Genomic DNA, 121,842 nt, shown 5'->3' on the forward strand with positions numbered 1-121,842 from the left:
CCTGTGGGAGAAGCGTGGTCCTGGTGGTCCTCTAAGGGAAGCGTGGTCCCTGGTGGTCCTCTGAGAGAAGGGTGGTCCCTGGTGGTCCTGTGAGAGAAGCGTGGTCCTGGTGGTCCTGTGGGAGAAGCGTGGTCCTGGTGGTCCTGTGGGAGAAGCGTGGTCCTCTGAGAGAAGGGTGGTCCCTGGTGGTCCTGTGGGAGAAGCGTGGTCCTGGTGGTCCTGTGGGAGAAGCGTGGTCCTGGTGGTCCTGTGGGAGAAGCGTGGTCCTGGTGGTCCTGTGGGAGAAGGGTGGTCCCTGGTGGTCCTGTGGGAGAAGGGTGGTCCCTGGTGGTCCTGTGGGAGAAGCGTGGTCCCTGGTGGTCCTGTGGGAGAAGCGTGGTCCTGGTGGTCCTCTAAGGGAAGGGTGGTCCTGGTGGTCCTCTAAGGGAAGGGTGGTCCTGGTGGTCCTGTGGGAGAAGCGTGGTCCTGGTGGTCCTGTGGGAGAAGCGTGGTCCTGGTGGTCCTCTGCGAGAAGCGTGGTCCACAGCGGAACCTCTGCTTCGATGGAGCCGCCCCTTGCAACCTCCAACAGGGCGGAGACATATTCTCTTCAACTCCATGTAACGGGTCCGCTGGGCAAAAGCCCACCAGGTGAATATTCACTGGCCCTCCCTCCAGACCAAGTCGGAAAGAAGCCCCCAACTATCAAATCTGCAAACCTATAAAATCATGAGAGGAATAGATCGGGTAGACGCACAGAGTCTCATGCCCAGAGTAGGGGAATCGAGGGCCAGAGGACATAGGTTCAAGGTGAAGGGGAAAAGATTTAATAGGAATCCGAGGGGTAACTTTTTCACACAAAGGGTGGTGGGTGTATGGAACAATCTGCCAGAGGAGGTAGTTGAGGCTGGGACTATCGCAACATTTAAGAAACAGTTAGACAGGTACATGGATAGGACAGGTTTGGAGGGCTATGGACCAAACGCAGGCAGGTGGGACTAGTGTAGATGGGACATGCTGGCCAGTGTGGGCAAGTTGGGCCGAAGGGCCTATTTCGACACTCCACACTCGATTCTGTCTACAATCCTTCAGTTTGATCTCATTTTCCTCATGGGCTCCAACCATCTTGCAACAAAGAAAAACACTGGAGATGCAGCAAGCAATTAACAAGTATCACACCGATTTCCTAATTACTTGTCCCGGCCCCCTGACATCAGTCTGAAGAAGGGTCTCAACCCGAAACGTCACCCATTCCTCCCCGGAAATTGGAGGAACAGCACCTCATATTTCGCCTGAGCAGCTTGCAGCCCAGTGGTATGAACATCGACTTCTCCAACTTTAGATAGTTCCTCTGTCCCTCTCTTCCCCTCCCCCTTCCCAGATCTCCCTCTATCTTCCTGTCTCCACCTATATCCTTCCTTTGTCCCGCCCCCCTGACATCAGTCTGAAGAAGGGTCTCGACCCGAAACGTCACCCATTCCTACTCCTGCACTCCTAATTACTTGCCACATCTACAAGAATATTTCAGTCTGAAGAAGGGTCCAACACAAAATGTCACCAATCCATATCCTCCAGAGATGTCGCCTGCCCATTGCCTGCTCAGCACTTTCCATGTAAGGTTGCAGCGCCTGCAGTTCCTTGTCATTGAGTCAGGGAGCATGGTATCAAGCCCATCCGACCAACTTGCCTGTGGAAACCATGAAGCCCCACCTACACTGTGTCGTCTCTCAGCGATGTCCAGGTGCCTTTGAAGATCAACATTTGCCAATCTCACCATTTGGACAAACTTAATATTTCTAATGAAATGCAAAGTGGAGAAGCTGACATTCGCCACAGAGTGTTCCATCTGCCCCATTGTTGACCCATCGTTCAGCTTGTACACATCTCCTTGAAGCCAAAGAAATACACAAAGAGCTGGAGTAGCTCGGCGGCTCAGGCAGCATCTCTGGAGAATGTGGATAGGTGACATTTCAAGTCAGGACTCTTCAGAGTGGTTGTAGGGGGGGTGGGGGTGGGGTGGGGGGACTGGAATCAAGAAAACTCCAGGACAAATCAGGGCCAACAACAGATGACCTCAGGCAGGGAGCTTTCCTGATCGGCAAATTGTTGGCTCAGGACGGTGAGATCCCAAGAGGGATACATCGTTGTGAACTGTGGACCTGGTTGATCACCACGCATGCTCCCACTTAGTGCCTTGCCATCAGCAAACTTGAGCCATGTTACATCGAATCCCCTCAGTGAAACCGTTGAGTTGGGTTGTGAATAGTTGGGGTCCAAGCACTGAACCCCACCAAAATGGGCCTCCCCTTCCCAACCATACTTTCGAGTTATGCAAGAATAGTGCAGCATTGTGATTATCATTATCATAATCATACTTTATTGGCCAAGTATGTTTTGCAACATATGAGGAATGTGTTTTGCCATACAGTCACACCAATAAAAAGCAACAAGACACATAAAATACATTTTAACATGAACATCCACCACAGTGACTCCTCCACATTCCTCACTGTGATGGAAGGCAAAAAAAAAGTTCAATCTCTGCCCTTCTTTGTTCTCCCGCGGTCGGGGTCCTCGAACCTTCCGTTGACGGGACGATCTTGACTCCCGTAACCGGCGTTCAAGCCCTCTGCATCGGGGCGATCAAGCTCCCACATCGGGGGGATCTCAGCTCCCCCGCACTGGGCGATCGAACCCCAGACCGGGGCCAGTCGAACCTCCTGCAACTTTGGAGCTTCCCGACATCGGTCTCTACCCGAGACCGCGAGCTCCTCGATGTTAAAGTCCACAGGCCACGGTTAGAGCGTCGATCCCAGGCAAGGGATCGCAGGCTCCGATGGTAAGTCCACGCCCCGCGGAGGGGCTCAAAGCCAGTCTCGAGCAAGGCCGCCAACTCCATGATGTTAGGCCGCAGAGTGACCGGAGATACGATCCGGAAAACAATCACATCTCCAGGAAGGTAACATATTGAAAAAAAGTTTCAATAGACAATAGTTGCAGAAGGAGGCCATTCGGCCCTTCGAGCCAGCACTGCCATTCAATGTGATCATGGCTGATCATTCTCAATCAGTACCCCGTTCCTGCCTTCTCCCCATACCCCCTGACTCCGCTATCCTTAAGAGCTCTATCTAGCTCTCTCTTGAATGCATTCAGAGAATTGGCCTCCACTGCCTTCTGAGGCAGAGAATTCCACAGATTCACAACTCTCTGAGTGAAAAAGTTTTTCCTCATCTCCGTTCTAAATGCCCTACCCCTTATTCTTAAACTGTGGCCCCTGGTTCTGGACTCCCCCAACATTGGCAACATGTTTCCTGCCTCTAACGTGTCCAATCCCTTAATAATCTTCTATGTTTCAATAAGATCCCCTCTCATCCTTCTAAATTCCAGCATATACAAGCAGGGCCGTTTTTACAGCATTATGGGCCCCCGGGCAAAGCAGTGTACTGGGGCCCTTACCGTTACTCTCCCCCACCCCCCTTTCCCTACCAGCCCTCCCCCTGTCGTGCCGGCGAAAAGCACTTACCGAAAAGCACTTAGCGATGGACTTAGGGTGCTACATTGTTGCGAAAAGCACTTACAGATCGCTGTGAGAAGCACTTAGGGATGGAAAAGCAAAGCACTTAGGGAGCTAATTGTTGCGAAACAGATCGCTGTGAGAAGCACTTAGGGACCGAAAATGTTGCGAAAAAAGCACTTATTGAACCTACATTTTTAAGTAGTATTTATTTATTGCAAGTCACTTAACATACACAGATCAGCATGGGGCTTCCTCTGTCTGACAGAAACCTGGCAACAACCTGGCAACAACCTCTGGATTACCTCCCACTCAACCTCACTACACCCAACGGATACTCCTACATCAATAAACCACGCTCGGAAAGCCGAGGTGGTGGGATTGCCGTAATTCACCGACAGGACTTCAAGATCAGCCTCATCTCCATCTCATCTGCTCCTTCATTTGAACACCTGGCTTTCAAACTCTCTGGCCACACACAATTAGTCATGGCAGTTGTCTATCGCCCTCCCAAACCACACCCATCATTCCTTTCTGACTTCTCTGACTTTCTGACCCAGCTCTGTTCTATCTCCCCCTCAATCCTCCTCCTCGGTGATTTCAACATCCATATGGACTCCACTGACTCCACAATAACCGCTGACTTCACTGAAATACTCAACTGTTTTAACCTCACTCAACACGTCAATTTTCCCACCCATAACCGTGGGCACATTCTGGACCTTGTCTGCTCCACTGGACTAAATCTACATCACCTCTCTGGCTCCGACCCCACCCTCTCTGATCACTTAGCCATCACCATGTCTGTCAACATTCCCACCCCAGCTCCAAGGCAAAAACGCAAAATCAACTTCCGTAAGCTAAACTCTGTTTCACCTACCTCGCTCTCATCCTCCCTATCCGAAATAATGTCCGCCTCTCCCTTCGTTGACCTCCACAGCCCCTCTGACCTCACTGACTACTACAACCACACTCTCTCCTCCTGCCTCGACCAGCTTACACCTACAAAAACCAAAACAGTTTCCTTCACCCACTCTGCTCCCTGATTTACCCCCGAACTCCGCATGATGAAAACTCATGCCCACCAACTTGAAAGACTCCGCAACAAAACAGGTCTCACAATTCACTCCCAAGCCCACAAAGACCACCTGCAGCACTACAAAGATGCCCTCTCCCGTGCCCACTCCACCTACTACTCTCAAATAATTCACTCTGGCTCCGGAAACCCAAACGCACTCTTCTCTACAATAAACAAACTCCTCAGCCCCCTGGACACCATCTCCCAATCATTCACAGTTGACAAATGCACCACTTTCCTTTCATTCTTCCAAAGCAAAATAGACAACATCTACAGCAGCTTAACCACCAACGCACCTGCTCCCCCTCAAACCACCTGCCCCCCTTATCCTGTCAACCCCTGCCTCAGTTCTCCCCAGTCTCCACCACCGACCTCTCTGACCTCTTCACAGGAATGAAAACTGCCACCTGCTCTCTAGACCCCATCCCCTCCAGCTTTGTCAAGGCCTGCCTTCCTGCTCTCTCTCCACTTATCACTGCAACAATAAACTCCTCCCTGTCCACTGGCATCGTCCCACCATCTCTCAAAATCGCTGCTGTCACCCCCATTCTGAAAAAACCTGGTCTCAACCCTGACACCCCAAACAACGTCAGACCAATCTCCAACCTACCATTTCTGTCCAAAGTTTTGGAACGTGCTGTAGCTTCCCAACTCAAATACCACCTCTCTACCAATAACCTGTATGAAACTTTCCAATCCGGATTCCGCTCCAACCACTGTACTGAAACTGCGCTCCTCAAAATCACAAACGACCTTTTCCTCTCCTCCGACGCTGGCAACCTCAACATCCTCATCCTACTTGACCTCAGCGCCGCCTTTGACACCATAAATCACTCCATTCTCCTCACCCGACTTGAAACCTCCTTTAACATCACCGGCACAGCCCTATCCTGGTTCAAATCTTACCTCTCTGACAGACACCAGTTCATCTCCATTAACAACTGTAAATCCCCCACCGCTCCCCTCCCCCAAAGTGTCCCCCAAGGCTCAGTCTTTGACCCCCTCCTCTTCATCCTCTACCTGTTCCCCCTTGGTCAATTAATCCGCCGTCATGGTCTCAACTTCCACTGCTTCGCCGATGATATCCAGCTCCTCATCTCCACCAAGTCAATCTCCACCACCACACACTCTACACTGACAAACTGCATCACTGAAATAAAATCTTGGCTTCAATCAAATTTCCTCAAACTCAACTGCAACAAATCTGAAATCATCATCATTGGTCCAAAAACGCTCACCAAATCCACCCAAAACTTCATCCTCAATATTGATGGTCTCCCAGTATCCACCTCCCCTCACATCCGGAATCTTGGAATCATCTTTGATCAAACCCTCTCCTTCGACAAACACATCAAACACATCACAAAGACAGCCTTCTTCCACCTCAAAAACATTGCCCGTCTCCGTCCATCCCTCTCCTCCACAGCTGCAGAAACCCTCATCCACGCCTTCATCACCTCCCGTCTGGACTACTGCAACAGCCTCCTCTATGGCGCACCCTCAAAAATCATCAGTAAACTTCAATACATTCAAAACTCCGCTGCCCGTCTACTCACCCACACCCCGATCCGTGACCATATCACCCCCGTCCTTTACAAACTCCACTGGCTCCCCATCCCCCAGAGAATCCAGTACAAAATCCTCCTCATGACCTACAAAGCCCTCCATAACCTGGCCCCATCCTACCTGACTGAACTCCTCCACAGGCACACTCCCACCTGCACCCTCCGCTCTGCTGCTGCCAATCTCCTATCAATATAACAATATATATATATATATATATATATATATATATAACAATATATAACAACTACAGCATGGAAACAGGCCTGTCCGGCCCTACCAGTCCACGCCGACCATTCTCCCTGACCTAGTCTCATCTACCTGCACTCAGACCATAACCCTCCAATCCCCTCCTATCCATATACCTATCCAATTTACTCTTAAATAATAAAATCGAGCCTGCCTCCACCACTTCCACCGGAAGCCCATTCCATACAGCCACAACCCTCTGAGTAAAGAAGTTCCCCCTCATGTTACCCCTAAACCTTTGTCCCTCAATTCTGAAGCTATGTCCCCGTGTTGGAATCTTCCCCACTCTCAAAGGGAAAAGCCTACCCACGTCAACTCTGTCCGTCCCTCTCAAAATTTTAAAAACCTCTATCAAGTCCCCCCTCAACCTTCTACACTCCAAAGAATAAAGACCCAACCTGTTCAACCTCTCTCTGTAGCCTAAGTGCTGAAACCCAGGCAACATTCTAGTAAATCTCCTCTGTACCCTCTCCATTTTGTCGACATCCTTCCTATAATTTGGCGACCAGAACTGCACACCATACTCCAGATTCGGCCTCATCAATGCCCTGTACAATTTCAACATTACATCCCAACTTCTATACTCAACTTCTATTCTCAACTTCTATCCCCCCCCATCCAGACCAAACTCAGCTCCTGGGGGGGACAGGGCTTTCTCCATCGCTGCTCCCACCCTATGGAACTCACTACCCCAAACCGTCAGAGACTCCTCCTCACTCACCACATTCAAAACATCACTGAAGTCTCACCTGTTCAGTACTGCCTTCAACCACTGAAGGTCACCTCACCTTCTGTCTCCTTTCTCTGTTCGTTTACTTATTTATCTATTTATTCACTTCCCTATGTTCTTTAAATCCCTGTAAAGCGTCTTTGAGTGTATGAAAAGCGCTATATAAATGTAATGCATTATTATTATTATTATTATAATCTAGTTGGAGTTCGTAGTGTTGGTAGCCTGATGGTAGTTGGAAGGAAGCTGTTTCTGAACTTGGACGTTACTAATTTCAGACTCCTGTACCTACTTCCCGATGTCAGGAGTGAAATCAGAGCATCGGTTTTGAGACAGTGCCTCTTCGATAGTGAGGAGGTCAGTACCCACCTGTGATGGACCGGACAGTGCTCACCACATTTTGTAATCTCCTTCGTTCATGGGCGTTTGAGTTGCTGAACCAGGCCGTGATGCAACCAGTCAACATGTTCTCTACCGCACCCCTGTCAAAGTTCAAGAGAGTATTCAGCAAAATACTGAAGCTCCTCAATCTTGTAAGGAAGCTGTGGCATTAATGGGCTTTCTTCACAATTGGGTCAGAATCCCCTTGTGTCTTCCCTGCTGTCCACAAAACGGGCAAACTGGTTACATGAAATCGTCATAGTCTCAACGTAAGGTATTGGCCATTTGAGTTAGCAACTGAGGAAACACAATCTGCCACAGGCAATGATGGTCCAATTCTATACTGCCATTGTAGAGTTCGTCCTCACCTTCTCCATCACGGTCTGGTTTGGCTCAGCCACCAAGCACGACATCCGGAGGCTGCAACGGACCGTTCGCACAGCTGAGAAGGTTGTTGGCTCCAACCTTCCCCCCATTGACGAACTGTACACTGCAAGGGCCAGGAAGCGAGCGGGCAAGATCATCTCTGACCCCTCTCACCCTGGCCACAAAATCTTTGAAGCACTTCCCTCTGGAAGACGACTCCGGACTGTCAATGCAGCCACAGCCAGACATAAAAACAGCTTTTTCTGTGAGTAGTAGCTCTACTCAATAACCAAACGTCTGTAGTCTCTTTTTTTTAAAATGTTTATTTTTTAATTTTTAGTTTAATTAATTACAGTGCATATAACAACAACAGTAAACCCCATCCCTCCCCTTCCCTACATAATCATGAAAACAAACAAACAAAAACTAACAAATAAATAAATAAAAATAAATTTAAAAACACATAACTACAATGTGACAAAAAAGACAAAAGCACAAAAACATGAGTCACGGTGATTTTCACAAGTCAAATATTTCAGTATTTTCACTGCTGGATTCAAAGAAGGTACATAGAAAATAGAGACATAGAAAATAGGTGCAGGAGTAGGCCATTCGGCCCTTCGAGCCTGCACAAAAGCGTGTGGCATTGAGGGGATAGTTTTACTTGTCCTTAATATGCTGCAGCACTGGGTTCCATATGTTGGAGAACTTCTGAGGGTTGCCAGACAATTCATATCTCAACCTCTCTACGTGTAAGATGCCCATTAATTCTCTTAACCAAGTCTCAAACTGAGGAGCAGAGTCTGATTTCCATAGTTTCAAAATACATCTGTTGGCAATGACCATACCATAAACCAAGATTGTGCGAGCATTATGGTCTAGCTTCTCAAGAGTTGTGGAATACCCGAATAGAGCAGTTTCAGGGTCCGGAGTTAAAGTGACGTTTAAAACAGTAGAGTACCACTGAAATAAAAGACACCACAGTTGTGAAGTTTTGGACAAGTCCAAAAGTGGTCTATTACACAAAGGTGAGAGATCAGGAAAGATTTTATGCAGCTTAACCTTAGAGTCGTGTAATCTGTTGGCTGCGCCTAACGGCTGCGGCTCTCTGGCAGTCTGTTGTCTTTTTTTTGTTTTTTTGTTTTTTTGTTTGTGTCGGTGTTGGGATGGTTTTTGTTTCTGTTTTTGGCTGTGTATGTGTGGTGGGGGTGTGTGGTGGGGGTGTGGGGTGGGGTGGGGGGGTGGGGCGAGGGGAAACCTTTATTTTATTAGGTCTCTTCCCCGGGGCGCGGCTCGGCTGCGGGCCTTAACATTGCCGGCGCAGCTCGGCTGCGGGACGTTTCAGTGCCCGGCGCGGCTCGGCTGCGGGCCTTAACATTGCCGGCGCAGCTCGGCTGCGGGACGTTTCAGTGCCCGGCGCGGCTCGGCTGCGGGCCTTAACATTGCCGGCGCAGCTCGGCTGCGGGACGTTTCAGTGCCCGGCGCGGCTCGGCTGCGGGCCTTAACATTGCCGGCGCAGCTCGGCTGCGGGGCGTTTCAGTGCCCGGTGCGGCTCGGCTGCGGGCCTTAACATTGCCGGCGCAGCTCGGCCGCGGGACGTTTCAGTGCCCGGTGCGGCTCGGCCGCTGGACTTAACATCGCCCGGTGCGGCCGCGGGACGTTTCAGTGCCCGGTGCGGCTCGGCCGCGGGACGTTTCAGTGCCCGGTGCGGCTTGGCCGCTGGACTTAACATCGCCCGGTGTGGCCGCGGGACGTTTCAGTGCCCGGTGCGGCTCGGCCGCGGGACGTTTCAATGCCCGGTGCGGCTTGGCCGCTGGACTTAACATCGTCAGCGCTGTTCGGCCGCGGGACGTTTCAGTGCCCGGTGCGGCTCGGCCGTTGGACTTAACATCGCCCGGTGTGGCCGCGGGACGTTTCGGTGCCCGGGGCGGCTCGGCCGGGGGGCCTTCCATCCCCTTGCGGGGGCTGTGCGTGTCGTTTGCCTCGGTAGGGGTCGAGCTGCCTGTCCGTGGGTGCGGGGGGAAGAGAGGGGAAGTTTTTGTTGCCTCCATCACAGTGAGGGGGTGTTTGGAGTCACTGTGATGGATGTTTGTGTTGGGGTCGGGTGTCCTGTGTTCTTTTCTTTTTTGCTGTATTTTGTGTGACTGCTGAAATTTCGCTCGGTGTTGTGCCGAGTGACAATAAAGTGTTGTTATGTTATGTTATGTTATGTTATGTTATGTTATCTGTGTATAACCTTCAATTGAATCAGTTGTAGCCTAGAATTAATAGAACAGGATTTTATACTTTTCAGTACTACCTTCCAGACATCGTCATCAATTTCAATGTTAAGGTCTTCTTCCCAGGTTTGTTTTATTTTTAAAGTAGATTTATCTAGTTTGTTTGAAAAGATACCTACAAAAGATGAGATTAGGTTCTTTGCTTCCGGAGGACCCAGCAAAAGTTTGGACAATGAGTCGTCTTCGGGCAGGGACTCAAAAAGCGAATTGTTTTGTCGAACATAATTTCTCAGCTGTAAGTACCTGAAGAATTGAGTTTTGGGCAATGAGAACTTGGATTGTAGCTGATCAAATGATGCAAAGTGTCTATTTATGTAAAGATCTGTTATTGTAACTATCCCTTTACAGCTCCACTCTCTGAACGCTGTGTCTGTAAATGATGGGGGGAGAGCGTGGTTATGCCAGATTGGGGCATGCGTTGACGTTGTTGGCTCCAACCTTCCCCCCATTGACGAACTGTACATTGCAAGGGCCAGGAAGCGAGCGGGCAAGATCATCTCTGACCCCTCTCACCCTGGCCACAAAATCTTTGATGCATTTCCCTCTGGAAGGCGACTCCGGACTGTCAAAGCTGCCACAGCCAGACATAAAAACATTTTCTGTGAGTAGTAGCTCTACTCAATAACCAAACATCTGTTGTCTCTTTTTGCTCTGGTTTATTTCACTCGCATGTTTAAACTGTAATGTTGTGTTCTTAATGTTTTCATGTTTTATGCTTTATTCTTAATTGTTTACTGTATGTTCGTGTTGTTGCTTGCGAGTGGAGCAGCAAGGCACTTTCCTTGTATGTGTACATACTTGGCCAATAAACCTATTCATTCATTCAGCACAGTGACATAATGTCAGAGTTGCTGCCTTACGGCGCCAGAGACCCGAGTTCGTTCCAGACTACGGGTGCTGTCTGTAGGGAGTTTGGTTGTTCTCCCTGTGACCGTGTGGGATTTCTCCGGGTGCTCCGGCTTCCTCCCACAGATGCTACCTGACCTATTGTGTGCTTCCGACATTCACTGTTTTTATTTTCTATCGGTTTTGTCAATTTCTAAATCATTCGTTCAATACATGGCCACCTGGTGCCAGAGTGCAATGGGCCAAGTTACCATAGTGCAATGGGCCAAGTTACCATAGTGCCATGGGCCAAGTTACCAGAGTGCCATGGGCCAAGTTACCAGAGTGACGGGCCAGATTACCAGAGTACAATAGGCCAAGTTACCATAGTGCCATGGGCCAAGTTACCATAGTGCCATGGGGCAGGTTACCATAGTGCCATGGGCCAAGTTACCATAGTGCCATGGGCCAAGTTACCATAGTGCCATGGGCCAAGTTACCATAGTGCCATGGGCCAAGTTACCATAGTGCCATGGGGCAAGTTACCATAGTGCCATGGGCCACGTTACCATAGTGCCATGGGGCAGGTTACCATAGTGCCATGGGCCAAGTTACCATAGTGCCATGGGCCAAGTTACCATAGTGCCATGGGCCAAGTTACCATAGTGCCATGGGCCAAGTTACCATAGTGCCATGGGGCAGGTTACCATAGTGCCATGGGCCAAGTTACCATAGTGCCATGGGCCAAGTTACCATAGTGCCATGGGCCAAGTTACCATAGTGCCATGGGCCAAGTTACCATAGTGCCATGGGGCAGGTTACCATAGTGCCATGGGCCAAGTTACCATAGTGCCATGGGGCAGGTTACCATAGTGCCATGGGCCAAGTTACCATAGTGCCATGGGCCAAGTTACCATAGTGCCATGGGCCAAGTTACCATAGTGCCATGGGCCAAGTTACCATAGTGCCATGGGGCAGGTTACCATAGTGCCATGGGCTAAGTTACCATAGTGCCATGGGCCAAGTTACCATAGTGCCATGGGGCAGGTTACCATAGTGCCATGGGCCAAGTTACCATAGTGCCATGGGGCAGGTTACCATAGTGCCATGGGCCAAGTTACCATAGTGCCATGGGGCAGGTTACCATAGTGCCATGGGGCAAGTTACCAGAGTGACGGGCCAGATTACCAGAGTACAATAGGCCAAGTTACCATAGTGCCATGGGGCAGGTTACCATAGTGCCATGGGCCAAGTTACCATAGTGCAATGGGCCAAGTTACCATAGTGCCATGGGGCAGGTTACCATAGTGCCATGGGCCAAGTTACCATAGTGCCATGGGCCAAGTTACCATAGTGCCATGGGGCAGGTTACCATAGTGCCATGGGCCAGGTTACCATAGTGCCATGGGCCAAGTTACCATAGTGCCATGGGGCAGGTTACCATAGTGCCATGGGCCAGGTTACCATAGTGCCATGGGCCAAGTTACCATAGTGCAATGGGCCAAGTTACCATAGTGCCATGGGGCAGGTTACCATAGTGCCATGGGCCAGGTTACCATAGTGCAATGGGCCAAGTTACCATAGTGCCATGGGGCTGGTTACCATAGTGCCATGGGCCAAGAGGCTCCTTACTTGTCTCATGCCTCTCATTCAGTAAATGCCATTCTTGCTTTGATAACAATATATTGTTGCACTATGTGAGGTTAAACGTGACCGTTTCTTCAGTCAGGTGGATCTCGAGCTTGGATATAACAGGGCATCACAGTGGCACAGCAGGTAGAGAGGGTGCAATCCTGACCTCGGGTGCTGTCTGTGTGGAGTTTGCACATTCTCCCTGTGACCGCCGGAGTTTCCTCCAGGTGATCGGGTTTCCTGCCACATCCCAAAGATGATTTGTAGGTTAACTGCCCTCTGTAAATTGCCCTTAGTGTATTGGGAGTGGACGCGAAATTGGGATAACATAGAATTGATCGATGGTCGGCATGGGCTCGGTGGGCTGAAGGTATAGGAAGGAACTGTAGATGCTGGTTTACATCGAAGATGGACACAAAATGCTGGAGTAACTCAGTGGGACAGACAGCATCTCAGGATAGAAGGAATGGGTGACGTTTCGGGTCGAGACCCTTCCAGCCTGAAGAAGGATCTCAACCCTAAACATCACCCATTCCTTCTCTCCAGAGATGCTGCCTGTCCCGCTGAGTGACTCCAGCATTTTGTCTCTATCGTCAGTGGACTAAAGTGTCCGGTTCCTTGCTGTAAATTAAACCAAGGGCAGGATGAAGTGTACAAATGTAAATGTAAGCCCATAAATCAGAATCGAGGTCACAAAAATAAAACAAAATCACAAAGCTAAAGGCTCTGACTGTGAATGTGTGTGGGATTCAAAACAAAACTAATGAACTGAGAGGGCAAATAGCAATAAGGAATATGCTGTGAGAGCCATTAGTGAGACCGGGTTGCAGTGTGACGTGGTGTGTAGTGCATTGACATTTAGCAAGTAGAGGAAAATGTGGAGGAGCAACTCTGGTAATTAATAGTCGTCTTCAAACAGTACATAGATCTGGAAGATCAGAAATAATAAAGGCAAGGTCTTGTGTGGGAGTGGGTGCAGAACCCCTGACATCTCTTCAGCATACAGCAGGACAGTGTATAAGACAAGAAGGCAGGCTTTACTAGTAAAAAGAAAACTGCTGGAGGGACTCAGCAGGTCAGGCAGCATCTGTGGATGCAAAGAGATGTTCAATGTTTCAGGTTAAGAGTCCATATCAGGGACTGGATGTCTACTAGACCTGGCTTTGTGCAATTAGATGGGATGATTGGCTTCAGATAATGGTGCCCTGAGGTAGCAACGATGAATGATCTGCATTCAGTTTAGTTTAGTTTAGTTTAGTTTAGTTTAGTTTAGTTTAGTTTAGTTTAGTTTAGTTTAGTTTAGTTTAGTTTAGTTTAGTTTAGAGATAGAGTTTATGAATATTGACCTCTCTAACTTCAAGTAACCCTTGAAGTTCCTAAGAAGGCACTGCAGATTCTGGTTTAAACTGAAGATAGATTAAGCAAGTACCCCTTGCTTTCCCTCTCCCTACATCCCTCCTCCTTCCTTGTTCTCCGACCAGTCTGACTGTCCCCCTGATTACATTTTATCTCTGTTTGCATTGTTTTCACCAAGCTAACAATGATCTATTCTACATTTTCCTTGAACTGCATCTCTTTACATGTCTCGTTTCCACACCTTCCTTATCGCTGTATCTCCCTCTCTCCTGATTTTCAGTCTGAAGAAGGGTCTCGACCTGAAACGCCCCCCTTTGCTTCTCTCCAGAGATGCCGTCTGTCCCGCTGAGTTCCTCCAGCATTTTGTGTCTATCTTGCACTAAATGTTATTCCCTTTATCAGGTATCTATCTCTACACAGCGGACGGCTCGATTGTAATCATGTATTGTCTTTCCGCTGGCTGGTTAGCACGCAACAAAAGCTTTTCATTGTTTCTCGGTACTTGTTACAATAATCTAAACTAAACTTTACACAGAGGGTGGTGGCTGCTCTGGAATGCACTGCCAAGGGTGATGGTGGAAGCAGATACGATAGTGGCTTTTAAGAGACTTTAAGGGACAGGCGCAGGGATATGCAGGGAATGGGGAGATATTGATCATGTGCAGGTAGATAAGTGACAGGCTTGGCATTATGTTCAGCACAAACATTGTGGCCTGAAGGGCCTGTTCTTGTGCCGTACTGTTCTATGGTCGATGCTCTATATAATAGAATAAATAAGGGAAAATGCTGGAAAAGTCCGGCAAATCAAGTGGAGAGAAGGGCAGAGTTAATGTTTCAGCTCTTTCCCCACAGATGCTGCCTGACCGCCTCACAGTTTCCACCATTTTCTAACTTTTATTTCAGACTTTTTAACCATATTCTTTTCTAAATGGTAACTCTGAGGTTCTGTGGCTCCTGTTGCTTTATTCATCCATGATTGTCTAAAGTCCAGCCAGACACAGGGTTTAACTGCTTGCAGAGGTCCACTGTGAATGGATATCTAGTCTATACCATGGAGTATTGAGGAGCATTGGGAGTGACGCGGGCTCCGTTAGGTCACCTCCAACGCGCGTGCTGGCACGGTGGCACAGCGGTAGAGTGGCTGCCTTACAGCGCCAGAGACCAGGGTTCGATCCCGACTACGGGTGCTGTCTGTACGGAGTTTGTGACCACGGATGTTTTTTCTGAGATCTTCAGGTTCCTCCCACACTCCAAAGACGTACATGTTTGTAGGTTAATTGGCTTGGTGAATGTGTAAATTGTCACTATTGTGCGTAGGATAGTGTTAGTGTGCGGGGATCGCTGGGCGGCGCTGGTGCTGGGTGCCTGGCAAGTGCTGGCAGGACTGGTGGTGTAAGCAGATAGGATAGGGGCATGAAATGGACAATGCAAAATGCAAAAAATGGACTGATATGGTTCATACGACATGTGTTGGCAGGAACAGCAGATGCTGGTTTAAACCGAACACAGACACGAAAAACTGGAGTAACTCAGCGGGTCAGACAGCATCTCAGGGAAAAAGGAATAGGTGACGTTTCTTGAAGGGTACCCTTAATGTACAGGCAGACGGGATGTCGTGTCCTAGCTGGTCCAGGTTCTATGTTCCAGCTCAAGGAGAAATATTTATTCAATCGACCTTTCACTTCAAGGAAGGAGAGGGAGGTGACCTGAAACGCCACCCATCCATGTTCTCCAGAAATGCTGCCTGATCCTTATCAGTGAGGATAGACACAAAATGCTGGAGTAACTCAGCGGGACAGACAGACAGCGTCTCTGGAGAGAAGGAATGGATGGTTTCAGGTCGAGACCCTTGTTCAGATGCTTCCAGTGAGCTTCACACACTCTTCACTTACACAAAGCAATGGCATGTCCATATGCATGTTAGAGATACGGTAAAGGATTCCTTTATCGTCATTACATTCTGGCATATCTTTCATTCATTTGTTCTTTCTCTCTATGTCGCCATCTATTTCTCGTTTCCCTATCCCCTGACTCTCAGTCTGAAGAAGGGGATCAACCAGAAACGTTGCCTATTCCTTCTCTCCAGAGATGCTGCCTGTCCCGCTGAGTTACTCCAGCTTTTTGTGTCCATCCTTCATAACATGCAGGTTCACTGTGTTTACGTGCATGCAAGCTATAATTATGATTTTTGGGGACACCACCAAATATAACGCTAAGTTACTCCAGCATTTTGTGTCTATCTTCAGTTTAAACCAACATCTGCAGTTGCTTCCTTCACAGGTAAAGGATTTTCACCCTCGCACCACTGTGGAGTCACCACCTCTTGACAAACCCCCGAAAACGTTGTGACCAGACAAATCTGAGATCTCTGGCTTGAATGAGACTCCAAATATCCGCCTCTTGCTGTTTTAAAGAATCCCTTTGTTTAGTTAAGCCTCTGGTTACCATGGAGTTATGCCAACAGGCCTATTATCTCCAATCAATATGTTCCTTGAGGGGGCCTTCTCTTATCTCTAATCTTGTGCTCCCTTACAAACTCTGACATACTTGGTGGTTAAAAAAAACACCACCTCTCTCACGCGATCCTTAATAACATGCAAGTTCACTGTGCTCGTGTGCATGCAGGCTGTAATTATGGTTTTAGGGGACACTATCAAATATAACGTTAACGATGTAAGTATAGCCACTGAGAATGCCGGAGGAACTTTGCACAGTTCTTGTTTGGCACATATTTTTTTAATCCTGAATAACATTTTTTTGATTTTTTTATAATCCACTTCAAAGGTACTTCTTGTGAAAGTAAAGTGAAGATCTTTTGAAACAAAGACATAAAGTGCTGGAGTAACTCAGTATCTCTGGAGGACAGAGATAGAGACCCTTCTTCAGACCTGAAACATTTCTTCTCCATGTTCTCCAGCATTTTTGCCTGGTTACTCCAGCACTTTGTGTCCTTTTAAAAAAATTAAACCAGCATCTGCAGTTCCTTGTGTCTCCAAAGTGAGGTCCTTTACCTCTTCCACTGGTGACCCAATACAAAAAACATTGTTTGGAACGAGCCATTAACCGAAATATTCATCTCATCGGCATTACTGAGTTAAGGTAACAGCTCACCACTGGTCAATGGGAACACAAGGAACTGCAGACACTGGAATCTTGGGCAAAGCACAAAGTGCTGGAGTAACTCAGCGGCCTGAGGACGAGGGTGAACCAGGGTAATGCCTCCAGCGCCTTCAAGGTCAGCTGCAGGGGGCGCCCCGGGATGCAAAGATGGCCGGGCCAGGAGAGGAGAGGAGAGGATGTTGGTTTGTGGGAATGGCTCCAGTACATTGAGCCCGTGGGCCGACCGGACTTTGGACTTTGAATAATGGCGCCAAAACACACCGGCGCCGGCCAGCATGTGTAATAAATGCAAAGAGAATTTCACTGTGTGGTCTCATGTGTGACGAATAAAGCACCATTGGCTACTGACCATCTGTGGAGGCAATGGACAAGGGATATCTCGGGAGAGGCCCTTCCCCAGACTCACTGCGGTGCTGGGTTGAAAGCTGTGGAATAGGCAGCGTCTGGTGAGTGATAGGTGGATACAGTTGAGGGGGGTTTTGATTGACAGATAGGCGGACCAAGGTTTGAAATGTGAGGAAGATAAAAGAGTGACAGAAGGGGACTAACGTGAGGCGAGGAGACAAATGGATGTCAGGTCTGAAGGAGGGCCTCAACCCGAAACGTCACCTATTACTTTTCTCCAGAGATGCTGTCTGACCTGCTGAGTTACTCCAGCTTTTTGTGTCTATCTTCGGTTTAAACCAGCATCTGCAGTTCCTTCATCCACACATCCTTCATTGTTAACCTGTGTTTACTTTCATGAATTCCCCAGGCATCCCTTTTAAAATGTTAATTATGAGACAAATGCCTGCCTCCTCAAAGTCACATCCTTATCAGCATGTTTACTCATCTATAATTAATAGGCCATCAAAACAAAGCCTGGGTTTCTGCTGATACTGACTGCCTTGCCAGGCACTATCATCTTTGGTCTTAAAATCATTCTCAAATGGCCTTGTCTCATTTATATTTTAGATGTTATTTGTGGGCATCTGTTCAACTTCCACTCCATGTCTAATTTGTTTGTATCCATCATCCAATTTGACCTTCATACTTTGTTCTTCAACATTTTTTGGTATCACAAATTAGATACAAGAACAAGTATAACATTCATATCCCATCTGTTAATGAACAGGTTACATGGAGATGAAGGAGATAAGGTCATGTCTTCTTGGTTTGCCAAAAAAGACACGAAGTGCTGGAGTAACTCAGTGGGCCAGGCAGCATCTGTGGAGAGCATGGATAGGTGACGTTTCACAGAGTGCTGGAGTTACTCAGTGGGTCAGGCAGCATCTCTGGAGAACATGAATAGGTGGCATTTTGCATCGGGACCCTTCTTCAAACTGCCGATGTTTTTGGTTGGGAACCTTCTTCAGACTGGGTTTAGATGAGAAGCACAGTGGTGCATCAGTAGAGTTGCTGCCTTACAGCGCCAGAGGTTGGTGAGGACTCGGTGGGCCGAAGGGCCTGTTTCCACACTGTATCTCTAAACTAAACTAAAAATAAATTGTTTATAATATTTTTTTTAATCAAGTTTTGTTATGGGAAAGTATTGTTACATTTGTGTAACATTTACTGGGAAAATGAACTGGGTTTGCAGATGGTTACAACTGATTCCTCGAAATCAAAACATAACGCTTCTCCATTGAATAGCAGAAAATCAGATCAAGGTCAGAAGAGTTCCTTCTAAAGGGTACAATAACGGAGAAACACTTTGAATTATGAAATGACACCGAGGTCCACCATTTGGCCCATCACACTGGTGCTGGCCCAGAGACTGTCTAGATTGGTCTTCATTGGCTCAAATAACGCCTTTGCCCCAGCCAACTATTCACTTTGAATGCCTATGGATCTGGAGAATTCCCTTTTGAGACCAGATTGTTCCCTTAACGATCATGAGGTCAATGGTTGAATGCTGTCTTTGTTGTCATGTGTACTCACATACAGTGACATGCTTGTTCTGCATGCTAGCCAGACAAATGGCACTGTACATGAGCACAATCTTGCAACTTCAAAGTCTGATCTCAGCCTAAGATCGGCACAGTGGCACAGCGGTACAGTTGCTGCCTGATAGCCTTACAGCGCCAGAGACCCAGGTTCGATTCTGACTGCAGGTGCTGTCTGTACGGAGTTTGTACATTCTCCCCGTGACCTGCGTGGGTTTTCTCCGCGTGCTCCAGTTTCCTCTCACACTCCAATGACGTACAGGTTTGTAGGTTAATTGGCTTCGGTTGTAAATTGTCTTGAGTATGTTTAGATTAGTGTATGGGGGTGATCGATAATCAGCACAGACTCATTGAGCTGAAGGGACTGTTTCCACGCTGTATCTCTAAAGTCTAAAGTCTCAAGCTGATTTTGCCAACTCCAGACGCTAGATACAGCATCTTTCAGTTCTGCTCATTTCCACGGTTGTATTATCGAGATGAGGGTTTATTAAACGGATGCATCAGGAGTCAACCTAGAGTCATGAGCGGCTAGCCACGGTTCATGAGCCGCTAGCCACGGTTCATGAGCTGCTAGCTACGGTTCATGAGCTGCTAGCCACGGTTCATGAGCTGCTAGCCACGGTTCATGAGCCGCTAGCCACGGTTCATCAGCCGCTAGCCACGGTTCACGTCAGCCTACAATGGAAGGGGAGGGTTATTCTCCCTGCCACTTCATCTGGTCAATGTCTCCCAGGATAAAGAAAAGGAGAGAACTCCTTGGTTTCTGAATCCTCCATTAATCACCTCAGTCGAAGAGTTGTAGTTATTCATTCATTGTGACCAAACATGTCGATGAGGGCAGAGCTGTAGATGTTGTGTACATGGATTTCAGTAAAGCATTCGACAAGGTTCCGCATGGTAGGCTGCTCGGGAAGGTTACATCGCACAGAATCCAAGGAGAGATAGATGAATGGATGGATAATTGGCTTCATGGAAGGAAGCAGAGGATGATGGTGGAAGGCTGTTTTTCGGACTGGAGGTCTATGTCTATGGAGGTGGTGTGCCTCAGGGTTCGGTGCTGGGCCCGTTGCTGTTTGTCATCTATATCAATGATTTGGATGAGAACGTACAAGGCATAGTTAGCAAGTTTGCAGATCACACAAAAGTGAGTGGGATTGCAGATAGTGAAAATGGTTTTCAAGAATTGCAGCAAGATCTTGATCGGTTAGCCAGTTGGGCTGAGGAATGGTTGATGGAATTTAGTACAGCGAAATGTGAGGTGTTGCATTTTGCAAAGTCTAACATGGGCAGGGCCTACACAGTGAATGGTGGGGCTCTGGGGAGTGTTGTGCATCAGAGGGATTGAGAGGTGCAAGTACATAGTTCCTTGCAGATGGCATCACATGTAGATGGACTGGTCAAAAAGGCTTTTGGCACATTGGCCTTCATCAGTCAGAGTAATTAGTATGGAAGTTAGGAGGTCATGTTGCAGTTATATAAGATGTTGTTGAGTGTTCATTTCTGGGCATTGTATTATAGGAAAGATGTTAAGTTGGAAAGGGTGCAGGGAAGATTTGCAAGGATGTTGTCAGGACTCGAGGATTTGAGCTAGAGAGAGTAAGCAGTCTGGGACTCTATTCCCTGGAGCACAGGAGGATGAGGGGTGATCTTATAGAGGTGGATAAAATAGATCAGGTGGATGCACAGTCTCTTGCCCAGAGTGGGGAAATCAAAAGCATAGGTTTAAGGTGAAGGTGAAAGATTTTATAGGAAACTGAGGGTAACTTTTTCACGCAGAGTGGTCGTTTTTTGGAACAAGCTGCCGGAGGAGGTAGTTGAGGCAGGGACTATCACAACACTACGAAACAATTAGACAGGTATGTGGATAGGACAAGTTGGAAGGATATGGGCCAAATGCAGGCAGGTGGGACTATTGTAGATGGGGCATGTTGGTGGGTGGGGGCATGTTGGGCTGAAGGGCCTGTTTCTATGCTGTATGACTCGATGATTCTATTACACTAAACAGCCTCTTTTGCCCACCATATCAACCAACCAAGAGTACCAATCTCACCCACCAGGCCTTAGCCCATGGCCTTCTATGCCTTAGATAGACACAAAAGGCTGGAGTAACTCAGCAGGTTAGGCAGCATATCTAGGGAAAAGGAATAGGTGATGTTTTGGGTCAAGACCCTTCTCCAGAAATCGCACAGCCTTCTATGCCCTGCCAGGTTAAGCTCACACTGCCATTGTGAGAGCACCAGGAAGAAGTCATCCTCTCTCTGCTGGGATCAGGAGCTTTCTGGACACATATTCTGGCCAAGTGTGATAGGAATCGATGTGAAAGGTGAGATGAGTAAGGAATTAAAAGTATTGTATATGAATGCGCGAAGTATAAGAAGTAAAGTAGATGAGCTTGAGGCTCAGTTAGAGGTTGGTAGATATGACATTGTGGGGATTACAGAGACGTGGCTGCAGGAGGATCGGGCCTGAGAACTTAACATTCAGGGTTATACATCCTATAGAAATGACAGGCAGGTGGGCAGGGGAGGTGGGGTAGTTCTGCTGGTGAGGGACGAAATTCAGTCCCTTGCGAGGGGTGACATAGAGACTGACGAGGTAGAGTCACTGTGGATTGAGTTGAGGAATGGTAAAGGTAAGAAGACACTAATTGGAGTTATCTACAGACCCCCAAATAGTAGCCCGGATGTAGGGTGTAAGATGCAGCAGGAGTTAAAACTGGCATGTAACAAAGGTAATGCCACTGTGGTGATGGGGGATTTCAATATGCAGGTAGACTGGGAAAATCAGGTTGGTTCTGCACCCCAAGAAAGAGAGTTTGTAGAGTGCCTCCAAGATGGATTCTTATAGCAGCTTGTAATGGAGCCTACCAGAGAAAAGGCAATTCTGGATTTAGTGTTGTCCAATGAACCAGATTTGATAAGAGAACTCGAGGTAAACGAACCGCTTGGAGGTAGTGACCATAATATGATTAGTTTTAATCTGCAATTTGAGAGGGAGAAGGTTAAATCGGAAGTGTCAGTGTTGCAGTTGAACAAAGGGGACTATGAAGGCATGAGAGAGGAGCTGGCCAAGGTCGACTGGAAAGGGATCCTAGCAGGAATGACGGTGGAACAGCAATGGCAGGAATTTCTGGACATAATCCGGAAGATGCAGAATAATTTAATTCCAAAGCGGAAGAAAGATTCTAAGGGGAGTAGGAGGCAACCGTGGCTGACAAGGGAAGTTAGGGATGGAATAAAACTAAAAGAAAAGATGTAGAACTCAGCAAAGAGTAGCCGGAAGCCAGAGGATTGGGAAACTTTCAAAGGACAACAGAAGGTAACAAAACGGGCAATACGGGCTGAAAAGATGAAGTACGAGGTGAAGCTGGCCAAAAATATAAAGAAGGACAGTAAAAGATTCTTTAGATATGTTAAGAGAAAAAGAGTAGCAAAGTCAAATGTGGGTCCCTTGTAGGAACCCACACTTGCGACACACTTGCACTATATCTGGCATGCTTATCTAAGATGTTTCTAAGTACTTGCGTATAGTCATATTGTACTGAACTGTATACAAAAAAATAATTTCACTGTACCTTGGAACATGTGGCAAATAATCTCTCATTGAGCCATTGAAGATTTGTAAATGGAGAAATACCTGTTTGACATGGTAGTGAGTGTTGTCAATGATTCACTGCCAATGGCCACACACCAGCTGGACTGAGGGAGTGGTGATAAGGATTATTCAGAAGTTATATAATTGAATGAATGATACGTTATTGTCGCATGTACCTATGGTACGTGGGTACAGGGAAATGCTTTGTTTAGCACACAACCTTGGCAACACACAAGTGTCGCCATGTGTTGGCACAGACAAAGTTACAAAAGCACAGAACAGAAAGATAGACACAAAAAGTTGGGGTAACTCAGCGGGTCGGACAGCATCTCTGGAGAAAAGGAATAGGTGGCATTTGGGTCAAGACCTGAAAAGTCACCTATTCCTTTTCTCCAGAGATGCTGTCTGTGCTGCTTAGGTTAAGCTCACCTACCTTAGAGGCTGTCGTGTGCTCTGTTTTACAGAGATGTATTTCACATACTGATCTTTCTGTCCTGGGCCTCCTCCACTGTCAGAGTGCGGCCCAACACAAATTGGAGGAACAGCACCTCATATTTTGCTTGGGCAGCTTGCAACCCAATTGTATGAATATTGATTTCTCTAACTTATATAACCCTTGCTTTCCCTCTCTCTCCACCCCTCCCCCACCCAAGAGAGTCATACAGTACGGAAACAGGCCCTTCGGCCCAACATTCCCATGCCAACCAAGATGCTCCATCCGCACTAGTCCCACCTGCCCGGGTTTGGCCCATATCCCTCTAAACCTATCCGATCCATGTACCTTTCTAAATGTCTTTTAAATGTTGTAACAGGACCTGCCTCAACTACCTCCTCTGGCAGCTCGTTCCATACACCCACCACACTCTGGGTGACAAAGTGCATTACCTCACACTTACTCCTTAAACTGCATTTGCCACCTTTCTGCCCTGCTAACCATATCATCAAAGTCTTCCTCAAGTGCAAGGCTCCCCTCCTCACTGTTGCCCACACAGGTATTTTTTGATAACTTGCAGAGTTCTTTATGCCCCTGTATTTCAGATTAATCATGAATAAGTATTGCATAAAGCATTGGAGCAACCGTGAGTGTTGAGGGATTCCATCGACAACAACCTTTCTGTCACAAAATCTCTCCTCAGCCATTGTTCTTTGCATCCTGCCAGGGAATGTTTCCCAGTGCAGTTCTGTGCTTTCCCTTTACCCAGGGTGGGATGTCAAAGATTAGAGGTCATACTGGAGCTTCAAGGCGAGAGGGGCAGAGTTTAAAGGAGATGCGTGGGGCAAGTATTTTACACAGAGGGTGGTGGGTGTGTGGGACAGGCTGCCAGGGGTGGTGGGGTGGTGGTGGAGGCAGGAGGTATTTAAGGTGCATTTAGCTACTCTGGGCACATGGGGGGAATGGAGGAATACGGATCATGTGCAGGTAGAAGAGATTAGTTTAACCTAGGGTTTCCAATTTCCTCACTCCCAAATACGGGGCAAGGTGACGTCACCGCTCCGCGCCCCACGTGACCTCACCCAGCGTGTGGCCACGTGCTCCCGCTCCACCAATGGCGGCCGCGGGAGCGCGGGGCAGTGCCGTCACCCTTTGTCCCTTATTTGGGAGTGAGCAAGTTGGCAACCCTACTAATACGGGACAAGGGCGGTCCCATACGGGACAAATCAATTTAGCCCAAAATAATACGGGATGTCCCGGCTAATACGGGACAGTTGGCAACCCTGGTTTAACCTACCATCTTGTTTGGCACGGGCATTGTGGGCCGAAGCACCTGTTTCTGTGTCATACTGTGTATCACACCGGCTTTCAGTGTTTTAATACGTTTACCATTGGACTATTGTTAAAGTCTGTATAGAATGCATTGAATGCACAGTTCTCGTTGATCCTTTTTGTTAAATTAAGTTAGTTAGTTCAATAAAAGTAATCAGAAACCACCCTCTCCACACATGTCTTTGTTGACAGTATCTGTTAGTCCCAGTCCACCCGGACCTACCTGATCTCCCACTTCCCATTCCCACACTGACCTTTCTGTTCGCGGCCTCCTCCATTGTCAGAGTGAGAGGAACAGCACCTCATATTTCACTTGAGCAGCTTACAACCCAGTGGCATGAACATTGATATCTATAGCTTCAAGTAACCCTTGCATCCCCTCTCTCTACATCCCTCCCCACCCAAGTCACACCAGCTTCAAAGTGGTCTTGTTGAGTCTCATCGTCAGTAACTCGTTTTCACCTAGCCCACAGTTAACAATGGCCTGTTTCCTTTATCATCATTACATTTTTGCATATCTTTCATTCTTTTGTTCTATATCTCACTTTCTCACCGTCTATATCTCTCATTTCCCTTTCCCCTGACTCTCAGTCTGAAGAAGGGTCTCAGCCCAAAACATCACCTATTCCTTTTCTCCAGTAAGTCTCCAGTTGTGACCAGAGTCTCTCATATCTGCTCTTTCAACAGCTTGAGAAGTATTCAATGCAAACTAATAATCTATCTCCTTGATAAAGCACTTTGGTCAACGTGGGTTGTTTTTAAATGTGCTATACAAATAAAATTGACTTGACTTGACTTGACTTAATCCTCTGTAATTATCATACTACTTTTTTTCTATCTGAAGACAACAGCAAAATATTCATTAAAAGTTCACCCATTTCCTCTTCCTCATCATACCTTATTTATTTATTTATTTAGACAATGGACAATAGACAATAGGTGCAGGAGGAGGCCATTCGGCCCTTCGAGCCAGCACCACCATTCAATGTGATCATGGCTGATCATTCCCAATCAGTACCCCGTTCCTGCCTTCTCCCCATACCCCCTGACTCCGCTATCCTTAAGAGCTCTATCTAGCTCTCTCTTGAATGCATTCAGAGAATTGGCCTCCACTGCCTTCTGAGAATTCCACAGATTCACAACTCTCTGACTGAAAAAGTTTTTCCTCATCTCCGTTCTAAATGGCCGACCCCTTATTCTTAAACTGTGTGTTAGTTCGGGGATTGGAAGCTGGACATTTCTGACAAGACCGACAATGATGTGTCATTGCTGAATGACCCTAGAACAGTGGTGTAGAGCTGTCCTGTGTTGCTGTCCTCACAGTGAGTGTGCCTTTGGAGAGGGAGTCCCTGTGTATAGGACTAGCAATACTTTTTTTTTGGAGGGATTTTTGTGTTAGACCACTATCAGCCACCGCGGTGCCAAAGAAAAGCAAGATGTCATGGCTCAACAACTACCGTCCAGTGGCCTTGACATCTGCTATCATGACGTGCTTTGCGAGGTCCGTTATGGAATGCATTAAAGCCAGTCTACCACACAACCTTGACACACTGCGGTTTGCCAACGGCCATGCAGATGTAAATTCCTCACTAGCATGGCAGAGTTTGGGGCGGCACGGTGGCACAACGGTAGAGTTGCTGCCTTACAGCGCCAGAGACCCAGGTTTGATCTTGACTACGGGTGCCGTATGTACGGAGTTTGTACGTTCTCCCTGTGACCACGTGCGTTTTCTCCGGGTGCTCTGGTTTTCTCCGACACTCCAAGGACGGACAGAATGTTTGGATAATTGGCTCCGGTAAAACCTGGATATTGTCCATTGTGTGTGTAGAATAGTGTTAGTGTGTAGTGTGTAGGATAGTGTTAGTGTGTAGTGTGTAGGAAAGTGTTAGTGTGTAGTGTGTAGGATAGTGTTAGTGTGTAGTGTGTAGGATAGTGTTAGTGTGTAGTGTGTAGGATAGTGTTAGTGTGTAGTGTGTAGGATAGTGTTAGTGTGTAGTGTGTAGGATAGTGATAGTGTGTAGTGTGTAGGATAGTGTTAGTGTGTAGTGTGTAGGATAGTGTTAGTGTGTAGTGTGTAGGATAGTGTTAGTGTGTAGTGTGTAGGATAGTGTTAGTGTGTAGTGTGTAGGATAGTGTTAGTGTGTAGTGTGTAGGATAGTGTTAATGTGTAGTGTGTAGGATAGTGTTAGTGTGTAGTGTGTAGGATAGTGTTAGTGTGTAGTGTGTAGGATAGTGTTAGTGTGTAGTGTGTAGGATAGTGTTAGTGTGTAGTGTGTAGGATAGTGTTAGTGTGTAGTGTGTAGGATAGTGTTAGTGTGTAGTGTGTAGGATAGTGTTAGTGTGTAGTGTGTAGGATAGTGTTAGTGTGCGGAGATCGCTGGTCGGCACGGACTTGGTGGGCGGCAAGGGTCTCTTTCCTTGCTGTATCTCTAAACTAAACTGAACAAAACTGCTGATGCCATGTCCCTGGCCCTACACTCATGCCTGGAACTCCTGGATAAGAGAGACACCAATGTCAGAAGAAGGGTCTCGACCCGAAACGTCACCCATTCCTTCCCTCCAGAGATGCTGCCTGTCCCGCTGAGTTACTCCAGCATTTTGTGTCTATCTTTGGTTTCCAGCATCTGCAGTTCCTTCCTACACACCTGTCAGACCACAGCTCTATATCAATACCATTATCCTGTAAAGAAGAAAGGGGATTTAAGGGTTAAGGTGTATGTGACCAAATGCTACATAAAGATGAACTGTCATTAAATTAGTTTGCAAACCTCTGACGCCTGCAAGTCTATCTCTGTGTAGATGCCGGCTTGAAATTACAAAAGGGGTGTTGTAAAACTACAAAGGACAGGAAATGGATACGAAGGAAGAGCACAGAGTAGTCAAGTCAAGTCAGTCAAGTTTATTTGTCACATATACATAAATGTGCAGTGAAATGAAAGATTACCCACAGTCCAACAACAAGAGCAATAAAAATAAGCAATAACACACACAATCAAACAAAAAGAAACATCCATCACAGTGAGTCTCCTCCAGTCCCCTCCTCACTGTGATGGAAAGGCAGAATGTCTTTTCTCTTCCCCTGCCGTCTCCTCCCACGGTCAGGCTGTTGAAGTTGCCACGTTCCAGGCTGCACCTGACGGTGAAAGGTCCGCAGCGGGCTGACCCAAGCCCCGCCATCCGGGGCGGGCGAAGACGCTGCCGTTTTCGCTGCACGTCGGGGTGGTCGGGGCGATCGGGGCTCCCGACATTGAAGCCCCCGCCGGGCAGAGACAATCCCGCGGCCTATTGCAGGCCGCGCCGGACGGTGAAAGGTCCGCGGCAGGCCGACCCAAGCCCCGTGATCCGGGGCGGGCGAAGACGCTGCCGCTGCCGGAGCTCCCGATGTCGGCCCCCACCCAGGGCAGGGGTTGCGAGCTTCCGACGTCCCCACGGCCGGAGCCTCCACAGGCGAGTCCCAGGTGGAGGCCGCCAGCTCCAGGTGCATGGCCGGTGGTAGGCCGCAGCGGGAACGGAGACACCACCCAGAAACAAAAGGTCGCGTCTCCGCTCGGAAGACACAGTTTTACATTTACAGTTCTCTCCCCCCACCCCCCCCCATAGTACACAACCCCCAAAACTACATTACATTTACACTACAATCAAGACAAAAACACAACATAAAAACACAAAGACAGACGGACTGCAGGTACACCACAGCTGCTAGGGCAGCACAGGCTCTTTAAGTCTTTAAGTCAATTTTATTGTCAATCCTCAGCCAGTTTACACAGACAGAATATCGAAATACCGTTTCCCACAATCCCGAGGAACAAAGTGCATAAAACTAAGTTAAAATTAAAAAGGCACAGCAAACAACAATCAACATAAAATATAAAATATAGTCACTTCAAATGCGTTAAAAAAATTTTTTTTTAAAGTGTCTGGTGCTGGATGTGCGTGTGTGTGGGGTGTTAAAGTCCAGGTCCAATAGGGGCAGGGGAGAGAGGAGGAAGGGAGGGGAGAGAGTTCAGCATCCTGACAGCCTGGTGGAAAAAACTGTTCTTTAGTCGGGTGGTGCTTGACCTCAGGCTGCGAAACCTTCTCCCTGAAGGCAGGAGGGTGAAGAGGCTGTTGGAGGGGTGGGAGGGGTCACCCACAATGCTCAATGCTTTGCGGGTGAGGCGGGTGGTGTAAAGGACCAGGAGTGTTGGGAGTGAGGCGCCAGTGATCCTCTCAGCAGTGTTCACTATGCGCTGCAGGGTCTTGCGGCTGGAGGCTGTGCAGCTTCCGAACCACACAGTGATGCAGCTGCTGAGGATGCTCTCGATGGCGCCTCGGTAAAAAGTGTACATGATGGGTGTGGGGGCTCCCGCTCTCTTCAGTTTGCGGAGGAAGTAGAGGCGCTGCTGGGCTTTCTTTGCGATGGACGTGATGTTGTTGCTCCAGGAGAGATCCTCGGTGATGTTCACCCCCAGGAATTTGGTGCTGCTCACCTGCTCCACAGCAGCACCATTGATGGTCAGTGGGTGGGGGTGTTGGGTGTGCGTTCTCCTGAAGTCGACAACAATCTCCTTTGTTTTCTCCACATTCAGGAAGAGATTGTTGTCTGTGCACCACGCGGCCAGCTGGTCCACCTCCTTCCTGTAGTGGGTCTCGTCGTTGTTGCTGATGAGACCCACCACTGTTGTGTCATCCGCAAACTTGACGAAGTGGTTGGAGCTGTAGGTGGGTGTGCAGTCGTGGGTCAGCAAGGTGAAGAGCAGGGGGCTTAGCACACATCCTTGTGGGGCACCCGTACTCAGCGTGATGGTGTCCGATGTGTTGCTGCCGACCCGTACGGACTGGGGTCTGGCAGTGAGGAAGTCCAGCAGCCAGTTGCAGAGAAGGGGGCTGAGGCCCAGATTTGTTAGTTTACAAACCAGCTGCTGGGGGATGATGGTGTTGAATGCTGAGCTAAAGTCTATGAACAGCATCCTAACATATGAGTTTTTAGTGTCCAAGTGGGTGAGGGCTGGGTGTAGAGCAGAGGAGATGGCATCCTCAGTGGACCGCTTAGCTCGATATGCAAACTGAAACGGGTCCAGGGAGGGGGGGAGGTTGGATCTGATCTGCTTCATGACCAGCCTCTCGAAGCACTTCATGATGGTTGAAGTCAGCGCTACAGGGCGGTAGTCGTTGAAGCAGGATGGAGAAGACTTCTTGGGCACAGGTATGATGGTGGTTTCTTTGAAGCACAAGGGAACAACAGCCTGGCTCAGGGAGATGTTGAAGATGTCTGTGAGGACATCTGTGAGCTCAGCTGCGCAGTCTTTTAGCACATGACCAGGAATGTTGTCAGGTCCAGAAGCTTTCCGGGTGTTAATCCTTAACAGTGTGCTCCTCACACTGCCTGGAGACAGACAAATAGCCTGGTCGTTGGGGGGGGGAGTTGTTTTCTGCGCAGGTGTGTTGCTCTGTGCTTCAAAGCGTGCGAAGAAGCCGTTGAGGTCGTTCAAGAGAGAGGTGTCACTGTCACAGGTCTGTGGTAAGGGTTTGTAGTCCGTGATAGTCCTAATACCCTTCCACAGGCTCCGTGTGTCTCTGCTGTCACTGAAGTGGGCTGTGATGCGCCGGGTGTAGTGTTGTTTGGCTTTCCTGATGCCACTGGAAAGGTTGGCCCTGGCTGCTCTGAGACCGGCTGGATTGCCCTCTCTGAAGGCAGCGTTGCGGACCCTCAGCAGCCCATGGACCTCCCCTGTCAGCCATGGCTTCTGGTTAGCCCAGATGGTGATGGCTCTGGTGTGGGTCACATCGTCAATGCATTTGGTGATGTAGCCTGTAACTGTCTCTGTGTATTCCTGAATGTTGGTTGTGTTGTTGTATGTTGCTGCCTGCTTGAACATGTCCCAGTCTGTAGTCTCAAAGCAGTTTTGGAGTGCAGCTGTGCTGTCCTCTGACCACACACGTACCTCTTTTGAAACCGGTTTGGTGTCTTTCACCCGGGGTCTGTATGCCGGTTTCAGCAGAACGGTGAGGTGATCAGAGAGGCCGATGTGGGGGAGGGGGGAAGCCTTGTATGCTCCTTTGATGGTCGTGTAGACAAGGTCCAAGGTGTTGTTTTCTCGTGTTGGGAAATCAACATGCTGGTATACTTTGGGCATGACAGTTTTTAGGTTAGCATGGTTGAAGTCCCCAGCTACGATGAGAAAGCCATCTGGGTGTGCTGTCTGCTGCTCAGAGATCGGTACAGTTCACAGAGTGCCTCCTCTCTGTCCTTGTTGTTGGAACTGGGAGGGATGTAAACAGCGACTAACAGGATAGCTGTTAGCTCCCTCGGGAGGTAGAAAGGTCGGCACTTCACAACCATAAACTCCGCCAGCGGTGAACAGTGTTTGTAGACCAACACAGCGTCCCGACACCAAGCATCACTGATGTAAACAATCACACCGCCGCCGCGAGTCTTCCCCCCGCTAACCGTAGCTCTGTCCGATCGTTAGCATGTTAGCCGGTCGAGCTGAACAGCGGAGTCCGGGATGTTGTCATTAAGCCATGTTTCCGTAAAAACGTAAACACAGCATTCCCTCACCTCACGCTGGGTCGACCGGAGAAGTCTTACAGTGTCCATTTTATTGTCCAGTGAGCGTACATTAGCCATTAGCATGCTGGGAATAGCCGGTCTGTGTGGGCTAGCCGCTAGCCTAGCCCGGATGCCTCCGCGCTTACCCCTCTTCTGCTTTCTCTCACACCGCCTGCGGCGTCTCCTTTCCAGCCGGGGGGCAGCACTCGAGGCCGAGGTCGAGGCCAGGCAGAGTATTCTGAGGCCGCTAAGTTCCTCTGCAAGCGTAGCGTCCAGTGTTGATGATGTTGTTTTCTTGTCCAGCAAGAACTCACGACTATACTGTCTCCTGCTGACTGTCCAAAGTTGTTGAAGTGACAAACATGACGAACTTGAAAAAACATTAAAAACACTCGAAAAATCGGGAGAGTGTGGGGCCGCTGCGTCTGCACGTGCTACCATGTCATATAATCACCATAAAGTTGAGCACCAGGAAGATGTGTTTATGTTAATAGACTGAATTAATGACCTCGGACAATGGCCAGTGATAGTGGGTGATGATTCATTGAACTACTATCCTCTTGCAAGACCGCCCGTGTGGGGTGTCTGGTTCTGTTATCACTTCTAAAAACCTATTGTATTTGGTGTATAAAAATGCTGCTGAAACACGCTGTGGGTGAGTGGGGTCCTGGAGTGACTGTGGTATGCAAGCTCTCCCACTCCCACTGGCGTGATAAAGACTCTAACGTTTGACCACTTTATGGCATTGCCTGTCTAGTAGAATCGAACTTTAACAATCCCACCCAAGCTCAACTCCAAACTCAAGGAACTTGGAGTCAGCATTCACCTCTGCAACTGGATCCTCGACTTCCTGACCAGTGAATCAGTGAGGATAGGGGACATCATCCTGTATAATAATGCTCAGCACAGTGCCGACCTACTGAGGATGGGTCCGTAACACCATGCAGACCCAGACACGCTGGTCACTATTGTCTGTTATTTGAAACAAAACCTATTGTGTGAGTTCACCCCACCACGAGTGTCAGTGTAGTCATTGTTAATCTGGTGGCATCCCTGACACCACATCTGTCTCTGCTTAACTCTGTGTTAGTTGTCACTATCTGTCTCACAGCTGGAGTCTGAGGAAGGGTCCTGATCCCAAACGTCACCTATCCTTGATCTCCAGCAATGCAGCTTGAGCCACTGAGTTACTCCAGCACTTTGTGTCTTTTTTTGTCTGACAGTTAGTGCTTGTCTTCCATTACCTAACAAGCCATATCCCCATTTGATCTGTAAGTAACCCCACCTGTCTTATGATACACATAAAATGCCAGAGTAACTCAGTGGGTCAGGCAGCATCTCTGGAGAAAAGGAATAGGTGATGTTTCTGGGCGCGACCCTTCTGCAGAGTGAGACAGAGGACAGGGAGTCTAGAGATATAGAAGGATAAGGTGTGAAAACGACAGATCAAAGCAGATGCTGATAAAGAAATGTAGAATGGTCCATTGTTAGGCATACAATCTAATATTTAATCAGGAGGATAGAACTGGTCAGAGAACTGGGATGGGGAGGGACAGAGAGAGAGGTTATTTGAAGTTAGAGAAGTCAATGTTCATACCAGGGTAAGCTGCCCAAGTGAAATATGAGGTGCTGTTCCTCCAATTTGCGCTGGGCCTCACTCTGACAATGGAGGAGGCCCAGGATAGAACGGTGAGTATGAGAATGGGAGGGAGAGTTAAAGCATTAAGCAAGCGGGAGATCACATGGGCCTATCTTATGATCTGTTGTCATGCACTCAGCCCAGTTTACACGCACCCTGTGTTTATCTTTGCTGCAGCTGGCTGTGATTGCAATCTAAACACTTCCTATTATATAATTACCTCCTCTCCTTACATGACCTTCAAGTCACATTCACTAGGTTAATCTAATTTCCCATCATCATTCTCCAGTCTGTTTGATCCTGGGCAAACTATTTTACAAACTTACAGTGGCTTAAAGCGCCAGAGACCCGGGTTCGATCCCGACTACAGGAGCTGTCTGTAAGGAGTTTATACAGTTCTCCCCGTGGCCACGTGGGTTTTCTCTGAGATCTACAGTTTCTTCCCACATTCCAAAGACGTACAGGGTTGTCGGTTAATTGGCTTGGTATAAATGTAAATTGTCCCTAGTGTGTGTAAGATAATGTTAATGTGCGGGGATCGCTGGTCGGTGCGGACTCGGTGGGCCGAAGGGCCTGTTTCCGCGCTGTCTATCTAAACTAAACTAAACTTACCCAATGTTCTTATAATTTCCAGAAATTCCCATCTAACCAGGGACTGTGGGCAACTTGGAGAGAAATCAGCACTGGGAGATGTTTGCATGTGCACTCTACCGCTACCTTCCTTGGTGGCAAAGACTGGATTTGGGAGGTGCTGTGAGAATCTATCTATCAGATGCTTTGGTACAACAGAAATTGAAGTTATCAATCATCTCTACATGCGTGCTGTCAATGTGTACCACCTCACTTCCTGAAGCCGATCACTATCTCCTCTGTCTTGCTGACATTGAAGAAGGGTTGTTGTCTTGGCACCAGGGCACTAGGTTCTCCATCTCTTTCCTGAACTCCAGTCTTGTCATTATTTGGCACGGATGTAGGGATGATTGATAGCTTCAATTTCTCCTGGACCAGTCACATCGAAGCAATGGCCAAGAAAGCACACCAATGTTTCTACTTCCCCAGAAGCCTTAGGAGGTTTGGTCAGGGCCGTCTTTACAGCATTATGGGCCCCCGGGCAAAGCAGTGTACTGGGGCCCCTACCGTTACTCTCCCCCACCCCCCTTTCCCTGTCGTGCCGGCGAAAAGCACTTACCGAAAAGCACTTAGCGATGGACTTAGGGTGCTACATTGTTGCGAAAAGCACTTGCAGATCGCTGTGAGAAGCACTTAGGGTCCGAAAATGTTGCGAAAAAAGCACTTATTGTACCTACATTTTTAAAGTAGTATTTATTTATTGCAAGTCACTTAACATACACAGATCAGCATGGGGCCCCTATGCTCGTGGGCCCCCGGGCAAGTGCCCATCAGGCCCATGCGTTAAGACGGCCCTGGGTTTGGTATGTCCCTAACCATCCTCAACCTCACCATGACCAGATGTGCCATACAAAGCACTTGATCAAGGTGCAACACAGCATGGTTTGGGAACAGCTCCATCCAAGACAGCAAGAAATTGCAAAGAATAGTGGATGCAGCCCAGACCACCACATGAACCAACCTGCCTTTCATTGAAAATAGACGCAAAGTGCTGGAGTAACTCAGCAGGACAGGCAGCATATCTGGAGAGAAGTAATGGGTGATGTTTCAGGTCGAGACCCCTCTTCAGAGTGAGCCTGGGCAGATGGAAACAAGAGATATGGAGGGGTATGGTGTGAAAACGACAGTTCAAAGCAGATAACGATCAAGGAAATGTAGAATGGTTCATTGTTGACAGAGGGGAAGGTGAGAAGGAGGCATGCAGACAGTAAAATTAATCAGGAGGACAGTGAAACTAGTCGGAGCACTAGGGTGGGGGAGGGACAAAGCGAGAAAGGGAAGGCAAGGGTTACTTGAAGTTAGAGAAATCAATGTTCATACCGCTGGGGTGTAAGCTGCCCAAGCGAAATATGAGGTGCTGTTCCTCCAATTTGTGTTGGGCCTCACCCTGACAATGGAGGAGGCCCAGGACAGAAAGGTCAGTGTGGGAATGGGAAGGGGAATTAAAGTATTTGGCAACCGGGAGATTAGGTGTGGGGGAAGGAACTGCAGATGCTGGTTTACACCGAAGAGAGACACAAAATAATGGAGCAACTCAGCGAGACAGGCAGCACCTCTGGATGGAAGGAATGGGTGATGTTTCAGGTCGAGTCCCTTCTTCAGACTGAGAGTCAGGGGAGAGGGAGACACCGAGATAAGGAAGTGTAAGGTGTAAAAACGAGACATCAGAGGAGATGGGGATCAAGCAACATGTAGAATAGATCATTGTTGGCTAGGAGAAGGTGACAACAAAGCAAACAGAGATAAAATTAAATCAGGGAGACAGTCAGACTGGTGGGAGAACTAGGAAGGGGGAGGGATGGAGAGGGAGGGAAAGCAAGGGTTACTTGAAATTAGAGAAGTCAATATTCATTGTGGGAATGGGAGGGGGAGTTAAAATATTTAGCAACCGGGATATTGCGTAGGCTTTGGCAGACTGAGTGCAGGTGTTCAGCTAAACAATCGCCCGGCCTGCACTTGGTCTCGTCAATATACAGGAGTCCACAGGGGTCCTTGGATGGAATCAAGGGAGGAGTTATAGGGAGAAGTGTTGCATCTCTTGCGGTTGCAGGGGAAGGTACCTGGGGAGGGTGTGGTTTAGGTGGGAAGTGATGAATTAACCAGGGAGTTGCAGTGGGAACGGTCTCCACGGAAAGCAGAACTGGGTGGAGACGGGGAGATGTTGCTAGTGGTGGGAATCTCATTGGAGGTGGTGAAAATGTCGGAGGATAATGTGCTGCATGCGACAACTGATGGAATGAAAGGTAAGGACTAGGGGGACTCTGTCCCTGTTGCGAATGGATGAGGGGAGGGAGCAAGAGTGGAGCTGCAGGGCACCCTGTGAGGGCATCGTCTATGATGGAAGAGGGACACCCCCGTTCCCTAAAGAATGAGGACATCTTGGATGTTCTACCATGGAACCTCATCTAGGGCTCAGATGTGGCGTCGACAAAGGAATTGGGAGTAGGGGATAGAGTCTTTGCAGGAGGCAGGATAAAAAGAAATGTAGTTGTAGGAGTCATTAGGTTTTCTAATAGATGGCAGTCTATAGTCTACTTCTGGTGATATCAAGAAATGGAAGGGAGATGTAGGAGAGGTTCCAACTGAATTTGAGTGCAGGATGGAAATTGGTGGTGAAGTTAATGAAATCCATGAGTTCTGTATGGGTGCAGGAGGCAGTCCCATGAGTTCTGTATGGGTGCAGGAGGCAGTCCCATGAGTTCTGTATGGGTGCAGGAGGCAGTCCCATGAGTTCTGTATGGGTGCAGGAGGCAGTCCCATGAGTTCTGTATGGGTGCAGGAGGCAGTCCCATGAGTTCTGTATGGGTGCAGGAGGCAGTCCCATGAGTTCTGTATGGGTGCAGGAGGCAGCCCCATGCAGCTGTCAATGTAGTGGAGATAGAGTTTGAAGATAGGGCCAGTGCACACCTGGAACAGAGATTAAACAATCTCGACCCGAAACTTCACCCATTCCTTCTCTCCACAGATGCTGCCTGAACAGCTGAATTACTCCAACGTTTTGTATCCATCTACCGTGTAAGCCAGCATCTGCAGTTCCTTTCTGCACATTTTGTCTCTTCCATTGACTCCATCTACACTTCAGGCTGCCTCGGCAAGACCACCAGCATAATCAAGAACCAGCCTCACCCCAATCACTCTGTCTTCTCCCCTCTCCCATCAGCCAAGAGATACAGAAGTATGAAAATGCACACCTCCAGATTCAGGGACAGTTTCTTCCCAGCTGTTATCAGGTAACTGAACCATCACCAACTGGAGATATGTCCTGATCTGGAGCTGCCACCCAGCTTTGTGTCCTCCGCAAACTTGGAGATGTTACATTTAATTCCCTCGTCTAAATCATTAATATATATTGTAAATAACTGGGGTCCCAGCACTGAGCCTTGCGGCACCCCACTGGTCACTGACTGCCATTCTGAAAAGGATCTGTTAATTCCTACTCTTTGCTTCCTGTCTGCCAACCAGTTCTCTATCCATGTCAATACCCTACCCCCAATACCATGTGCTCTAATTTTGCACACTAATCTCTTGTGTGGGACCTTGTTTTTTGAAAGTCCAGATACACCACATCCACTGGCTCCCCCTTATCCATTCTACTTATTGCACCCTCAAACAATTCCAGAAGATTAGTCAAGCATGATTTCCCCTTCATAAATCCATGCTGACTTTGACCGATTCTGTCACTGCTTTCCAAATGCGCTGCTATAACATATTTAACACTCAACTCAAGCATCCTCCCCACTACTGATGTAAGGCTACCTGGTCTATAATTCCCCATTTTCTCTCTCCCTCCTTTCTTAAAAAGTGGAGTTACATTGGCTACCCTCCAGTCCACAGGAACTGATCCTGAGTCAAGAGAACATTGGAAATGATCAACAATGCATCCACGATTGCTAGAGCCACCTCCTTGAGTACTCTGTGATGCAGACCATCAGGTCCTGGGGATTTATCTGCCTTCAGTACCAACAGTTTACCTAGCACTATTTCATGACTAATGTGGATTCCCTTCAGTTCCTCCCTCCCACTAGATACTCAGTCCCCTAGTATTTCTGGGAGATTGTTTTTGTTTTCCTTAGTGAAGACAGAACCAAAGTACTCGTTTAACTGGTCTGCCATTTGATTGTTTCCCATTCTACAAGGAAATGGCAGAACGGTTAAACGAGTACTTTCACTAAAGAAGACAGAAACAATCTCCCAGAAATACTAGGGGACCAAGGATCTAGTGGGAGGGAGGAACTGAAGGGAATCCACATTAGTCAGGAAATGGTGTTAGGTAAACTGTTGGGACTGAAGGAATGAGTGCGTTAGCAAATGATGAGCGTCTGACAGCGCTAGGCCTCTACTCGCTGGAGTTTAGAAGTTTGAGGAGGGAGCTCATTGGAACTTACAGAATAATGAATGGCATAGACAGAGTGGATGTGGAAAAGTAGTTTCCACTGGTGGGAGAGTCTAGGACCAGAAGTCATACCCTCAGAATTACAGGGTTCTCTTCCGAACGGAGACCTGACCTTTTTTCTGGGTGGTGTCTCCGTTCCCACTGCGGCCTACCATCGGCCAAACACCTGGAGCTGGCGGCCTCCAGCTGGGACCACCTGGGCTCTGGTTCGCAGAGCCCGCGGACCGGACTCACCACCTGCGGAGCTGGCTGCCTTCGGAGGCTGTGGTGGCGCCGCGGGTGCAGCTGCGACTCGTCTCCGGAGGCTACTTCGGCCGCGGGCCGCATGGACGTCGGGAGCTCGCAGGCCCTGCCCTGGGTGGGGGTCGACATCGGGAGCTCGTGCAGCAGCAGCGTCTTCGCCCGTCCCGAATCGCGGGGCTTGGGTCGGCCCGCCGCGAACCTTTCACCATCTGGCGTGGCCTGGAACCGGCCACGGGATTTTCTCTGCCCGGCGGGGGCTTCAACGTCGAGAGCCATGACCGCCCCGACGTGGCAACTTCAAAAGCCTGACCGCGGGAGAAGACGGCAGGGGAAGAGAAAAGACATTCTGGCCTTCCATCACAGTGAGGAGGGGACTGGAGGAGACTCACTGTGATGGATGTTTCTTTTTGTTTGGTGTTGGTTTATGATTGTGTGTGTTATTGATTATTTTTATTGGTCTTATTGTTCGACTGTGGGTAATTTTTCATTTCACTGCACATTTATGTGTATGTTATAAATAAATTGACCATTGACTAAATGTTCAAGAGCAAGTCTAACAATACAGGAGAGGTGCCGGAAGACTGGAGGTGGTAAATGTTGTGCCTATTTCAAGAAGGGCTGCAGGGAAAATGCTGGAAACTATCAGCCGATGAGCTGAACATCTGTGGTTGGAAAGTTACTAGAGAGTATTCTGAGAGATAGGATATGCAGGCATTTGGATGGGCAAGGGCTAATTAGGGACAGTCAGCATGGTTTTGTACGTGGGAGGTCGTGTGTCACAAATCTGATTTATTTTTTTGAAGACGGGACAAAAAATGTCGATGAGGGCAGAGCTGTAGATGTTGTGTACATGGACTTCAGTAAGGCGTTTGACAAGGCTGCTCTGGAAGGTTAGATCGCATGGGATCCAAGGAGAGATAGCTGAATGGATAGCAAATTGGCACCATGGAAGGAAGCAGAGGGTGATGGTGGAAGGTTGCTTCTCGGACTGGAGGCCTGTGACTAGTGGTGTGCCTCAGGATTCGGTGCTGGGCCTGTTACTGTTTGTCATCTACATCAATGATTTGGATGAGAACATACAGGGCAAGATTAGCAAGTTTGCTGATGATACAAAAGTGAGTAGTTTTGCAGATAGTGAAGATGGTTGTGAACGATTGCAGCAGGATCTGGATCGATTGGCCAGGTGGGCGGAGGAATGGTTGATGGAATTTAATACAGAGAAGTGTGAGGTGTTGCATTTTGGGACGTCGAACAAGGGCAGGACATACACAGTAAATGGTAGGCCTCTGGGTAATGTTGCAGAGTAGAGGGATCTAGGAGTACAGGTGCATAGTTCCTTGAAGGTCGAGTCGCAGGTAGATAAGGTGGTCAAAAAGGCTTTTGGCATTTTGGCCTTCATCAGTCAGAGTATTGAGTACAGAAGTTGGGAGGTCATGTTGCAGTTGTATAAGACGCAGGTGAGGCCGTATTTAGAATATTGTGTTCAGTTCTGGGCACCATGTTATAGGAAAGATATTGTCAAGCTTGAAAGGGTTCAGAAAAGGTTTACGAGGATGTTGCCAGGACTAGAGGGTGTGAGCTATAGGGAGAGGTTGAGTAGGCTGGGTCTCTATTCCTTGGAGCACAGGAGGATGATCTTATAGAGGTATACAATATCATGAGAGGAATAGATGTACAGAGTCTCTTGCCCAGAGTAGGGGAATTGAGGACCAGAGGACATAGGTTCAAGCTGAAGATGGAAAAGATTTAATAGGAATCCGAGGGGTAACGTTTTCACACAAAGGATGGTGGGTGTATGGAACAAGCACCCAGAGGAGGTAGTTGAGCCTGGGACTATCCCTTCATTTAAGAAACAGTTAGACAGGTACATGGATAGGACAGGTTTGGAGGGATATGGACCAAGCGTAGGCAAGTGGGACTAGTGTAGCTGGGACATTGTTGGCCGGTATGGGCGAGTTGGGCTGAAGGGCCTGTTTCCACACTAAGTCACTCTATGGCTCTATGTCAGTCGAGAAGCAAGAACTTACAAAAGTAATATAGGATCTGCATTTGAAGGCGCATTGCATCGTAAACAAAAGCAGATGAAAAGCGGTGGCACGGTGGCGCAGTGGTAGACTTACTGCAATCCAGGGGCAGAGACCCGGGTTCGATCCTGACAAAGGGGACTGCCGGAGTTTATACGTTCTCCAGGTGACCTGCGTGAGTTTTCTCCAAGATCTTCGGTTTCCACCCACACTCCAAAGACGTACAGGTTTCTAGGTTAATTGGCTTGGTATAATTGTTCACAAGTTATATGAGTAGAATTAGGCCATTCGGCCCATCGAATCCACTCCACCATTCAATCATAGCTGACCCCTGCCTCCTAATCCCATTCCCCTGCCTTCTCCCCATAACCCTTGACACCCGTTCTAATCAAGAATTTGTCTATCTCTGCCTTAAAAATATCTACTGACTTGGCCTTCACAGCCCTCTGTGGCAATGAGTTCCACAGATTCACCACCCTCTGACTAAAGAGGTTCCTCCTCAACTCCTTTCTAAAAGAGTGCCCCTTAATTCTGATCTATGACCTCTGGTCCTAGACTCTCCCACCAGTGGAAACATCCTTTCCACATCCACTCCAAGCCTTTCATTATTCTGTATGTTTCAATGAGGTCCCCACTCAACCTTCTAAACTCCAGCGAGTACAGGCCCAGTGCTGTCAAACGCTCATCATATGCTAACCCACTCATTCCTGGAAACATTCTTGTAAACCTCCTCTGGACCCACTCTACAGCCAGCACATCCTTTCTCAGATATGGGGCCCAAATGTGCTCACAGTGCTCCAAATGCAGCCTGACCAGCGCCTTATAGAGCCTCAGCATTACATCCCTGTTTTTGTATTCAAGTCCTCTTGATATAAATGCTAGCATTGAATTTGCCATCCTTACGACCTGTACTCCCAAGTCCTGTTGCACCTCCGATTTCTGGATTCCCTCCCCATTTAGAAAATAATTTACGCCTAGTGACAGTGACAGGACATGCGGTCAAAGTAAACATGGATTTATGAAATCATGCTTGACCAGGCAGTGACTAGTGGGGTGCCGCAAGGCTCGTTGCTGGGACCCCAGTTATTTACAATATATATTAACGATTTAGACGAAGGAATTAAATGTAACATCCTCAGGTTTGCGGATGACACAAAGCTGGGTGGCAGTGTGAGCTGCGAGGAGGATGCTATGAGGCTGCAGGGTGACTTGGATAGGTTGGGCGAGTGGGCAGATGCATGGCAGATGCAGTATAATGTGGATAAATGTGAGGCTATCCACTTTGGTGGCAAGAACAGGAAGGCAGATTATTATCTGAATGGTGTCAGATTAGGAAAAGGGGAGGTGCAACAAGACCTGGGTGTGCTTGTACATCAATCACTGAAAGTAAGCATGCAGGTACAGCAGGCAGTGAGGAAAGCTAATGGCATGTTGGCCTTCATTGCGAGAGGATTCGAGTTTAGGAGCAAGGAGGTCCTACTGCAGTTGTACAGGGCCCTGGTGAGACCGCACCTGGAGTATTGTGTGCTGTCTTGGTCTGCTAATATTGAGGAAGGACATTCTTGTTATTGAGGGAATGCAGCGTAGGTTCACCAGGTTAATTCCCGGGATGGCAGGACTGACATATGATGAAAGAATGGGTCGACTGGGCTTGTACTCACTGGAGTTTAGAAATATGAGAGGGGCTCTTATAGAAACATAAAATTCTTAAGGTATTGGACAGGTGAGATGCAGGGAAAATATTCCCTATGTTAGGGGAGTCTAGAACCAGGGGTCACAGTTTAAGAATAAGGGGTAGGCCATTTAAGACTGAGATGGGGAAAAACCTTTTCACCCTGAGAGTTGTGGATCTGTGGAATTCTCTGCCACAGAAGGCAGTGGAGGACAATTCACTGGACGTTTTCAATGGAGAGTTAGATTTACCTCTTAGGGCTAATGGAATCAAGGAATATGGGGAAAAAGCAGGAATGGGGTACTGATTTTGGATGATCAGCCATGATCATTTTGAATGGCTCGAATGGATGAATGGCCTATTCCTGCATCTATTTTCTATGTTTCTATGTTTATTCTTATTACCAAAGAGCAGAGTTGATGTGATCTGATGGCCATGACAGAGACGTTGGATGCAGTGATGCTGTTTTGGACTTAAATTAGAGGCGGCACAGTGGTGCAGCAGGCAGAGCTGCTGCCATACAGCACTGAAGACCCAGGTTCAATTCCTGTCTCTGTTGTTTGTACCTTCTTCCTGTGCTCTGAGTGCTCTGGTTTCCTCCCACATCCCTAAGACATGTGGGTTTGTGTATTAATTGGCCACTGTAGAATGCCCCGCCTGTGTAGGAAGGTGGGATAACAGAATGAGTTTGAACAAGAAGTTGGTGTGGCCTCAGTGGGCCAAAGAGCCTGTTTCCATACTGTACCTTTCAATCAATCAATCAAATATTGAAAGGTATACAACATTCAGAATGAACAAGAAGGTGAAGAAATGGCTCTAATTATTAGAAACCAGAATAAGAGATTTCGGCCATTTAGCCTTTAAACCTCAAGAGTCTGCAGTGTTTAATAGTCATCTGTTTCGAAAACAGTAGAATGATTTTTTTTAATGCAGCAGCATTACAGGTCTCTAAACACAGTACTCATAGATAACACAATAAATAAAAGAAAGTGTAATAAATTAAAAATAAAAATATTAGTGCAAAGCAAAATCCCAAAGTCCTTAGCACGACTAAAACTGTTTTGTAGTTCACAGTTTAGTTGTGATCCTGCTCTATCGTTCAATCGTTATGTATCTCATTTTTGCATTCCTGATGAATTTTGCTTCCAGAAAACCATCGAGCGCCTTCTTAAAAAACATGCAGTGACTTGACAGTACTATGTTGAGGAATTCCACAGGTTCAGCGCTCTCTGAGTGAAGACATTGCCGTCCTAAAAGTCTTACCCAGTATCCTGACACTGAAATACCTTCAGAGCGTTATAGAGTGATACAGTGTGGAAACAGGCCCTTTAGCCCAACTCGCCCACACCGGCCAACAATGTCCCAGCTACACTAGTCCCACTTGCCTGCGCTTGGTCCATATCCCTCCAAACCTGTCCTATCCATGTACCTGTCTAACTGTTTCTTAAATGAAGGGATAGTCCCAGGCTCAACTACCTCCTCTGGCAGCTTGTTCCATACACCCACCAACCTTTGTGTGAAAACGTTACCCCTCGGATTCCTATTAAATCTTTTCCATCTTCAGCTTGAACCTATGCCCTCTGGTCCTTAATTCCCCTACTCTGGGCAAGAGACACTGTACATCTATTCCTCTCATGATATTGTATACCTCTATAAGATCATCCTCCTGCGCTCCAAGGAATAGAGACCCAGCCTACTCAACCTCTCCTTATAGCTCACACCCTCTAGCCCTGGCAACATCCTCGTACATCTTTTCTGAACCCGTTCAAGCTTGACAATATCTTTCCTATAACACGGTGCCCAGAACTGAACACAATATTCTAAATGTGGTCTGACCAACTTCTTATACAACTGCAACATGACCTCCCAACTTTTGTACTCAAAACTCTGACTGATGAAGGCCAAAGTTCCGAAAGCCTTTTTGATCACCTTATCTCTACCTGCGACTCGACCTTCAAGGAACCATGCACCTGTACTCCTAGATCCCTCTGCTCTACAACACTATCCAGAGGCCTACCATTTATTGTGTAGGTCCTGCCCTTGTTCGATGTCCCAAAATGCAACACCTCACACTTCTCTGTATTAAATTCTATTAACAATTCCTCCGCCCACCTGGCCAACCGATCCAGATCCTGCTGCAATCGTTCACAACCATCTTCACTATCTGCAAAACCACTCACTTTTGTATCATTAGCAAACTTGCTAATCTTGCCCTGTATGTTCTCATCCAAATCATTGATGTAGATGACAAACAGCAACGGGCCCAGCACCGAACCCTGAGGCACACCACTAGTCACAGGCCTCCAGTCTAAGAAGCAACCTTCCCCCATCACCCTCTGCTTCCTTCCATGGAGCCAATTTGCTATCCATTCAGCTATCTCTCCTTGGATCCCATGCGATCTAACCTTCCAGAGCAGCCTACCATGCGGAACCTTGTCAAATGCCCTACAACATCTACAGCTCTGCCCTCATCAACCTTTTTATCTTGTTGGAGAACTTCTAGCCAGCAGAACACGGCGGCATGGGAGCTTACTGCCTTACAACGCCAAGCGACCCAGGTTCAATCCTGATTACGGGAGCTTGTACATTCTGTATTACGGAAGCTTGTCTGTGCGGAGTTTGCACATTCTCCCCGTGACCTGCGTGGGTTTTCTCCAATATCTTCAGTTTCCTCCCACATTCGAAAGGTTATAATGTAAATGTAAAATGTAAAATTGTCCCTAATGTCAATGTGCCAATGTGGCAATATCAGTGTCAATGTGCGAGGATCAATGTCGGGCCGAAGGGCCTGTTTTGTTCTGTATCTCTAAACTAAACTAACTCTTCTTGCATCCAGTTTTCCAAGTCCTGTGAGAAGTTTGTGCATTTCAGTTAGATTCCCTCTCATTCTGAACTGCATTGCATGTAAAACCTTGTCTACCTGCACTGTTATCGGGTGTCAGTCCGGCCTCTCCAGGAACTTGCTGAAGTTTTGTTGCGCTCTCTTCGTAACAAGTAAAATGTTTCATAAGCAAACCAAAATTGTACACAACTCTCCAGGTGCAACGTAGCCTCAGCAAAGCCTGCACAGTTGTATGAGGCATCCTGGATGCATTGAAGGCCAACATAGCATTTGTCAAGTCAAGTCAAATGTATTGCCACATATACGGTGAGGTGCAGGTACAATGAAGATCTTGTTTGCAGCAGCATAATAGACTCAGGCAACAGACATATAATTAAATTATATATAAATTACACATTCTACACGACGGAGAAATGAAAGACAGCAATAAATAAGACCTTGGTGCAAAGATATCCCCAATTTGCAAACACGTCTATGGCAGTGAGGAGGGTTGCCAACTTCCTCACTCACAAATACAGGACAAAGGGCGACGTCACCGCCCCGCGCCCCAAGTGACCTCACCCAGCCAGCGGCCAGGGCGGCCGCCATTGATGAAGCGGGAGCATGTGGCCACCAGATGGGTGAGGTCACGTGGGGCGCGGGGCGGTGACATCACCCTTTGGCCCTTATTTGGGAGTGAGGAAGTTGGCAACCCTACTAATACGGGAAAAGGGCGGTCCCGTTGGGACAAACTAATTTAGCCCAAAACACGGGATGTCCCGGCTAATACGGGGCAGTTGGGAACCCTAGCAGTGAGAGAGGTCCATGGCGATTCCAGTTCATGCCTCACCCAGGAAGGGGATCCAGACCCAGTAATCTGGAAGAGTCATACAGTAAACCCTCGATATAATGGTATCCGTTATTGCCGATTGCCCGCTACATCCGAGTGTAATGCATGGCGTCTCATGTGTCGCAATCCAACAGTGACCTTTAGGCTGAGCTAGAACTACACTGACAGGTGCCTTTTTTCAGTTGATTCATTACCTTACCTGCCCCAAAGCTATGAAGCTCCAAGGTGTCACTCAATACAGTCATGCAGGCGGTGGGGGGTAGTGTTGTGTAGGAAGGATCTGCAGATGCTGCTTTAAACTGAAGACAGACACAAAATGCTGGAGTAACTCAGCGGGTCAGACAGCATCTCTGGAGAGAAGGAATGGGTGACGAAGAAGGGTCTCGACCCGAAACGTCACCCATTCCTTTTCTCCAGAGATGCTGCCTGACTCCAGCATTTTGTGTCTGTCTCCGTGGGGATAGTGTTGGTAGGCAGGGCTGAGGAAGTGGCCAGGGAGGCAGTACAGGCCATGGGTGGCGTTGGCTGCCCAGCCTGGCAGTCAGGTTTGGTAGGTCAGTCACAATAACAAAATCCAATATAAAGAGCCCCATAAAAACATGTTTACTATTTATCCATGGGGAGATACAGTGTGGAAACAAGCCCTTTGGCCCATCGGGTCCGCGCCAATCAGCAATCCCCGCACACGAACGCTATCCTACACCCACTAGGGACATTTTTTACATTTACCAAGCCAATTAACCTACATACCTGTACGTCTTTGGAGTGTGGGAGGAAACCGAAGATCTCGGAGAAAACACACGCAGGTCACGGGGAGAACGTACAAACTCCGTACAGACAGCACCCGTAGTCAGGAGGGAACCCGGGTCTCCAGCGCTGCATTCGCTGTAAGGCAGCAACTCTACCGCTGCAGCACTGTGGCCGCCCAAATATGTAAAGAATATTGATGCAGCCCCATCCATCTGTCTCCAAGAAGTGTTTAGTTTAGATAATTTCTGAAGCTGCCCTCAGTATCTCAAGCCTCTGACTATAGTAGGAAGCACACTGAAGTGTTGATGTTTGGAAAATCACTTAACAGGAGGAATATCTTAAGTCAAATCAAGTCACAGCAGGTCTGGCAGCATCTACGAGAGAGGGAATGGGTGACGTTTCGGGTCGAGACCCTTCTTCAGGCTAATGTCTTTTTGGTGCGGTGGCAGCCCCAGGGAGGCGGTGGAGGTTGGTGGCGGCGGTTGTAGCCTCAGGTAGGCCTTGGAAGGCGGTGGCGGTGGCAGCCCCGGGGAGGCGGTGGAGGTCGGCGGTGGCAGCCCCGGGGAGGCGGTGGCGGTGGTAGCCCCGGGGAGGCGGTTGAGGTCGGCGGTGGCAGCCCCGGGGAGGCGGTGGAGGTCGGCGGTGGCAGCCCCGGGGAGGCGGTGGCGGTGGTAGCCCCGGGGAGGCGGTTGAGGTCGGCGGTGGCAGCCCCGGGGAGGCGGTGGAGGGCGGAGGCGGTGGTAGCCCCGGGGAGGCGGTGGCGGTCCCAGCCCCGGGGAGGCGGTGGAGGGTGGAGGCGGTGGTAGCCCCAGGGAGGCGGTGGTAGCCCCGGGGAGGCGGTGGAGGTCGGCGGTGGCGGTGGTAGTCCCGGGGAGGCGGTGGAAGGCGGTGGTAGCCCCGGGGAGGCGGTGGAGGTCGGCGGTGGCAGCCCCGGGGAGGCGGTGGAGGGCGGAGGCGGTGGTAGCCCCGGGGAGGCGGTGGTCGGCGGTGGTAGCCCCGGGGAGGCGGTGGAGGGCGGTGGCGGTGGAGGCGGTGGTAGCCCCGGGGAAGCGGTGGTGGCGGTGGTAGCCCCGGGGAGGCGGTTGGAGGGCGGCGGCGGTTGGTGGTGGTGGCGGCGGTGGTAGTGGAGGGCGGCGGTAGCTCCGGGGAGGGCGGCGGCAGTTGGTGGTGGCGGTGGTAGCCCCGAGGAGGCGGTGGTAGCCCCGGGGAGGCGGTGGAGGGCGGCGGCGGTTGGTGGTGGTGGCGGTGGTAGCTCCGGGGAGGCGGTGGAGGTGGAGGGCGGCGGTGGAGGCGGTGGTAACCCCGGAGAGGCGGTGGTAGCCCCGGGGAGGAGGTGGAGGACGGTGGTGACGGTGGTAGCCCCGTGGAGGGCGGCGGTGACGGTGGTAGCCCCGTGGAGGCGGTGGAGGGCGGCGGTGACGGTGGTAGCCCCGGGGAGGCGGTTGGAGGGCGGAGGCGGTTGGTGGTGGTGGCGGCGGTAGCTACGAGGAGGCGGTGGAGGTGGAGGGCGGTGGTGGCTGCGGTAGCCCTGGGGATGCGTTGGAGGTGGAGGGCGGTGGTGGCTGCGGTAGCCCTGGGGATGCGTTGGAGGTGGAGGGCGGTGGTGGCGGCGGTAGCCCCGGGAAGGCGGTGGAGGGCGGCGGTTGTAGCCAAATCAAGTCAAATTAAGCCAAACAAATTCAACACCAGTACAGTGAGGTAGAGCTAGAATGAAAATCTTGCCTACAGTAACATCACAGGCACATATAGTCCTAGAGTGATACAGTGGGCAAACAGGCCCTTTGGCCCAACTTACCCAAGCCGATCAACATGCCCCATCTATACTAGCCCCACCTGCCTGCGTTTGGCCCATATCCTTCTAAACCTATCCTATCCATGTATCCGGCCAAATGTTTTTTAAACATTGTGATAGTAACTGCCTCAACTATCTCCTCTGGCTGTTCCATATACCTACCACCATTTGTGTAAAAAGGTTGCCCTCAAGTTCCTCCCTCATTTTAAACCTACAACCCCCGGTTCTTGATTCTCCTACCCTGGGTAAAGAACTGTGCATTTATCCAATCTATTCCTCCTAGGATTAAAGATCTAGTCTGCTCAACCTATCCCAATAGCTCAGGGCCTCGAGTCCTGGCAACGTCCTTGTAAATCTTCTCTGCACCCTTTCCAGTTTAACTGAAAAGGAAAGATGTTAAAGAAGATACGATCACAGTAGAGAAGACCTTAGCTTGAGAAATCAAAGATTGTGGTTTCCACAGCCCTCTCTCGTACATCCTCCATCCCAGATATTAACATTCACCCCACCTCCCACAGACAGGACAGGGAAAGAGTGTTGCACAGCCTCATATTAGACATAAATGCTGTTCATTTGAACGTGTGTCCTCGCTGATGTAAACATCTGGTTTATCCACCAGCCTCCACATCCAGCACAGTATCTTTCATCATGTCTGACAGCTACAACATCATCCCACTGATGGCCACATCTGCCCCACTTACTCCTTTCTGCCTTTCACAGGGACCATTATGTCCGTGAGAGACATTTTAACTTCACTCATTGCCGATTTAAACAAATGGGATTAATCTGCGCCGGCATCCGCCCATCGAATTCAAACAAGACAAGCGGATGAATAAAAACTGACAGAGAACATCTAAGGGGATCGGCACCAGATGGCTGACCAGGATGCAGCATGTGGTTAGTTTAATGACCGTGACCTCACATATCGAAGTAGTATCCTCAAGTCCTGGGATTAGTTTTGTTTAGTTTAGTTTAGAGATATAGCGCGGAAACAGGCCCTTCAGCCCACCGGGTCCGCGCCGCCCAGCAATCCCCGCACATTAACACTATCCTACACGCACTAGGGACATTTTTACATTTACCCAGCCAATTAACCTACATACCTGTATGTCTTTGGAGTGTGGGAGGAAACCGAAGATCTCGAGAAAACCCACACAGGTCACGGGGAAAACGAACAAACTCCGTACAGACGGCACCCGTAGTCGGGATGGAACCGGGGTCTCCGGCGCTGCATTCGCTGTAAGGCGGCAACTCTACCGCTGCGCCACCGTGCCGCCCATTGTACAACAACATTTAAAAGACATTTGGACAAATATGAAAGGTTTAATGGGATATGGGCCAAACACAGGCAGGTGGAACTAGTGTAGATGGGGCATCTTGGTCACCACGCGCAAGCTGGGCTGAAGGGCCCATTTTCATGCTCAATATCCTATTATCCTAACCACACAATACATGGTCAAAGACTGATAGTGTGGAAACAGGCCCTTCGGCCCAATTTGCCCATACCGGCCAACATGGTCCAGCTACACTAGTCCCAGCGGCCCGCATTTGGTCCATATCCCTCCAAATTTGTCCTATCCATGTACCTGTCTGTTTCGTAAATGTTGGGATAGTCCCAGCCTCAACTACCTCTTCTGGCAGCTTGTTCCATACACCCACTACCCTTTGAGTACTCCTCAGATTCCTATGAAATCTTTTCCCCCTCACTTTCAACCTATATCCTCTGGTCCTCGATTCACCTGCGCTGGGCAAGAGACATAGGACCAGGTGGAGGTTACACATTTCAATGCGGCATAAAATCATATAAACAGTGGGAATATAGGAGCAGAGATCCAGGGACATCATAGAAAATAGGTGTAGGAGACCATTTGGCCCCTCGAGTCATTGTGAACATGGCTGATCATCCACAATCAGTAACCCGTGCCTGCCTTCTCCCCATATCCCTTAATTCCGCTAGCCCCTAGAGCTCTATCTAACTCTCTTTTAAATTCATCCAGTGAATTGGCCACTACCGCCTTCTGTGACAGAGAATTCCACAAATTCACAATTCTCTGGGGTAAAAAGTTTTTTCTCATCTCAGTTTTAAATGGCCTCCCCTTTATTCTTAGACTGTGGCCCCTGGTTCTAGACTCCCACAACAATGTGAACATTTTTCCTGCATCTAGCTTGTCCAGTCCTTTTATAATTTTATTTGTTTCTATAAGATCCCCTCACATCCTTCTAAATTCCAGTGAATACAAGCCCAGTCTATCCAATCTTTCCTCTTATGACAGTCTCGCCATCCCGGGGATTAATCGCGTAAACCTACGCTGCACTGGCTCAATAGCAAGGATGTCCTTCCTCAAATTAGGAGACCAAAACTGCACACAATACTCCAGGTGTGGTCTCACCAGGGCCCTATACAACTGCAGAAGGACCTCTTTACTCCTATACTCAAATCCTCTCGTTAAGAATTAGCTTTCTTCACTGCCTGCTGTACCTGCATGTTTACTTTCAGTGACTGGTGTACACCAAGCTCTCGTTGCACTTCCCTTTTTCCTAATCTGACACCAATGAGATAATAATCTGCCTCCTTGTTCTTGCCGCCAAAGTGGATAACCTCACATTTATCTACATTATACTGCATCTGCCATGCATCTGCCCACTCACTCAACCTGTCCAAGTCACCCTTCAACCTCCTACCATCCTCTTCACAGTTCATACTGCCACCCAGCTTTGTGTCATCTGCAAATTTGATAATGTTACATTTAATCCCATCATCTAAATCATTTAATATATATTGTAAATAGTTGCGGCCCCAGCACCGAGCCTTGCAGCACTCCACTCGCCACTGCCTGCCATTCTGACAGGGACCCATTTTTTTCCTACTCTTTGTTTCCTGTCTGCCAACCAATTCTCTATCCATGTCAATACCCTACCCCCAATACCATGTGCTCTAATTTTGCTCACCAATCTCCCGTGTGGGACCTTATCAAAGGCTTTCTGAAAGTCCATATACACTACATCCACTAGCTCTCCTTCATCCATTTTACTGTGCCAGTTGAGATGGCTTTGTGAAGATACAGGATGTCTTCTGGTCATCATAAGTGTGGGACAGACTTGACCAAGTACCCGTTGTTCTCCTGCCGGCCAGTTTTATGTGCAGCCCTTGCTTTATATTACATTAGTTGGTTTCTTCCTCAGCACCCTAGGTTTTGTGGACTGGCAAAAGATGCAGGAAGGAAAACACAGGCTCTCATTTCCACATGCCAGTTCAATGAAGCTAAACGATGCCAGTAAGTGCTTTGTGAGAGGGCACAATGAAGACCACAATATCCCTTTTGGCATTCTGACACCTAGTAATTAGGCCTACACATCAAAACGCTTGGCGGGTATAAGGGTCAGACCTTCCATGAAGAAAGTGGGGAGAAATACATAAACAGAGACATCACTGCAGTATTTATAGCAAAATTGTCAATGAACTTTTATTTTTTTTAAACAATCGATGGGTTTTGCTGCAACTAGCACAGTAAAACCTCCATTTTGAAAAATTACAGCTGAATTAAGAAAGTAGGAACAAACAAACAAACACATAGGCACAGAGCTGGGTGAATGAACATGAACTGATGAGACAGATGGTCCATTGAACAACATCACCCAGCTTGACCCCTTGCCTACTGAGAACAAAGTCTTCTAAATGTTGCTGCCTGCTCTGATCAGAATCTTGACGAGGCTTTGCGTTTGTTTGATAGTGACTGCATAACTCTGTCCACTCTCAGACATGACCCCTGCCACATTTTGCAGGAAAAACTAGGTTGTCGAGCAGACCAAGTCTAACTGTGTTGATGGGAGAAGATCGCCTTTTTGTCAAATGACATTTGGGGAATTTTACTATTTATTACATCCAATGTTTGGCAAATCACATTTGAAATCGCATAGCTTTAGCATTTATTCTGATCTACTAATCTACAGCAATACTTTGTCTATGTTCTGAGCAAATGCAGGTCGGGGGAAGATTTTGCGTGCTCAAATGTGATTTGTGTCCTTTATTTATAAAAATGTAAAACCTGAGTCAACACGCATGCACCAACTGATCACATCGGCTCAAAGCGTAAACTTCATGGATCAATTGCACCTGGAAAAAAAATCTCTGATCTATAATCTGCCTTCCTCCTTGAACTTCAGCAGCAGGGCATCATCAGCCTTCAGGGCAAAGGTCAGGGTATGTTTCTGGTAGTACTGCGGTTCAAACTGCAGGTTCTCTATCACACTGGAGAGTAGATGTGCACGTTCCACCATGGTGCCTGGAGCATCGTAGCCAACAGCAGTGAAATGAACATGCAGATGGTAGTAGGAGGGCTGATAATGGAGGTAAATCCTCAGCTTGCTCTTTGGAACATTATATCGCTTAAAGATAGCCATCTGTGGGGGAAATATAGACTTAGTTTAGTGTAGATACAGGGTGGGAACAGGCTGCTCAGCCCACCGAGTCCACGTCGACCATCGATCACCCCGAACACCAGTTCCATGTTCACTACTTTTGCATCCTACAGACTAGGGACAATTTATAGAGGCCAATTAACCTGCAAGCCTACACACCTCTGGAATGTGGGAGGAAACCAGAGCACCCGGAGAAAACCCACGTGGTCACAGTGAGAAGGTACAAACTCCACACAGCCAGCACTCACAGTCAGGATCGAACCCATGTCTCTGGAGTAGTGAGATAGCAGTTCTGCCGCTGCACCACTGTGCCTTATAGAATGGGAGCTACAAAATTGTTTTTGTTTCATGGACTTTATTCAGAGTAAAAAATACAAAACAAAAAACCATGCAAAACTCTTAATCCACTCTTGGTGTCTATATATTTAGTATTGCTAATGTTAAACCCAGTAGTGTTAGCACTGTCCCTGTAGGTTTGCTCCTGGGCTTGACCAAGATGGCCATTCACAGGTCCAGGCAGCAGGTAGTCGAGGGTTCTGCCCGAGTCTACTACCTGCCCCTCTTTCGGGCCCATATTTATGTCCTTGCAGAGGGAACACGTGGCACCCACAGGGACTTCGGCGGTCTTCCGTGAATGCTGGTCACCGCGGGGTCCCGAGTGAACGGACGGGAAGATAATGTTTCAACTTGATGGTTGATGTTTGCAAACTGCATGAATAGCAGTTTTGATTAATACAGCATTTCTAAACTGTGAATTTGTAATAAAAGGTCCTTGTTAAGGAAAAATAAGGAGTTGAGCACCTCACAGCGGCACGGTGGTGCAGCAGTAGAGTTGCTGCCTTACAGCGCTTGCAGCGCCAGAGACCCGGGTTCCATCCCAACATAACACCATGATAACCCTAACCTCACCCCAGCAAACCGATATCCTTTGTTGTAACTGTTCTTCACTCATCCTCTCTCATCTTCAAACTCACTTGCTCTCTTTTTCCTGATTTTGAATGTTCACATAACTGTTTCTCTTGCTATTAATGTTCTCTGATCTGCTGAGTTTTCCCAACACTTTCTGTTTCTATTTCAGATTTCCAGCATTTGTAATTTTGAATTGGGGCCATTCACCGGGACTTCACTTTCTTCCAACACGGCTACAATAACAGTGAACATCAAGGTTTGGTGCATGTGAGTACTGCAGTCGTCTCAGTAAACCCCAACTGTGGTATTACAAGGGCCACGGGTGAAGTTTGTTTACAGGCTTGGGCCACAGTGGGCATCAGTAAGGGCAGAACTTGGCTATTCTCCCAAGATTCAACGGCACTGAAGCCAAAGGAAAAAGCGTATAAATGTCAGGAACTGAGTTAGAAGGAAAACCGTGGGATTGATTCAGAGTTGCTTTAGCCAAAAGCCGGCCAGTATGCCAAGTGACTTTATGCACAGCAAATCTCAATGGTTTCATTCTCTCCACGGATGTCATGCAGCCAGCTGCGTGTGAAAGCAAGTTGGCTGATGCAGGCTCAAGGCAGCAGCTGCAATTACCACGTGACCAACATTTCTGAGCAAAGCGCACTGTAGCTTGAGAAAAGAGATTCATACCTGTCCCTCCTGCAGTATGGTCTGTAGCATCGGCAGGTGGTCTGCTGTCAGATCCCGCAGTGACTTCACCTCTCGGCGGTGGGTAATAGCAATCACATACAAGTCATCAACCTGCAGCAAGCAACAGATACAGACAACGTCCTTGTCACAACATGTACTGTGCTCTCGCATACAACCATTTCCTTTCAACTCATGTCTCAAGAACAAGTGGAAAGAATTCTTGATTCTCCTCTGACATGGAGCTCAAGGATATCTCCGCCCAACCACTTCCATCCCTTCTCCCCGTCTCATGGTCTCTCTTCCTCCAGCACTCAACCCATATCCCTTTGCTGTTCTCCCAAGTCTTTAGCTCATTTTATTCACGACTCTGCTTTCATCTGTTTCTGTTTCCAAATCCCTAGAAGGTGCTGCGACTAAATCTAAGCTCATCTCTGCCCTAACTCAATACCACAGCAGTCAAGTGAAACCAGGCACAGAGGCACTACTGCCTTCCAGCGCCAGAGACCCGGGTTCAATCCTGACTAAGGGTGCTGCCTGTAAGGAGTTTGCACGTTCTCCCTGTGACCATGTGGGTTTCCTCCAGGTGCTCGTTTTTCCCATACTCCAAATACGTGCTGGTTTGTAGGTCAATTCGCTTCTGTAAAATGTTCGTAGTATACAGATAGAACTAGTGAACTGGTGAGTGTTGGTCGGCATGGACTCGGTGGGCCGATGGGCCTGTTTCCATACTGTGTCGCTAAACTAAACTAAACTAACCCAAATTAAACTAGTGAAAGGCACAAATGATTATGGAGAATTTCTTTTTTCAATTTAGGCAGCTGATGGTATTATTGGGACGATCTGTAATGATGGCACAATAAATCAGAATTCAAAGGCTGGACAACGTGTTTCCAGATTAAATAAGGCTTAAACCAGGTGTGTGTTGGAATACTCTCCACTTGCCCGGATGAGAGCAGTTTTAATACTCGAAAGGCTCAACATCATACAGGACCGAGCAGCCCGCTTGCTAGGCATCCCCTTCACAACCATTCACTCACTCCTCTACTGACACTCAGTGGCAGCAAGCAGCACCATGTACGGGATGCATTGCAGCAACTCACAAACATTCCTACGACAATGCATTTCAAACCCACAAATTCTACCACATAGAACGACAGGGAAGCAATGATTAGGCTTCATCCTTTTATCCCCTATTCCCATAACCTTGTATTTGTACACCGTTAATGGAATTGTCCAGGTTAGTGGGGAAGACTATTGAGTGGATGATACAGTGGCATGAGGCATGATCTGGTGAGATTTTATGGGGACGTACTATGTGGGAGTCTGGGGGAGAGGTGATGTGGTGGGATATTGTGTAAATGAGGGATGATAGAGTGGGAGGACAGGCTGAGATACCCTATGGGCAACATGGATACTTGATTGTAATCATGTATAGTCTTTCCGCTGATTGGATTGCATGCAACAAAAAAGCTTTTCACTGTACCTCGGCACGCATGACAATAAATAAAACTAAAAAAAAACTAAAACTGCACCAACTGCAAGTTGCCCAAACCGCACGCCATCCAGACTTGGAAATATATCATCGTTCCTTCACCCTTTTTGGGTCAAAATCATGGAACTCTTCCCAACAGCACAGTGGGTAAACTCACAACTTCAGGCCAACACTGGTTGAAGGAGGCAACTCACCACCACCTTCACACGGGCAACTAAGGATGGGCAATTAAATACTGACTCGACCTGCAAACCCATTATCATCTTTGCATGGAACTCCACATCACGCCTCTCCCTCACATAGAAACCCCCTTCCTCAACATGGTATCCATGTTGCCCTCAGCCTGTCCTCCAACACATAGAATCCCACTCTATCATCCCTGATTTACACAATATCCCACCACATCACCTCTCCCCCAGATTACCACAGAATATTTACAATATACATTAATGACTTAGGTGAAGGGATTAAAAGTAACATGAGTAAATTTACAGATGACACAAAGCTGGGTGGCAGGGTGAACTGTGAGGAGGATGCTATGAGGATGCAGGGTGACTTGGACAGGTTGTGTGAGTGGGCAGATGCAGTTTAATGTGGATAAATGTGAGGTTATCCACTTTGGTGGCAAGAACAGGAAGGAAAATTATTATCTGAATGGTGTCAAGTTAGGAAAAGGGGAAGTACAACGAGATCTGGGTGTCCTAGTTCATCAGTCACTGAAAGTAAGCATGTAGGTACAGCAGGCAGTGAAGAAAGCTAATGGCGTGTTGGCCTTCATAACAAAAGGAGTTGAGTATCGGAGCAAAGAGGTCCTTCTGCAGGTGTACAGACCCCTAGTAAGACCATACCTGGAATATTGTGTGCAGTTTTGTTCTCCAAATTTGAGGAGGGACATTCTTGCTATTGAGGGAGTGCAGCATAGGTTCACGGGATTAATTCCCGGGATAGCGGGACAATCGTATGTTGAAAAACTGGAGCGACTGGGCCTGTATACACTGGAATTTAGGATTAGAGGGGATCTTATTGAAACATATAAGATTTTCAAGGGATTGGACATGCTAGAGGTAGGAAACATGTTCCCGATGTTGGGGAAGTCCAGAACCAGGGGCCACAGTTTAAGAATAAGGGGTAGGCCATTTCGAACGGAGATGAGGAAAAATGTTTTCACTCAGAGAGTTGTGAATCTGTGAAATTCTCTGGCTCAGGAGGCAGTGGAGGCTAATTCTCTGGATGCTTTCAAGAGAGAGTTAGATAGAGCTCTTAAAGATGGCGGAGTCAAGGGATATGGGGAAGAAGCAGAAATGGGATACTGATTGTGGATGATCAGCCATGATCTCAGTGAATGGCGGTGCTGGCTCGAAGGGCCAAATGGCCTACTCCTGCATCTATTGTCTATTGTCTATTATCTATTGTCTATAATACTTCCCCACAGTATCTCACCATATCATGCCTCATGCCACTGCATATCATCCACTCAATAGTCTTCCACTGTATCCCTCACTAACCTGCATAATTTCCCAGTGTATTGTGCTATATTCATCACCTCCCACTGCAACACCACTCCCCACCACTCAAATATCAGTTGAGGAGATGGGGTGGCAAGATGAAGATAACAGAATCAGAATTAGCACAGGATCTAGCCAGTGAGAATAATAGAGCAACCAACTATCCAATTCTGTAGTTCTCATAATGCAACATGCCATGGAATATTATTCTGAAATAAAAGGCAGTGAAACACTCAGCAAAAAGAACGTTGAGATAGTTTAAGCTTGTATTGTTTGGTGGGGTCCGGAATAACTAATTTTTTGTAATTTTAATGATATCTTTTAATGATTTCAATTTCTATAAACATTTTGAACATAAATTGAAAACATAAAGTCAAATACAACATGAGCTGCACAATTTTGTTTCTATCAGTCTAATTTTGTTTCTATCTCTTCTTTCCATTTTGGCAAGTGACCAGAATGCTTTTTAAGATGGCTGCCGAGGCCAATGTCAAACCTGCGGTTACTGCCACAGGTTGGACAGTGGGAGTGCAGGGACCATTTTGGAAGTGGTGACTTCTGTTTGTCATATTGAGCTTCCATGCGCTCTTGACAAATGGAGTTGAGATTTGCAAGTTCATAAGTCATTAGTCATTGGAGAATTAGGCCATCCGCCCATCAAGTCTACTCCACCATTCAATCATGGCTGATCTATCTTTCCCCCTCAACCCCATTCTTCGTCTTCTCCCCATAACTGTCGATGCCCTTTCTAATCAAGAACCTGTCAATCTCCACTTTTAAATATACCCAATGACAGCCTCCACTGCCTTCTATGGCAATTAATTCCACTGATTCACCACCCTTGGACTGAAATTTCTCCTTATCTCTTTTCTAAAGGAACATCCTTTTACTCTGAGGCTGTGTCCTCTGGTCCTATCCCACCAGTCGAAACTAGTTCTCAATTATAACTGAATGCTCCTTCTCACTTTGGGCAATCATGGCTTAGAGATTTCTCAGTCCAGAAGGATGTTTGTTTTTAAAAGAGGCTTCAGGAATCCTCAAACTGTCTCCTCTCTCCAACTGGTAATACCTTCCCTTGATACAACCTGGGGTCCAGTGTTTATTTCAGAATTTGGTGTTGGCTGTTGAAAGATGTAGTCTTCCTGCTGGCAATGACTGAGTGTAATTAAGGCCTGCGCTGGAGAAGTTGACTTGAGAGAGGATGCAGATATCAGTCTGCTCATCCTGCCTGAAAATTTGGTGGATTCAGTGTTGGCAGAACCTCTTCAGTATTTCGAAGTACCATTTGTTCATGACTCGAAACATATAGGAGGGCAGAGATTCCAGCTGCCTACTTAAACTTTCTCTTCTTGCTGGGTTTGGATCTTAATCGTCAATCTTCCCAGGAAGCCAAAGCTTGCACTGGTACACTGAAGGCAATGATGCTCTACTTTCAATGATCAATACCTGAGATATAGGAAATAGTCCACCCTCTCCAGTCTCTTCATAGATTGGGGGGGGGGGGGGGGGAGAGATTGGGGGGGAGAGAGAGTGGGGGGTAGAGAGAGTAGGGGGGGTAGAGAGAGTGGGGGGGGCAAGAGAGAGTGGGGGGGAAGAGAGTGGGTGGGGGAGAGAGTGGGTGGGGGAGAGAGTGGGTGGGGGAGAGAGTGGGGGGGAAGAGAGAGTGAGGGGGGGAGAGAGAGTGAGGGGGGAGAGAGAGTGAGGGGGAGGAGAGAGTGAGGGGGAGGAGAGAGTGAGGGGGGAGAGAGAGTGAGGGGGAGGAGAGAGTGAGGGGGGGAGAGAGAGCGAGGGGGGAGAGAGAGTGAGGGGGGGAAGAGAGTCGGGGTAGAGGGAGCAGCGGGTGAGAGCGGGAGCGCGAGGAGGGTGTCAGAGGGTCCGGTGAAGGAACGCCGCCACTTGCGGGAGCTGCTCCCTCCCTCCCTCTCTCTTTCCCCTCTCCCTCTCTCTCTTTCCCCTCTCCCTCTCTCCCTCTTTCCCCTCTCCCTCTCTCCCAGAGCCAGCGAGATCCGCACCGCTCCTCCACTCTCTTCCCCGGCCCCGTCTCCCTCTAACGCAGCAAAATAAGAACAAACACAAGTGTTGTAGTTGTTGTCAGAAGCCCCGCATCCCCGGGGTGCGCGGCGGCGGCGAGGAGGGAAGTTTCACTCGTTTTTGTTCTTATTTTGCTGCGCTAGAGGGAGACGGGGCCGAGGAAGAGAGTGGAGCAGCGGCGCAGATCTCGCTGGCGCAGGGAGAGAGAGAGAGAAGAGAAGAGAGAAGAGAGAGAGAGAGAGAGAGAGAGAGAGAGAGAGAGAGAGAGAGAGAGAGAGAGAGAGAGAGAGAGAGAGAAAAAGAGAGGGAGAGAGGGAGGGAGCAGCACCTGCGGCCCTCCTTCACTGGACCCTCTGACACCCTCCCCCTCCCCACGCTCCTGCTCTCACCCGCTGCTCCCTCCCCCCCCTCTCTCTCCCCCCAGGGTGAGCTGTGGCAGCGGCAGCAGTGAGGAGAGAAGTTTCCTTGGTCTTGTTGTTTGCGAGGGGGCGCTGCGATCTCTCACCTTGTCCCGGCTCTGGGTCGGTGGCGATCCGCTCTCTGGTGAACCTTCGCCGGCAGCTTCTGTCTCCAGTCCCCGCCACCTAAGAGCTTGCTGCGGGCCGGACAAAATCTCGTGGCGGGCCGGATGTGGCCCGCGGGCCATAGTTTGGAGATCCCTACTCTAAACTAAACTAAATGTTTTACTGACAGAGGCAGTGAAGTTGGACATTGAAGAAAGGTTGATAGAGCCTTCATGTTTGTTGGTGTTGACACATTTCACTGAAAAATCTGAGAGAATGGATCTTACCATTAATTTCCATAAAACATTGGCCTTGCTACCAGATTATAATGTTAGACTATTAAACCAGCCAACTTGTAATTTACCTGCTCCACCTGCTCAAGACCAATCACGGACAGAGAAGAAATATAGCTTTGCCAGATCACCCACATGTCAACTTTGAAGGAATGGCACCTCATTCATCATCATACCTGTTTTTGATTCCACTTTAAGTCTGGAATAAGAATGAAGCCATTTTTTGGGTCTGGATGTTCATGAATTATTCGATCTGCTTCGGCCTTCTTTTCCAGAATGTTGTACACCCACTGAAAGAAAATACACAAATCAATCTAATGAAGAAGAACAGAACTGTATGTCTTGCCCAAGATTACAATGTCATTATAAATCTTCATATTTGCAAGCATCTAAAAACGCACATTATGTAAAAAACAGCTGGATGCTACGAATAGGTCATAAGTGATAGGAGCAGAATTAGGCCATTCGGCCCATCGTCTACTCTGCCATTCAATCATGGCTAATCTATCCCTCCCTCCTAACCCCATTCACCTGCCTTCTTCCCAGAACCCCTGACACCCGTACTAATCAAGAATCTATCTATCTCTGCCTCAATGGATAGGAATTAGGGAACCGAGGGCTACCTCTGAATGGAGGGCTTGATTAAGCCTTTTGTTATTCTCATCTAATCTCTGAATACTGACTGCAAAATGAAAGACTATTTGAGATGGCTGGTCTTTGAAATGCCTGTCGTGGGATTGTCATCATTGTAATCAACCCAGTCTCAAAGAAAAAATGCTCATCTTTCGTTTCATTAAACAAAATATTTGTCATGGGTTTACTTGTGTATGCGCCTATCTGCCCTGGGTTCCCTGTTGTTTGTTGTCTATATTTTACTGATGTGGATGACAATGCAGTGAATGTGGTCAGTGAATTAGCAGATGACACCAATATTGGTGGCACAATGAACAGTGAGAAAAGCTAATTGAGTTCACAAAAGGATCTGGATCAACCAGAGAAGTGGGCCAATGATAGGCAAATGGATTTCAACTTGGATGAGTTGGAGATGATCTATTTTAGTGAGTCAACCAAGACAGATAATAAATGGTAGGGCAAAATGAAGAAACAAAAAACTGCACATGCTGGTTTAAACCAATGATAAACACAAGTGCTGGAGTAACTCAGTGGATCAGGAGGCATCTCTGGAGGGAAAGGATAGGTGACATTTCAATCAGGGCCTTCTTTAGTCCTGAAGGGTCCCGACGCGAATCGCTCCATATCCTTTTTCTCCAAAGATGCTGCGTGACTCGCTGAGTTATTCCAATAAATGGTGTGGTCCTGAAGGGTGTTCTGAGGCAGAGAGACCAAGGGGTACAGGCACCCAGTTCCCTGGATGTGGCAGCACAGGTATTCAGGGTGCGAAGGAAGCATTGAGCATCCTTGTCTTCATTGGTAAGGTACTGAGTACTGGAGTTGGTATGATATGCTACAGCTCTGTCCATTCCCTTCACATACAGTGTGCTGCATGACCCGCTGAGTTCCTCCAGCAGTGTTTTTTGTACAAGTGAAGCAAAACTATCAGTTCTACGTTACAGACTATTCCGTCCTAGACATAACACCACCTTTCCTTCATTGTAATAAGGTGCAAAAAAAATCTTGACGATTTGTCTGTGTCGACTACTGCCCGACCATAAATATTGCTTTAAAGATTAAATGTCTTGCCAATATTCACTTGGTGAGCTCACATGTGAAGTATGCGTGACTGTGAGAGATCCTGAAGAATGGCAACTGCTTGTGGTACTCTCATTCAATTCCAATCTAAAACTTTAACATAATAGGGAAGAAGCACTGAGCAGGGGAAGGAATATGTAGATTGCTATCTGGTGGGGAATGGTTTGATGTGTGGCGGACCACCACTGCAACGTTTCAAAGTAGCCACCCAGAGAAGATTCTATTTCAGTCTGGGACTGGTGCCCAACTAAACTGCAGTGCAGCTTGGCTCCAAGTTTTTGCTATTTCTCCTGCAACACAGACTTAACAAAAATAATTTCAATCAATAAATGCAACAAGCACACAGTTTTCAACCCGATAAAAGTTTAGATGCAACACAGAAAGGCGCTAGAAAATGCTACACAAAATTGGAGGAGTGAGGTTACACTGGAGAGATTAGGGCATGCGATATACTGGATAGGACTATCCTTAAAAATCAGAGTTTACTTTAAAATAAAGGTAACGTAGACAGCGGAAGCTTTGAATGCCGGAAGCGTAGACTAGAGAGGACTTTTGCTTTGTACTCTTGATTTGCTCAGGGTAAGGACCCTGTATATAGGCAGCCACATTCATCCATTACTCATTGGCTTAGACTTCTGCGTCCGATCGGCGGGTCGAATCTGCCCCCTGCGGCCAGGGCTCTGGAACTCCTGCCCGGCCGGAACCGGCAGATCCGTTCCCATACCAGACTACCGAGGCCGACTTTGCGAGCTGGTATTTCAGACCCACCGAGGCACGACCTTTGTTGGTCAGGCAAAACGAATAATACGGCAAGGCCCAGAACCAAGGGTGCCGGAAAATGGGTGGTGGGCCTGTACTCCATGACCTCACCCCATTTCATTAATGTGATCTCATTGAGACCATTCATCCCTTCAATTCCGACTTCTGACCGTCTTCAATCGACACAGTAGACTCCACAAAAACTACAGCTTGCGCCATTCATTGAACCAGGACCATATTAGCCCTTGCTGGTCAGAGATTCACAACCCAAAGGTATTACAATTCTTTCCCCACCACACACTCATGCCCCATAGTTGCTGCTTGACCCACTCCAGTAGTAAGTATAAGGGATAATAAATCTATGGAAATAGTGCAGATAAGACTCACCATGATGTGGATAGACACAAAAAGGTGGAGTAAACTCATCAGGACAGGCAGCATCTCTGGAGAGAAGGAATGGGTGACGTTTCGGGTCGAGACCCTTCTTCAGACGGGTCCATGATGTGGCCTGGATTGGAGGCCTTTTGTTGTGGGGAGTGATTGAAAAGGCAGGGTTTGTTTTCCCTGGAGTGAATGAGGGTGAGGGGTAACTTGACAGTGGTAAATATGATTGTGAGAGGCACAGGTAGGGTATAGGGGCATCAACAACGCACCTAGATTTTTTAAGGTGAGAGGGAGGAGTTTTAAAGTGGATCTGAAAGAAAAGTTTTTTATGTGTTGGAAGGAACTGCAGATGCTGGATTACACCACAGTCACAAAATTCTAGAGAAACTCAGCGGGTCAAGAAGCATCTCTGGTGAAAAAGAATAGGTGACATTTTGGGTTGGAACCCTCCTTCAGACTGCAAGTGTTAACATTTGATTGGAGCCGCTGGAACCATTGCCAGAGGAGGTGGCAGGATCAGATACAATTACTATGCTGATGAGGCATTTAGAGACACACTTCAATAGCCAAGGCGTAGAAGAATACAGTTCCAATGCAGGCAAATAGGAATAGTGTGGATGGGCAAAAAGGTCAGCAAGTTGTAGAGGGCAGAAAGGTTTGTTTCTGTGCTTGGGCAACTATGACTATGTTTTACAGGAATCAAAACAAACTCCAGTTTTGCATTTTGCACCTTTTATGTTCCCTTGTTGTATCTTCACTCACTAACTACCCTCGCTTAAGAGCTTTTGTTTCCTTGTTCAGACTCTCACGCTAACTGCCCACATATACCCATCAACCGGTTAATCTCAAGTATAGCTAATCTCCACAGCAACCCTGGCATCACTTCATCAGAGATACAGTGCATTCAGAAAGTATTCAGACCCCTTCACTTTTTCCACGTTTTTTTAATAATAATGAATAGCCTTTTTAGCAAATATTTATGTTGCGGATGAAAAACTTGGCAGAAAAAGGTGTGCCGCAGTTACGAAAAGGCAGCTAGAATGTTAGGATTTTAACCAGCGTGTGGTTTAAATAGTCGAGAGACAATATGATGGTAATTAACACCTGCTAATGAGTACTGTGCAATTTTGATCCATGTTTCAAAATATATTAGATTATTGAAAGAAATGCAGACAAAGGTTTTCTGGATTCATTCCAGATTTAAAAGGGTAGGACATTCAGAACAAATGAATGACTCCTACACATAACAAAGGGGTGATGTCATTGCTTATTTAACATTTGAAGTAATTGAATAGGTGAATACAGAGGGAACTCTGCCATGCCTGAGCTCAAACAAGACAATAACTTCTCGAGTTTAGGATGACAGCAAAATATGGATTTCAGGGGGAAATTAATTATAAATGACAATAAAATTATAAAACAGAGTACTCAGAAAGAGTTCAAGCAGGGCCCACACAGCTTCCCACCAGCAAATAAGGGCCAATTTTATTGACTTCGAATTTCATCAAGAAAGCAGTGCAACTTGTCGAGCTGCCACTGCACTACTCCAGTGCTGTCTGTGTGGAGTTCGCATGTTCTCCTTTTAATGCATGGGTTTCCTCTGGGTATTCTGGTTTTGTTCCATATTCCAAAAACATGTACTTTAGTAGATTAATTGGCCACTAAATTGCCCCCTAGTGTGCAGATGAGTGGTATAAGCTGGGGAGGGGCACGATGGAATTAACAGGAGTGTGGTGAAAGTAAAATCACATCATAGAATTTGTATAAAAATGAGTGCTAGATTATTGGCAAGGACTCAATGTGCATAAGGACCCATTTCCTGTTCTTAAGCTTCTGGAGATAGACACCAAAAGTTTGAGTAACTCAGTGAGTCAGCCAGCATCTCCGGAGAAAAGGAATAGGTGACATTTCAGGTCGAGACACTTCTTCAGACTGAGAGTCAGGGGAAAGGGAAACGAGAGATATAGACGGTAATGTAGAAAGATATAGAAAAAATGATTAAAAGATATGCAAAAAAGTGACGATGATAAAGGAAACAGGCCATCCATCGTCAGCTGTTTGTTAGGTGAGAACGAGTACAGACAATAAGACTCAACAAGACGACTTTGAAGCTGGTATGACTTGGGTGGGGGACGGATGGAGAAAGAGGGGATGCAAGGGTTATAAAGTTAGAGAAATCAATATTCATACCACTGGGTTGTAAGCATCTATGATGCCACGATGATTATTTGGTCAGCCAGATGGCCTAGTGTGTCTTTCTGTTGACTGCATTTAATCATCTTATATGTGTTGGCTGCTGCAACTCCCACTTGAAAACATTTTAATGAAAGGCAGTGTTAGTATTGCTCTTGACTATCTCAATTGTCAAACGGCCCATCTGGTGCACTCATGTCCTTCAGGGAAGGAGATCCACTCGCCCAGTCTAGTCATGACATCAGATCATTGTTCCAATGGGAACAGTCTGAAGAAGGGTTCGGACTTTAAAACGTCGCCTGTCCATTCCCTCCCCAGATGCTGCTTGACTGAATGAATTACTCCAGTACTTTGTGTTTTGCTCAAGATTCCAGCACGTGCAATTCCTCGTACCTCCATTAGATCACTGTTGATCTTTCTGCTTCCTCAAGTCCAAGGCATTCAGGGATATACCTTAAAATACTGGCATTGTGAGAAACATCTACATCCATTGGATAATTCTAATTTATTGCTTAAACTAAAAATATAGGTCTTGTAGGATACACCCCTATCTGTATACCTCCTCCCAGGGCAGGAAGAGGTCTCTTCATAAGTTCTAGGAGCAGAATTGGGCCATTCGGCCCATCAAGTCTACTCCGCCATTCAATCATAGCTGATCTACCTTTACTTCTCAACCCCATTCTCCTGTCTTGTCCCCATAACCCCGGCACCCTTACCAACCAAGAATCTGTCAATCTCCACCTTAAAAATATGCATTGACAGCAGTCTGTGGCAATGAATTCCACAGATTCACCACCTTCTGACGAAAGAAATTCCTCCTCATCCCCTTTCTAAAGGTTTGTCCTTTTATCAATAGACAATAGGTGCAGGAGTAGGCCATTCGGCCCTTCGAGCCAGCATCACCATTCATTGTGATCATGGCTGATCATTCTCAATCAGTACCCCGTTCCTGCCTTCTCCCCATACCCCCTGACTCCGCTATCCTTAAGAGCTCTATCTAGCTCTCTCTTGAAAGCATTCAGAGAATTGGCCTCCACTGCCTTCTGAGGCAGAGAATTCCACAGATTTACAACTCTCTGACTGAAAAAGTTTTTCCTCATCTCCGTTCTAAATGGCCTACCCCTTATTCTTAAACTGTGGCCCCTGGTTCTGGACTCCCCCAACATTGGGAACATGTTTCCTGCCTCTAACGTGTCCAATCCCTTAATAATCTTATATGTTTCAAAAGCTGTGGCCTGTGGTCCGATGACACTCCCATTAGTTGAAACACTCTCCTGCTGCAGGTACTCCACATTCACTCTATCCAGGACTTTCATTATTTGGTAAGTTTCAATGAGGTCCCCCCTAATACTTCTAAACTCCAGCAAGTACAGGCCCAATGCTATCAAACGCTCATCATATGTTAACCGAATCATTCCTGGGATCATTTTTGTAAACCTCATCAGTATCCTTCCCAACACTAGCACATCCTTCCTCAGATATGAGGCCAAAAACTGCTCACAATATGCCAAATGCGGTCTGACCAGTGCCTTATAAAACCACAGCATTACATCCCTGTTTTTAATATTCTACTCCTCTCGAAATAAATGCTAATCTCTTGTGTTTAGAGACATGAGAAAGGAGAGAGCAGAAGGAAAAATTATTGATTGAAGTGGACAATACCTGAAGACTGAAGGACTGGGATTGAAGGTATGGAGCGGTAATACTCTTGTAGTCATCTGCTGTTTCATTAACCAAGTGCATCTCCTGCTGCAGGTACTTCTTGATATGCTTCTCTGTAGCTGGATACACCACTGTGGTCTTTATTTCTGCCAAAGAATGTAAACTTTCTGTTAGAATTTAAAAAATATTAACACAAAAACAAAATCCAAGTCTTCAACTATTGCCTTCTCCCAACTTGTAAAATGTTTGAGTTAAACCCAAACAAGTGGCCTGTTTCTTAGCCTCCAATAATTTTATTCTGTAAATAAATATAATTTATAGAAAGTAATCATATGACGTTTCGGGTCAAAACCATTCTTCCGACTCTCGAATGTCACCTATTCCTTTTCTCCAGAGATGCTGCCTGACCCGCTGAGTTACTCCAGCATTTTGTGTCTATCTTCGGTGTAATGCAGCATCTGCAGTTCCTTCATGTACAGATCAGATCAAAGCTCTGTAATGCTGTCTAACCACTTAGGTTAAGTACACAGGAATGTTTATGGCCTTTGTGTAGGAAGGAACTGTAGATGCTGGTTTAAACCGATATAGACACAAAAAGCTGGAATAACTTAACTGGTCAGACATCACCTCTAGAGAAAAGGAATAGGTGATATTTTGGGTCGAGACCCTTCTTCAGACTCAAATTCTTTTAATAAATAATAAGAACAGGCCTCAGTTCTTTGCTTGGCTGTCACATAAAGGCTACCGGGGGACATAACCGTTCCTGCACCAAAACAGACAGCTTGCCTGACAAGGTCAGTTGGTGTTAGTATCTACATGAGCCATCTATTCCAATCTCACTATCATGCATATTTTCCAAAACAGTCAAGAGTTGAGAGAGTCAAGAGTGTTTTATTGTGATATGTCCCAGATAGAACAATGAAATTCTTACTTGCAGCAGCACAACACAATATGTAAACATAGTATCAAAAAGCTGGAGTAACTCAGCGAGACATGCAGCATCTCTGGAGAGAAGGAATGGGTGATGTATCGGGTCTCCAGCATTTTGTGTCTATCTTCGATTTAAACCAGCATCTGCAGTTCTTTCCTACACAGAATAGTAAATAATATAATAAACGAGAGAGAAAAAAAAGTTTTTTAAAAAAGCATTGAAACACCCTAACCCTATTGATCACCGATCCACACTAGTTCTGTTATCCCACTTTGGCATCCACCACTGCACACTCGGGCCAATTAATCATATCATATCATATATATACAGCCGGAAACAGGCCTTTTCGGCCCACCAAGTCCGTGCCGCCCAGTGATCCCCGTACATTAACACTATCCTACACCCACTAGGGACAATTTTTACATTTACCCAGCCAATTAACCTACATACAATAGACAATAGACAATAGACAATAGGTGCAGGAGTAGGCCATTCAGCCCTTCGAGCCAGCACCGCCATTCAATGCGATCATGGCTGATCACTATCAATCAGTACCCCGTTCCTGCCTTCTCCCCATACCCCCTCACTCCGCTATCCTTAAGAGCTCTATCCAGCTCTCTCTTGAAAGCATCCAACGAACTGGCCTCCACTGCCTTCTGAGGCAGAGAATTCCACACCTTCACCACCCTCTGACTGAAAAAGTTCTTCCTCATCTCCGTTCTAAATGGCCTACCCCTTATTCTCAAACTGTGGCCCCTTGTTCTGGACTCCCCCAACATTGGGAACATGTTATCTGCCTCTAATGTGTCCAATCCCCTAATTATCTTATATGTTTCAATAAGATCCCCCCTCATCCTTCTAAATTCCAGTGTATACAAGCCCAATCGCTCCAGCCTTTCAACATACGACAGTCCCGCCATTCCGGGAATTAATCTAGTGAACCTACGCTGCACGCCCTCCATAGCAAGAATATCCTTCCTCAAATTTGGAGACCAAAACTGCACACAGTACTCCAGGTGCGGTCTCACCAGGGCCCGGTACAACTGTAGAAGGACCTCTTTGCTCCTATACTCAACTCCTCTTGTTACGAAGGCCAACATTCCATTGGCTTTCTTCACTGAACGTCTTTGGAGTGTGGGAGGAAACCGAAGATCTCGGAGAAAACCCACGCAGGTCACGGGGAGAACGTACAAACTCCTTACAGTGCAGCACCCGTAGTCAGGATCGAACCTGAGTCGACGGCGCTGCATTCGCTGTAAAGCAGCAACTCTACCGCTGCGCTACCGTGCCGCCCTAACCTACAAACCTGCATATCGTTAGAATGTGGGGGGAGATGGGAGCACCTGGAGGAAATCCACGTGGTCACAGGATGAACATGCAAACTCAACACAGACAGCACCCAAGGTCAGGCTCGAACCCGGGTCTCTGGTGCTGTGAAGCAGCAGCTCTACCAGCTGTGCCACTGTGCCGCAGTGAATGGATAGCTTTGTCCCAACTGTTATTAGGCAACTGAACCATCCTACCAGCAACTAGAGAGTAGTCCTGAACTATTATCCACCTCACTGGAGACCCTCGGACTATTTTTGGTGATATTTATCCTGGACTAAAGGCTATTTACGTTATTCCTTCTATCATATATCTGTGGATATCTCGATTGTAATCATGTATTGTCTTCCCGCTGACTGGTTAGCACGCAGCAAAAGCTATTCACTGGACCTTATGTATGATGAGGTACATGTGACAATAAATTATACTCAAACTGTTTCATTATGGCTACAATATTAACATCCAACAATCTGGAATATTGCCAGGGACGTCCGAGCCAATAGTGAGCATTTGAGATCCTGAAGTCGGACAAGTCTCTAAATTGTGCGAATGATCATAAGATCATAAGCTTGCCCAACATCCAGTATCGATCAGTGGAAATTTTGTTCAACTAAAAATTAGGTAAAGTTCAACAAAAAATTGGAAAAGCCTTTGATTATACCTAGAATGTGCACAAATAAGTCTGGTTTACGCAAAATCACCTTAAATATCTCAGTCACCTAATTTATATTGCAGTACTCTCACTGCAAATATACTTTAATCAGATTAGCTTTATTTAATTGTAAGTGTTGGCTGTCTATGTTCACTTGCTTATTCTGACTTCAAGGAGGGATACTTGGTTGTCTAAGTGCACGAGTATCCTTCCCTGCTCCACTACAATATAGATGAAATAGCCATTACAAGATTTTTTTCAGTTTAGTTTAGTTTATTGTCACGTGCGCCGAGATACAGTGAAAAGCTTTTGTTGCGTGCTATCCCGTCAGCGGAAAGATAATACATGATTACAATCAGGCCATTTACAGTGTGTAGATACATGATAAGGGAATAACATTCAGTGCAAGGTAAAGCCAGCAAAGTCCGATCAAGGATAGATCGAGGGTCACCAATGAGATAGATAGTAGTTCAGGACTGCTCTCTGGTTGTGGGAGGATGATTCACTTGCCCGATAACAACTGGGAAGAAACTGACCATGAATCTGGAGAAATTGAGAAATCAACCGGCGAGGTCGGCTGCGGGAGGCGTCCCTGGGAAACAGGTGGACGGGTGAGGAGAGGACGTTGGCTGCTGGTTGATCACGGAAAGATGATGGCTGGAGACCAACAGCGGCCTGGGGCTTGCCTGAATCAGACACCGCTCAGAACAACTGGAGTGTGCACTGGACTTGGAAATTGGTGCCAAACATGACACCTCTTGCATGCGGGCTCGGGAGATTATTTCTGTACAATTGCTAATCGGGCTGGTATGTGATACACCACTGGACTGTTTGTAAGAAAATAATTTAACTGTTCGTTTGCACTTCACACATGTGTTCGACAATAAAGCACCATTGAACCATTGAGAATGTGTAATGGGATATTTAAGATACCACTGAAATCCTCCAAAGATAACTTGAATTCTTTTGAAGATCACAATTATATTAAGCATAATGACTTAACTGTGCAGTTTGTGTTAAGCATGCTTTTGATAATATTGTTTCTTAGTAATTTACTTTTCAACTTGAGTTTTTTTAAGAAGTTTCAGTCAGAAATCAAGAAAATTCAGTAGGATCCTTTACCATTTCCACCTCATTTACTAACAGTGAAACAAAAAATAAGGGCAGCACAGTGGCACAGCGGTAGAGTTGCTGCCTCACAGCGCCAGGACCCAGGTTCGACCCCGACTACAGGTGCTATCTGTACGGAATTTGTACATTCTTCCTGTGACCGCGTGGGTTTTCTCCGGGTGCTCCGTTTTCCTCCCACACTCCAATACATACAAGTTTGTGGGTTAATTGGCTCTGGTAAAAAAATTGTAAATTTTCACTAGTGCGTAGGATAGTGCTAGTGTACGAGGTGATGGATGGTCGGCGCGGACTCAGTGGGCCAAAGGCCCTGTTTCAGGGCTGCATCTCTAAAGACCGTTCTACACATAGAAACATAAAATATAGGTGCAGGAGGCCATTCGGCCCTTTGAGCCAGCACCGCCATTCAATATGATCATCAGGTATCACAAAGTTACTCCAGCATTTTGTGCATCTCCTGAGATGCTGCCTGACCCGCTGAGTTACTCCAGCATTTTGTGTCTCTACTGAGATGCTGCCTGACCCGCTAAGTTACTCCAGCATTTTGTGATACCTTTAATTTGTACTAGCATCTGCAGTTATTTTCCCATTCAATATGATCATGGCTGTTCATCCAAAATCAGTACCCCGTTCCTTTCTCCCCATATACCTTTATTCTGTGAGCCCTAAGAGCTATAAGTAACTCTCTCTCTTGAAAACATCCAGTGAATTGGCCTCCACTGCCTTCTGTGGCAGAGAATTCCAGATTCACAACTCTCTGGGTGAAAAAGTTTTTCCTCATCTTAGTCCTAAATGGCCTACCCCTTATTCTTAAACTGTGACCTCTAGTTCTGGACTCACCCAACATCAGGAACATTTTTCCTGCATCTAGCCTGTCCAAACCCTTAAGAATTTTGTATTTTTTTATAAGATCCCCTCTCATCCTTCTAAATTCAAGTGAATATAAGCCCAGTCGACCCACTTTTTCATCATATGTCAGTCTCGCCATCCCGGAAATTAACCTGGTGAACCTCCGCTGCACTCCCTCAATAGCAAGAATGTCCTTCCTCAAATTAGGAGACCAAAACTGCACACAATACTCCAGGTGTGGTCTCACCAAGGCCCTGTCAACTGCAGTAGAACGTCCTTGCTCCTCTACTCAAATCCTCTCACAATGAAGGCCAACAGGCCATTTGTTTTCTTCACTGCCTGCTGTACCTGCATGCTTACTTTCAGTGACTGCTGTACAAGCACACCCAGGTCTCGTTGCACCTCCCCTTTTCCTAATCTGACATCATTCAGATAATAATCTGCCTTCTTGTTCTTGCCACCAAAGTGGATAACCTCACATTTATCCACATTAACTGCATCTGCCATGCATCTGCCCACTCACGCAACCTAACCAAGTCACCCTGCAGCCTATTAGGATCCTCCTCACAGCTCACACTGCCACCCAGCTTTGTGTCATCTGCAAATTTGGAGATGTTAACAGAACACTTCATGCACAAGATGAAGATTTGTGTCACAGCACTAAGGATCATCTATAGAAATGAGTTATTTGTACAAAACAACAGAGGAAGTTGGTTAACCGCAGATCTCACAAGTAAGCAAACAAATTGCTCAGACTTAGCTTCAAATGCTCTTTGATGCCGTGGTAGCTGATTGTGGCTGAGGAGGAGATGCGGGCAAAGAAGGGTCTCAACCCGAAACATTACCTGATCCTTCTATCCAGAGATAGTTCCTGTCCCATTGAGTTACTCCAGCATTTTGTGTCTATCTTCGGTATAAAAGTATATATGCAGTTCCTTCCTACAGATAATCTATTTACATATCTTTCAATCAGCAATGGAGGAAACAAAACAACAAAACAAAATTACATCTACATGGCTGAGACCAAGAGCTCTCTGACTGCCAAGCTTGTTCTATATAAAGCACCAAGCAACAATGTACAACAGTGGTAGTGCAATCTCCTGGGTGAAGCAAAGGAAACAAGCAAACATATCAACAAAGTCTCTGGGAATTACTCCAAATCTCTCAGAGAGTCAAGTAAAGCCTCAACCCCACATGAATCACTATTAACCTTCTAAAATAATAGCTACACTCTCCTATCTAACCTCAGATAAAAGTGGTATAAGAAGATAACTGCAGATGCTGGTACGAATCGAAGGTATTTATTCACAAAATAAAAGTGGCTCTGTTGATGAATTGGAGTAAGGAAAACATTGGTTGGTTAAGCACGAAAGCCAAGTTTGCAACATTGGAAATACATCCAAGTAATCACTCATCTAAGATAACACTGGGCTGGCCTTTCCTTCTGAGCATTTGCTTGGCAGGCATAATCACAAAGAACAAGCATATTTCTACAATAACACATAAACCATTTCTGATCAGCAACTCAAGAGGTAGAGCTGGAAAATATGTGCTGGAATCACGACATTGGATTCATTTGAGCCTGTTAATTTAGCATGGGGAGCACTTAAAATCTCTGTCTGAAGAAGGGTCTCGACCCGAAACGTCACCCATTCCTGCTCTCCCGAGATGCTGCCTGTCCCGCTGAGTTACTCCCGCATTGTGTGCCTACCTTTGATTTAAACCAGCATCTGCAGTTTTTTTCCAACACTTAAAAACTCGGTTCCATCCACATTATGAGAACTTTAGACTCCACTCACTGCACTGTTACTGGCCTCGGCATGCATCCATAGGGTGCCGGCACAACATTTCAGTGTTGAAATGAAATCATTGGCCACAACAACCAGCATTATGCAACACAATTTTGGGACCTCCAGCTGTGCAGGGGTGAAGTAACTGGAATAGTCTGTTTATTTGTTATCTTGCATTGGTGCAGCACCCTCTCCCCCCCCCCCCCCCCCCCACTGCTCCCCTCTCCCCCCCCCCCCACTACTCCCCTCCCTCCCCCTCCCCCTCCCCCTCCCCGGCCTCCACTTTCACCAAAGCCTGGCTTCACCGCCATTGCCGCCTTTCCCCTTGGCCCATCTCAGGCTCGCGGTTACCAGGTCACGTCCAAGCCCAGGCCCAGGCTCCGGCTGCGACCCCCGGCACCAGGCCTGTCTCTCCCGCCCCCAAGAGACAGGCGGCCGAGCCCTACTCGTACCCGAGATCAACGGGCCCCAACTGCGCACGCGTGAATGCGGCAGCCATCTTACGTAAGTACCAGATCTACGGGGCCCCAACTGCGCATGTGCGGTTTTAAAACTTTTTAAATGTGAATAACTTTAAAAATATAACATCGATTTCAATGAAACTTCCTCCATAGGACCCCGGGCGACGGTGAGTAAGGTGGGCCTAAAATTGTCACACTATCGTGTACCATTTTGGCAGTAGTTCAGGAACACACAAACAAACAAGAGTTTTAGTATATAGATGTGCAGGAGAGTTACTCCAGCATTTTGTGTCTATTTTAGTGTAAATCAGCATCTGCAGTTCCTTCCTACACATTAATGTGCAGCGGAAGTTGTTTTTAATCGATAGGGGCGGGGGAGGTATATATGTTAATGACGTTTAAGATGCTTTTTAGATTGTCATATGGATATGCAGAGAATGGGGGAGGGGGGGAGAAATGTGGATCATGTGCAGGCAGATAAATATAGTTTATCTTTGCATCATGTTCAGCACAGGCATTGTGGGCAAAGGGCCTGTTCCTGTGCTGTACTGTTTTATGTTCTATGTTCCAGATATCAATTAGCCATTCCATGCATGGGAAAATAAATGGAATACATCTGCAGGATAGTCAAAATCTTTTTCCCCATGGAATGGAAAAAAATGATTTTGACAATCCTTCCTATCGACCTCACATAAATTTATCTATTTCTATCAGGTCACCCTCAGCTTTCTTCACACTAGGATAACAAGTCCAATCTCTACCCATAGCTAACGTCCTCCAACGAGGCAACAACTTCAATGAGAGCCCTCTGCATCTTTTCAGTGCAAGCACATTCTTCCTCGACCAGAACTGCACTCAAAACTCCAAGAGCTGTCCAATTAGTGATTGACAAAGCTACAATATAATGGGCCAACATTTATAATCTATGCTCAAACTTATGATGACAATTATGTCATGCTGCCTTCTGCACCACCCTGCCCAACTACACTGCCATTTTGGGGGAACTATGGACTAGAACCCCAATGTCCCTCTGTGTGTCAACATTACTTAGTGCCCTACCAGTTATTGTATATATCCTACCCCTATTTGACCTCCAGTGAAGGACGGACGGTCAGTCAGAAAGGCAAGGCAACAGCCAATTCCACTGACCACCTCCAGCGATCCTAACATGATAATTACCAGTCCTCACATTTGCCAGAATTAAATTCTATATGCCAAAGGTCCACCAAATTTCCCATTTCATCCATGTCCTTAAACAACATTCCATAACACCACCGATTTTCATATAATCTGCAAACTTGCTAATCGTGCCTCCTACAATCACATGTAAGCCCTTCCCCCCCACTCCATCCCCCTCAAACCCCCCTTATCCTCCCTCCACCCCCTCCCCTTCTAGGAGATAGATTTAAACTTTAAAATGTGAATAACTTTAAAAATATAACATATATAACACCGATTTCAATGAAACTTCTTCCATTAGCACCAAAGGGACGACGGTGAGTAAGGTGGGCCTAAAATTGTTGCGCTATCTTGTACCATTTTGTCTGTAGTTCAGGAACAAACAAACAAACGAGCGTTTTAGTATATAGATGTATAAATGAAGATTATGTTAAAATAACATAAGAATGAAATGAATTTTAATGCTCATATGAAGTTGAGGTGGGATATGTAGAGCCATAAATTTCATGGCATTTTTTTTGGTTGACAAATGTAAATTGCCATATTTTAGAACATTTATGTTGAAAAAACGGAATCTTGCACATAGTATAGCAGGCCATACAAGTGTTCTACTCAGAACAAATGTAAATCAGAATTTATATTTTCAGAAACTTAATTACAATTATTCAGTACTCCTACATCGAGATCTTCCAGCTTTCCCCCTACTCGAATGAGTCATTTGCTTGAAAAGTTAATTATATCTTCGGCTCAGAATGCTAAGTGAGTTTCTGAGTATTTACAGCATGTTCTATCTTGGTTTAAGTATAAGAAAATAACTGCAGATGCTGGTAGAAATCGAAGGTATTTATTCACAAAATGCTGGAGTAACTCAGCAGGTCAGGCAGCATCTCAGGAGAGAAGGAATGGGTGACGTTTCGGGTCGAGACCCTTCTTCAGACTGTTTTTTCTTGTTTAAGTTCTCCCTTCCACAGCAATGAGAAGGAAATAATGCCAAATTGGAAACTAATAGTGGCTGTGTTATTCGGTCACTATCTACCTCCATCTCAAATCAAAATGGCAAATATTGACACTTTTAACTAATTGATTACACTACAAAGGTTTGTTTGATTTTAAATACTGTTGACCTAATACATTTGTAACCCTGTGAGGGTATCCTGACCTCTGCATCAGACGATTGGAAATTTATATCGCTTTCCAAACAGCGGGAAACACAATCTATTCTCTCACCATCGTATATTTATTTGGATTTCTTTGTTACGTTTAATGTGATTATAAACCTGTGGCAAGTAAGAATTTCATTGTTTCGCTCCCAGTGCATATGATAATTAAACACTCTTGACTTAGTTTAGTTTCGTTTAAAGATACAGCACAGAAACAGACCCTTTGGCGTACCAAATCCACGCCGACCAGCTATCCCCATGCATTGGCGACATACACAAAATGCTGGAGTAACTCAGCGGGACAGGCAACATCTCTGGATAGAAGGAATGGGTGATGTTTCAGGTCGAGACCCTTCTTCAGACCACCCCTCTCCCCATGCAGTAGCACCATCCTACGCACTAGGGACAATTTACAATTTTACCGAAGCCAATTACCCTATAAACCTGTACGTCTTTGGAGTGTGGGAGGAAACCCATGCAGATCACAGGGAGAATGTACAAATTCCATACAGACAGCACCCGTGCTCAGGTTCGAACCCAGGTCTCTGGCGCTGTAAGGCAGCAACTCTACCACTGCGCTACCGTGCCGCCCCAATCTATGAAGAGACTGGACAGGGTGGACTATTTCCTGGTATTGATCAATGGAAGTAGAGCTTCTCGAGTTCTGGATACGTTAGTGAAGAACGGACGGTCAGTCAGAAAGGCAAGGCAACAGCCAATTCCACTGACCACCTCCAGCGATCCTAACATGATAATTACCAGTCTTCAGCCAATTCGGTTTACTCTTTGTAATATCAAGAAATGGCTAAAGGCATTAGATGCAGCAAGGGCTATGGGCCCTGCCAACACGTCAGGATGTTCACTGATAACTGGACAATGTTCGGGCCTCTTCAGATAACGAAGCAACCCACACGCTGATGCAGCAGCACCTGGACAGTATCCATCTGGGCTGGTAAGTCACAAGAGGAAATCCAGCTATTACCCCCTGACCTCCAGCATAATCAAGGATCAGTCTCACCCAGCCACTCCCTCTTCTTCTCTCTCGCATCAGACAAGGAGATTCAAGATTCAAGATCAATTTATTGTCACATGTACCAATTAAGGTTCAGTGAAATTTGAGTCACCATACAGAATAGAATAGAATAGTTCCTTTATTGTCATTGTAACATGAGCCATGTACAACGAAATTGTAAAATGTCAGCCAGTCAGTGCACCATTCAAACATTTCTAAAAGCTAACGATACATACAAGGTAAAATATTTTAAAAAAGATAAACAACTAAAATAAATATCATGAAAATAGCACGCATAAACACCCAACCCTACATCCTTCTGTCGATTTCACAGTCTCTTATTATGTATCGCCCCTGCGTTCCTTGGCGGCTACATTTAGTGCCTTTATAGCAGTGGGGTAAAAACTATTTTTAAGTCTGTTTGTCCTTGTCCTTGTAGATCTGTACCGTCTGCCTGACGGTAACAGTTCAAACAGGGAGTGTCCGGGGTGGGAAATGTCCTTTATAATACTCTGGGATTTTTTGATGCAGCGGGAACTGTGTAAGTCCTCCAAGGTAAGTAGAGGGCAGCCGACAATCCTCTGGGCGTTGTCAATGGCCCTCTGGAGCGCTTTCCTCTGAGCCGCTGTGCAGCTGGTGTACCATACGCATACACAGTATGTTAGGATGCTCTCAATGTAGCACCGATAAAAGGACAACAGCAGTCTCTGAGTGATGTTATTCTTCCTGAGCACCCTCAGGAAGTGCAGTCTCTGCTGGACCTTTTTCAGCAGCGCAGAGGTGTTCACGCTCCACGTCAGGTCCTCCTCAATATGGATTCCCAGGAAGCGGAAATCCGCCACCCTCTCCACACAGTCCCCTCTGATAGTTAATGGTACCATGTCCGTTTTATTCTTTCTGAAGTCTATTATTATTTCCTTTGTCTTTAAGGTGTTGAGGAGCAGGTTATTTTCTCCACACCACACTGTCAGCTGCTCCGCCTCATCCCGGTAGGCGTACTCGTCCCCCCCGGTGATGAGTCCCACCACCGTAGTGTCATCCGCAAATTTGACAATGGTGTTGCTGTGGTGGGCGGGGGTGCAGTCATGTGTATAGATGGTGTAGAGCAGGGGGCTCAGCACGCAGCCCTGTGGAGAGCCGGTACTGAGGCTGAGTAGAATACTAAGTAGAAAGCAACAAGACACACAGCCACATAAAATAAAATTTAACATAAACATCCACCACAGAGAATTCTTATAGAAACATCAGGTCAAGTCAAGTCAAGTTTATTTGTCACATACACCTTCACGATGTGCAGTGAAATGAAAGTGGCAATGCCTGCGGATTGTGCACAAAAAAGAATTACAGTTACAGCATATAAATAAAGTTAATAAAGTTACTATAGTGTAGACAAAAATTTAGTCTCTGGAGTTATAAAAGTTGACAGTCCTGATGGCCTGTGGGAAGAAACTCCGTCTCATCCTCTCCGTTTTCACAGCGTGACAGCGGAGGTGTTTGCCTGACCGTAGCATCTGGAACAGTCCGTTACTGGGGTGGCAGGGGTCCCTCATAATCTTGCTTGCTCTGGTTCTGCACCTCCTGATGTATAGGTCCTGCAGGGGGACGAGTGTAGTTCCCATGGTGCATTCTGCCGAACGCACTACTCTCTGCAGGGCCATCCTGTCCTGGGCCGAGCTGTTCCCAAACCAGACTGTGATGTTGCCGGACAGGATGCTCTCTACAGCCCCAGAGTAGAAGCAATGAAGGATCCTCAGAGACACTCTGAATTTCCTCAGCTGTCTAAGGTGGTAAAGGCGCTGCTTTGCCTTACCCACCAGTGCGGCAATGTGCGTTGCCCATGTCAGATCCTCTGTGATGCGGACTCCCAAGTATTTAAAACTGCTCACCCTATCCACAGTAGACCCATTTATCTCCAGTGGCGTGTACGTCCTTGGACGTTTAGCCCTTCTAAAGTCCACAATCAGCTCCTTAGTTTTAGTGACATTCAAGAGGAGGCTATTTTCCTGACACCAGAGTGCCAAATCAGCCACCTCCTCCCGGTAGGCCTTCTCATCGTTGTCGGAGATCCGACCCACCACCACAGTGTCATCAGCAAACTTGATGATGGAGTTTGAGCTGAACCTGGCCCCAGAGTCATGTGTGTACAGGGAGTACAGTAGGGGGCTAAGGACGCAACCCTGGGGGATCCTATGTTCAGAGTGAGGGAGCTAGAGGCCTGCCGGTGAGAAAGTCCAGGACCCAGGCACACAGAGGGGTGCTAAGCCTCAGTTCCAGCAGCTTCTCAACCAGTCTGTTGGGGACTATTGTGTTGAATGCTGAACTAAAGTCAATGAACAGCATCCTCACATAGCCCCCCTGGCTGTCCAGATGAGAGAGAGCGGTGTGCAGAACCTGGGAGACCGCATCATTCGTGGACCTGTTCGGACGGTGGGCAAACTGCAGTGGGTCCATGTTGCGAGGAAGGAGGGCGCAGATGTACTTCTTGATTAGTCTCTCGAAGTATTTTATGACAACCGAGGTGAGGGCCACCGGTCGGTAGTCATTTAAACACGCTGCAGAGGCATTCTTTGGCACCGGAACAATGATGGATCTTTTGAAGCATGCAGGGACCACGGACTTGGCCAAGGAGAGGTTGAATATTGTGGTGAGCACTGGAGCAAGCTGAGTAGCACAAGACTTTAGTACTCGCCCAGATATACCATATAACCATATAACAATTACAGCACGGAAACAGGCCCGTTCGGGCCTACCAGTCCACGCCGACCACTTTCTCTGACCTAGTCTCATCTACCTGCTCTCAGACCATAACCCTCCAATCCCCTCCCATCCATATACCTATCCAATTTACTCTTAAATAATAAAATCGAGCCTGCCTCCACCACTTCCACCGGAAGCTCATTCCATACAGCCACCACCCTCTGAGTAAAGAAGTTACCCTTCATGTTACCCCTAAACTTTTGTCCCTTAATTCTGAAGTTATGTCCCCTTGTTGGAATCTTCCCCACTCTCAAAGGGAAAAGCCTACCCACGTCAACTCTGTCCGTCCCTCCTAAAATTTTAAAAACCTCTATCAAGTCCCCCCTCAACCTTCTACGCTCCAAAGAGTAAAGACCTAACCTGGGTCCATCTGGGCCTCCAGCTTTCCTCGTGTTCACACGCGTCAGAGCCCACCTCACCTCATGCTCGGACACCGAGAATGTGTGCACATCCCCGTCGGTGGATCCCTCTCCAGCCTCGCTAGCCAGCGCCCCCTCGGTGCTGTTTTTAGATGGCAAGCTGGGGGTGTTACCCGTCTCAAACCGTGCATAAAAAGAGTTCAGGTCATCAGCTAAGGAGGAGCCGGCACTTCCGGTTGAGGGGGTGCTGGACCTGTAGCTAGTTATAGTCCGTAGCCCCTGCCAAAGGCGCCTGGTGTCCTGCTGCTCCATCTGTGACTCCATCCTGTCCCTGTACCTCCTTTTTGCTTCCTTCACTGCCCTTCGCAGTCGGTAGGACTCTACCCTGTAGTTGTCCATGTTGCCGGATGCCAGGCCAGAGTTGTAAGCAGCGGTGCGAGCATTCAAGGCCACACGAATAGACCTGTCCACCCAGGGTTTTTGGTTAGGAAAGATACCGACCCTTACCGTGGGGATGATGGTATCGGCTATTGTGGCAATGAAGTCCGTAACCGCTTCCACAAACTCATTGATGTCTCTGGAACTTGCTTGGAACATATTCCAGTCGACATCGCCCAGTGCATCTTGCAGCATGGCCTCTGAATGGTCAGCCCACCACTTTACGTCCCTCGTCACTGTCGCTTTCCGTACTATCCGTTGTTTATACTCCGGCAGCAGGAAAATGGCAGCGTGGTCAGATTTTCCAAAAGGAGGGAGAGAAACGGCCTTGTAGCCTTTCCTGAACGGCGTGTAGCAGTGGTCCAAAGTTCTTCCCCCCCCTGGTGACACACGTGATGTGTTGGTAGAAGTTGGGCATGACCTTTTTGAGATTTCCCCTATTGAAATCTCCAGCCACCACCACAGCCACATCAGGGTTCTTGTTTTGGTGTCGACACAACACATCGTGTAGGGTCGACAGTGCCACGTCGGTGTCCGCATGCGGTGGAATATAGACGGCTGTGATGATCACCGAGCTGAACTCCTGGGGAAGGTAGAATGGTCGGCATGAGATAGTTAGATGTTCCAGGTCCGGCGAGCAGGAACGAGAAAGCGTCTTAATATTTCCAGGATTGCACCAGTTGTTATTGGTCAAGAAGCAGACTCCTCCGCCCTTGGATTTCCCGGATTCTTCCGTTCTGTCCGCCCGGAAAACAGTGAAGGACTCGGATGGGCAGATTACCTGGTCTGGCACCAGCGGGGTCAGCCACGTCTCAGTCAGACAAAGGATGTTGCAGTTCCTTATGTCCCGCTGGAATCTGATCCTTGCCCTGAGGTCATCCAGCTTGTTCTCCAGGGACTGGACGTTGGCCAGAAGTATGCTGGGCAGAGGTGGACGTAAGGCTTGGGCTCTCAGCCTGTTCCGAATCCCCCCTCGCTTCCCTCGATGTTTTTTCCGACTTTCCCAGGGACCTGCGCTCCCACCGCTGTTGCCGCGGTGCGCTCCTTCGATGATCTCTATCGGCCACGTTGAATCGGTGAGTATACTGTTTAATAGTCCTCCAGTTGCGCTCGAGTTTAATTTTACGAGCGTTTCCCGGTCGTACATTGATCAATGTTAGTGCTAGCGTGTTAGCACTTAGAGATAATTTAAAAGTAATCATACCAGTTTTAAAAAACGCACAGTTCCCTCAGAGCTACCACGACGGCGACTGGACTGGACCGCCCCATCGTGCCATATAAAATTATAAAAGGAATGGACAAGCTAGATGCAGGAAAAATGTTCCCAATATTGGGCGAGTCGAGAACCAGGGGCCACAGTCTTAGAATAAAGGGGAGGCCATTTAAAACTGAGGTGAGAAAAAACGTTTTCACCCAGAGAGTTGTGAATTTGTGGAATTCTCTGCCACAGAGGGCAGTGGAAGCCAATTCACTGGATGGATTTAAGAGGGGCTAGTGGAATCAAGGGATATGGGGAGAAGGCAGGCACGGGGTATTGATTGGGGATGATCAGCCATGATCACATGCTGGCTCGAAGGGCTGAATGGCCTCCTCCTGCACCTATTTTCTATGTTTCTATGTTTCTATTCCACATTCCTCGCTATGATGGAAGGTAATAAAGTTCAATCACCTTCCTTTTTGTTCACCCACGGTCGGGAATGAGGAACCATCCGCAGTCGCCGCTGCCGAATGTCCGAGGCCCCTCGCGTCGGGATGATCGAAACTCCTTGTGTCAGGACGATTGAAACAGTCCCCGTAAAGAAGAGGTATAGAAGTGTGAAAATGCACACCTCCAGATTCAAGGACAGTTTCTTCCCAGCTGTTATCAGGCAACTGAGCTATCCTACTGACAACTAGAGAGCAGTCCTGAGCTACTATTTCAACAGAGCTTTATTTGTCATTCGGCACCAAGGTACCGAACGAAACCACATAGCAGTCACACACAAAAAAAGAACACAAGACAAACGTCCATCACAGTGACTCCAAACACCCCCTCACTGTGATGGAGGCAACAAAACTTCCACTCTCTTCCCCACGCCCACGGACAGACAGCTCGTCCCCGTCTCATTGGAGACCGTCGAGCTATCTTTATTTGCACTTTACTGGACTTTATCTTGCACTACACGTTATTCCCGTCAGCATGTATCTGTACACCGTGGATGGCTCAATTGTGATCATTTATTGTCTTACTGCTGACTGGTTAGCACACAACAAAATCTTTTCACTGTACCTCGGTACACATGACAATAAACTAACCAAGCAAAACATTCAATGGCATTACCAGCATTGATCTCCCACCATCAATATTCTATAGTTTTATTGCCCAGAAACAGAACTGGAGTAGTTATATGCATAACTAGACTACAAGAACAGGTAAGAGGTTAGGAATCCTGCAATTGACCTCCTGACTCCTCAATGGCTGACCACCATGTACAAAGCCCAAGTCAGGACTGCAATTGAGCACCCACCTAGAAGATGCAGTTTCAACACTCAAGAAGCTTGACACTTATCAAGACATAGCAGACCACTTGCAAGGTATCCCAGCTACAGCCATTCATTCACTCCTCCACCAACATGCAGCTACTTGCTTTTTTTTACAAAAGAATCAATTACCATATACCACACTATTTAGGCAATTTGGCACAACCAATCTATTCTAAGGAGATTTCGGAATGAGATATAGACAGTGATATAGAACAAATGAATAAAAGATAAGCATAAAGGTAATGATGATAAAGGAAACTGGCCAATGTTTGCTAGGGGCTGAGTGAAAACGAGTTACAGACAATGAGAGTCAACAAGACGACTTTGAAGCTAGCCATTGTAAGCTAGGGGTTGGCCCCTGACTTTACCGACTCTCAGTCTGAAGAAGGGTCTTGATCCGAAACGTCACCTATTCCTTTTCTCCAGAGATGCTGTCTGACCCAGAGTTACTCCAGCTTTTTGTGTCTTTCTTCAATCCATTCTGGTTGTCCCATGCTTGAATTTGGTTGACAAAAGTAAATTGCCATATTTTACAACATTTATGTTGAAAAAATAGAATCTTGCACTTAGTATAATGGACCATACAAATGTTCTACTAGGAACAAATGTGAATCAGAATTCATATTTTCAGAAAATTAATTACAATGACTCAATATTCCTACATCAAGATCTTTCTTCCAGTTTTCCCCCAACTCGAATGAGTCATTGGCTTGAAATGCTAACTATATCTTCGGCTAAGGATGCTAAGTGACTTTCTGAGCATTTACAGCATGTTCTATCTTTGTTTAAGTTCTCCCTTCCACAGAAATGAAAAGGAAGCACTGGCAAATTGGAAACTAATAGTAGCTGTGTTATTGGGTCACTATATACCTCCATCTAAAATCAAAATGGCAAATATTGACACTTTTATCTATTTGATTACACTACAATGATTGCACTCATGCGTCTATTAAAATGACAACGATTTTTTAGACCATTGAAAATCTTGTCTTTAATCCGTCAGCTTTCGTTTGACAAAAAGGGAAAAGAAAGACGACTTTGTAAACTGTGAATGATGATTGTTTTAAATGAGACAACTCATGTAACTGAGCTGCAGCTGTTGTTTCATTAATAATACAAGGGATAACAGTTATACACTGCAATCAATTTAATGTACAGTAGGTTTCTAAACAAAGAAACATGGAAACTATGCCAAATCCACAGCTACACTTTCTGCTGCCTCAACTAAATGGTGATTAACGCACATGATTTGCCCAACAGTTATTTGGGATTAAGGAATCCCGTTCCCAGTCTATATCCATGCATTTGCAATACTACTCAAAGGAAGGACATCAGAAGCAGGACGGCTAATTCCTGAACCCACATTGACTGCCCCATCACAATCCCTTTTACTGAAACACAGGATTGAAACCCCGACCCTATTCTTGCCCAGAGTAAGTGAATCGAGGACCAGAGGACATAGGTTTAAGGTGAAGGGGAAAAGATTTAACAGGAATCTGCGGGGAAACATTTTCACACAAAGGGTGGTGGGTGCATGGAGCAAGTTGCCAGAGAATGTAGTTGAGGCAGAGACTATCCCAACATTTAAGCAGCAGTTAGACAGGTACATGGATAGGACAGGTTTGGAGGGTTATGGACCAAACGTGGGCAGGTGGGACTAGTGTAACTGGGACATGTTGGCCAGTGTGGGCAAGTTGAGCCGAAGGGCCTGTTTCTACGCTGTATCACTCTATGACTCTATTATTGAAGCTAAAACATAGTGTACTTCCAATATAGTACGAGACTTACTTTGCAGAACTCTGTGACTCCCAGGTGATTACTCTCATTAGTTCTATTCCCACTTTCCTTATTTATTTGTATTCCTCCAACATATTTTCAATCACATGTGTCCATCAATTCCTCTCTTGATTCTTTTTGACATTAATCGAATGACAAAGGAGCCAATAGCAAGTCTTTGGGATGTGGGAGGAAACTGGATCAGTCTTGGAAAACCCATGCAAAATTCACATTGTCAGCACCCGGGGTTAGAACCAAACCTTGGGTCACTGGACCTGTGAAACAGCAGTACTAACTACTGTGTTACAATACTCATTTAATGAATCTACTGGGCTAACTGGAAACTTGATGAGCAGTGTGAATTGGAATACAATCTAATTTTAAGGTTTATTTTTAATCTCAGGATTCACATTGCATATTAATGGATGACTGGAATACAGTGTTTTATAACCAACATGTTTAATCTTTAAACATTATAGCCTCTGAAGTCTGAAGAAGGGTCTTGACCTATAAATGTCCTCCAGAGATAATGCTTGACCCACTGCATTACTCCAGTACTTTGTGTTCTACTTATCTATATACTAAAACTCTCGTTTGTTCGCTTGTTCCTAAACTACAGCCAAAACGGTACACGATAGCGTGACAATTTTAGGCCCACCTTACTCACCGTCGTCTCGTTGTCCTGTGGAAGACGTTTCATTGAAATTGGTGTTATATTTTTTAAGTTATTCACTTGTTAAAGTTTAAAAAACCGCACATGCTCCGTTGAGGCTCCGTTGATCTGGTACTTACATAAGATGGCTGCCGCATGCGAGCGTGCGCAGAACAAACACGTCCGTGCCTGCGCAGTTGGGGCCCGTTGAGCAGGTCTCGGCCGCTTGTCTCTTGGGGCGGGAGAGCCAGACCTGGTGCCGGGGGAAGCAGCCGGAGCCTGGGCCTGGACGTGACCGGGTAACCGCGAGCTTGAGGTGAGCCAAGGGGAAAGGCGGCAGCGGCTGCAGCAACGGTGAGGCTAGGAGTTGGTGGAGGGGGGAAACCTGGGCCGAAACCTGGACTTGCCCTCGGCTCCCCGTCCCCCCTCCTCTCCCCAGCCGGATGAGCGGCTTCCCCATGCTGCCCGGAGACCAGCGGCTTAGCAACAGTGGGAGAGCCGTCGCTGCCTACCACTGGATAGGACTCCCCCCTCCACCCCCGCTCCACCAACGGCGACCGCCTGGGCCAGGAGGCGGGTTGCTACGTTAACTGCGGGTTGCTCCCGGGAGGGAGAGGGAGGAGGGAAGGGGGAGAAGAGGTGGGGGGTAGGGGAGGGAGGGGAGAGGGCTGGAGGAGAGGAGGGAGAGGGGGGAGGGGGAGGAGGGGAGGGTGGAGAGGAGAGGAGAGGAGTGGGGGAGGAGAGGGTGCTGCACCAATGCAGGAGAGGCAACCCTAGGGGGGGGAGAGGGAGAGGGGGGGAGGGAGGGAAGGGGGGAGGGAGGGAGGGAAGGAGGGGGGGGAGAGAGGGGGAGGGGAGCGAGGGGGAGTGGGGGAGGAGAGGGTGCTGCACCAATGCAGTGGTGGTTTGGGCCCAACGGGTCCACTTGGTCCAGTAGACAATTAATTTTGAGTTTCCTGCTTCTTTTGGGGTCTGTTTGCTTGGAGTAAATATCTTTCACAATATGTCCTGGACCACCCATATTGATGCAATAACCAAGAAAACACACCAAAGCCTAGACTTTCCTGAGAAGGTTTAGAAAGTTCAGCTTGTCCCCAACAACTCTCATCAACCAACAGTTGTGCCGTAGAAAGCATTTTATCAGGTATCAGCATGGTTGTGAACAGTTCCATCCAACACAAGAAATTGCAGAGAATTGTGGGCGCAGCTCAGACCATCACACAAACCAACCTCCCTTCCATTGACAAGACAGAATATGTCATTCAGGAGGTACAATCACGTGCGGTGGGCAACAGTACTAAACCACACCAACAGAGTGAACTGCTTCTGCTGCATCCAGTTCCGGAATTGCCCTGATCCATGGTGGCAACTGATATCTTCAAGTGGCACAGTCAACAGTACCTGGTGCTAGTGGACTCATATTCCGGCTGGTATGAGATTGACCTGCATCGCACCACTACTTCAACAGCGGTTATTACAAAGCTAAAGAGACACGTTTCGGTCCATGAAGCACCACATACTCTCTTGTCAGACAATGCTAGGCAGTTTATAAGCCAGCGATTCAAAGACTTCGCTCAACAGAGCGACTTTACTCACATCACCAGCAGCCCAGAGTATCCCCAGTCGAATGAGTTGGCTGAACGGGCAGTCCGCAGTGTGAAACAAGTCATGTGCCACGCAACGCTTGGATCTCGAGCACAGAGACTGATGTCGAGACAAACGCGCACTACCCTTCCAGTATCAAAAAAACTGCTGAAACCACACATGTGTAAGCATCAAGAGGTCCAGGCTCAACGTCTTAATAAACGGCTGGCACAGAAGGCGTGTTATGATCAATCAAGTCACCCACTCCAGCCTTTGGTGGAAGGGCAGGTTGTCCAGTTACAGACCCCGCATGGCTACAATTGTATGGGCGTAGTAAAGGAGACATGCCAGGAGCCCAGATCTTACATTGTACAATCAGAAGGAGGGTTCTACAGGAGGAATCAAAGACACCTTTTGCCCGTAAGCGAGCCTACTCCAACACAGCAACGTCCATTTGATGTTTCTACTGATTGCCCGGAATGCGGTCAGAAGATGAGAATATTCTCATGGATGATGGACAAGTAACAATGGACTCTGAGCAGCCACAGGTTCAGGTGCCCGTGTCTGTGCCTGTGGTGAACAATAGACTCTGAGCTGCCACAGGTTCAGGTGACGGTGCCTGTGCCTGTGGTCAACAATTGTCTCTGAGCAGCCACAGGTTCAGGTGCCTGTGTCTGTGCCGGTGGTCAACAATGGACTCTGAGCAGCCACAGGTTCAGGTGCCTGTGCCTGTGGTCAACAATGGACTCTGAGCAGCCACAGATTCAGGTGCCTGTGTCTGTGGTCAAATCGCCTGCGGAGGAGGGGTTTTCCAGGAAATCACCTGTGAAGGATTTTTATAGGACATGCGCAGGACGTGTCTGCATAGAAACACAGAAAAACATAGAAAATAGATGCAGGAGGAGGCCATTAGGCCCTTCGAGCCAGCACTGCCATTCATTGTGATCATGGCTGATCATCCACAATCAGTAACCTGTGCCTGCCTTCTCCCCATATCCCTTGATTCCGTTGAAGGATGTAGATCACTCACTGCAAACCTAATCCTAAATGCAAAGACTGATCGTTTTCTTCATGTCAGTTATTGATTGTTTTGCTTTGCTGTAGTTATTGTATAGTATGCCATTTTATTCATTTTGTATAAGCTTTGCCGTAGTTTAGCATATGCATGTTTGTTTTATTTCATGGGGTACTAGCTAAAGAAGGATGTAGGTCAGTCACTATATTCCTGATCCATGTCGGGTATTCATTTGGACTGTTCCTGGAATGTCTTATCTCGCGCATGTGTGCTCGGGAGGTTCAATCAGACATAGTCTGAAATGGGGGAACTATGTATAAATGTATAAACACAGCTGTAATTTCTACATGGTGAAACCAAAATGTATAAAAATGGCCTTTAATAAAATCTGACAATGTGCACTTTAACCACATGTGATTTTTTCTATTACAAATCTCAAATTGTGGAGTACAGAGCCAAATAAATACATGATGGGTCTTTGTCCCGAACATTATGGAGGGCACTGTAAGATAGAGTGATGACAGAAAGATGCATTACATTAAGATGCATTACATTACTTTTGAATTCATAATGGTGCTTAAAGAATCAGTAAGTTTATAGTAACATATTTGCACAGGATATGGAAGTCCAAGAAAAATAATCAGAAACGGCAAAGTTAATTTTTTCCCTGTATTTACAGTTTGGAGCATTGCTTGCAAGGTCAGGTTTTGATATCCATCAATAACTGCTTTATCATCAGCTGCAGTCCTTGTAGCACAGTACTCCCACAACAGCTGTTACATGAGGAGGCCCAGGATTCTGGGTTAATGAAGATAAAGGACCATGAGTAAATGTCCAAGTCAGGATATGGTGTGACTCGGGGTGGGTGGGGGGGGGGGGGGGGGGGGGGAAGAAGAATGTGCATTTCCAAATTGGCAACTCCCCTCACTGTACATCTGTACAATTTATCCCAAAGAGGAGGAAAGATTCCAAGGGGAGTAAGAGACACCTGTGGCTGACAAGGGAAGTCAAGGACAGCATAAAAATAAAAGAGCAGAAATACAACAAAGCAAAGAAGAGTGGGAAGCCAGAGGATTGGAACTCTTTTAAAGAGCAACAGAAGATGACTAAGAAGGCAATACGGGGAGAAAAGATGAGGTATGAGGGTAAACTAGCCAATAATATAAAGGAGGATAGTAAAAGCTTTTTTAGGTATGTAAATGCCTAGGTCTGACCCAGAGACGACTGGGTCAGAGCATCTCTGAAACGGCAAGGCTTGTGGGGTGCTTCTGGTCAGCAGTGGTGAGTACATACTGACAGTGGTCCGAGGAGGGACAAACCACAAATCGGCGACAGGGTGTTGGGCGCCCAAGGCTCATCGATGCGCGAGGGCAACGAAGGGTATCCCATCGGGTCCGAACCGACAGAAGGTCTAGTGTGGCACAAGTCACAGAAAATGTTAATGGTGGTCACGGAAGGAATGTGTCACAATACACAGTGCATTGCACCCTGCTGCGTATGGGGCTGCACATGGAGGACCAACAGCATATTAGGCAGGTGGTCATAATGTTTTGGCTCATCAGATCATAATGTTTTGGCTGATTGGTGCATATGTGTGTGAAGATAGACACAAAATGCAGGAGTAACTCGACGGGACTGGCAGCATCTCATGTGCCTGTCCTACTGAGGTCTGTGTGTATATCTATAAAAAAAAATATGTGTGTGTGTGTGTATATATATATATATATATATATATATATATATATATATATGTATATCTATATGTATGTATATAATATATACTGTATAGTGCAAAGATAAAAACAATCCCGTGGGTCTATGTAGTTCAGAGCTTATTTGGAGGTTGTAGTGTTTAATAGTGTTCAATGTTGGGCGAGTCCAGAACCAGGGGCCACAGTCTAAGAATAAAGGGGAGGCCATTTAAAACTGAGGTGAGAAAAAAACCTTTTCACCCAGAGAGTTGTGAATTTGTGGAATTCTCTGCCACAGAGGGCCGTGGAAGCCAAATCACTGGATGGATTTAAGAGAGAGTTAGATAAAGCTCTAGGGGCTAGTGGAATCAGGGGGTATGGGGAGAAGGCAGGCACGGGTTATTGATTGGGAACGATCAGCCATGATCACAATGAATGGCGGTGCTGGCTCGAAGGGCCGAATGGTCTCCTCCTGCACCTATTGTCTATGTTTCTATGTAAAGAGGAAAAAAATAGTCAAGGCAAATGTGGGTCCTTTGAAGACAGAAGCGGGGGAATTTATTATGGGAAACAAGGAAATGGCAGACGAGTTGAACCGGTACTTTGGATCTGTCTTCACTAAGGAACATACAAGCAATCTCCCAGATGTTCTAGTGGCCAGAGATCCTAGGGTGATGGAGGAACTGAAGGAAATCCACATTAGGCAGGAAATGGTGTTGGGTAGACTGATGGGACTGAAGGCTGATAAATCCCGAGGGCCTGATGGTCTGCATCCCAGAATACTTAAGGTGGTGGCGCTAGAAATTGTGGACGCATTGGTGATCATTTTCCAATGTTCTATAGATTCAGGATCAGTTCCTGTGGATTGGAGGGTAGCTAATGTTGTCCCACTTTTTAAGAAAGGAGGGAGAGAGAAAACGGGAAATTATAGACCAGTTAGTCTGACATCAGTGGTGGGGAAGATGCTGCAGTCAATTATAAAAGACAAAATTGCGGCGCATTTGGATAGCAGTAACAGGATCGTTCCGAGTCAGCATGGATTTACGAAGGGGAAATCATGCTTGACTAATCTTCTGGAATTCTTTGAGGATGTAACCAGGAAAATTGACAGGGGAGAACCGGTGGATGTGGTGTACCTTGACTTTCAGAAAGCATTTGACAAGGTTCCACATAGGAGATTAGTGGGCAAAATTAGAGCACATGGTATTGGAGGTAGGGTACTGACATGGATAGAAAATTGGTTGACAGACAGAAAGTAAAAAGTGGGGTAAATGGGTCCCTTTCAGAATGGCAGGCAGTGACTAGTGGGTTACCGCAAGGCTCGGTGCTGGGACCGCAGCTATTTACAATATACATTAATGACTTGGATGAAGGGATTAAAAGTACCATTAGCAAATTTGCAGATGATACAAAGCTGGGTGGTAGTGTGAACTGTGAGGAAGATGCTATGAGGTTGCAGGGTGACTTGGACAGGTTGTGTGAGTGGACGGATGCATGGCAGATGCAGTTTAATGTGGATAAGTGTGAGGTTATCCACTTTGGTGGTAAGAATAGGAAGGCAGAGTATTATCTGAATGGGGTCAAGTTAGGAACAGAGGACGTACAACGAGATCTGGGTGTCCTAGTGCATCAGTCACTGAAAGGAAGCATGCAGGTACAGCAGGCAGTGAAGAAAGCCAATGGAATGTTGGCCTTCATAACAAGAGGAGTTGAGTATAGGAGCAAAGAGGTCCTTCTGCAGATGTACAGGGCCCTAGTGGGACCACACCTGGAGTACTGTGTGCAGTTTTGGTCTCCAAATTTGAGGATGGATATTCTTGCTATTGAGGGCGTGCAGCGTAGGTTTACTAGGTTAATTCCCGGAATGGCAGGACTATCATATGTTGAAAGACTGAAGCGACTAGGCTTGTATACATTGGAATTTAGAAGGATGAGAGGAGATCTTATCGAAACGTATAAGATTATTAAGGGGTTGGACACATTAGAGGCAGGAAACATGTTCCCAATGTTGGGGGAATCCAGAACAAGGGGCCACAGTTTAAGAATAAGGGGTAGGCCATTTAGAACTGAGATGAGGAAAAACTTTTTCAGTCAGAGAGTTGTGAATCTGTGGAATTCTCTGCCTCAGAAGGCAGTGGAGGCAGTGGAGGCCAATTCTCTGAATGCATTCAAGAGAGAGCTGGATAGAGCTCTTAAGGATAGCGGAGTCAGGGGGTATGGGGAGAAGGCAGGAACGGTACTGATTGAGAATGATCAGCCATGATCACATTGAATGGCGGTGCTGGCTCGAAGGGCCAAATGGCCTCCTCCTGCACCTATTGTCTATTGTATGAGTAACTTACCTGTGGACAGGAGACCACACGGATTTTGCCCAAACTGCACATTCTAAACCAAAGAATATGCTTCAGCTTTTCAGTAAAGTCGATTCTTTCCTTGCCAACAAGGTGACAGATGTTCTATTAACTATCCCTTTCTGCATTGGAATTAATGCGTGACTAGCGGGTGGATTGCATGCTGGGCCAATAGTGCATGACTGAGTGCCACCTGGTGGCTATGAAGCTTGCCTTTTCTATTACCAAGATGCAGGCAAATAAAATGCAGCAACATGGAATAAAACAGCACTAGGAGTGATGGTTCAGTTCAATGTGCTGTGCTGATTCTTTCAAAGAACTTTCCTAACCTACTCCTGAAATTTTAATTTAGTTTAATTTAGATACGGTGCGGAAACAGGCCCACCGACTCCGCACCGACCAGCGATCCCCGCACAGTAACACTGCCCTACACACACTAGGGACAATTTTACATTTATGTATTTATACCAAGCCAATTAACCTACAAACTTGTACGTCTTTGGAGTGTGGGAGGAAACCGAAGATCTTGGAGAAAATCCATGCGGTCACGGGGAGAATGTATAAACTCCATATAGACAGCACCCATAGTCGGAATTGAACCCGAGTCTCTGGCGCTGTAAGTGCTGGAAATCTACCTCCAAGCCAGCAAATAGGTGCAGGAGGAGGCCATTCAGCCCTTCGAGCCAGCACCACCATTCATTGTGATCATGGCTGATCGTCCCCAATCAATAACCCGTGCCTGCCTTCTCCCCATACCCCCTGATTCCACTAGCCCCTAGAGCTTTATCTAACTCTCTCTTAAATCCATCCAGTGATTTGGCTTCCACGGCCCTCAGTGGCAGAGAATTCCACAAATTCACAACTCTCTGGGTGAAAACGTTTTTTTCTCACCTCAGTTTTAAATGGCCTCCCCTTTATTCTTAGACTGTGGCCCCTGGTTCTGGACTCGCCCAACATTGAACACTATTAAACACTACAACCTCCAAATAAGCTCTGAACTACATAGACCCACGGGATTGTTTTTATCTTTGCACTATACAGTGCCGTCCAGTAAAGTTATTAAATCTACTCCAAGCACGTTCTCCGGCACTGAAGCTCATCACAACTGTGTAAAATAATATTCTTTATGTTGCCCACCATTTGCAGCTAATTATTTTATGCCTGTGTTCTCCAATTACTGACCTCCTTCATTTCAAACAGTTTCTCCTTATTTACTTAATCAACATCCCAAACACCTAGCGGATCTTTAATCTGCTTTGATCCAAGGAAAGAGCCCTAATTCCAGCATCTCTGCACCATTCCGTTACAATTCGGTTTCCTCCAAGCTCCTGTAGCATTTCCTAGTGATGGAAACTATTTTCCAGCGCCAGCCTAATGTTTTATAAACCTTCTGGTAAATCTTTGAAAGTTTTATTTTCTAAAATGCAGCAACATGGAAACAGCACGATGCGTGCGTGATGCGCTGATTCTTTCAAATAACTCTCTCAACCTACTCCTGGACGTTATTAATTCTACTCCAAGCAGGTTCTGAAGCAGTGAATTACAGCTCCTCACAACTGTGTGAAGAAAGATTCTTCATGTTACCCACCATTTGCAGCTAATTTATTTTATGTCTGTGTTGTCCAATTACTGACCTCCATCATTGGAAACAGTTTCTCCTTATTTGCTCAATCAACATCCTGAACTCTAAGAAGGAAGGGGGGACTCGGCCGGGGGGGGTGGGGCGCCTGTGGCCATGACTGGCGGCCGGCATGGTTTGCCGCTGCGAGCAGAAGATAAAACTGTTTGGTGAACTTTTTGTAACCTAACCCTAACTTTTTGTAACTATTTCAGTGCCAGAAACGCGATCACGCTGGTGTACTGCCTAGGTGAGATTTGCTGTATTTTACTGGGTTGTATGCAAAACAAAGCATTTCACTGCATCTAGGTACATGTGACAATAAAGTATCATTGAATTGAATTATTGAGCACCTAGCAAATCTTTAATCTGCTTTGATCCACGGAAAACAGCCCTAATTCCAGCATCTCTGCACTATTCCTTTACAATTTGGTATCCTCAAAGCTCTTGTAGCTCTTCCTACAGTGTTGGATACTATTCTCCAGCCTAATGTTTTAAAAAAGTTTGGTAAATCTGAAAGTTTTCTATTCTATATCTGTTTACACGGTCAGGATCCCATATTGGATCCGGGCCAGGTACGAGGTGGGTGCAGGAAGTCGGTCGAGAACGCATCACTGAGGACAAAGAGGGACCCGGTGTGGGGGGGACCCAGCGCCGAGAGAACAAAGAGGGACCCAGTGTGGAGGAGACACCAAGAACAAAGAGGGACCTGTGTGGTGGGGGACGGGGACGACCGCCGAGAGGACAAAGAGGGACCTTTGGGACTACATTGAACATTTCTGTAACTTTGTGGGCAATTCTTTGCATACTTTGTGTATGGTATGCAAAACAAAGAATTTCACTGTGACATGTTATAAAGTATCATTCATAATAACATTTCATTCATTCATTCATTCAGCTTTGAATCTGCCATCATCAGGCACACTTTACACTCTTCCTTACTCATATTTCCGACTAACATTAATGACTTCACAATTGTTCTGTTAAGTTCCAGCTGCCAGGAGTACACCATCCGTCATCTGATCTCTGACATCTGATATTAACTTCCCAACAACTTACAAGATACAAGATTTCCACTTCATGCAGATGCTGAATTTCATGTTCATAAGTGATAGGATCAGAATTAAGCCATTCAGCCCATCGTCTACTCTGTCATTCAATCATGGCTGTTCTACCTCTCCCTCTCAACCCCATTCTACTGCCTTCTCCCCATAACCCCTGATACCCGTACTCATCAGGAATCTATCTATCTGCCTTAAAATATCCCTTGAGTTGGCCTGCACAGACTTCTGCGGCAATGAATTTCACAGATTCACCACCCTCTGACTAAATAAATTCCTCCTCATCTCCTTTCTAAAGGAACGTCCTTTAATTTTGAGACTATGGCCTCTGGTCCTGGACTCTCCCATTGTGGAAACATCACATCCACTCTATCCAGGCCTTTCACTATCCGGTAAGTTTCAATGAGGTCTCCCCTCATCCTTCTAAACTCCAGCAAGTAGAAGCCTAGTGCCGTCAAATGCTCAACATATATTAACCGACTAATTCCTGGGATCATTCTTGTAAACCTCGTCTGCATCCACTCAGTTGGTGTAACAACTTTGGCGGCACAGTGGCACAGCTGGTAGAGCTGCAGCCCCCAGCTCCAGAGACCGGGTTTGATCTTAAACTCGGGTGCTCTGTGTGTAGTTTGCACGTTCTCCTTGTGAGTGTGTGGGTTTCCTATGGGTGCTCTGGCTTCCTCCCACATCCCAAACGGTGCTTGTTTTTAGGTTAATTGGCTTCTGTAAATTGCCCTGAGTGTGTAGGGAGTAGATGAGAAATAAGGATAACAGAAAAAGTGTGACCGGGTATTCAATGGTTAGCGTGCATTGGGTGGGTTGATGGACCTGTTTCAATGGTTAGCGTGCATTGGGTGGGCTGATGGACCTGTTTCAATGCTGTGCTTTCAATAAAATAAAATCGAATCCTTTAACTCTCTTCAATTTCTCAAAACAAAAAGTATAACAATGAGAACGTGAATAGGCTCAAGCCAATCTATTTGTGGGATCCATTAAATAATTTTAGTTTAATCTTACTTCGGTCCTTTCTCTGGTTTTGTTTTTGCTTACATTGATGTCTATGTAATGCTATTCCCTGCCCTTGTACACAACTCATAGGTCTCATAGACTCTAAATGCAATTTCTAGCCAGCTCCCATTTTTACCTTGCCCATACCCAACATTTTGCTTCTTTTTCTCCATTTTAGTGACCTGCAGCCAGTACAAGCCTTAGATAGACACAAAAAGCTGGAGTAACTCAGCGAGCCAGACAGCATCCCTGGCAAAAACGAATAGGTGACGTTTCAGGTTGAGACCTTTCTTCACACTGAGAGTCAGGAGAAAGGGAAACAAATTAAACATATGCAAAAAAGTAATGATGATAAAGGAAACGGGCCATGGCTATGCTTCCTTTGAGGACTAATTCCACTCCTGGTCTCCATCACACCTATTCCAACATTGCCATCTTCCACACCAGTGCTTTCAATACCTTTCATCTCAACTATGGTTTACCCTATCATGTTTGATAAAGAGTTTGATTGTATCTACAATAGACACAAACAGCTGGAGTAACAGCGGGGTAAGCATCATCTCTGGAGAGAAGGAGGAAGGATCTCGACCCAAAACATCACCCATCCCTTCTCTCCAGAGATGCTGCCTGTCCCGCTGAGTTACTCCAGCTTTTAGTGTATATCTTCAGTTTAAACCAGCATCTGCAGTTCCTTCCTACATGTTATATTTTATCTGTTCCATTTCTTGCTATTATGTACTGAATCCCTCTGTCCCCATTCAGAACCAATACAGCTCAGCTGGTCTCATCCATCCTCCAATCATTCACCTTCACACTCAAAGAATCATCCTCTATATTACAAACACCTCAAGTTTACAAAGGAACCATTCCATCCACCTACCTTCCATCTCAATCAATATTCAATTAAACCCCTTCTCACAAAACCTTGCAGCATCGGAAGCAATACATTCCCACCTACATTTCGTCATCTAGCAACCCCAAAACCCCTTCCATGCAAGTAGAAACTGGTGTTATTTTTGTCCAATTTAATGTTCAGCATCCAGAATTTGGGTAATTATGTAGAATAGTCTCAAGCTTGATCTGTGCTGTATCTCTCTATGACTCTTACCCATATTCTGGCATTTCATCTGATGAGATAGAATGGTAATTCTGCAGAAATCCTTAGATTCTGAAATGGTTCTGGACAAAAAAATGAATGCAGATAGTTTTGCTATAACATAATTGTGTTCCTAAGAAACCTCTGTGAGAGAATAATGTGGTACGAACCCAACTATTTAAATGGTGAAAACGGGGTTTGGGGCTGGAGAGTTTCAGGATGGCAGTAACAAAGTTATTTTGCTCTGCAGGATTTTCAAAAATAAAGTTTAATGCCAAAATAACATAAATATTATATAAAATATAATAATTAATAAATAATATTAAAAAAATAATTGCAAATAATAATAAAAGGGAATAATACATAATAAATAAAATATTATATAAATTATTACATAAAAAATAAAATAAAAGCTAAAAAAGTTTTATGCTACATGGTTTAATAGAATAATATTGCACGCATCAATAGAAGCCATTGCAGGTCAATTTCAATGTTGTCCGGCAGTGAATGTAACAGGCGCAAGTAAGAGAAAATGATGGCCGATTGCCTTAAATGGAAACAGTTATTTCCAAGACAGCTTGTTTTGTTTGCCAATTTCCAAAGTAATGATTAAGTGGTTCTCAAATTCCTGATTGAAATTGCTTTATAACCAATTAGGCCCTTGTAAAATAGAATTCCCTGATTCATTAATCATGTTATATTCAATTCACATTATGTAAATTTATTATAGCAGAACTCTCTCTATAAGGAACCACAGTCAGCTGCTTGGCAAATATTAAAACCTACTTAGAAAAACCATAAAACCATTAGGCTCAGTTAACATGGTTTTAAGACAAGAAAACTGTCTTGTTTGACAAATCCACTCTCCTTTTCCTCCTAAATTTAATGCAAGTAGCACGATGGATAAGAGGGATGTGATATATTTTAAAAATATCTAGATTGTTACATGAAAAAAAATTAAAAATTTAGTGGCAACATATTAGCAGGAACAGAAAATGAACAATTTTCAGGTTGCTATTTGTCATTAAGGTCATACGGTCTAAGTGATAGGAGCAGAATTTGGCCATTTGGCCCATCAAGTCTACTCCACCATTCAATCATGGCTGATCTCCTTCCTAACCCCATTCTCCTACCTTCTCCCCATTATGGCGAGTCTGAAGGCTTGTACTTTGTTAAAGAAGTTTATTGCGGTAGCAATATTCAATTACAAAGGATAACAACCGAGATTACAGACGACCATTAACTCAAACTACTCACATCGAAGTTCTCTTCCCACTGACTGGTTTTGGGCACCAAAACCACCACGTGACCTTGCTGGCCAATCCGAGGGTTCGACTCTCAGGACCAATCCCTATGGTCGCTACATGACCCCCCCAGAACCCGAGGTGCGGAACCTAGCAGGGAGCCGGATTTCGTGACCAGAACGAGTAAGGAGAGGGGCTGCAGGAACCACAGGAGCTGGAGGTCCCGGTTCGGGGGGAATGGCAGGAGGACGGCCCCGTCGAGGCGGTTGACCGACCAGGACAGGGCGGTCCTGATCCAAGTGGGCAGGTTTGAGCCTGGACACGGAGACGAGCTCACTCCTGCCCCCAACATCCAAGGTGAAGGTGACCGTCCCTTTACGCAACACGCGGAACGGTCCTTCATAGACCCTCTGCAACGGGGAACGATGGGCATCCCTACGCAGAAACACAAATTCACAGTCCTTCAAGGCAGGCGGTTCATGCACCATGGAACACCCGTGACGCGAAGTAGGAACCGGAGCCAGGGAACCCACTCGCGCCCGGAGTGATGCTAAAACCTATGGAACCGAGGGCTGCTGACCAGAGGACTCCGGAAGGAAATCCCCGGGCACTCTGAGTGGCGAGCCATATACCAGTTATGCACACGAAGTTCCGAGATCCTGCTTAGGAGCAGTACGGATGTCCAAAAGGACCCAGGGCAGCTGATCTGCCCAGTCAGGGCCATCCAGCCACGCACTGAGGGCAGCCTTGAGTTGCCGGTGAAACCTCTCCACGAGCCCATTAGCCTGTGGGTGGTACGCCGTGGTCTGCTGTAACCAGGAACCGTATAGCTCCGCTAGCGTAGCCCAAAGGGTAGAGGTGAACTGGGACCCCCGGTCGGTGGTAATGACGGAAGGAACACCGAAACGGGCCACCTAATGGAGGGCCAGGGCCCGGGCACAAGAGGCGGCGGAGGTGTCGGACAACGGGAAGGCCTCCGGCCAACGAGTAAATCTGTCAACCACTGTGAGTAGGTAAGTGTAGCCCCTAGAGGAAGGTAAAGGCCCAACTAAATCAACATGAATGTGGAAAAAACGGACCGCAGGGACCTCAAACTCCTGCACCGGAGGTTGGACATGCCGGTGAACTTTAGAGGTCTGGCAGGGCACACAGGATCGGGCTCAAGCAGCTACTTGCTTCCGCAGGCCATGCCACACAAACCTAGCGGCCACTAATGCAGAGGTGGAGCGAATGGACGGGTGCACCAGCCCATGAATGGCATCAAACACCCGACGCTGAAGGGCGGCCGGCACCACCGGCCTGGGGCGGGGAAGGGAAAGATCACACCAGACTTTTGTGCCCACAGGTCCGCAAGCCACTTGGGCCAACTTCAACCCCGAAGTGGTGGATTGATATGCTGAGGCAGTGTCTGCCAGGCGCTGTGCCTCCGCAAGCTCCTGGAAATCTACCTCGCACTCCACCGCCGAAATTGGGGGAATGGCTGGCCTGGACAGGGCATCAGCAACGGCATTAAGCTTACCCCCGACGTGGCGGACATCCGTGGTAAACTATGAGATGACAGTCGGGTGCCGCTGCTGGCGGGCCGACCATGGGTCCGACACTTTCGAAAAAGCAAAAGTCAATGGTTTGTGGTCAGTAAAGACCACGAATGGGCGGCCTTCCAGAAAATACCTAAAGTGGCGGACAGCTAAATAGAGAGCCACTTTCCGCGTGTCAAATTGTCGCCCACTGTATAACATGAACGTCACTGCTCTAATTGAGCTGTAACACTCCTTGCTGCAGCTGCATCATATGATTTTAAACCAATTTCTGCTTCCACGCATCCAACTACAGGCTAGTTCTTGCTTATATCAATGATTTCTATATTAACTATCGTGGTGCAGTGGTAGAACTGCTGCCTTAGAGTGCCAGAGAGCCGGGTTCGATCCTGACTACGGGTGCTGTCTGTACGGAGTTTGCATGTTCTCCCTGTGACCGTGTCGGTTTTCTCCGGATGCTCCGGTTTCCTCCACATTCCAAAGATGTGCAGGTTTGTAGATTAATTGGCTTCTTTAAATTCTTTAAATATGTGAAGGATAGAACTAGTGTAGGGGTGATCACTGGTTGGTGTGGACTCGGTGGGCGGAAGGACCTGTTTCCATGCTGTATCTCTAAACCTCCTTTACTCCCTAATGGTTTGAAACTGGTGTTGGCCGTGTACAATGGAAAATGTGGTACCAAGATGGCACTCAATCCAGGCTATTTGTGTGGTAGTCACAAAAGCGGATCTGCAATCACGCATTACAATCACTCCACGCTTTTAAATCTCTATTCCCTTATCCTGTAAACGCACACTGTGAATGGCTCAATTGTAATCATGTATTGTCTTTCCGCTGACTGGTTAGCACGCAACAAATGCTTTTCACTGTACCTTGGTACACGTGACAATAAACTAAACTAGAATGATTACTATATATTATAAAAACAGAAAATAGGTGCAGGAATAGGCCATTCGGCTCTTCGAGCCAGCACCACCATTCAATATGATCATGGCTGATCATCCAAAATCAGTACCCCGTTCCTGCTTGTTCCCCATATCCCTTGATTTCGTTAGCCCTAAGAGCTAAATCTAACTTATTATTATTAAAATTCAATTTTCTCAGACAGAAATTCGGAAGACTGATGAGGTGCAAGCTGCACGTGTTAAAATACCACTGGGTTCGAGTGCAGTGGTCCAAATGTCACTGTTAAAGTAACAATGATTGCTGACCATGCAGAAAGTAAGGCAAGAATTGGGCTTGTACTGTACCATTGAGGGCTGGAGGTGGATGAAGGTGGTGTGTGCTGTAGATGTCATTCTGCATTTGAAGACGAAGATCTGCATTCTTGTTGAGAAGCTGTGGCAGTGTTTCCTCGCGGAAAGGAGTCTTCTCGAGAATGATCACGGCATCTTGATCTTCACCGCAGTCTTCTCCAACCTGCCGCGGGAAAACAGCTGGTTAACAATCTGATAGAATCCTCTCTACACCCGAAACTGCATTGAAATTTGTTTACCCAGTTCAATACAATCTAATAATTGAGGGGCGGCACAGTGACAGTGTTGCTGCCTTACAGCACCAGAGACCCGGGTTCGATTCTGATTACGGGTGCTGTCTGTACAGAGTTCGTACGTTCTACCCGTGACTGTGGATTTTCTCCACGATCTCCAGTTTCCTCCCACAATCCAAAGACGTAGAGGTTTGTAGGTTAATTGGCTTGGTATAATTGGAAATTGTACCTAGTGTGTGCAGGATAGTGTGCATGTGCAAGGATTGCTTGACAGCACGCACTCAGGGGGCCGAAGGGCTGTTTCCATGCTGTGTCTCATCTAAACTAAAAACCGAGCAAAGTGGTTCCTTTGTCAACCAACAACAAAACCAGCTTCCATTAATATTCCACTTTAAACATCGCAAAATCCCTCAAGATGTTTCACAGGAGCATTATCTAACAAAATTTGTCACCGAATCTTGTAGATATTAGTGTATATAACCAGAGGCTTTGTTATATAAATTGGTTTCAGATTACATTGGCAGACAAACAGGCCCTAAGGTGCAAAATCTCGAGTGGAAATTCCAGATTTTTGCACCTTTGACAGCTGAAAGCCTAGCTGCTGAAGGTGAAGTAAATAAATCTTTCAAAGCTTAAAGTCAAAATTAGATAAGCATATTTATATTGAAGAATTATATGCCTGGAGGGTATAGTAGAAGAAGCAAGACTACAGAGAGTTTTGAAACAAGGAGAAGAATTAAAAAGACGCATGGAACCAATATCGCAATAGATCAGAACAGATTTTCCAGCACTGAAACGAGTCAGTAGGTTCTACGCTAGTTCACTTAATCCTATCAATATAATTTTCTAAACCTTACCTGTTAAATAGCTTCCCCTTCATGCAATTCTCCTTTGTGGTTTAAATACTTCAATATCCTTGATCGGACTTTGCTGACTTTACTTTGTAGTAAACGTTATTCCCTTATCATGTATCTATACACTGTAAATGGCTCAGTTGTAATCATGTATTGTCTTTCTGCTCACTGGATAGCATGCAACAAAAGCTTTTCACTGTACCTCGGTACACCTACAATAAATTAAACTGAACCAGAATGTATTCTACATCTGGTCTGTATAAATAATTTTCTCCTGAATTCCACACCGATTTTTATTTTGGACGTCGGGTTCGATCCTGACTATGGGTGTTGTCTGTACGGAGTTTGCACTTTCTCCCCGTGACCGTGTGGGTTTCCCCCGGGTGCTCCCGTTTCTTCTCACACTCCTAAGACGTACAGGTTTGTAGGTTAATTGGCTTTGGTAAAAACTGTAAGTTGTTCCTAGTGTGTAAGATAGTGCTAGTGTATGGGCATCGCTGTTCAGCGCCCTCGGTCGGCCAAAGGGCCTGTTTCCACGCTGAACTAAAATTAATTTCTCCACTGTCTTTTCAACTCGATTCACAACTTAAAACACAAATGCCAGAACAATCAACCTTTCTTTTCCAGATTAAGGGGAATTGATCTGGTAAATGCATTGAATATTTTACCCAGGTAGGGGAGTCAAGAACCAGAGGGCATAGGTTTATGATGAGAGGGGAAAGATTTAATATGAACCTGAGGCATAACTTCATCCTCAGAAGGTGGTGGGTATATGGAATGATCTGCCAGAGGAGGTAGTTAAGGCAGATACAATAGCGCAATTGGAAAGACTCAAAGAAGTACATGGAACGAAGGAGATTACAAAAGGCAAACACTGCCCGGTCCATCACGGGTACTGACCTCCCCACCACCGAAAGGATTTATAGGAGGTGCTGCCCCAAAAAGGCAGCTAGCATCATCAGAAAGTAGGGAACTCGCGGTGTCCACGGGGACTCGAGGCCTTCCGTGAACGCTGGTCGTCGCGGGAGGTCGAGTATATTGTTGATAAAGTTGGCGATATTTTAATTTGATAACTGTTTGTTTGCAAACTGCCAATATAGGCAGTCTTTGATTGTTTTACTACTCTGTATTTTTGTTTGTTTTGAACAAAAGCATTTTATATTATATTAAAAAAGCATCATCAGAAACTCACACCACACTGGCCACATTCTCATTTCACTCCTGTTCAAACTACCATAAGGCTATTGAACATTACAAACCCCAACTACGAACTACCTTGGTTGCAACTAGGGACTTTGGGCGTTGTTTTGTTTTTTGTACTATATTATTTGTTTAATATTTATTTAACTTCTTTTTTATTTTTGTTTATATTGTCTATGAAGTACTGTGTTTACAAACCTGTTGTGCTGGTGCTAGTAAGAATTTCATTGTTCCGTTTTGGTACATATGATAATAAAGTACTCTTGAATCTTGATAGGAAAAGTATAGAGGGGTGAGTCAAATGCAGGCAAATGGGACTAGCTTAGATGGGGCATCTGTGTTGGCATGGACGAGCTGCGGTGAAGGGCCTGTTTCCATGCTGCGTGACTCCATGTCTCTCTATAAATAGTCCTAATTCAGTTCTACATCTGGCAGCCAGTTTCACATTAAAGCAGTCGTTTCTCCATGAACAAATGCGTTGTAGTTCTTTTAAGCAAGATTTGATGACAAGGGCTGCTAGAAAATAACAGGTTGAAGTGATCTATTCATCTGCCAGAAAATGCCCAATTAAATTGCAAAACGTAATCAAGGGGTAAAAGGCGTACATCATGACCTTCTGAAGGAACATTCCTTCATAAGGTGGCCCAGCCATGACTGTGAATTTGAAGCCACAATACTCTGTGTGTTTACAGATTATCATTCCTTTGTGGCCCAGCTATAAGCTCTTTCCCCTGAATCATGCGATTCAAGCCCCTTTCCATGCATTTGTGCATAACATTTGCTGGCATATCATGGCTGTAATGATGGAATGCTTCATGCACGAAGTGGCACCTTTAAGATTCACTGTGAAATTGATGTCCCCTCTCCCCTTTCAGGTGAATATAAAATCCAAGGCGTTAATTGCAAGAGGACAGTCCTCATCCATCAATTAAACTGTCAACCTAGTCAATTTTCCATGAACCTAGAAGAATATTCCGTTAGAATACACCTGGCGAGCAGTGCGGCCGGGAGTATTCCCAGCCAGCGAGGCCAAGCCCTCCAGTAGGCCCGGCTCCCTCGCTGCGGACGTCAACCGCACTGAGGGAGTGACGAGGGACCCGCGAGCAACCGCCGAGAGTGAGGAGGACTGTCGGAGAGCGGGGTGAGTTGGGCTATCGAGGAGCGAGGGGGACCGTCAGAGAGCAAAGTGGGCCGTCAGAGAGGGAGGTGGGCCGTTGGAAGCTCCCGGTGAGCACTGTGCAGCAGTCCAAGAGAGGACCTGGCGGCGTCGGCCAAGAACGGGCAAGAGTGCTGCAGGTCTGTTGTGGAAGCACCACCGAGAACAAAGAGAGATCATTGGGGACCACATTGAACACTTGTCGGCACCCTGTATATGGCGACTCTTTACATACTCTTTGTGTATGGTATGCAAAACAAAGAATTTCACTGCGACATCACATGTGATAATAAAGTATCCATCAGTAAACTAATCAATCAACTAATTTAGTATGTTGCTCAATGAGGGTCTCTTTCACTGCAATGGATATAACACATCAGGAGGCAATCATTCAAACAAAGCCCCCTGAAAACAAATAACACGTAAGATTTTTTGAAGATGATCAATGGTAAGATGTCTGAAGTAAACAAGCAACCTAAAATGAAAAGAAAACCTCTTGAGCACTTGCAATCTTCCGTCCCCGGCAACAAAAGCCACAGGAGGAATGGCTTGCACTGAAGTTGCATTGGGCACTGAATTGGCTCCGGATGGGAAATGTCAATGTCACCAAGAGTAACTTGGTAATAAGGCCATCACAGACGAAGCCGATCAAATCCTGATGTGGGCGATCATCTTCCAGGATTATCGCCCCATCACATACACTAGTCACATACCAACCTCTCTACGCTCAATCAGCAGCACAGTGACAAAAAGTGTCATCGAAAGTGGTCAAGTGATACTTGCTAGCAAATTGCTCACAATGTCCAGGTTACACCACCAGGAGGACTCAGCTCATTACCTTACCACCCTTAGCCAAAACATGAACCAAAGAGCTAAAATCCACAGGTAAGATCAGAATGATTGTTCTTGGCGTCTTTTGAGTGAGGGTAGAATCAAGGAGTCCCAGTTTAAAAAAAGTCAATAGACATCAAAGGGGAAATACTGTTACGGTTGAAGTCATATCTAACATAAGGAATGCACTACTGTTATTAAAGGTTATTTAACCTAACTCCAGGGATCACAACAGGAGTTCTGCCCAAGACTTTTGCAGAGTTGTAGATGTAATTTAGTCCATTACACAAACCAGACTCCCCAATGTTGACTCCATCTATACTTCACTTTGCCTTGGAAAAGCAGCCACTATAATGATAGACTTGAGATAGACACAAAGTGCTTGAGTAAAGGAGAAAAAGGATGGGTGATGTTTTGGGTTGGGACCCTTCTTCAGATAGAATTCAGATTTCACACTTGAGGCTGAAGAAGGGTCCCGACGCAAAATGTGTTTATCTTTGGTATAAACCAGCATCTGCAGTTCTTTGTTTCTACATAATCATAGACTTGTTCCACCCCGGTCATTCCTTCTCTCTGTTCCTATTGGGCAAAAGGTGCAGAAGCTTGAAAGCATGCACCACCAGACCCAGGAACAGCTTATTCCCTTCTGTTATTAGGCGTATGAATAGTCCTACGTAAACTATGGTACTGTTGGCATCACCCCTACCCCAGTGTGAACATTGGAATTGGTTTGTGGAACCGATGCGCTACAATGCAGAGAACTATATTCTGCACTCTGTATCTTCCCCTTTGCTCTGCCAATTGTACTTGAGTTTGACTAGATTGTATTTATGTAAAATATTGTCTGAACTGATTGGATAGTATGCAAAACAAAGCTTTTCACTCTTCCTCGGACTATCTTTAATCGTACTTTACTAGACTTTATCTTGCACAAAACGTTATTCCCTTTGTCATATGTACAGTGTGGATTGCTCGACTGTCATCATGTACAGTCTTTCCGCTGACTGGTTAGCACGCCGCAAAACGCTTTTCACTGTTCCTCAGCACACATGACACACCTTGATACACATGACAATAATAAATCTAGCCCTTAAACTAATTAATTGAATGGGAAATAAAGGACATAAAATACTACCATGAATACATAGTTGTTGCTATACATGTTTTTAATTCCTGGCTCTTTGTTTAAAATGTGCGGGGATCGCTGGTAATGTGTGGGGATTGCTGGTTGGCGCAGACTCGGTGGGCCGAAGGGCCTGTTCCCGCGCTGTATCTCGAAACTAAACTAAACCAAATACTAGTATAAACTCTCTCTGGAGTTTTGCATTAGGCTCACAAGGCTTCTTGCCTCCTGCACTCCTTTAATGATCTTCTGGAAGGCACTGGTAATGGGAATCACTTAATGAGCTGCAAATGCTCACAAAGCAGAACATTTGTGCAGATATTACTTTTTTTAAATAACACTGATTAGCAGAAAAAAAATCCAAGAGTGCTTCGATTCAAATGCATTTTGACATACTTCTCTTCCAGGCAGTTACAGACTTCCATCCATACACAATGGCTGCAGTCTGCTGCCAAACACCTGTAGTCCACAAGCAGCAATGTTGTCCAGAAAAGAGCAGCTTTTCCCATGAGGACATTATGTCAGAACCCGGCTATCTCCATCTGGATGAGATTTGCTGCATTATGACAGGAATACATAAGAATGTTTTATTTATTTTTGAAACCTAAACATCGGCCTTGAACGCTGGAGCCAATTCATCCCAGAAGTAACAAGCAGAAAGCAGATCATGCAGCAAAGGCTTAAATATCTAGTAAGACTAACTCTAGGTCATCATTTCAAGGGCTGTGTCATTATAGAGTGGATGGAGGTGGAGGGAGGGTCAGTGTGTTTAATTTAACTCCAGGCTAACACATTTACTGAAGTGATTTTGAGTAAAATCAGGTTTGTGTGGTGGATTGGTGGTCAGACACCATGTAGACATGTATACAGCATTATATGAGTAGGAAAATAACTGCAGATGCTGGTACAAATCGAAGGTATCACAAAATGCTGGAGTAACTCAACAGGTCAGGCAGCATCTAGGAGAGAGGGAATGGGTGACGTTTCGGGTTGAGACCCTTCTTCAGTCTGAAGAAGGGTCTCGACCCGAAATGTCACCGATTCCCTCTCTCCTAGATGCTGCATGACCTGCTGAGTTACTCCAGCATTTTGTGATACCTACAGTATTATATAATAATAATAATAATATTCATTTATTGTCATTGCAACGAGTACAACGAAATTAAAAAATAGCCAATCCTGACGGTGCGTACAAACATATATGCAATAAATGCAAAAACAAATAAATACATAAATACAATTATATTAAGTACAAGATTTTTTAACGGTGTTGCCTAGTGCAAAGGTAGTGTTCAGTTCTCGTATGGCCCTGGGGTAAAAACTGTTCTTAAGTCTGTTTGTTCGGGATTTGATCGACCTGAAACGTCGACCAGAGGGCAGATGAACAAACAGACGGTGGCCGGGGTGGGATGGATCTTTTATTATTTTGCCTGCTCTACTGAGGCAGCGTAGGCTGAACAGGTGCTCCAGGGAGGGCAGTGAGCAGCCGATGATCTTCTGGGCCGTCGTGATGACCCTCTGAAGGGCCTTCCTGTCCTTTTCTGAGCAGCTGGCATACCATGTGGTTATACAGTATGCCAGCACACTCTCGATGGAGCAGCGATAGAAGGACAACATGAGCTTCTCCTGCAGGTTGGTTTTCCTGAGGATCCTCAGGAAGTGGAGTCTCTGCTGTGCCTTCTTTACTGTGGTGATGGTGTTGGTAGACCAGGTAAGATCCTCTGCGATGTGCGTACCCAGGAACCTGAAAGCGGGTACCCTTTCCACACAGACCCCATTGATGTAGAGTGGGTCGTATTCTACACTGGTTTTTCTAAAGTCAATTATAAGTTCCTTTGTTTTGGAGGAGTTCAGGACCAGATTGTTCACTGAACACCATGCTGCCAGCCTTTGGATTTCATCCCTATAGGCTGTCTCATCTCCTCCTGAGATGAGTCCAACCACAGTCGTGTCATCCGCGAACTTGATGATGGTGTTGGTGGGATGGGTGGGGGCGCAGTCGTGAGTGTAGAGGGAGTAAAGGATGGGGCTCAACACACAGCCCTGTGGTGAGCCGGTGCTCAGTGTAATGGTGGAGGAGAGGTGAGGGCCTATTTTGACGGTCTGGGGGCGGTTGGTCAGGAAGTCCTTGATCCATTGGCAGATGGTTTGGGAAAATCCAAGGTCGGAAAGTTTGGTGACCAGTCTGCTCGGGATGACCGTGTTAAAGGCAGAGCTGAAGTCGAGGAAGAGCATCCTCACATAGCTCCCCTGGTGTTCAAGGTGGGTCAGTGCAGTGTGAAGAGCAGTGTCGATGGCATCCCCTGTAGACCTATTTGCTCTGTAGGCAAACTGGTGTGGGTCGAAGGTGGGTGGGAGGCTGGCTTTGATGTGCTGCAGGACCAGTCTCTCGAAGCACTTTGTGATGACCGGTGTGAGTGCTACCGGACGGTAGTCGTTAAGGCCGCTGATGACAGACTTTTTCGGCAGTGGGATGATTGTGGCGGACTTCAGGCAGGGAGGGATGGTGGATTTTAAAAGGGACAGGTTGAAGATTTTTGTGAAGACCTCAGATAATTGGTCTGCACATTCCCTCAGCACTCTGCCCGTCACACCATCGGGGCCTGCAGCTTTCCTGGGATTCACTGCTCTGAGCATGCGCTTAACATCTACTCCTGCACAGTGAAGGTGTTGCTGTCAGGTGCTGGAGAGGGTGTTATGTCTGCCACTGTAGCTTTCACCTCAAAACGAGCAAAGAAACAGTTAAGTTCCTCTGCCAGCGAGGCGTCGCCGTCGGCAGTCGTGCGGTTGCTGGTCTTGTAGTTGGTGATGTGCTGGATGCCTTGCCATACCTGCCGTGGGTCATTGTTGGTAAAGTGGTCCTCAATCTTCCTCTTGTAGGACGCTTTGGCATCCTTGATGCCTCTCTTCAGGTTGGTTCTAGCAGCACTGTATAGAGCTCTATCACTAGACCTGAAGGCGGTGTTACGGTCCTTGAGGAGAGACCTGACATCCTTTGTCATCCAGGGTTTCTGATTGGGATACAACCGGATGCGTTTGTCGACGGTGACATTGTCAACACAGTTTTGGATGTAGCAAAGTACAGTTGATGTGTACTCCTCCAAGTCCTGATCCTCAAAAATATCCCAGTTGGTCCTTTCGAAGCAATCCTGCAGCTGCGAGGAAGCTCCTTCAGGCCATGTCTTAACAGTCTTTATGGTGACTGGAGCTTTCCTCCTGAGTGGGGTGTATGCTGGAGTTAGGAATATGGACAGGTGATCTGACTGCCCCAGGTGTGGTAGTGGTGCTGACCTGAAACCCTTCTTAATATTTGAATAAACCTTGTCTAGTGTGTTTTTCCCCCTGGTAGCACATCTTATGTGTTGTTCAAGTTTCGGGAGAACTGACTTTAGGTCTGCATGATTGAAGTCCCCGGCTATGATGTGGGCTGCTTCTGGATATGTGCTCTGTTGTGAGTTTATTGCACCGAGCAGGTAGCCTAAAGCTGTGCTAGCGTTAGCATTCGGTGGGATGTAGACTGCTGTTACTATAACCCCTGTAAATTCGCGAGGAAGGTAAAAAGGCCTGCATTTAACTGTTAGAGTCTACCAGGGAGAAGGCAATTCTGGATTTAGTGTTGTGTAATGATCCTGATCTGATAAGGGGACTAGAGGTAAAAGAGCCATTAGGAGGCAGTGATCACAACATGATAAGTTTTACTCTGCAAATGGAAAGGCAGAAGGGAAAATCGGAAGTGTCGGTATTACAGTATAGCAAAGGGGATTACAGAGGCATGAGGCGGGAGCTGGCCAAAATTGATTGGAAGGAGGCCCTAGCAGGGAAGACGGTAGAACAGCAATGGCAGGTATTCCTGGGAATAATGCAGAGGTTGCAGGATCAATTTATTCCAAAGAGGTGGAAAGACTCTAAGGGGAGTAAGAGACACCTGTGGCTGACGAGGGAAGTCAGGGACAGCATAAAAATTAAGGAGAGGAAGTATAACATAGCAAAGAAGAGTGGGAAGACAGAGGATTGGGACTCTTTTAAAGAGCAACAAAAGTTAACTAAAAAGGCAATACGGGGAGAAAAGATGAGGTACGAGGGTAAACTAGCCAATAATATAAAGGAGGATAGCAAAAGTTTTTTTAGGTACGTGAAGAGGAAAAAAATAGTCAAGGCAAATGTGGGTCCCTTGAAGACAGAAGCAGGGGAATTTATTATGGGGAACAAAGAAATGGCAGACGAGTTAAACCGTTACTTTGGATCTGTCTTCACTGAGGAAGATACACACAATCTCCCAAATGTTCTAGGGGCCGGAGAACCTAGGGTGATGGAGGAACTGAAGGAAATCCACATTAGGCAGGAAATGGTTTTGGGTAGACTGATGGGACTGAAGGCTGATAAATCCCCAGGGCCTGATGGTCTGCATCCCAGAGTACTTAAGGAGGTGGCTCTAGAAATAGTGGAAGCATTGGAGATCATTTTTCAATGTTCTATAGATTCAGGATCAGTTCCTGTGGATTGGAGGATAGCAAATGTTATCCCACTTTTTAAGAAAGGAGGGAGAGAGAAAACGGGTAATTATAGACCAGTTAGTCTGACATCAGTGGTGGGGAAGATGCTGGAGTCAATTATAAAAGACGAAATTGCTGAGCATTTGGATAGCAGTAACGGGATCATTCCGAGTCAGCATGGATTTACGAAGGGGAAATCATGCTTGACAAATCTACTGGAATTTTTTGAGGATGTAACTAGGAAAATTGACAAGGGAGAGTCAGTGGATGTGGTGTACCTCGACTTTCAGAAAGCCTTCGACAAGGTCCCACATAGGAGATTAGTGGGCAAAATTAGGGCACATGGTATTGGGGGTAGGGTACTGACATGGATAGAAAATTGGTTGACAGACAGAAAGCAAAGAGTGGGGATAAATGGGTCCCTTTCGGAATGGCAGGCAGTGACCAGTGGGGTACCGCAAGGTTCGGTGCTGGGACCCCAGCTATTTACGATATACATTAATGACTTAGACGAAGGGATTAAAAGTACCATTAGCAAATTTGCAGATGATACTAAGTTGGGGGGTAGTGTGAATTGTGAGGAAGATGCAATAAGGCTGCAGGGTGACTTGGACAGGTTGTGTGAGTGGGCGGATACATGGCAGATGCAGTTTAATGTAGGTAAGTGTGAGGTTATTCACTTTGGAAGTAAGAATAGAAAGGCAGATTATTATCTGAATGGTGTCAAGTTAGGAGGAGGGGGAGTTCAACGAGATCTGGGTGTCCTAGTGCATCAGTCAATGAAAGGAAGCATGCAGGTTCAGCAGGCAGTGAAGAAAGCCAATGGAATGTTGGCCTTCGTAACAAGAGGAGTTGAGTATAGGAGCAAAGAGGTCCTTCTACAGTTGTACCGGGCCCTGGTGAGACCGCACCTGGAGTACTGTGTGCAGTTTTGGTCTCCAAATTTGAGGAAGGATATTCTTGCTATGGAGGGCGTGCAGCGTAGGTTCACTAGGTTAATTCCCGGAATGGCGGGACTGTCGTATGTTGAAAGGCTGGAGCGATTGGGCTTGTATACACTGGAATTTAGAAGGATGAGGGGGGATCTTATTGAAACATATAAGATAATTAGGGGATTGGACACATTAGAGGCAGATAACATGTTCCCAATGTTGGGGGAGTCCAGAACAAGGGGCCACAGTTTGAGAATAAGGGGTAGGCCATTTAGAACGGAGATGAGGAAGAACTTTTTCAGTCAGAGGGTGGTGAAGGTGTGGAATTCTCTGCCTCAGAAGGCAGTGGAGGCCAGTTCGTTGGATGCTTTCAAGAGAGAGCTGGATAGAGCTCTTAAGGATAGCGGAGTGAGGGGGTATGGGGAGAAGGCAGGAACGGGGTACTGATTGAGAGTGATCAGCCATGATCGCATTGAATGGCGGTGCTGGCTCGAAGGGCTGAATGGCCTACTCCTGCACCTATTGTCTATTGTCTATTGTCTATCAGGAGAACAGTGGCTATCTATGATTTGGATGTTAGTGCACCAGTTGTTGTGCACGTAAATGCATAACCCCCCCCCTTGCTCTTACCGGAGTCGATGTTTCTGTCCCAACGAAACGCTGTACGCCCGGCTAGCTCTATGGCTCCGTCTGGGATAAGTGGATGAAGCCATGTCTCTGTTACTAAGAGAATGCAACAGTCCTCCACGAGTTTGTTTGCTGATATCTGTAGTTTTAGTTCGTCCATTTTGTTGATGATGGATCTGGCGTTGGTGAGAAACATGCTGGGTAGCGGTGGTTTGTGTGGCTGTCTCTTTAGCTTGGCAAGTATACCGGACCGGCATCCTCGCTTTTGCTTCCTGTTTCTCCTCCGCCTGCGACGCCTGTTCGCGCCGACAACTATCCACGGAGCGCCCGGTGTCCTGGCTATCTCTTCCGGTATATTTCGCGGGTGTGGAAATTCGCGCACAAGGTCCCGATTGCACTGGAATCCTATGATCAGAAGATCCTTTCGGTTGTAGGTAGGATTTGCCTGGTTTGCATGACTAAAATTGACTAACAAACATAACACAGATAACACACATAAAACGCACCGAAAGGGAGAGCTGTGAGCCGCTGCGTCCGTGCGCGCCGCCATATGACATAACTGGCAGGCGTAGTAGGGAAATTATATTCCTGGGAGTGTACATAGTTTCAGACAGCACAGAAACAGGCATTTCCGTCCAACTTGTCTATGCTGACCAAAATGTCCCAGCTAAGTTAATCCCATTTGCCAACATTTGGCCCATATCCCTCTAACCCTCTTCGGAACCATGTGCATGACCAAGTGTCCTTTAAATATTGCTACTGGACCTGCTTCAGCTACCCTCTCTCGCAGCTCCGTCCACATGTCCAATACCCGCTGGTGAAAACGTTGCCCCTCTGGTTCCTGTTAAAGCTTTCCCCTCACTTTAAACCCATGTCCTCTGGCTCGATTCCCTTACACTGAGTAAAATGCTGTGCATTCAACCTTTCAATTCCCCTCATGATTTCATACAGCTCTTCAAGACCACCAACTCAGCCTCCCGCACTCCAAGAAATAAATTCCTAGCCTGCCCAATTTCGCTCTATAGCTCAGGCCCTTGTGTCTTGGCAACATCCTCGTAAATGAAATAAAAAGGAACTGCGGCTGCTGGTTTATACCAAAGATAGACACAAAATGCTGGAGTAACTCAGTGGATTAGCCAGAATGTCTAGTGAATATGGATAAGTTCTCGACCTGAAACGTCCTGAAGAAGGGTTTCGCTCGAAACGTCACCTATTCCTTTTCTCCAAAGATTCTGCCTGACCGGCTGAGTTACTCCAGCATTTTGTGTCTATCTTCGGTGTCAACCAGTGTCTGAAGTTCCTTCCGACACATGGATACGTTTTCACTGTACCTCGGTACATGTGACAATAAACTAAAATAAAGTAAAATAAACTAAAAGTGACGTTTCAGGTCGGGACCCTTCTTCAGACTTATTGGAATAGGGGGAGCAGGAAAAAAAACATCCACGTAAATCTTCTCTGCACTCAAGTAGACTTTAGACCCAACTTATCCATGCCAACCAGGTCTTATAACCGAGCTAGTCCATTTTGCCTGTGTTAGGCTCACATCCCACTAAATCTTTCCTTCCTATGTGACTGCTGTACCCACTTTTACAGCTTCTTCCAGCAGCTTATTCCCTAAAGGCACCCCCATTTTCCACCCCCCTCCCCTTTGCCCAAGGGTCTCATTTAAATACTTTCCTCCCTCAATTCAAACCTACAACCCCTTGTTCTGGACTCCTCTATCCTGCCTCACGTTATCTCTGACTCTCATAGAAACAAAGAGAATAGGTGCAGGAGGAGGCCATTCGGCCTTTCGAGCCAGTACCGCCATTGATTGTGATCATGGCTGATCATCCACAATCAGTAACCCGTGCCTACCTTCTCCCCATACCCCTTGATTCCGCTAGTCCCAAGAGATCTATCTAACTCTCTTTTAAATTCATCCAGTGAATTGGCCTCCACTGCCTTCTGTGGCTGAGAATTCAACAAATTCACAACTCTCTGGGTGAAAAAGTTTTTTCTCATCTCAGTTTTAAATGGCCTCCCCTTTATTCTTAGACTGTGGTCCCTGGTTCTGGACCCCCTCAACATTGGGAACATTTTTCCTGCATCTAGCTTGTCCAGTCCTTTTATAATTTTATATGTTTCTATAAGATCCCCTCTCATCCTTCTAAATTCCAGTGAATACAAGCCCAATCTTCCCTCATATGACAGTCCCACCATCCCAGGGATTAACCTCGTGAACCTACGCTGCACTCCCTCAATAGCAAGGATGTCCTTCCTCAAATTAGGAGACCAAAACTGCACACAATACACCAGATGTGGTCTCACCAGGGCCCTGTACAACTGCACAACCTCTTTACTCCTCTACTCAAATCCTCTCGTTATGAAGGCCAATATGCCATTAGCTTTCTTCACTGCCTGCTGTACCTGCATGTTTATTTTCATTGACTGGTGTACAAGGACACCCAGGTCTCATTGCACTTCCCTTTTTCGTAATCTGACACCATTGAGATAATAATGCCTCCTTGTTCTTGCCGCCAAAGTGGATAACCTCACATTTATCTACATTATTATACTGCATCTGCCATGCATTTGCCCACTCACTCAACCTGTCCAAGTCACGCTGCAACCACCTAACATCCTCTTCGCAGTTCCCACTGCCACCCAGCTTTGTGTCATCTGCAAATTTGCTGGTGCTGCTTTTAATTCCTTCATCTAAATTATTAATATATATTGTAAATAGATGCGGCCCTAGCACCGAGCCTTGCGGCACTCCACTCGCCACTGCCTGCCATTCTGAAAAGGACCCGTTAATCCCTACTCTTTGCTTCCTGACTGCCAACCAATTCTCTATCCATGTCAATACCCTACCCCAATACCATGTGCTCTAATTTTGCCCACTAATCCCCTGTGTGGGACCTTATCAAAGGCTTTCTGAAAGTCCAAATACACTACATCCACTGGCTCTCCTTCATCCATTTTACTTGTCACATCCTCAAAAAATTCCAGAAGATTAGTCAAGCAGGATTTCCCCTTCATAAATCCATGCTGACTCGGACCAATTCTTTTACCGCTATCCAAATGTGCCGTTATTACTTCTATCCAAATGCGTCGTTATTACTTCTTTAATAATTGACTCCAGCATCTTTTCCACCACTGATGTCAGGCTAACTGGTCTATAATTCCCCGTTTTCTCTCTCGCTCCTTTCTTGAAAAGTGGGATAACATTAGCTACCCTCCAAACCACAGGAACTGATCCTGAATCTATAGAACATTGGAAAATGATCACCAATGCGTCCACGATTTCTAGAGCCACCTCCTTGAGTACCCTGGGATGCAGACCATCAGGCCCTGGGGATTTATCAGCCTTCAGTCTTATCAGTCTACCCAATATTATTTCTCGCCAATGCAAATTTCTTTCAGTTCCTGTCTCCCTAGATTCTCTGTCCTCCAGTACATCTGGGTGATTGGTTCTGTCTTCACTAAGGAAGACACAAACAAAGTACCTGTTCAACTCTTCTGCCATTTCCTTGTTCCCCATAATAATTTCACCTGTTTCTGCCTTCAAGGGACCCACATTTGTCTTTATTAAACTTTTTCTCTTAACATACCTAAAGAAGCTTTTACTATCCTTCTTTATATTCTTGGCCAGCGCACTTCATCTTTTCACCCCGTATTGCCCTTTTTGTTACCTTCTGATGTCTTTTGAAAGTTACCCAATCCTCTGGCTTTCCGCTACTTTTTGCTGTGTTATACACCATTTCTTTTAGTTTTATACCGTCCCTAACTTCCCTTGTCAGCCACGGTTGCCTCTAACTCCCCTTAGAATCTTTCTTCCTCTTTGGAATGAAATGATCCTGCATCTTCCGGATTATGCCCAGAAATTCCTGCCATTGCTGCTCCACCATCATTCCTGCTAGGATCCTTTTCCAGTCAATCTTGGCCAGCTCCTCTCTCATGCCTTCATTGTCCCATTTGTTCAACTGCAACACTGACACTTCTGATTTAACCTTCTCCCTCTCAAATTACAGATGAAAACTAATCATATTATGGTCACTACCTCCTAGCGGTTCTTTTACTTTGAGTTCCCTTATTAAATCTGGTTCATTGGACAACACCAAATCCAGAATTGCCTTCTCTCTGGTAGGCTCCAATACAACTTCTCTAACAATCCATCTCAGAGGCACTTTACAAACTCCAGACACCCAGACAACCCCCTCTCCCCAGACACCTCCCCCCACTCCCCAGACATCTCCCCCCCCCTCCCCAGACACCCCCCCTCCCCAGCCATCCAGACACACTCCTTCTCCCCAGACACCCCACCTCTCCCCAGACATCCCCCTCTTCCCAGACCCCCCTCACCCCAGGCACACACCCCTCTCCCCAGACACCCCCCCCCTCTCCCCAGGCACATCCCCCTCTCCCCAGACACCCCCCCCTCCCCAAGTCCCCAAGACACACACCCTACCCCAGACACACCCCCTCCCCTAGACACACCCCCTTCCCAGACACACACCCTCCCCAGACACAAACCCCTCCCCCAGACACACACCCTCCGCCAGACACACCCTTCCCCAGACACAAACCTCTCCCCCAGACAAACCCCTCCCCCAGACACACACCCCTCCCCGACACACACCCCCTCCCCCAGACACACACCCTCCCCCAGACACACACCCTTCCCTAGACACCCCCCCTCCCCCAGACACACCCCCTCCCCTAGACACACCCCCTCCCCAAACACACCCCCTCCCCTAGACACACACCCCTCCCCCAGACACACCCCCCTCCCCCAGACACACACCCTCCCCCAGACACACACCCTCCCCTAGACACATCCCCTCCCCAGACACCCCCCTCTCCGACACACCCCCCCTCCCCCACACACCCTCCCCTAGACACACACCCCCCTCCCCCAGACACACACCCCCCTCCCCGACACACCCCCTCCCCTAGACACACCCCTCCCCTAGAACCCCCCGACACACACCCCTCCCCCAGATAAACCCCCCTCCCCCAGACACACACCCCTCCCCCAGACACACCCCCTCCCCAGACACACCCCCCTCCCCAGACACCCCCTCTCCCCAGACACACACCCCTCCCCAGACACACACCCCTCCCCTAGACACACACCCCTCCCCCAGACACACCCCCCTCCCCGACACACACCCTCCCCTAGACACACACCCCCTCCCCCAGACACACCCCCCCCTAGACCCCCCCAGACACACACCCTCCCCTAGACACACCCCCTCCCCAGACACACACCCCTCCCCCAGACACACACCCCTCCCCTAGACACACACCCTCCCCAGACACACACCCCTCCCCCAGACACACCCCCCTCCCCCAGACACCCCCCCTCCCGACACACACCCTCCCCTAGACACACACCCCCCTCCCCCAGACACACACCCTCCCCTAGACACACCCCCTCCCCCAGACACCCCCTCCCCCAGACACCCCCCTCCCACATACACTCCCCCTCCCCCAGACACACCCCCTCCCCAGACACACCCCCCTTCCCCTCCCCTCTCCCCCAGACACACCCCCCTCCCCAGACACAACCCCTCCCCAGACACAAACCCCCTCACCCCAGACCCCCCTCACCCCAGGCACACACCCCTCTCCCCAGACACCCCCCCCTCTCCCCAGGCACACCCCCCTCCCCAAGTCCCCAAGACACACACCGTCCCCCAGACACACCCCCTCCCCTAGACACACCCCCTTCCCAGACACACACCCTCCCCAGACACAAACCCCTCCCCCAGACACACACCCTCCGCCAGACACACCCTTCCCCGACACAAACCTCTCCCCAGACACAAACCCCTCCCCCAGACACACACCCCTCCCCGACACACACCCCTCCCCGACACACACCCCCTCCCCCAGATACACACCCTCCTCCAGACACACACCCTTCCCTAGACACCCCCCCTCCCCCAAACACACCCCCTCCCCTAGACACACCCCCTCCCCCAAACACACCCCCTCCCCTAGACACACACCCCTCCCCCAGACACACCCCCCTCCCCAGACACACACCCTCCCCTAGACACACCCCCTCCCCAGACACCCCCCTCTCCGACACACCCCCCCTCCCCCACACACCCTCCCCTAGACACACACCCCCCTCCCCCAGACACACATCCCCCTCCCCCAGACACACCCCTCCCCTAGACACACCCCTCCCCTAGAACCCCCCCAGACACACACCCCTCCCCCAGATACACCCCCCTCCCGCAGACACACACCCCTCCCCAGACACACACACCCCTCCCCCAGACACACCCCCCTCCCCCAGACACCCCCCCTCCCCAGACACCCCCTCTCCCCAGACACACACCCCTCCCCAGACACACACCCCTCCCCTAGACACACACCCTCCCCAGACACACACCCCTCCCCCAGACACACCCCCCTCCCCGACACACACCCTCCCAGACACACCCCCTCCCCAGACACACACCCCCCCTAGACCCCCCCAGACACACACCCTCCCCTAGACACACCCCCTCCCCAGACACACACCCCTCCCCCAGATACACCCCCCTCCCGCAGACACACACCCCTCCCCAGACACACACACCCCTCCCCCAGACACACCCCCCTCCCCCAGACACCCCCCCTCCCCAGACACCCCCTCTCCCCAGACACACACCCCTCCCCAGACACACACCCCTCCCCTAGACACACACCCTCCCCAGACACACACCCCTCCCCCAGACACACCCCCCTCCCCCAGACACACATCCCCCTCCCCCAGACACACCCCTCCCCTAGACACACCCCTCCCCTAGAACCCCCCCAGACACACACCCCTCCCCCAGATACACCCCCCTCCCGCAGACACACACCCCTCCCCAGACACACACACCCCTCCCCCAGACACACCCCCCTCCCCCAGACACCCCCCCTCCCCAGACACCCCCTCTCCCCAGACACACACCCCTCCCCAGACACACACCCCTCCCCTAGACACACACCCTCCCCAGACACACACCCCTCCCCCAGACACACCCCCCTCCCCGACACACACCCTCCCAGACACACCCCCTCCCCAGACACACACCCCCCCTAGACCCCCCCAGACACACACCCTCCCCTAGACACACCCCCTCCCCAGACACACACCCCTCCCCAGACACACACCCCTCCCCCAGACACACACCCTCCCCAGACACACACCCCTCCCCAGACACACCCCCCTCCCCCAGACACACATCCCCTCCCCCAGACAAACCCATCCCTAGACACACCCCTCCCCTAGAACCCCCCCCAGACACACACCCCTCCCCAGATACACCCCCCTCCCGCAGACACACACCCCTCCCCAGACACACCCCCTCCCCAGACACACCCCCCTCCCCCAGACCCCCCCTCCCCAGACACCCCCCCTCCCCAGACACCCCCTCTCCCCACACACACCCCTCCCCAGACACACACCCCTCTCCTAGACACACACCCTCCCCCGACACACACCCTCCCCTAGACACACACCCCCTCCCCCAGACACACCCCCTCCCCAGACACACACCCCCCTAGTCCCCCCCAGACACACCCCCCCTAGACACACCCCCTCCCCAGACACACACCCCTCCCCCAGACACACGCCCTCCCCAGACACACACCCCTCCCCCAGACACACACCCCTCCCTAGACACCCCCCTCCCACATACACACCCTCCCCTAGACACACACCCCTCCCCCAGACACCCCCCTCCCACATACACACCCTCCCCTAGACACACACCCCTCCCCAGATAAACCCCCCTCCCGCAGACACACACCCCTCCCCCAGACACACCCCCTCCCCCAGACACACACCCCTCCCCCAGACACACACCCCTCCCCCAGACACACCCCCCTCCCCAGACACACCCCCTCCCCCAGACACACCCCCTCCCCAGACACACCCCCCTCCCCCAGACACACACCCCTCCCCCAGACACACACCCCTCCCAGACACCCCCCCTCCCCCAGACACCCCTCCCCGACACACACCCCTCCCCTAGACACACCCCCCCCCCAGACACACCCCCTCCCACATACACACCCTCCCTAGACACACCCCCTCCCCTAGACACACCCCCCCCTCCCCCAGACACACACCCCTCCCCTAGACACACACCCCCCCTCCCCTAGACACACCCCCTCCCACATACACACCCTCCCCTAGACACACCCCCTCCCCTAGACACACCCCCCCTCCCCCAGACACACACCCCTCCCCTAGACACACACCCCCCCCTCCCCTAGACACACCCCCTCCCCTAGACACACACCCCCCTCCCCCAGACACACACCCCTCCCCTAGACACACCCCCCCTCCCCCAGACACACACCCCTCCCCTAGACACACACCCCCCCTCCCCTAGACACACCCCCTCCCCTAGACACACCCCCCCCTCCCCCAGACACACACCCCTCCCCTAGACACACCCCCCTCCCCCAGACACACACCCCTCCCCTAGACACACACCCCCCCTCCCCTAGACACACCCCCTCCCCTAGACACACACCCCCCTCCCCCAGACACACACCCCTCCCCTAGACACACCCCCCCTCCCCCAGACACACCCCCTCCCCTAGACACACCCCCCCCTCCCCCAGACACACACCCCTCCCCTAGACACACCCCCCCTCCCCCAGACACACCCCCTCCCCTAGACACACCCCCCCCTCCCCCAGACACACACCCCTCCCCTAGACACACACCCCCCCCTCCCCCAGACACCCCCCTCCCACATACACACCCCCTCCCCGGACACACCCCCCTTCCCCTCCCCCAGACACCCCCCCCTCAAGACCGCGCCGCGGGGGCGGGAGTGGGGGCGCGCCCACCTTGCCGTGCACGAACAGCGTCTTGTCCCGCGCGCTCCCGCGGAGGATCTTCTCCAGCCGGAAGCTGCCCAGGTTGAAGCCGCTCCGCGGCGCCTCGGCCCCTGTCCCTGTCCCTGTCCCTGTCCCTGTCCCTGTCCCTGTCCCTGTCCCTGTCTCTGTCCCTGTTCCTGCCCCGTCGCCGGCGCCGCTGCCGTTGGCTTTGTGCTTCTTGAGCTCGGGCTCCGCCGCGCCGTCCCTCACGCTCTCGGCCATCCCGCACCCGGCGCCCAACCGCCTTTCCCGCTCTGCACCGCGCAAACAGCGCCCCTGCCGGCCCCCTGCCCGCCGGAGGACCACTGTACCGCACCGCCCCCTGCCGGCCGGAAGACCACTGCACCGCACCGCCCCCTGCCAGCCGGAGGACCACTGCACCGCACCGCCCCTGCCGGCCTGAGCACCACTGCACCACACCGCCCCCTGCCGGCCGCTGCAAACAGCGCCCCTGCCGGCCGGAGCACCACTGTACCGCCCCTGCCGCCCGGAGGAGCTCCACACCGCCCCCCGCCAGCCGGAGGACCACTGCACTGCACCGCCCCCTGCCGGAGGACCACTGCACTGCACCGCCCCAGCCGGACGGAGGAGCTCCACACTGCCCCCTACCGGTCGGCCCCAGGGGCCTCCAAACCTTTCAGCATGAGGGCCACATTATAAGAACAAACACAAGTGTTGTAGTTGTTGTCAGAAGCCCCGCATCCCCGGGGTGAGCGGCGGCGGCGGCGGCGGCGAGGAGGGAAGTTTCACTCATGTTTGTTCTTATTTCGCTGCGTTAGAGGGAGACGGGGCCGGGGAAGAGAGTGGAGCAGCGGTGCAGATCTCGCTTGGGC

The 121,842-nt window shown here is 47.6% G+C and overlaps 1 protein-coding gene across 2 annotated transcripts; it reads right to left on the bottom strand.

Annotated features, from left to right (window-relative positions):
• Positions 1 to 30,927: 30,927 nt before the first annotated feature.
• dcps (decapping enzyme, scavenger) lies at positions 30,928 to 121,256 on the bottom strand. 2 transcript variants are annotated; one of them, XM_078426520.1, is made up of 6 exons: positions 120,980 to 121,256; positions 100,690 to 100,858; positions 66,241 to 66,386; positions 59,709 to 59,822; positions 53,709 to 53,819; positions 30,928 to 31,223 (listed from the first exon to the last, which is right to left on the bottom strand). In XM_078426520.1, the coding sequence occupies exons 1-6, from the start codon at positions 121,229 to 121,231 to the stop codon at positions 31,005 to 31,007; spliced, it is 1,011 nt and encodes a 336-aa protein (XP_078282646.1). In that variant the 5' UTR covers positions 121,232 to 121,256; the 3' UTR covers positions 30,928 to 31,004. The 2 variants fall into 2 exon arrangements, with proteins under 2 accessions (XP_078282646.1, XP_078282645.1); XM_078426519.1 differs by lacking the exon at positions 30,928 to 31,223 and adding an exon at positions 51,161 to 52,103.
• Positions 121,257 to 121,842: the final 586 nt, after the last annotated feature.

Source organism: Rhinoraja longicauda, chromosome 32 (genome assembly GCF_053455715.1).
Source record: "Rhinoraja longicauda isolate Sanriku21f chromosome 32, sRhiLon1.1, whole genome shotgun sequence".
In the NCBI taxonomy this organism is placed as follows: Eukaryota; Metazoa; Chordata; class Chondrichthyes; order Rajiformes; family Arhynchobatidae; genus Rhinoraja; species Rhinoraja longicauda.

Excerpts from the sequence above, each read along its gene's own strand:
- dcps (XM_078426519.1), bottom strand. The coding sequence starts at position 121,231 with ATGGCCGAGAGCGTGAGGGACGGCGCGGCGGAGCCCGAGCTCAAGAAG. Across the intron at positions 59,823-66,240 it reads CCCAGTCCTTCAGTCTTCAG|TGGGTGTACAACATTCTGGA; the intron begins GTATTGTCCACT and ends ATTTTCTTTCAG. Across the intron at positions 53,820-59,708 it reads TAAAGTGGAATCAAAAACAG|GTTGATGACTTGTATGTGAT; the intron begins GTATGATGATGA and ends TGCTTGCTGCAG.